This window comes from Gossypium arboreum, chromosome 11, assembly GCF_025698485.1.
Source record: "Gossypium arboreum isolate Shixiya-1 chromosome 11, ASM2569848v2, whole genome shotgun sequence".
NCBI lineage: Eukaryota > Viridiplantae > Streptophyta > Magnoliopsida > Malvales > Malvaceae > Gossypium > Gossypium arboreum.
Window position 1 is genome coordinate 8,050,071 of NC_069080.1, and position 138,968 is coordinate 8,189,038.

Consider the following 138,968-nt stretch of genomic DNA (forward strand, 5'->3'; position numbering starts at 1 on the left):
TCTAATTAGTTGTTATTTAGCTTCATTGAACATTTTAGATTATTAATTTGATTATACTTTGTAATACTTTATTTTTGTTATAATTGATTTAGATATACATTATTTGTAATTGTATTTGTATACTTTAAAAAAAAGAGTTAGTAGCACCCACCTCCAAACATCTAATTTAATCACACAAATTATAATAGAATAGATATATTATAAAAATAAATTAGGATATTTTCATTTTTTTAAATAACTACCCTTAAAATCGACTTACTTAAAATTTTACTCTATTTTTACTAATTTCATACTTAATTTATTAGACGGTGTGTAGGGATTAATCATAAAACTATTACTTGACGAGCTCGATTTATGAAAAAATTTCTTTTAATTTTAATATATATATTATTAAAACAATAATAATAAAAGTGAATATATTTGATTATTTACTAGTTAATTTATAAATAACTAGAAAACATAAGTATTTGTTTAAAAATACTTTATGTTTTTAAATTTTATCATATAAAAAATATTAGTATTCCTTGAAAAACAATTTTTCGCTATTGCTCACTTTAAAATTTGAATAAGATATCATAAAATTTTAAAATTAGAAATATATATGTATTGTAGCCATTGGTGTCAAATTGGACTTGCTTGAACCAATATCTTCTCTTGGGTTGCTTTCTGGTTTGAACTTATTTTTTACACTGGTGGAGTTTGAGTTGCTGCTCAATGAATTTCTCTTTTCTTGTAATTTTACTAGTCCTCGGTTCATATTCATATAATTTCTCCCATTATTTTATTATTAATATATTTATTTTAATTAATTTAATGCTTAACTATGGTTAGGATATAATAATCACATTTAATTTCTACGTGTTATTATTAATATTTTATGACAAATTTTCATTCTATTATTAATATATCATTACTTATTTAATTTAACTTAAATAAAAAATACTTAGAATGGTTACGTTGGTATAATATAAGTGTGATGCTTTTGTTTTCTCAACCTTTCAATTTTACTCTTCAATATATTTTTTATGTTTAAATTATATAGATAATTGATTTATCATATTTTATAAAAATTTACCATACAGGATGGTTATCGGGTTTTGAGGTTGCGGTGTCATTTTCCCAAGTACGATCCGGACGAGCGGATCATGCCATACTTAACACAACAACTACACCACTCTATATATAGAAGAGAACCAAGAGGTGGAGCCATAAAGAATGGCTCCACCAAAATACTATGATTTTTTAGAGTATAGGGGGCCCGGTAGCAATTTTGTCATTTCCTGGTGGAGCCAAATAATTTGGAGCCATGGGTTTTAATCTGACAACTTATTTGTTTGTTTTTTTTTTTTTTTTTTAAGTTTTAACTTTGTTTTTCTTTTTAAGTCCTTATTTATTTTATTTATTTCAAAAACTTGAAATGTATTTTTAAAAATGTTTTATAATATATTTTTTATAAATATTAAAATATATTTTCAAATTATTTTTAAATATTAAATATATTTTAATATTATAAAACATTTAAAATGATTTAAAATGATTTAAAATAATTTTTAATATTTTAAATGATTTTAAATATTTTTAAATTTTACATAGAATTTTGAAATTTATAATTTTCATTTATTTTAAAATATTTAACATTTTTAAATTTTTATACAAATTTTATTTAAAAATTTAAATGTTTAAATGTTTTATATTATTAAAAATAAAAATAAATATTAAATTTGAAAGATCATATCTTTAAATTATTTTAATATTTTATATTATTAAAATATGGTTAATATTTAAAAATAATATTTATAATTTTAAAAATTAATTTGAGAAATATACATTTAAAATTTAAAAAAAATATAAAACTGATATTTAAAATTTTAACAAATATATATTATAGAACATTTCAAATATACATTACAAACTTTTAAAAATTAATAATAAGAAATAAATAAATTAAATAAACTAAAATAAAATAACAAAAACTATAAAATCTTAATTTAAAAATTCTATGTAAAATTAATAATCTATTAAACATACATTTCAAATATTATAAAACTAATAAACAAAATACAATAAGAAAATAATATAAAACTTAAAAAAGAAAAAAATTAAAGAAAAGACAAAATCTATGAAAAACTAATCTAAAATTTAATTTGAAATGTATAATAAAAATAAATAAAATAGATAAACAAAATAAAATAAGAAAAAATTAGACTTCAAAAACTAAAAAAATTATTTTTTAAATTTTAAAAATTAATTTGAAAAATACATTTTAAAATTTATAAATAATTAATTTCACAAATATATATAAAGTTAAAAATATTTTTAAAATAATAATTAAAATTTAAAAAATATTATAAAACATTTTAAATATATATTACAAACTTTTTAAAATTAATAATATAAATTAAATAAGTAAAATAAATTAAGAAAATAATATAAAACTTAAAAATGAAAAAATCTAAGAAAGAGACAAAATATAAGAAAAAAGTAAAAAGTAAAAAAGTAAATATATATATATATATATAAGAACACGACAAATCGGAAAAGTGGTGGTATTTATTTAGAATGGCTCCACCCAAAATGAAAAATTTTTTAAGTCCCCGTTTTTTGATTTTTAGTATTTTCCTAGTATTTTATATTTGTGGCACCATTCATCATGGCTCCGCTAAAAAATAATTTTTTAATACCCCTGGCTGACATGGCAAAGTGGTGGCGCCATATCATATGGCTCCACCGTTTTTTATTATAGAAAATGAGTTATTTTTGTACATAATTAAAAAGTGAGTTATTTTGATAATTAATTTATTTTTTAGGGTTACTTTTATAAAAAAAACCCAAAACTTCAAGAAGCAATATTACAAGTTAATCAAATATAATTTAACAAATAATATTTTTAAAATATTCTAATTATAATCAAACCAAGTGCGCTGTCAATTAATCAATGTAGTTTTCACAAGTAATACAATAAATTAGTGTAGCATTTCATTCGAAAAGACTTTTCACTCTCTTCCTTTATTAACCGGTTGTCCATTTTCATTTAAGAGAGTGAAAGATTCGGGACTTCTTCCATCCATCATCCGCCTGAAGTGGCAGCCAAACTCAGCTTTACGTGACTATGGACAATGGTATCTTTAATAATACTTAATTGCTAATATTTAAATGTAACCCCACGACTCCCTATATAAAATGATATTGTCTCTCGACAGAAGAACCAGTCAATGGGGAGCAATAAGTCGGACAAATGTTGGGATAGCCCATGATAAGATAAAGGAAAATTCCCCAATTTATAGATGCAAAAAAACAATGTCCAAAAATTGATACACCATGACATTTCGGGGTTGGAACTCCCTTACGCCAAAAAGATTACTAGAAGAAAGAGTAAATATATTATGAAATCTAGTTGTGGAAGGATTTTCTCGATGTTTGGTATAATCCAAAAATACAACGTTAGAAACCGCTAATAGGCTCTTGATAATTTGCCCAAAAGCGACATGACAAACTCACAAGATCCTCGCAAATCATTAGTTTTGGGGCAGATGAAAACCAATCTGAAACAGGTGCAGGAGAAGAAAGAAGCCTCTCGTCCATATACTGCCACTTTGCCCATTTGAATGCTCGATGACACTAAAAACTCATACTTATAATGCACACGTTGCAAACGTCATAAACGCAACATAGCCACCATCTCCTTTATTATTGTGGTGCATGATAACTTTTCACCTTCGACTATAATATCCCTTTTTTAGAGAATTGTCAGTCATCTCTACGGGAGGCAAAAAATAAACAACAAAATCTCACGAGAAAATATTATGACAATTAAAAAGGACAAAGATGATAAACTCTCATTAAAGCACGCAATGATAAAATCCCACAAGAAAATATTATCACAACAAAAGAAGACAAAGATGTCAATCTCCAAATAAAGCACACACCCTGTTTATATAACTAGTGTAGCAATATAAGAACAGACATTCCGAATGAAATGATGACAAATATAAATAACACCTTCTCCCACCACAAATTAGGAAAAGCCATGTGTTTAAAAACAATTAGTGTAAAGAATTGAAGAATAATGATGACACTTAAAAAAAAAAAAAAAATCATTTCAAGTGACGACCGTTACCTTCACCTAAAATAGACGACTTAATCCAAGTCAATTTATAACATATTTTTCATCTAGGGAGACAATTGTTATACTCCATAACTTATATGTAGTACCTAGAACCCTTCCCATCGACAAAATGATCCATTGACATAAGAATCTTCTCCATAAAGACCTATATTCATACCCTCGCCCAAGCTACGACAACATAGCCCTCTCATTGTTTCGCTTGAGAGCCCCAAACCCCAAGTCCTCACTCGAGTATCATATTTTAAGGCTAATATGATCTGTGAAGATAATATTGAAAAAATCCCTAAACACAACAATCAATATATCACATTTGACAGCTTCCTCGTTTAGTCCTTTTAGATCAAGTCAAATAGTACCTTGGGTTGACTATCGCTAACTTATCATATTGCTTACATGCAATGTTTGGGTCTTACATCCAACTTTCCTCCCATTTATAAATACCCCTTAACATTAGGATCAAGTAACATGAGAACACAAGCAACCTTACTCAACAAAAACTCATTCTATTAGTTTCGTTATAATTCTCAAATTTACTGGTTCTCCTCACTTTCCAATTTCATGGTGTGAATTGCCCTATTCTTTGTGACTATTGGCACCCCTACAGTGCAAATTATCACAAAAAAACCATTCATATGTATTGTGTTATAATAAGAATAATAACGGCATTGATTGAAACTGTGAAGTTTAAGAATGAGAGAGTTTGATGTTCTAAGTTTAAGTCCTTTTATGAGGACTTAAGTCCCACCATGTATTTTCTTTTTTTGGAAGGGGTTAATTTTTTTCTTTTATATTTTTATATAAAAGTATAAAAAATATTATAATAATGTTTATTAATTATTATAGAATAGGTAATATTTATTAATTGTTATAAATTTAGTTTTTTAAATACTTTTCTTAATCGAGTTAGTGTCAGGTTAACTTATGACACCAATTTAGTTAGACACTTATGCTTAGTAGAATATTAAAGTGAAAGGATGTGAGGAAACAAATGAAGAATTTTTTTTTTTTGAGTATGTTTAATAGAAAGAAGGTGAGGAGAGAAAATAAGAGAGATAGTTAATGTATAAAAAAACTAGTCTAAATTAAAATAATAAGATGATGGATGTTAAATTAAAATTATACATTTTTGTAACGGTTTTTTCCTCCCATTTGTTAACTATACAAAGAAATGAATAAAATAAAATATTATGTGTTGAATTTTGATCTTTTCAAATAGTATAATTTTCTTTTTTGAGCAAAGGATTATTTGTTTCCTTTAACAAATTTTTTATTTGCAATGGATTATAAATAAAAGGGCTAACCTAAATTTTTAAAACAAGGTATATTACATTGATCATTTATTTTTATAAATTTTTATTTTGGGTATCGGAAATAAAGAAAAATATATAAATAAAGCATTATCGTTAACAACATTTTTATTTTAGTATACTAACTTTAATAAAATTTTATTTTAGTCACACATTTGCTTTTTAAAATTAATTTTATTAAAAAAACCTTGAATTTTTATAGGAGATAGAAATCTAAGTTTTTCTTGTCACTCAATATCTATAAAAAACCAAGCTTTTCTAGTAAAAATTCAGGGTTTTACATGAGGAAACCCAGATTTTTTCCCTAAAATTAATTCTAAAAGGGTTTTTTCTATAAAATCCTAGATAATTCCTAGTAAAGTCCCATGTTTTTCCTTGTATTAGAAATAACTAAAATTCATTTAAAAATCCATGTAATTCCTTATAAAATCCTAGATTTTTCCTTTTAAGGAAAAACTAAAATTAATTCTAAAAATAAAAATAATAATAACAGGTTTTAAAACAATAAAATGAGTGACCAAAATAAAAATTTATTAAAATTAGGTGACTAAAATGAGTATAATAACATTGAATTAACAACAAATGACCAAAATGAAAATTATTAAAGTTCAGTGACTAAAATGAAATGATTATTGATGGCAGTGCCTAATTTGTATTGTTTTTATTTTCAGTACCCAAAATAAAAATTTATCAAAGTTGGGTGACAAATTGTGTAATTTATCTTAAAAGTAGGGGTAGTTTTGACTTTCGAGAGACGTTACAAAACGGTCGTTTTCATATTTAAGATGGGGTAACTTTGGAATTAAAAAAGTTAGGACATCGAAAATAATCTTCATTTTCCAAATTTCTCGCTAAGGAAGAAATGACCACTGCGGTTCAGCTCTTCCACTCTCTCCCGCCAATTGCTTCCCTCCCGACCGCTACAGTCCCGGCGGCCAAAAGCAGCGCCGGCGCACGAAACCAACCAGCATCGTTGCATGTAGTATGCGCTTCGAGGAAGGGCCGATATGACGACTACCACGCCACTCTCAAAGCTCTCAACTCCAAAGGTCGCTTCCCACGAAAATCCCTTGGCCAGGTCTAATTACGCGCCCTACCTTTCTATCCTGTTTTTTATGCACTGGGTTAACTTTGGTAAACTAAGTAATTTCTTAATATTTAATATATGCAGCATTACATGTTGAATCCTGAAATTAACGAGCAACTGGCACGAGCGGCCAATGTAGAAGAAGGTGACGTGGTGTTAGAAATCGGACCGGGAACTGGTTCTTTGACCAATGTCCTCATAAACTCCGGCGCCACCGTTCTCGCCATCGAAAAGGTCCGCTCATTTCTACGTTGCAATTACTGGAAATACATTTTACTACAGATTATAGCTTAGTTTTTTCTTTTTGGGTGATGTAGGATCCTCATATGGTGGATCTTGTAAGAGAAAGATTTGAAACCACGGATAAGTTCAAGGTAAATTCAGTATATTGTCTGACAAATATTACTTCTCTATTGATGATCTTCATTGGATTTTGAATCTCGTTTAATATTATATGAAAAAAAATAAATTTGTAGGTATTACAAGAGGATTTTGTCAAATGTCACATTCGTTCTCATATTTCTCCAATATTGGAAAATAGAAAGGCTTTGAACGTGAGCTTGATTCGTGCCAAAGTAAGAACCGTGCTTCTTTTACATTTGAAGCCAAGTTAGATTAATTTTTAGACTTCAATTTGATGATAAATGCTAATCAAGAGATTTTCGATTTATGAATAATAGATAAATCGTCCCCCACCCCCAAAAAAAAATAAAAAGAAAAAATTTTGACATGCCAGTCTTATCCATTGTTAGTTTATACTTGTTCTTTTTGCAGGTAGTTTCTAACCTACCCTTTAACATAAGTACGGATGTAATTAAACTACTTCTTCCTATGGGTGATATTTTCTCTGAAGTTGTTCTCTTGCTTCAGGTCTGTAAAGTTTTTATTTGTACCTTTTGATTTATTTATTGATATGGTAAAACTAGCATTTTTCATCAAAATTTTCGAATGTTTTTATGAGGTAGAAATGTGAGGTTGAATATGTTAAAATCTTTTGTCTCTCTATGTTGATTGTTTTTGGCTGTTTGGGTTTAGTTTTCAAACTGGTTTACTAACTTTAATGCTTGAAAAATACCAGGAGGAAACAGCTGTGCGATTGATGGAATTGTCTTTGCGGACATCTGAGTACCGACCCATCAACATCTTTGTTAATTTTTATTCTGGTATTTCTACAATATTTAGTGGCTCTAGAATTCGTTGTTCACTTAATCTTTGCTTTTAAACTGCATCATGTGCTTTTGGTTTACTGAAGGCTTTTGTTTGGTATTAATTTGTTGGTTTTTTCAGCTTTCAACTTTATGCAATGGGAAAGAATTCTGTTGATGTATTCCAGGTCAATATTGTTTTCAAAAACTTATATCATCTTTATATTATGTTTTTTTTTTTCAGAGCCTGAATACAACTTTAGAGTTCCAAGAACAAATTTCTTTCCTCAACCTAATGTAAGTTATCTAACCAATGTCAGTGCACCATATTTTGTTATTTTGAGCTTCAACTTAAACCAATCTAGCTTTACCTGGAATAGGTCCTTCTTTCTCTAACCGCTTGAACCATCTTTTACTTTACTAAAAGGATGGTACTAAGGCTTCGATTGTATGCTTCTGTAGGTTGATGCAGCTGTTGTTACATTTAGGCTGAAACAAGCACCAGACTATCCTTCAGTGGCCTCCACGAAAAGCTTTTTCTCCATGGTTGGTTGATTCCTATGTTGAGGCAACCTTACTTATTGTTAGTAAAACTCATCATAGTTCCGTGGAGTTCCATAGGAACTTAAAGTAGACTTTCAAACTTGAGTTCTAACCTGTTTTGAGATGATATTCATATATTTTTTGGATGATAAAACCTAAATTAGTACTTAAATTTAAGTGACATCCTGTAGTTCTTTTCTTAGTAACTGTTATTACCTAAAAATATAGGTGCATTCTGCTTTCAATGGAAAACGGAAGATGTTGAGGAGATCACTCCAGCACATATGCCCATCTAATGAGATAGAAAGAGCTCTTGGAGATGCTGGCCTTCCAACGACAGTGAGTTTCATTGGAAATTGGCACTTTCTAATTATTAGTATAATTAGTTCCCCCTTTCTATTTTATATGCAAAATTGTTTACCTGGCTGCGATTTTCTGCACTGGGCTAATTGATGCGCGAATCATTCATGCAGTCAAGACCTGAGGAGCTCACCTTAGATGATTTTGTGAAGTTGTACAACATGATTGCAAAAGTCTAGTCCCACACAGTTCTGAATAGTTTAGACATTGCAAATGGCCCTAAGAACAGCTAGTTTTGGCAAAAGCCATTTGCCATGGGCACAAAATGCAGTCTTGTACATCGCATGGTTCACCTTGAAGAAGAAAAACACAATCTAACATGAACTCATCAATGGAGGACAGTGCCATACAAGTCATTTTGATATCCACGGTCCCATCTCGAAAGCAGTGCCTCCAGCAGAAGGTATTATCCAGGGTAATGATGGTTATGACTGCCATATCTTCTTTTCAAGTTCTCTTCAAACAGCTCGCCCCATATTTAATTCATATAGTCTTAATATTTAACACATCTATAAAGATTCCCACAGATTTTACCTGTACACTTTAATACCCGGTGTACAGAGAAAATGTGCTTTGGAAGAGGAGCTTGTACTTTTCGCTACTCTGTATCTTATAACATCAAGTTCGGCAATATTTTGACTTATTTAATTTTTGACTTCCAATGGGGAGGGCTTCCATAACGTTAAATATACGAGTAAAACAAATACTTGAATGAAATTTTCAAAGAAATAAAAAAAGATGTTTCTTTGCATTATATTTGATGAAGGGAATAAGCCCTGTACGAGTTGAAAGACCAAAAGAATCTCTTGTTAATTGAAGGAAACTGAATAAACTAAAAGGTAATATAACCAAACTTCCTCGATAATAATAACGGAAAAGCACTCTGTTCTGCTCCTCCCAAGTTTCGGCCCTGGGCCCATCAGACTTGTAGGCAAGATTCAAAGCTCAAAACTTATACCCGGATTGATGTCTTTGAAATTTTCCTGGCCTCGGCTTCATTATCACCATCGGCTTGCATTTTTGCTTGCTGCCTGCCTGCCATCCTTATGGCAGTGGCAGAGGAGAGAGTTCTCTGCTGCTACCAGTGGCAAAGGATGCTGTAGAGGAGCAGGAAATTGAGTTTTGGGTAGCATCTAACATAGCATCAAGTAACTTTGCCATCTGGGTTGCTTGATGTAGCGAAAATACTAGCTCTGTTAACTGCCGCCACTAGTGGTGCCTTGTGCCTCGGTCATGACCACGTTGTTGTAGTTGTTCTTTTCTTATTCATAGTTTAGAGACTTAGAGAAATGTCGGTAGCAAGTCGCTGCTTTTCTTGTGTTAAGCAGTTGTGACATTGGGGAGGTTTATTATGAGTTTTTCTTATGGCTGCCGAGCACTTCTTTTCCATTGAATCAAAACATTTCTATTTCTGTTCGTTAAATAAAAAGAATAATTTCATTTCTGACCGTTAGCTATATATATATATTTCCAGGTTCTGATTGAAAATGAATTTCGTTGGGCATAACTGAGAATATCATCACCAACCAGAGTACGAATTACAGCTCACAACAAATAGATAAAAGAGTAAAAGATAATGAGGCAAAACCCAAAGATCCTATTAAATCACAATTTGAAGGATCAGTACGAGAATGAAAAGTTCCAACAAACACGAAGATACTCAGATAAACACAAGTCGCAGAAAATAAGAAGGCAGATCACGAATCACAAGAACACTCGACAGCAGTGGAGACAGGCACCTGAATATCCTTATAGAGACAAACATAGGGAACATCGCAACCAATGTAAGGTCCAGTCCATTGACCTTCAGCAATATAGCTTGCATCCCAAACTGAAGCATACAAAAACATGGGTTTCTCAGGAACTGCCTCACCTTCCTTCTTTTCTGCTTTCCTCACCACCTTCCCATCAATAACCCACTCTATAGAATCGGGATTCCACTTGATGGTGTATTCATGGAACCCATCAGAACAGTCAAAACCCAGATCATGAATCTGCTCTCTGTTCCCAGTTCCTACATCACAATTCATAGAAAACAGTACTTGAATGCTAAAGAAAAAGGTAATAATAAATAAAAAAAACCCTTGAAATCAACGTATCAGTATTACTATACTGAAAACTTAAAAACCTGTCGTGTAGTAATTGGTTTGGACAATAGTTTTGTCTTTGCCAAGGAATTCGAAGTCGATCTCGTCTTGCGATTTGTCGCCTTCGAGTGAGGAAAGGTAAATGTTGAAGTTGAGGCCACTGGTGTTGCCTTTAGGGCATTGGATGAGGGAAGTGAAAGTGCCGTAGAGGAAGCGAGTGGTGGAACGCCACCTGGCGCCTCCACGATGATCAAAGGTGAGTGTGATGGAGTTGGAGACAGGGCAGTGGGTGCAGGCCTCCGGGGTGTAGTCTATGGCTATTTCTTTGATGGGTTGGATTTGATGGTGAAGTGCTGGATCCGCCATTGCCATAGTTTGATAGCAAAGGAAACTGAGATCTAATTATTGGGTGGGTCAAGTCAACTCTTGTGTAGCCACTAGCCAGCCATCGCCATTTGAGTCTTGGAATATATCCACTCTCTCTCTCAAAATAGTAAAATATATAAATAATAAATAAATAATATGGGGATGTATTCCATTTCCGATGCTCATCCATATTTATCTACCTATACTTATCTATATCTATACTAATATTTAATATTTAAGTGTCATGAATCAATTCGATCAATACATGTATATGATAATTTATATTATCACAATAATATTTCTTTTATATTTTTAATAAAATTAATAAAAAATTTTATAACACGAGATTTAATTTCATGGTACCAATATTTATAAAATTTTCTATTTATCACTTCAACTAAAGTTTTATTTTAATAATTTTATATATTTCAATAATATTATACAAATGTTGTCACCTAAGCCATTTGTATATATTATTTATATTATTATTTAAGTATATAATTAAATTGATGTAATGAATCAACTTGATATAAACTTAGTCAAATAATTTACTAAAAAACCCATATTTTAAACAATTAAAATATGCTATTATAGGGTATTTTCTATTTTCATACTTTTTTTATAAAAATTATTAGAAAACAAATTTAAATTAAGAAAAATATCCAATTAAGGCTTGAATTCAAAACATGAAAATTTTTAAACTTTACTATTCAACCAAAGTCTCATTATTGTTTTCTGTGACGACTTTTTACATCAATTTTTTCTTATAATTTTTTTCTTACCTATATTGTTTTTACAAATATATACGTATTATTATTTAAGCATTTTATTGAATTGGTGACACATTTAATTAGGTTACTAACTCATTTATAAAATTATAAAATATTATTTATCTTAAATAATAATTAATGCTATTATAATGATCCTTGCTTCTTTACACACTTTTATATAATATTTAAATAAAGGAATTGAAAATTAAAAATCAAATAATTGAGCATGTGTTCAGTAACATAAAATTTTAAGTTCATTATCACTCCACTCAATGATGGATATAGGATTTTACTCTAAGTGGGTCAAATCTTCTAAATTGAATGATCTATTTTTTAACGTAAAAAATGACAATTCTTCTCGGATATTTTTTCTTATCAAACTAATCAATTTAATGTTTTTTAAAAATAGTGAATGTTTTAAGCTGTGGAAAAATTAAAAGAAAAAAAAATCACACTATATAAAATTAAATATTTCTTTCCAATGTGCAAAAAAAACAAATATTGTACTAAAAAATGTGCAAAAAAAAAACAAATATTGTACTAAAAATTTCATAAATATCATTATAATTCCCAAAATTAAATTAAAAAAAACTTGACATTAGTCCTATTTCTCAATACTAGGCATCCTAAATTGCATCTTCCGCTTTTTCATAAGATCGAACTCATCAACGATAAAATTTGTTAAAAATTCTTGAGCTACCTCTTTTTTATGTATGTCACCAAGTAAGTTAAAAGAAAATCATTCTCCATTCTATTGACGAAGTGTAACGGCCTAATTTTCAGTGGTGTCGGAAATGGTGATTTGAGATCACTAAATTCGACAAATAAGATTGAACAAGATAGTAATTTAATATTTATGAGTCAAGTAAGAATTTAGAAGAATTTGTGAAATGGTGAAATTAGTGAATTAAAAGAATTTATTAGGTCAAACGGGTCAAAAATGAGGTATCGAGACCTCAAAGTTGAAAATCGAGCTATAAATATTTTTATAAATATTTATGGAGTGTCATTGAGTTAGTATTAAAGTTTCGTTAGAAAATTTTAACGTTTGGATGGCTAATTAATTAAAAAGGACTAAATTGAAAATAGCGCAAAATTTGTTAAATAGTGAGTAAATAGCTTAAGTATTTAAAAAGATGGATTTAAAGAGAAATTAGACCCAAATGTTAATGGCTGGACGGTTTGGGTATGAAATAAACAAGAAAACAATGTGAACAAGGGGCAAAATTGGAAATAGCATAAAAGTTAATAGTTAAATAATGATGTAATTGAAAAATCTAGACATTTCTTCATATTTTCTCAGCTAAAACGCCATAGAAGGTCTGGAGAAAGCTGGTTTTCATATTTTACATCATGTGAGTTTAATTCTTACTTTTCTTGATAATTTTATGTTTTATGACTTTTACAATTAGGTCCACTTGTAGAATTCATTAGTTTTTGATTTTATGGGTGAAATTGGAAGTTACCCTGGATGGATAAGGGAATTTTATGATGAATTATTATGAAATTTAAGTTCTAATTTTATATTAAGGTGGTTTTATTAAGTGATTTTGATAGGAAATGATATTTAGGACCTAATTGTGAAAAAGTTGTGAATTGAAGGTTTCTGTTGAAATTAAGAATATAAAAGGTTTTGAAATAGTTTATAATGATAAAATAAAGTGTTAATTGAGAAAAATTAGTTCAATTGATGGGTGAATTGAGAAGGGACTAAATTGTGAATATTGTAAATTTTGGGGTAAAAGTGCAATTTCGAAATTTGAACAGCATAAATTGTGAAGTGAAATAGAATTGAAATGGATGCTAATGAAGGAATGATTTTATAATTATAGATCAAGAAAAGCGAATCGAATCGTGGAAAGGAGAAAATTCAAGAATAGTCCACAATTTCTCGACTTTTACAAATTAGTCCAGGTAAGTTCATATGGCAAAGTTTAATGTTTTGATATGAAAATATTATGATTGTTAAAGTATTTTATTGTTGATGAATATTATCAATTTGCATTAACTAATGAATAATGTGTAACTAAAAGTACAAATTAGTAGGAACAATGGATTTGAGTGCTTCTATTACGTGACCACGATGAGTTGATGAAACATATGTGACAAGTGTGCCCGTTTAAGACCATAGATGGGCTATGGCATCGGTGCAATGTGATAATGTGACTCAGATAAGACCATAATTGGGCTATGGCATCGGTATAATGTGATAATGTGATTAGTATAAGACCATATCGGGATATGGCTTGGTATGATATGTGAACCGTGTAAGACCATAGCAAGGCTATGGCTTCGTGTGTGATGCGTATCAATGTGAAAGTCCATGGTTTACTATGACAATGTGATAATGAAGCACTCAATTCCTTATTGTTCCCTAATTTGACAATGAAGTAAATGAGAAATGGGCCTAAGGGAGTTAAATTGTGAGTTGCCATATGGAAATTATTCCAATGAGTTATTAATGAAATTGTGATTTGGAGGATGAAATAGTTAAACTAATAGATATATGATTGTGTACGATATTTGATATGATTTGTGTTTATATGCCTATGAGCTTACTAAGCTTCAATAAGCTTACTTGTGTGTGTTTAATATTTTTATGTAGATTGACTTGAAGTGAAGTGGGTAGATCGGATCAACACAACAGGGTACACTATTCAGATCAATCCGGTAGTTTTTGTTTTATGTTTAAAGATTTATATGGCATGTATAGAGTTTGAATGAATTGAAGTAAAGATGTTATAAACTAGTTAACAATATTTGTACTAAAACAGTTTTCGGTAAGTAGCAGTAGTTTGACTTTGAAAAATCACTAAAAATAGTAGAAATGGAATTAAATAATGAATAAATTATGGAATCGAATCTTGATGAGTCTATTTTCATATGGAAGAAGCAAAACAGGTATATGAGCTATATTTTATGAGATGTTTAAATTTTTGTGAAACAGGGCAGCGATTTCTGGATCCCCTATTCTGACTTTGGAAATTCACCATAAATTTTACAAAGATAATTAGAAGTCATACTTTATATGTACAGATTCCTTATTGAGTCTAGTTTTATTAGAGACAAACGGCATAGTCATTGAAGCTCTGTATAGAGAGATATCTGATTCGTAATACACAAAGGTCAGAGTAGTCAAACCTTGAAACAGGGGAGATTTTAAATAATAAACTGTACTAATTGGCTTGACCAAAAATTCTAGAAAAAAATTGGTAAGTAGATATATGAGTATAAATTCAGAGAAAATTTACGGATTTGAATTTCGAGTTTTATAACTCGAGATATGAATTATTTAGCAACTATGACACAGTTGGACAGCTTGTCTGAAAAGTATTATATAAATTATCTAAATTTGGTTAAGTGCTTAAATAAGTTTAGTAGTGCCTTATGCTCGACTCCGGCAACGGTCTCGGGTAAGGGGCGTTACACGAAGCTTTGACTTCACAACTTTCATGGCTGAAAATGCTCGTTCAGTTGTTGTAGTTGACACGAGAAGAGTTAACACAAGACGAATAATTCTATTAATAAGAGGATAAATACTTGACTTGTTTGTCTTAACTAACAATTGACACAACTCGGCAACTGCGATGAGCATCAAGTTGAAAATGCTTCAATTGAATCTTCATGTGTAGATTTTCTTGCCATGTAAAATCGTTTGGATAAAAATCATTCATAAGTTTACAGATATCTCTCACTTGAAAAGCTTTGTAATTATCTCGTGGATTTAAATCAAAGCTAAGAACAAGTTACTCCACTACCTCATCATTAAAGCAAAAATTCATTGCTGGTTCATTTCTGTTAGCAATGAATCGATACCATCAATGAATATATCAAACTGATAGTGATGCTCAATTGTGAGGTTATCTTTCTAACTTTAAGTTATTAACCTAATATATATGGGTATGAGGCAAATCAATTCATTTTGGAATTTGGCTTTAAAGTCCATATTGGTCCTCTAAGTTTAGTCTTTCAAGACAAATTATACATTAATATTTGATTATTACTATTAAAGTTATATAATTAAAAACTGAAAAATACTTTGTTAATATAAAGTATAACCATATAGCTTAAAGAGGCGAATTATATGAAATACAAATTGGTCAAGGGAGACAAATGTTATACAATATGGACACCAAGCCTAAAATAAATGATAATTTATATATAAAATTAAAAAATCTAAAAAATCCAAGGGGCCTCCCGTGCCCCCTGAACCAATCATTGACTCCACTTATAGTCCTTATTAAATAATTTTTAACATAAAATATTCTCTTTCGCCCACAATTTGTGCGCATACCATCTAGTACAGAGTTAGTGTCACAAGTCAACTTAATATTAAATTTTTATAATACTATTTTTAATATTGAATTTTCTTTTTATCAACACCAGCATGATAATTTTTAATGTGTTATAGAAAATGACAATACTATGATAAGTAATTAAAGTGCATTTATTATTCTCAAAATGATTTATTTACCTATTTAATTTCTTTTTACTCACAATTTAAACTATTTTTTAATTTTAATTTTGTATATACTACGTATTACTATCATTATTAATTTTAAACTTTATGTTTTGTTATTTATTATATACTATTTTTAGACATATATCTATATATTAAACATGTTATTTCCACGTGCGATAAAATTTATAGTTTATGTTAAGTAACTCATTGTCTTGTTGTTATAAGTCAACTAAATACCAAATTAATTAGAGAGTTACGACAATATCCTTTTATATAAAAGGCAAGTTATATTCTTATGATTGTGTTTTTGCCCTTTTTAAATTCTTATTTACATAATATTGTTATCACTTATTGTGTAAATGTGTTGTAATCTAGTTTATTATAAAATCTCTAAATAAATTAGTCTCACGAGTTATTGAGCATTAACTTAATTAGAAAAAAGACTAATATTACCTTTTTTTAAATGATAAATAATATTATCATGATGATATTTTTATTTTTTATATTTCTATATAATTTTGATCAAATATTTATTTAATAAAGTTTATATATAATTTTATCACTTCATATTAAATAAATTTTCAAACAATATTTTTATATAAAATAATTTTTTCGTCTGATATAATTTAGTATATTAATTTATGAATGATTGTAAAGGGAAATAAAAATCTTGAATTTCCCCTTGTAGCATGTTGTAAGGAGAAACTTGTATGGCTGTCATACAACTTGGGGCCAAAAGTTGTATACGAATAGGGTTAACCTCAAATCCAAACAGATCAAAATTCTTTTAAACAGAGACCCAATTACAACTCGACACTATCAGGACCTGTTTGCCAGTCTGTGAGAGATTATAGTGTTCCGGCGTCCAGATAATGGTGGCACACGTGGGACTTATATCTCTCAGCGCTTCTTTACCGTCTATGCCTTGTCTTCCTCGAATCGGCTTCACCAAACGCAGACCATTTCCCAGTAAGCAACATTATCATTGCCTTTTCTTTTTTGCAGGACTTGTTTGTTTACGGTTGAATTTAGATGTTTCAGGACCAAGCATTGGAGGTTTGAGGAATTCCCTTGTATTGATTGAATGCGTTATTTCTTTTCATTTGAGAACTAATCGATTCCATTACCCACCATTTATTTGATGTTCTTTTGAAAGATTTTCATATATGATACTTCTAGAAGTTGCTTTAAGGTTCTGTTTAGACCAAAATATAATAATCTTCATAACTTTTCATGAGTGAAAGTGAAAATTTGTCCATAGCGTTGGCAGTTTTGGACTTTTTGTGGAAATAATATAAGGGCCTGAGAAAAATTTTTGAAAATTTGGTCTGTAGGAGTTATGAACTTTACTTTTGGGTTTTGCTTGCGTGCTATGAATTTTTTTCTTGAAAGGACTTAATTTAACAATGGATGAGAATGCTTAATATATGATTACTCTACAGTGGCAGCATTGAGTGATGATCCTGTTCAAGAATGGATTCTCACCGAAGGAAAAGCCACCCAAATTACAGGTATTCGTCCCGTAGGTGGTGGTTGCATCAATCTTGCGAATCGCTACGACACTGATGCTGGTTCCTTCTTTGTTAAAACAAATCGGTGTGTTGTGCAAAGTTCAAAACTTTTGATGTATTAGGCGTTCATAATTCATCCAAGTTATAGCATTAGGTAGTTTCTTTTGCTTAATGAATTATTGTTTGTCAAATGAATGAACGTTTGCATGTTGTTGCAAAAAATGGATCAGGAGTATCGGTCCATCAATGTTCGAGGCAGAAGCTATCGGTTTAGACGCCATGTATGAAACTCGAACAATTCGTGTGCCTAAGCCCTTTAAGGTAAGAGTCTAAGTTTACTCTGATGCTGAAATTTTGGTTTCTTAAAGTTCTCTTATGCTATTCTTTTATATGGAAAATTGTATACTTTGTTACGCATTGTAGGTTGGACCCTTACGAAATGGTGGATCATACATCATTATGGAATATATTGAATTCGGTTCTTCTCGAAGCAATCAAGTGAGCCAGTTCAAGTCTCCCCCGCCCTTTTTTTAATTACTGCTAACAGTAATAGTGATTTGCCTCTTATCTCCTAACTGTCTATTATCTGTTAGTCTGTGCTGGGAAGGAAGCTAGCTGAAATGCATAAAGCTGGGAAATCAGATAAAGGCTTTGGTTTTCCTGTTAATAATACTGTCGGCAGGTTCAATTTCTGAAACACCATTATTGTTATCAATCATATTGGTCATTCTTCTGTTGTCATACAATAATTTTTCTGTTTTTGCCATTTTAGCGTTGATGGTATTGAGGAATTCAAAATGGTCTGTATGCTTAAGATTTTGTTTTTTTAACGAGTGAATATGTGCTGCCTTTGTAGTACTCCACAGATAAATACTTGGTGCTCTGATTGGATTCAGTTTTATGGAGAGCATAGATTAGGTTACCAGATCAAGTTAGCACAGGACCAGTACGGTGATTCGACCATTTACCAAAGAGGTTATTCTTTCCCCATTAAATTGCTGTCTACTTCTCTTATGTACTTTCTGTTCTACATCATGACTTGCCATATATACTCTGGTACAGATAATGAGTTATCTACATTGGAAAAATGGTGTCCCGAATATTTATACCCATGGCTACATTTATTAATTACGTGTAACTTACATGCATATTAATCGGCGATTTTAGACTACTTGCATGATTTATGCAAGAATATCTCCTTGATTGTGGTTGTTTGTGCATCTTTATAGTTGCATTTCAACTAGTGCGACTTAAGGTATCAGTTTACCAAGATGGTTCAAGAACATATGGAAGTGTATTTTTTTTTTCCACGAACACTTACCCGAAATATCAACTTTTAGGAATTCCAAATCAAATGAGATAGATATTGACTTTTAAGACCAGCTTGTTGAAGCAGATTGTCATACACTTTTCAAATAAAAATGGAAATCTTATTTACAGGACAAAGGTTGATAAAGAACATGGCGCCTCTTTTTGAAGACATTGTTATAGAGCCATGCTTGTTACATGGAGACTTATGGAGTGGGAATATCACTTCTGACAAGAATGGCGAGCCGGTTATACTTGATCCTGCTTGTTACTGTAAGTTGCAATTTGTGTTGATAAACTACTCTATTGGTAGATTTATTTTTCCTTTGTACATATATTCAGACTTGAATTGATCTAATTTTGCATCCTGCCAGCCTAGAGCTTCTGAACGAACTAATATGCTTTTTGATGACATTGTGCTTCAATCTAAGAGAATTTAAGGCCAACTACCGTGGAGTTATCTATTATATCAGTGGCGGTACGAATGCATGTGGAGTTGGGTGCTCAAAGAAATAATTTAGTATATCTTTGTGCCTCTTACAGATGGACACAATGAAGCTGAATTTGGAATGTCATGGTGCGCTGGCTTTGGAGGATCTTTCTATACTTCTTACTTTGAGGTATTGTTATTTTCAAAAAGCTTTATGACTTTTTGTTGTTTAAAGCATTACTGTTTCAGTAGATCTAAACAATGATCAAATTCCTGTGTAATTGTTCTTTGCATTGGAAGACGTTAATATCTTTCGGGGCCCCTAGCACTTGATTTTGAAAAATTGAAAGGTTTTTATAGCAGCTACCTCCTGCAGAAACCTGTACTAAGCACGTTCGATTTCAATGCCATTGCAGCCCGTGAAACTGCTGAAGATTAGACCTTAAGGATTGACCACCCTTTATAAATCTTGATTGTGTTGAGTTTACTAACCAGAAATGACATTATGATGGTTGTAGAAAATCTCATCACTGCAACCCAAGCTTCATATTTTACTTTCTCATGCTGCTTTCATTTACCAGGTGATGCCTAAACAGCCAGGCTTTGAAAAGAGGAGAGATCTTTATCTGTTGTACCATTACCTAAATCACTACAATCTATTCGGCTCTGGTTACCGCTCATCTGCTATTTCAATTATAGATGACTATCTTAGAATGCTCAATGCATAGACACATCGCGACTGAAAAGTGCTTGTACAAATCTGTATGTAGTAACTTTTGTGTGAGAAAGATCATTACTATTCATTTATTTGTTTTACTGTCACTATAATATCAATATGCTATCTGAATGGTGCTGATTTCCTCTCTGCAATGCCTGCATGATGGTGCACGCTGCCATGGATGAATCTGCTATCATTTAATGAAGCAGGTTGGTTTGAGCATTACAAACCTACAATTCAGACGCTTGCTAAGACAAACGATAAACAAGAAAAGAAAGTTGGCGGGTTTGGTCAAGAGGCAAGGACTTGGCTTGCAACGAACATGGCCTGCCATTCCTCTTGTGGAGCCAAAGAAGTACACTAAGAATCTCACACTGTAGGGCTTAACGGACATAATCTGGTGGGAGACATGGAGTTAGGTTATCTTCATTGAAGGCTAAATGGAGCAAGAACCTACAAAGTATCATGGTTATGACAGCCACTTCACTGTTGCCAGTACTTCCCATTTAGAAACTACCAATTCCAGAACCCAGTTGAGATGAATATTGAAAAAGTGGTGCACCCTAGCATCATTTTGTCTCATGTGGTGGATGAGCCGATCCCATCCTCAAATTGGGAAAGCTCCAGCGTTTTAGATTGTAGCAATGAATGGATCGGGTTTCCACTCAGCTGAGTCAGATATGGGGAAATGAGTTTAATGACCAATTATTTGCAGATCAAATGATTTTTGATGGGATCAATATCATGGTTCAAGGTTTCTTCTTCTATGGTAGTTCCTCCGACGTTTAGTCGGTCCACCCACAATTAGGGGCATATGCATGAAGATGTACTTGGTTTATCTTTATTACATTATATAGCACGTGATTTACTTTATAGTAAGAATATATAAACTAATCTTCTTTAAAAAAGAAAAAGAAACATTAAAAGCTTACACAGAAATGATAAGTTCTTTGAACCCTTTGCATTGTATGGTGGAAATCTAGATTTGGTCAAAGAGACCGGTTTCAGTTTGGCATAATTAGGCCCAAACAGGTTAAGCTGAGATAAGCCTGTGGTGAAATGGCACATTACCTGTCAAAAGGCAAAACCCAATCATATGGTTCATAATGTTCTTAAGGATGATATTTAACTTCTTGTTGGAGTTATCCAGCAAATTTGAAGGTGGGGCTTTGAGGACTTAAATAATCTGGTTTTGATTACTTGGTGTAGGTACCTAAGAGTGGAAGCAGATGAGTGGTCCCCATTTGGTGTGGGTTCTATTAAATTCATGATGTACAATGAATCATCACTAGCAACTTGCATGATACAAAAACTTGGCATGAGTGCAAAACTTTACATATTAACAACCGCACGCCTTCTATAATCAGGCTCTGGGCTACAGTATGCTAGCAAAGAAGGAACGATTTGAAGCTGACAATGGACATAGAACAAAACAACATAAACAAGTTAAATGATGTCTAAGAGGCAAGGATCTGATGGTTGTTAGCACATCAAATGTACATCGAACCCAACATGTTACTCCTCTTGGGGAACTAAAGAGGTCCACTCAGATCTCACACTAGTAGGCATCAAAGTTGGTTTTGTTTTTTGTGACGACAAGGGAGAAGGTTAACCCAATACCAAGCAATGGATGATTCAAACAACTATCAAGATTCATTTCCAATGTTGGAAATTTAGGACTAATTTTGTTCGTGAAAAAAAAATAAAAATCATGGGGGCCAAGTTGTAAGATATTCAGGCCTGGTTATATAGAAGCGAAAGAGCATCGCTTTCTACAACTGGTTCATGAGATCTGGTCGGTTCACCATCTATATATATGGTTGGTATGCTTTCAGTTTCAATTCAAAACCATACGTAATTGTGGTCTCTATTTTATGTAGCTTACAAGCTAATCTGTTTCCTCTACAAACATGCTACAACATTTTAACGTTCAAGATTACCGTTAATAAAGAGTTTAAATTGACGAGTGTTATAATAAAAAAGACTGTAATTTTGTTCAGGGATCTTTGCAGTTTAATCCAAGATTTTTTTGATAATATATATTCTTGATATAATTTTTTTAGCCATTAGGCGAATTACTTGTCGGCAAAGCTAATATATTTACCTAAACAGTCCTTTACCTATATTTGGCAAATCTGAACAGGAAGGGAAGTATACAGTGTATCTTTCTCTTTGGTGTTTGTGGAGGTTGGTGTACAAAATGCCAAAAGGCCAAATAGTTGAGATATAGCCGACAAACGACAGCGTCCCATCATGGCGACGCCGACGCTAATCCTCCCTCTAGCTATAAACCTTGCTTTTTTTACTTGTCACGTCTCAGCTCGAAAAGGCTGCGGTATAATGTAAGTAATCTTTTCTTTTTTTTGGTCTTACCATCACCACTGAAACTTTTTTTAGTTTTAAGCATCCTACCTCTCCAATCTGCATGCATAAATTATTTGTTTTATATGTTGAATATGCTATACAGATAGATTTTGAGTTTGACCTTTGTTGTGTTTTGGGTGTATTTTATGGTTGAAGATTTGGACATCTTCAGACCTATCCCCACAAATCCAAAACCAATACCAACAGCACACGTGGAACAACGAATACTCAACGTAAATGGAAAACAATTTGTAAAAATTGTAACCAATACCAACGGTAGATTCTGTCCTAAACAGGAATCATAACCGTACGATCTTCAAACTTGCTCGACATTTAAACGCTCCTGTCTGAAATGAATAGAGACTATATATTCGTTCTTTAGTAGTCTTTGGAAAATCGATGGCCCAGTTGCTACAGGCAATAGTTAAAAAAGGAAACACTTGCTTTTTTTTCTACAGAGAGAAGAACCAGAGTCTGAAGCACTCTGACACAGTGCCTTCTATTATATATTATTTATAAAGAGAGGCAGACAGGCAGAAAGAGAGAGAAAGTTGAAGGTAATTTGATTTTTGAATTTTTGATTTTTGAATTTGATTGGGGTCGTTTCCTAAACCTCGAATGCTTAAATAGGTTTTGAATTTGGTTTGTCTTCAAAGTTTAAGATCTTCCATCAGGGAACAAAAAATGGGTTCTGGGTTTTTTTTATTCTTTTAAAGAAATCTGATTGTGCGTTGCAGGTTTCACATTTGGAGTAAAGGAAAGAGTTTTCTTATTTCCTTGTTTGGAAGCCATGGTGTGTTGCTGATTCTTAGAAGCGTATTTTTTCTGGGTCGGGGAATTGAGAGAGAAAGTGAAAGAAAAGTTTGAAGCTTAAGCTACAGTTGGGTTGCTTGGTGGAAAAAAAGGAACAAGCTTTGGAGTCACTGAGTCGTAAAGGTTGGTCCAATAATGGTCATTGAAGTTGTTTTAGCTTACTCTCTTTGATCCCTTCCCTCATAAAAGGGAAAAAAAATGGTTTTTACTTTTGTTCTTTTCTCTTTTCTCTTTTCTCTCTCTCTCTCTCATATATATATATATATATATATTTGCTTCGTTTCATCCTAGTTCTCATATCTCTGAAATTGATCGTTTTGATTGGACTTGAATGTATGTTTACTGTTCTTTTTTCTTCGGCTCTTAGCCTCGAGCAGAGGGTATTGACCATTGGAGAATAATTGGTGGCTGTAAATGGTGGAGACTAGAGTGTGCTTGTGAATTACAAGGAAAGTCAAAGCAATTTTGAGGTATTTCTTTTAGAATTTATTGCTTTGAATTTTCTTAGAATAAATTATATTGTTAGTGGGGTTGCTCCACCTTGGAGAATTTAAATACACAGCTTTGGATAGTGACTCCTATGGTTATGACCTATCTTCTCTTCGAAGGGAAGTCTCTTCTCCAGCTAACACTATTTATGGGTTTATAATTAGTAATGCAGCTTACGATCCAAATTTTTGGCTTTCATTGCTTGGAAAATTCATGACCTTTGTCTTTTAGATCACAAGTCAAGACATCAAATTTCTCTACCAATACCTGGAACAAGGATTTCCTTAGTTAAAAGCTAATTTTTTTTCTTCTTTTTTTTCAATTATTTCTTCACCCACTTACAAATCTACCCTCAAATTACAGTCCATGGCTATGGCAAAAAGGGTATTCTGGGTACTTTCTAGAATTATTCATTGACGGCTTCTTGATTAGTTTGCAGATATTTAGTAGTTAAAAGGTAACTTATTTCATTTCCATATGATTACATGTTATTTTAAAGATCATAAAATTTTTAGTTGGCATTTAATGATCACTTGATAAAGCAAAGGACTCGTGTAGGCATCTTTAGGTACTTCAATTTTGCTTGTCGGGTCTTGGTTTTTTTTTTTCAGTAAACAAGCTTTGTGTGTGTGGTTACACAAGATTCCCGAAACTCTTTGGTGCTGGACCTTTTGTTTTTGTTTATTTGTATTTGGTTAATTTATGATTTAAATGCTTGATGATTGCAACTACTCCACTGCCTTTCTGTTATCTATCAAAAATATCATTTCTTTCGTATTAAATTATCCCTTTTCCTCATCTAGCTCATTGCTAAAGCTTTGGGTTTTCTATCAACTTCATTTGATACAGCTCTAATGATCATTTGGATCAAAATCCATATCTGAATCATGGGAGAAGGTACTGGAAATGGGGTTTTGGCTGATGGTAAGTCGGCTGAGGAGTGGTTATGGCATGCTCAAGAACTTGTTCCCATGGCACTTGATAAGGCAAGGAAGGTGAAGGGGTTCCCCGGTAGGTGGAAGATTATAATTTTCAAATTGGAGCAGGTCCCGTCACGGTTATCGGACTTGTCGAGCCATCCTTTCTTTTCGAAAAATGCTCTTTGTAAGGAGCAACTGCAGGCTGTGTCAAAGACATTGAAGGAAGCCATTGAATTGGCAGATTTATGTCTGAAGGAGAAGTATGAGGGGAAGCTTAAGATGCAGAGTGATCTCGATGCGTTGTCTGGGAAACTGGATCTGAATTTAAGGGATTGTGAACTTTTGATCAAGACTGGTGTACTTGGTGAAGCTACTTTGCCTGTATCTTTAGTTGGTTCGTCATCGGAATCGGAGACTGCAACACACGGCCATCTAAAGGAATTGCTTGCACGTCTTCAGATTGGGCACTTGGAAGCAAAGCACAAAGCTGTTGACAGCCTTGTTGAGATTATGAAGGAGGATGAAAAGGGTGTGTTGTCTGTTATGGGACGGAGTAACATCGCTGCTTTAGTCGAGTTGTTAACAGCAACTTCTCATCGTATCCGGGAAAAGACTGTGACTGTAATCTGCTCACTTGCAGAATCTGGGAATTGTGAGAGCTGGCTTGTTTCGGAAGGTGTTTTGCCTCCTCTCATAAGGCTTGTTGAATCTGGCAGCACAGTTGGTAAAGAGAAGGCAATAATTTCACTGCAGAGGTTATCGATGACCACAGAAACAGCCAGAGCAATTGTAGGGCATGGCGGGGTTCGACCACTAATTGAAATCTGCCGGACTGGGGGCTCGGTGTCACAGGCTGCAGCTGCTAGTACATTAAAAAACATATCAGCTGTTCCCGAGGTTCGACAAGTGCTAGCAGAGGAAGGAATCATAAAAGTGATGATCAATCTCCTTGATTGTGGAATTTTGTTGGGTTCAAAAGAGTATGCTGCAGAATGCTTGCAGAATCTCACTGCCAGCAATGAGAATCTGAGAAGGTCTGTTGTTTCAGAAGGTGGAATTCGAAGCCTATTGGTATACCTTGATGGTCCTTTACCCCAAGAATCAGCAGTTCGAGCTTTGAGGAACTTGGTTGGCTCGGTATCGATGGAAGTTCTTGTATCACTTGGCTTCCTCCCTCGATTAGTTCATGTGCTCAAATCTGGATCATTGGGTGCACAACAAGCTGCTGCATCAACCATCTGTCAAGTTTGCAGAACAAATGAAACAAAAAAGCTGGTGGGCGAAGCTGGCTGCATTCCTCTTCTTATTAGGATGCTTGAGGCTAAATCAAACAATGCTAGAGAGGTAGCTGCTCAAGCCCTTTCAAGCTTGGTAACTGTGTCCCAGAATTGCAGGGAAGTGAAAAAGGACGATAAAAGTGTGCCAAATCTGGTCCAGTTGCTTGATCCAAGTCCCCAAAACACCGCAAAAAAGTATGCAGTGTCTTGCCTGGCATCTCTCTCATCAAGTAAGAAATGCAAAAAGCTTATGATCTCATATGGAGCCATTGGGTATCTCAAGAAGCTTTTCGAGATGGAAACCCCTGGTGCCAAGAAGCTACTTGAGAGGTTGGAAAGGGGAAAACTTAGATGTTTGTTTAGCCGGAAGTAGGGGGGAAGAAATTGGAAGAAACACTCCCGTTTTGTATAATGAAAATTTCCCATTTTCTTGTTTCATCTTCTTTCCTACCTCCTTGTATTATGTTTCATTGCCTGTATTAAAACAAACTAGTTATGTGCTATCAATGTTTTTATATTTATCATAACTGTAAGATTTCCCTCGTGTTTTGGATCTTTGCAGACATAGATCATAAACTTCTTTTATGTTGTCTGGTAGTTTTAGATTCTGCTTGCTTTGTTGTTATGGAGAGCTTATGATTAGGAAGGACCTTTGATGGAATGGTTTCAATCAGACATTGGCATATGCTCGCATATGTTGTTTTCAGACAAGACTCCCCTACTCTTGCTTCTAACTCAAGGTAAAGCTTTTTGGATTTGATTCCATCTAAGTTTCTTCATTTATTTTTGAGACAGACATTTACTTTTTTACTTTTTTCATGAGCAAAATAAAGTTTCCATCCTTGGTTAGTACAGGGATTGAAGCTGAAAGAAACGTGGTTGGGGCTATGGGGGAATTCACTAGGAAATCAGTGTTCCTATGACTCTGTACCTAACATTTACGGCTAAAAACCAAATCTAGATGCTGAGACATTGAAGATGGGAAGAATAACATGACAAGTTGGAGCCAAAAAAGTTGGTAAACCCATGGTAATAAGAGCAGTTAAAGCACCAAAAAGTTGTAAACCCCACCACTTTGGGTGTTTGTATCTGTCAGAATCGATCAAAGCCCTCAAATGAAACTCTTTTAACATGCTATGCCGGCAAATGCAAAACCCATCTTCAACTAGTGGCAGATGACAACCACCCCATTTATTCATTCTTTTTATCATGTATATTTTTCTTTTTGTACTAGTTCTGCTATCATCACCACTATATTTCCAACCTATGCTTCCTTGAGTAAAAATGAAACTTGGTATTAAAAAAAATTGAATAAGAGTCATTTTTATCTTAATACATAAAATAAATAATTTCATAAGTGGAGAGAAAATACAAAAAAATGTTCGTTACTTCAAATTTATATATTTTTCAAAATATTCATTTATTTTCATCTTTTTTCAATTTTATCTAGCAATGAATAAAAAATTTACTTAGTATATTCTTCATTTAAATGGGACACATGACACTTTAAGAAAACACCAAAAAAACATACTCCCTCTTGTACCCTTATAAATTAGGACTGAAATTACAAATTTCCCTTTTTTACTTCTTTCCCAAACAAATGCAAAAACCCATCTCCAAAATTTTCCACAAATCACCCTTAACTAAACCAAGAAAGTAAAAATAAACAAATAAATTTATATTTATTGCTCCAAACAAACCTTTGGACTCTTTGAACAAAGTCAACAACTTCAATGATCCAGAACGTGGATAAGCCATAAACATAGGCAAATTTGATATGGAACAGTAGCAGCCGTAGCTGCTGCCAATGTAAAAAAAAGAACAATTGGAATGCGTGTAAGTAAGTAGTAAGCAACTGCTTTACGAAAACCTCGTTCATCTATCTATTATATACAATTTGTTACTCTCTGTTCACACCATCACCGATTATGCTAGTGGGTCCGCCCAAACATCTTAATCCAACGGTTTAAAACTCATTGTTGGAAGCCAGAAGTTCCTGTCGTTTTAAGGCTTATTTTTTTTCCTCTTTCGAAAAGATTGGACCAAACAAGCCTTTATCAGAAGATTAGAGAATCGAAAAACGACACATTGAGCTGACGCTGGAGAGGGCGTGACACCCAGAGACCCTAATCTGCTTGCTTGCCTTAAAAAAAACGAATTTTTAATTAAAAAAGGAGAAAAGTTTGTGGATTTCGAGGTAAGATCATCGGGCACTTTCTTCGGTACTATTCCCATTCTCTTTCTCTCTTTTCTCCTCCTTGTATGTAGTTCTTCCTCAATTTACCAAATCCCTAGTGCTTTTAAATTGGTTCATATTGGTTTTTAGCTGTACGAAGAAAAATCTCTTGACTGTATGTTGATGTTGTTGTTATGGCTGTGGTTATACTTTTTTTAAATGTTTTTTTTCCCTGGGTACTTCTTGCTTTAAAGTTTAGTTTATGTTCTTCCATATGATTGTTTTTGTGTTTACGAATTTGGGTGATTTGGGTTTTGACGATTTGATTCATTTTTGAATTTATACCCCCCTTTTTTTTTTGTCACGGTGATAGGGTCTTCTTGGTCGACAGGAAATTGGGGAATTGAAGATTTAATTCTGAGTATCTTGTCTATTATATGGATATAATCCTAAAAACTAAGCTAAATTTTTAGGTATTAGGCTCAGCTAATTCTGATTTTGCATGTTTTTTGCTCAAGCTAAAAGCTTCCATCTGTGTACTTTCAGAAGCCAAATAGATTTGAGACAATAGTAACCGTGTGAAAAGAGTTTAATGCTTAGTACTGCATATATTCGAGAATTAAGTGGTTGAGTCCAACGAAATTTGAATGCGGGATTATGGTTATTCGGTTTAAGCTGTTCATTAGAACTTTCATACTATCTAGGGATTGCTAATTTCTTATAGCATGTTCATGCCATTAGGTAGAGCTTGGTTGTTTAAGGGACAACATACTCTCTGCTTGTATCTTATGATCATATTCGTGCTTTCGCATTTGACCTTTAAGTTTGTATGAGAGTGTAATTATCACAGCTTTTTCAGGTGTCGTGCAGATAAATGATGAGTACACTGGATGCAACTAGAGCAGAACTTGCTCTTGTAGTTTTGTATTTGAATAAGGCTGAAGCAAGGGATAAGATATGCAGGGCTATACAATATGGCTCGAAATTCCTAAGTGATGGGCAGCCTGGCACAGCACAAAATGTTGACAAATCAACCAGCTTGGCACGGAAAGTTTTCCGTCTTTTTAAGGTATCTCACAATGTCAAATACTAAAAGTAACTAGTTGGTTTATTTGAAAAAGGATGAGCTTTCTTCACTTAATAGATAATTCTTTTTTGTTCTACCATTGAATGTACAGCACTCTGAGTTAGTATTTAATACTTGGAATACAGATGTATATTTTCCTTTTGGTTTCTAGAAAGTAATGAGTTAATTGAACTAAACTTTGATTCTTGGTACTACAAAAGGCATCTGATTCTTGGTACACCGTGAATTTGCAGTTTGTGAACGATTTGCATGGTCTTATTAGCCCAGTTCCTCAAGGAACTCCCCTTCCACTTGTTCTGCTAGGAAAGGTGTGATAAACTTCCAATTTCCTGTAAATTTTCTCTACCCTTTCGACTTAGTTAACTTAATGATCCCTTCGTGGGTTAATTTAATGCTTGTTTCAGTCAAAGAATGCACTGTTGTCAACTTTCTTATTTCTCGATCAAATTGTGTGGCTTGGCAGAACAGGCATCTATAAGGTATGTAATACACTTCATTTTGGTATGATATTGAATTTTGCTTGTCTTGATTTACAAATTTTAACTGGAAGAAAGGCATTTACAGAACAAAGAACGTGCTGAGTTGATTGGACGAATATCCCTTTTCTGTTGGATGGGATCATCAATATGTACCACATTGGTTGAGGTTTGTTGCTCTTCACTAATTTGAGGAGTCTCTGCTTAATTTTGTTATTATTAATATTTAAGATGTTCCTTAGCTCTATCCCCTTTTTCAAAACACATTACCATCTTTTTGTCAGCTTGGGGAGCTTGGAAGGCTATCTGCATCAATGAAAAAGTTGGAAAAGAGATTTAAGGATAGTGATAAGTACAAGGTATGCTTGATATGTGTTTCTTCTAAAGTGTCCTTATAAATCAGTCTTCTTCTGTAGTTTCCAACTTTATTGTGCTTTATATAAACACAGAATGAGGAGTATCGTGCGAAGCTCCAAAAATCAAATGAGAGGACTTTGGCCCTTGTTAAAGCCGGAATGGATATAGTAGTAGCAGTTGGGCTTCTTCAATTGGCACCAAAGAAAGTCACCCCTCGAGTAACGGGAGCCTTTGGATTTGTTTCATCTCTCATCTCCTGTTATCAGGTATTCGGTTCCATCTTTTTAGTTTTATAGTGGACATCTTTATTTTTCTCTGGTCGGTTGGATGTTAGAAGTGAATACCTTTGGGAAATAGCTCAAGTTATGAGGTAGGGCATTTTATATCCAAAACTCAAATCATCAAACCGACTCTACATTTAAGTGATGATAAATTATTGGCAACTTTAATCGGTGTTAATGAACGGCGCTGAGACATAAGCAAATTGGTATTACATCTATTGTTTGTGTAGCGAGAAAGGACATTGAAAATTTTGGTTCGATTTTTTGGTTTGGGAGGCTAACGATATTCTGTGTGTTGCAGTTACTTCCGTCACCGCCCAAGTCTAAGACACCTTGAAGTTGGAAGCCTGTTTTGCCCAACAAGCTTGGGTATCTCTATCGTTTAAATAATTTTATTGAACTTGTGCTTTAAGTTCATATTAGTGTAAGCTTTGAAGAATTTGTAAACCCGTGGCGACCTGACCTGATTCTAATAATACTAATATATATTTGATTTTAGGTTGTTTTAATTACGTTGTCCACTATGTTTGCATGACCATTTTGATTAGTTTGGGTTAACAATTGCCCAATTTAGTGGAAACCCACAGAAAAAATTGTGAGGCACATTTTACCTACGGCAGAGTTGGGGATTTGGCCATCTAGGTAAATTATCCCAATATGATAAAAGGAACCAACCAGCAGTATATATAAATACAAGGTCTTCTCACCCATTCCTTAGCATAGCCTTGTTTTTTTAGCATTATTTACTGTTTTAGTTTTCCGGCCAGAAATGGCACGGTATTGATGTGTCATCGGGGTTATATGTGGATACATTGGGCACATGTGGAAGCCTCGCCGCTAACAACACTTAGATAAAGCTTTTATATATTGATTAACACTAGCATATCACATCAGAATAACTAAATCCTGAACAAAGTTCAGGTAACACTCCAAAGGGCATAATCCTAGTGTTACAGGAAATTTTAACTTCCATGTGACCTGTAACTAAAGTTCAACGGGGAAAGAAAAACAGCACTAGTTTTATTCTCGGTCTTCCTCATCCTCGTCCTCCTCATCTGATTCTTCATCCTCTAGTTCCCATTCATATCCATATTCCACTACGTTGACAACATTTCCCCGCAGTAAATTCAAAATCTGCTCCAAGTCTCTCACACGCATCTGCAAACTGGGTGCAGAGCTGGACTGTGCAGGTGAAGTTGGTTGTTCATAACTCAGTGCCTCCAGCACAAATTTTTCAGAGTGTTCAAATGTCTGAATACCAAATGCAGGAGATAATGGCCGCCCCACAACTTGAACATGAGACACACTGCAATGATGCCACCCAACAGATTGCATCAAAACCAGGACATAGCAAAATGGCCAAAAATATACTAAAGAAACCCAGAGACGAACATTATATAATTGAAATTTATGGGACCCTAAGATAATCTTATCAAAAAAATCTCTACTCATTACCCCGTTGCACCAATGTTAGTATCAAACTAGGTTAACAGAGGGTGCATTTGACGGTACCATATATAGTATAAGCTATCCATTTCCTGTCTCTGGACCCTACCCAACAGCTCAATCTGTAATATTCCACCAATACAAAGAACAGGTTCCGGAAGCCTGAAATTCTGCAAACAATTTTCCTGCTTACGTAAAAAAATCCACTGTCAGCAGTGCTCCTTTTTGAATTATTACAAAACTACAAGAATAAGATAGTATTAACTTCACAAGCAAAGCAGAAATGATACTACTAAGAGATACTTTAGTATTGTATTAGTACTATATATAGCCAATCATCTTCGGGATTGGCAATGGATGCTTGCAGAATAACCAAATCTAATATTTCTTGTAGTAACAACCAGAGAAAGCCAATAAAAAAGATATATGCCATAAAACCCAGCTACTTGAACCTACCTGAGCCATAGGAAACTCTTGTGAGGTGTAAGTCCATGCAAACTTTTCGTTACCACAATCCTGGCATGATTCTTTCACAATATTGTCCATGCAGGACTTGTCGTTACCACAATCCTGGCATGATTCTTTCACGATATTGTCCATGCAGGACTTGACATGACCCATGCGAAATCTCACAGAGTTAGCTGAGTATATGGGTTTACCAATCTGGAAGTAAGCTGGATTTGAAAGAATATGCATCTTATCAGAAAATTTTCAAGTTAATATAAAACCAGATAGACGAAAGATGGAACCAAGTTAGCAGAAAATTGAAACAATTATTACCTTGGAAAGGCCTTATATTGATTTCAGTAATAACACATAAATCAGCACACAATCTATATGTCAACGTCTCAGGCACTGCAGGGTTACTTTGTCCTTTACTCGACCAGTATGAAGCTCTCCGTCCCACCCTATCTCTTGGTTCCAAAGTATTAGGTATGCCTTCCTCTGGATCATTATCAGTGCTAGAAGCGATAATTGCTTCATAGATGCACTCCCTGAGAGCAAACGACAAACAACCTCGAGCAAAAAAGGCATAAACTCTATGCTCCCTCTTCAAAGCTTCCCATTCCATAAAATTGCTAGATCCAGCTTCAGCATGCCCTTTTGCAGTGCCACATAGCTCGTTGACATGATCAACTCTAGATAATTGAGGAAACATTCTCTGGCACAGATGCTTGAGTAGACCATTTTCAATCACTACAAACCATTGAAAACTCATAAAGTCAGCAATGACTGTAAACTGGTCATGCAAAACAGCCAAAGACCAGAGTGACAAGATTGATATCATCATGAACACATAAATTTTGACACTGCCATAAAGATCAAATGGCATGATTGTCTCCTTTATTTCCAAAGGTAGATTACTCTCTTTTCTTTAGTGAAGTTAGCAGATTATGAAGTAAGTTCTTAGGAGTTCAGCAAACTTTCACGTAAAAGAGAATTGCACACCAAACCACACCAGAAGAATTGAAGACTAGATTGCAAATAAAGCAGCTTATTAAGATCAGTAGTGGTGAAAATAAAAATGCACAAATGAGGAAAGAGGAAGACTTAGCAAAAAACAATCAGCTAGTTAATCAATCAAAACTTTCTGGAACGAAAGGAAAATTTGCATCAAAGGCAGCATCTGAAAAGAAGAATTTGAGCATTTCAAATATCTGCATTGAATTGAGAGGATTATAGCCTATTGTTTTTATTGAAAACTATTTTGCTTCAAACATCCAAATTTCTTAAATAGATAAACATACAAGGCACGGAAGACAAAAGACCAAATGAAAAATAACGAAACTAAACTAAACTGAAATCCCAACAACAAAATTGCATTGAGAATACCATCCACTTATTGATGCTATGCTCCAATAGAACTTTCCCAACTTGATAAAGTAAGATGAATACAGTCTTCATCTCATAAGCTAGATTTTATATAGAGAAAGAGAATTCTAGCTCACCAAATTGTCGCCAGGAGCGTGAGACAGCACTGAAACGAACAAAATCAGATGGATCCTCTAAATTCTTAAGAATCTTTAGTGATACATCACAATTGAGTAAATTCAAGAAATCGAGACCATTTTTCATTTTCCTTTTAAATTGCTACAAAGGTATCAAGCAGCTATGCATCACTGAGCTTCAACCCCTGCTTTACAACAGCAATAAACAAAATGTTAGCTCAGATATTAAGTAAAATAAAATCTTCAGGCTTTATTCATTCACTTAATACCCTGTTTACACCACTATCTTTTCATCTAATCAAACTATGTTGTTAAAAGAAAATAGTAAATACGGTGTGATTAAATCAGACCAAATATTTGAAAAATACACACACACATCAATGCAATTGAGTACTATAATTCCCATAAAACCAACGAGATCTTGCAAGGGTTCGATCAAATTTTCCTTCGAGACCATAGAAGTACAATGGTTTACAATTCACTGATAAATAAAACCTAGTCATAACAGCTAATTCTAATCAGTATCATAATTAGTACCAACAATCCAATCAATTGAGTTTAATTCGAATCTCGAGAAATAAAACTTAAAAACCGCATGAAAATTGGCAACTTTAAGGATTTTAAATAAGAATGCACCAGAATCCAACCAAATTCAATGGATTCAGAAAATAAAACAAAAAAATTTGGGGGAAAAGAGAAAGGAAGGAGAGTTTTTGAAGGAAAATATGTGAAAAGCAAAGCAAAGATCCTCACTTTTTTTTGTCGAGAAAAGAAAAACATTAAATCGAGAATCTCCCAAGCAGCGGAAACCCTAGCGATACAAAGTGAGGGGAAAAAGAGAGAGAGAAAGTGTTGTCGTTGTTGGAGATAATTGGAACAGAGCGATGGCGCATAAATGGCAGGTACATGGCCGATTCGGGCCGAAATTTCGACAAAATATTTTAGACCCGACCCGTTATCATCAGTTCAAGCGGCAAATTCCCAAAGCCTTCTCCCCTAATATTTTTAGTTCTTTTTCATCTCTTATTTCTAAATAATGTTTAAAAAATTACATCATTTTCTGTCCTATGTTTTTCTAAAGGAATAAATTCACTTGAATTTGTAAATTCTTCTCACTTTAATTCTATTTTTATTCAAATTAATTTTAAAATTTGACAATTTATTTCAATTCAATCATTAAATTTAGATATTGTTAAAGTAACATAACATAGCACTTTAAAGTTGAACTATGACATCACTTGAAATTATTTTAAAATATTTTTAAAATTTATAATTTATAATATTCTTTTGTTGTTTTTAAATTTTATATAAAAATTATAAATTTTAAATAATGATGTAGTACAATTTTAAAGTGACACGTTATGAACGAAATTTAAATTAAAAATTTTATCAAAATTGGACAAATTTTAGGGATCAAAAATTGATAAATTAAGAGATTACTTATTCCTTTATCCACTTTCTAAATAAATGTGTGTGTTTTTTAATTGTATAATCTTTTAACCTCTAAATTTAAATGTAATCTCATGAAACGCACATATATTTAAGAGTAAATGAATACAATTTGATTAACATAAAAATGTTGGATTTTACTTGAAAGATATATAAAATCGATTTACTGTGTGAATAAATAAATTAAAGGGATAAATTCGCTTGTGTTTTTACTTTAATAAATAACCTTTGTTTTTACTTAAAAGCATCTAATAAAAAAAGCAAGATTTACACTTTATGAACAGAAAGATGAAATTACTACATCTACAATTCGATATTTACAGCTTTAAAGTTGTCAAATCTCACGAACATGAACTAATCTCTTTAGCTACAGTAGTGGGGTAAATTAAAGCAGCATCCACACAAAGGCCTCCTTTGGTGTGAGTACAATCGATCTGGGTCAATGAAAATTTGATATTTGTGAACGCATTAGGATTTTGTACGACAAAATCTCCCACTCTGTAAAGTACCCAATTTCCAGGATTGTCTAAATAACACCGGGATTCGACACTTTGCCCCTCTGAAGTCGTTAGCTGGAATCGTACGGGCTTTATTTCCCAGCCATGGATGTGCTTCGAGTTACAAACACGCCGACCCAGTCTCTTTGAAGATTTCCCCAGCTGGAGCCTGAAGAATAAGCTATATGTCCCCACTGGGAATCCAAACTCGACCTCTCCATCCACTTGGAACCACCAAATTTGCTGTAGGTATGCTACCGTAGGATATCTGCATTAATGCATACCAAATCAATCAAATTCAATTATTTCCAAGACCCCAAGATCGAATGATAAACACAAATACACCTTGATTCCTCGGTGGAAATGTGAGTCCAATATCTCCTGTCATCGATCCCTGTGATGGTTAAGGCTTTGGAAGATATTGATAAACAAACCCCACCTGTATTCTTATCTAGCCATATCTCCTGCCAAAAGAATACAAGTCAAAACCCAACATTATGTAAAAAGAAAATGGAGGGAAAGAGAGAGAGAGGCAGGGAAAGTAAAAGAACAAGTGTGAAATAATATTTACCTTTCTGCCAGCATCAAAGGGATTAGGCCTGCATAGCCCAGCGTAAAGTTGTTTCTTCTGCAGGTTTAATAAAGTTGTATCTCTTAGCACTTTCTCCACGATGAATGTATAATTGGATGGCAGTTTCGATTCCCATATAAAATCAGCCGACGAAGCATCATGAAAAGATCGGTTCACTCGAGCCAATTTGCAAATCTCAGGTGGGTCTAACAGGGCCAGAACCAAGGCCGCGCAGCTCTCTGGTATGTCACCAAGTCTCGGCTTCAATGGAGAACCGGCTTCATCTCTATCCACCATAGCTCCAGATATGCTGGCACCCATTATGTACCTTTTAACCCCCAAAACCCAGATTTTGATTCGGAATCTGGGTTTTCCCAAAGACACAGAAATGATTCCAAAATAATAATAATAATAAATCTGAACAGAGGAGTCTAATCAAACAATGAATATATAGAACCTGCAGTTGACGTCAAGTGAAACCAAATACCAGTGGGAAAAAATAGAGATGCGCAGAGAAATATAGAACAGAATTTGTCATTTGAAATCTGACAAAAACAACTGCAAAATAACCCCTGAAATCTGAATATGCGTACAAAGTATAGTTTACACGGAGAAACAAGCGTCGTCAGCAAATAAAGGTGACGATGTATAAAATCTGTGTACACACATCAGTATTACAGTTTGTAAGAAAAAGGAAACGGGGAAAAGTATGCGTTGAGAAAATAAAATCTTCTTGGGGGTGAGTTGAGAAGTTAAGACAGGAGGTTTCATGAATCAGCTTCAGTTTGTCTGAGCTGGCTGAGAGAGATCTTATCCACTTCACTATTTAAAAGGGTGGGGGTGGAGTTGCTTTCCTCGCCGTTCTTGTCCTAGGTTAGGTTAGGTAGTTCTTAGGATCTCAGTTCCAACGCGCTACAGTTTGCCGCGTGTGTCACGAATTCAGTTCTAAAATTATTCTTACCATTTTACCTTTTGCAAACACAGGTTATACTGTTTTTGGATGTCACGCCCTGGATAAGTTCAATATGTAATCAATTTTATGATAAATATGTGTTTATGTGTTTTTGTTTGTGTTTGTGTTGGCTTGCATAGTGATATGAATCTATATCGTGTGAGTTAATAAAAGGACAAACATTTTATACGTAAATTCAGGATACAAATCATATAAATTATGAATTGAGATTTAATCGAATAACCGATTAGCGGATTGATAATAACAAATATAGCAACAAGTATAATTTTTAGGGATAAGCAAATGTTTGAGGGGGGTTTGGAGAGTTTAAAGTCTCACCAGTGAAGTGGGTATAATTCCATTTTTATGCCAGGCCAGCCTAGATTATATTTGTTTAATAGAATTTATTTAATAATGGTGATGAGCGAAGCTTTTTTAAATGATTGCATACGTATTTCATTAAAATTGTTCTACGACTACCAAAATAACATATCCTGCGACTCTCTCTCTACCCCAACCTGTCTCCGCCAACTGATTTCAGCAAACTTTTATGATTAGACTTTTCTCGAATTTTATTTTATAAAATTAATTTTAGATTTTACAAGTAAGTAATTGTATCCGTCAATCCAACAGTTTTTTTCAGCTTTCATCATTATTAAAGGGTTTTCTTTGTTCCACGCCCTCATTTTTCTCTATGCCACTGCTTTTAAATTAAACAAACGATGCAATAACATAACTTTTTAATTTCTTGTTTTTTTAAAAAAGAAAATTATTTACTTGTTAATTTGAAAGATTAAAATTTTAAATTTTAAATTTTAAAAAATTAATATAATTATATATATTATCACATTTAATTTAATTTTTAATTATTTTATATTAAATATTATTTTACGGTTGTATTACCTTGTTAATAACTACTTTGGATGACTTAACTATTAGCAACAGTCCACCCGCTTCCGGCGTGGAACTGAGTCAGAAGAAATACGTATGGAGCAGAGACACGCGGCTTCCCTTACCTCCACCACGTTTCAACTGATGACATAGATCATTTTATTACATTATCAATTGAATTTGTCTGCTGTGCGACTTAATATTTAATAAATCCATCATGTTTCATCTAATTTCTGTTCGAGAGAAGAAAAAAAAAAAAGGGTGACAAGTGGCAACTCTCCCTGCCTGCAAAAACTCCGTTTTCCGGTGGCAAAGGATATAAGACTCCCGGAGTATGATCCATCTTTTCATGTTTCATCTTCATTTCTTTCGTAATTTCTACAGTCTGCTGAAGCTTCTCGCTAGCTGTTAAATTTCCGAAAGCCGGAAACACCAAAACCTTCATTTCAAGTCCAATGTAAATAGAATGGCAAATCATAGCAGTAACTAATTGGCTTTTCTTGGAAGCTACCATTTTTGTCTTGAAGCCCCTTCCTTGCAGTCTAAGTAATTAATCCCAGCACAAAACCAAATTCTATATAAAGCTAGCAATTGAAAACGCTGACCTAAGAATGAAAGCTAAAAGCATGAGTGATGTGTTCAGCATTGTATACTACAATAACCAACAATCCTTGTTTAATATTGCGGCACAAAGTGACAGACAACTCAAAGAGAGATTTTGTCTTTTTCTCCTGTTGAAAGCTATAGATATCCTCCTGTTCTCCAAGTTTTTTTGTAGACTGTAACAAAGGATATTCAAGCTTTTATTCAAGAACCCTGGCCAAAAACAAGGGGAGAACTAGACACTTCAAGGGTTGCCAATAACATTTAGGTCGCAATTCATCAAGCTACAACAACCCGTAAAAAGGCATATCATCGCATATCCTTTGAATTAGAAGGGCCGGGCTGTGCAGTCGAAAAAGTGAGACTTTAGATAAAAATATAAGTTTAAGAATGAGTTCAAGTAAAGGTTTTTAGTTTAGTTTGAATTAGAAAAAATTTTGTTGCTTTGTTGTTGTTTTCCTACAGTTTTGTTGTTATTTTATTATTATATTGTTATTATTTGGATATTGTATAATTCTTGTTTTATTGTTAATTTTTCTACTATTTTAAAGATATCTTTTTACTATTACAAATATTTTAGTGTTATTTAAGTATAATTTTTTAAATTTATTTTTAATTTATTGAAAAATATTTATTTTAATATTTTATTGTTGTTAATATATTATGTTTTTTATTTTTTATATAAAAATTTTAATACGGTGTACGGATTAGATTTAATTTTAACATTTTTATTTGAGTCGAGTTTGAACAAAGTATTAAGTCTCTTTTTCAGACCGAACTCGAACCTACCAAATAGACTTAAAATTTTATTAGAACTTGGCTTGACGAATGAACATTGGGAAGATATCATACACAGACTTATTATGCCCAAACCTATACATCAATTTATTAGGTCCTAAAATAATCCTTTACATTTTCCAGTTTTGGTTTTTGATCTAGTATGAAACTAACACAATTTTGTATTTTTCACAAACTTTTTATTATTATTGATAGTTTATCAATCTAATCAACATATTTCATGTTTCACGAATGTATATAATGTATATCAAGTTTCGATTAAATAAATAAATAATTTATTTATTTATATTTAAAATTTTGATTAAGTGTCACCCACAAGTCGAGTCTCAACTCATTTATAAAATTAACAAAAAATTATTATTTTACAAAGTAACATATATTATTTCGAGAGCAATTTTATCTTTTTATATAAAATCTAGAAATTTTTGCACATAACAGTATTCGATCACAAAATATTATGATTTTTAATAATTTAACTTTATCATTTCAACCAAAACTATATTTAATTATTATAAATAATTTAAAATTTATTACATAAAATTTTCACCATGTCATAAATAAACAAATAAAAATAATAAATAAAATTTATATATTATTTTTGAAATTGTTTTTATATACTACTTTTAAGTTATTACTATTTTTTAAATATAAAATATTTTTACATTGTAAAAATAAAATTCAATTTAGAGTTTTTAATTTGTACATAAAAATCATTCAAACAATAGTGATTTTGGGTTTCACAATCTTTCTTCTTAATGTCTAAAGACTACTTGAACATTTCAACAATAGAAGCAAAAATTAGTCATTTGGAAAGTCACTTAGTATTAGATATGGGTGTAATTGCTTGTAATTACACAGGTATGATGTATTTGGGTAACTCTCATGATTGATATGTTCTAATTCTTGAAGGTTGAGAATTTGGATAATTACAGACAAATCTAATTATTTTTCATACAAGTTATAAAATTTATATTAGAAACGTAAACACAGTTGAATATGGACAAATATACATGAACAAATTATAAAAATTAAAATATTATTTATTAGAAGTTATATTATATAAATTATAAAAATTAGATTATAACTATAATTACATGTATTTTATAAAATTATAATAAAAATTGTATTATAAATAAATAATAAATTATACTAAAATTATCGAAGTTAGATCATACTTTATTTTAATTTATTCCCTTAGTTAAAAATCATAAAAGCATAGTAGCAGAGACATGCTAACTATCCAAATTAATGTTACAAGAAATTTTAGTGCCTTAATATTTTGGCTGATTCTAACCCCAAAAATATATGCTTGGCCGACTCTATTAATGAGTATCAAGACTCGTAAATATATGGCCTAAAAATAAATAAGTTATGATTATATTATAAATCTTTATAAAAGTCTTATAAATTTTATTATAACTTTATAAAACCCCTTTATAAAAGTTATATATATATATATATTTATGAAATAATATATCATTGTAAAAACTCTAAATTTTATTTTTTAATTAATTTTATTAGTGACCTTATTACCGATTATTTTATTGGATTAAAATATTGCATATGATGAGTTGATTTTAATATTTGTTACTTGTTTAAAAAAATTAATTGTACTGATAATTTTTATAACAATTAATATTTTTAAACTATAAAATTAATATTTTTATAGTAATTAATATTTTTAATTTAAAATATATAATTGTGTAAGTATAGTTTTAAACTACCAAACATGACATATGCAATTACAATGTAATTATTATCATGTACTTACTCTCCTAGTAATTACACCTTCATCTAATTATACTGTGTTTTCAACATCATAATTTCATATTATAAAAAAGAAGATTACAAGAATCCCATGTGATGTCTTAATGGTCAAAGGTGTTCTTTGCCCCAGATGCAGCTTGGGTTCGAGTTGCATTGGTTATTTAGGCTTTGTCCTGTTATTGCAATTCTCTAAAAAATAATACAACAAAAAGAAATAAAATCCCATTCAAATAGAGATTAATGACGCCACTAACTGAATCAACAAAAGTTCAAAATTTTAATCTTTTTACTTTTTCAATTTAAAAATTCTAGTCTAATAATTATCGTTGTTGTTATTTTTGAAAAAATTATCAAATTAATATGTTTTTTTGTGTTTCAATCATATGTCACATCATATGAGGATAGTCTAATTAAAATTCCAAGCTAATAAATGTTGAGAAAAATATTTAAAATTTTAGTGATAAGTACAAAAACTAACAATATATTTTGACTGAGAAAAAACCACCATAGCTTGAATGAAGCTTCCCCACCTAAAAGGAAGCAAATATTAATACTACTGCTTAGATTAAACTGGATTAAAAATTAATTGAGGGTATCAATTCAGAAAATAATATTAGATCGATTAATTAATGAATCGATACAGATTAATTGAATGGAGTAAAAAATAAGTTGAATTGACAATTGAATTATTTTTATAATTTTTTTTATAAAATTTTAATAATTTTTAATCCATTAAATTCATCCGATCAAACTAATAGAATAGGTTCACCATTTGGCTGTTCTAATAGTATTGAAGATTAGTTAATCATTTATTTTTTGGGGTAAAAAAAATTAGTTAATGATTAGTAGAAGAGTAGGGAAGCAAAGCATGTCGAATATTCAGAACTTTGGATGAACTTTTTGGGATTGTGACGACATTTATGCTGTTGCTATGCCTTCCGTCGAGTCGACTACCTCTTCCTCATTTACTCACGCGCTTTTTCATTCCTTTTTGTAACTTTAAAAATAATTTTAATTTTGTTCATTTTCAAGTTAAAACATTAATTATATTACCTCTTTTTTTGTTATAAATAGTGTGTTTAATGTGTCATTTGAATTCCCAAAAAGTCTACTTCACAAGGGCATAAAATATTTTTATATATATTTTTAAAATTTATTAATTCATTAAATGAATGAAATTATATAAATCGAAAAAAAATTCATCATAGAAGATGAAAAACAAGTTCCATCAATATAATAAAGGCTTTAGCCTTAATATCAATATAATATTATGACATGTTGATAATTGACCCTATCACAACTCAAGCATAACATATCTGAAGTGATTGTAAGCACTTAATATTAGGATAAGCAAAATTTGATTCGATTCGAAAAACTCGATAAAAATTTCAAATGTTGAATTAAATAGTTTGAGCTATTTGAGTTAATCAAGTTATTCGAATCAACTCGAATAGAAAATTTAATTTCTCGGTTTAACTCAAATATAAATTACACAATTCAAATTATTCGGAAATCCAAAAAGAAAATGCAAAACTACGTCGTTTTGATAAATGTTTACTCATTAAGTTAAAAGGCAAAACCATTATATTGTTGATGTAGTTAAATAATACTACTAGTTAAATAATTGATTAATGTAAACATAACATTGAGTATAAATAATAGGATTCGTTAACTAAACTCAACTTGACTTGAAAATTTTTAACTCGATTCGAAAAAAAATTAAATTGAATTCGGTTGCTAAAATATGATTCGTCAACTTGACTAATTCGAAATTTTTTTTACTCAATTCGAGTCGACTCAATCGAATAAAGGAATCAACCTTGGATGATCCAAAGCAACATACATAAATCGACAAAAGAATTTAGCATCCACTAAACTAGAGAGGACAACGACAAAACTAACTTTAAAATCACTTACAAAAACAAGACTACATGTATAAACATTTTTACTCCGTAAACAAATATATATAATACAAACCAACTTTTATAGTTTAATATTATAATTTGTAACTTTATTCATTTAAAAGAAAAGTTTATTATTTCTTCTGCTTTTAAAATAATGAATAGTTATAAATAAAAATTAATTAAAGGAAAACAAATAAAAGACAACCAAATCAATGAAAGGAAATACATTAAATAAAGGATAACAATGGAAAGACAATTTTAGACAAAAAAAAAATCTCATAATCTTATCATAAAACACACACTATACTAAAAAATCATATTATTAATTATAAGATTTTATTTGATACATTTATAATATATGAATTTATTATTATTAAAATAATAAATAAAATAATATCACATAATTAAAAAATACTTTTATTTTATTCATATTTAAAAATAAGAAAAATGAAAATATTTTAGGTATCAATTAAAAAACAGAACAATGGAAACTTCAATATTAATTGTATTAATTAATTCTTCCTCTTTTTCTCCTTATGAGTTTAAAGCTCATGTCTCCTCTTTCTTAACCCTTTCAACAGCAAGCGTGTTTCCCTATCTATATATCTATATATATTACAAGTGTGTGTCTTTGTTTCTCTGTATTTTATGTTTTACTCTGTCCTTTTTTGAGTGCTTTTTTTTTTTTTTTGGTAGCTTGATTTGTTTGAGTTTGTCAATGGCCGCAATGGCTTGTATTCCAAGAAGACTTTCTCAAATCACATTATTCAATACCAAAAATCTCACCCTCTACCATATCACTCTCGTAGTTATTCTATGCACTACTTTTTACCTTATCGGAATTTGGCAACACTCCGTTGGCACCACCTTCTCCTCCTCCTCCGCCGCCGCGGCCTTCCTATCCTCAGTCCCTTGCTCTTCCCTTAAGACCACCCAACTCGACTTCTTGCCTCACCACCTCCCTCCTGACCCACCATCCGAGACGGCGCGTGCCGCTCAATTCCCTCCGTGTGACCATTCCTTCTCCGAATACACCCCATGTGAGGACGTTCAGAGATCGTTGAAGTTTGACAGGGACATGCTTATATACAGAGAGAGGCATTGCCCAGAAAAGGACGAGTTGTTGAAGTGTAGGATCCCGGCTCCGTACGGTTATAAGGTCCCTTTCAGGTGGCCCCAAGGTAGAGAATTTGCATGGTTTGCTAACGTGCCGCACAAAGAATTGACCGTTGAAAAAAAGAATCAAAATTGGATTAAGGTTGAAGGAGACCGGTTCAGATTCCCCGGAGGTGGCACCATGTTCCCGCATGGTGCTGATGCTTACATCGACGATATTGACAAGTTAATCAATCTAAGAGATGGTTCAATAAGGACTGCCATTGATACCGGTTGCGGGGTACGTTCCTTATTTTATATTTATATCCTTTTTAATACTAGTTTTTACGTTCATGTTTAACGTTTTCAATCAAAAAAGAACAGCTGGTTCAGTTTTGAACCGGCTAATGATGCTATTGCTAGTTTAGGAAGATGGAAAGTTGGTTAGAAATTGTTGAAAAAGAAAAGTGATTGGTTGGAGGGGTTCTATCGTTAAAATTTTTCATTTGATTCTTTTTTTACTGCAAAACATAAGAAAAAGAGTATGAAAATTAATTAGCTTTTGCCAAGTTTACATAAGAAATTATTGTACTGCCTAATATGGATAGTTTTTTTTTCCCAGTTTTACCGTGTGAACTAAGAAAAGTTAAAAAAAAACCAGAAAATAAAAAATCATAATTATTCAGATTGAAGTTTCCTTAGTGGGATGATTTCACTGGGAGAGAAATCTGGGTTTTTGATACTGCCAGCAAGAAATTAACTAAACCAGGCATGCACTTTTATAGGGCAATGGGTTTTAATGGAATATAAAAATAAAAACTTGTCATAAGGAGAGATTCCATGTTTAAAATGTAGGTTGATGAGTGTTCCTTCATTGTCAGAATTTCTCTTTTTATCTGTATGTATATATACGTTTATCTTTTAGAATATTTTCTGGTAAGATTTCAGTGTAGAAAGGGAAAAAAAAACTTGTTCAACAAGATCTTGTCGCCCAACTAGGCCAAAACCTAAAATTAATTAGTATTAAACAGTTAGTGCTTTGAATTTGTATTAAATATCAAGTGATACTATTGAATAAGAGCTTTTTTTGTAAGTATAATAATTTGGGTTGACTCTGAAACCACCCTCAAGAAAAAGCGTCCACTCAAATAATTATTTATGGTTTTTGTTTGAACCAATTATTGACATACAGGTTGCGAGTTGGGGAGCTTACCTTCTATCAAGGAACATCCTAGCGATGTCGTTTGCACCAAGAGACACCCACGAAGCTCAGGTTCAGTTTGCACTTGAACGTGGGGTGCCGGCCATGATCGGAGTCATGGCCTCTATTAGGCTTCCTTACCCTTCAAGAGCTTTCGACATGGCTCATTGCTCTCGTTGCCTAATCCCTTGGGGCCTGTACGGTAATAGACCCCCCTTTGTCTTTCATTTTCGAAGAAAAGCCTAATAGTTTTGGTTCATGTTGGTTGTTCAGATGGGCTTTACTTGATTGAAGTTGATAGAGTTCTTCGTCCTGGGGGTTATTGGATACTGTCGGGGCCACCAATAAACTGGCAAAAGCATTGGAAAGGTTGGAATAGGACGACTGATGATCTGAAATCAGAGCAAACCCGCATCGAAACTGTGGCTAAAAGTCTATGCTGGAAAAAACTAGTACAAAAAGACGATCTTGCAGTTTGGCAAAAACCAACTAATCATGTCCATTGCAAAGCTAACAGGAAGGATTTCAAGCGGCCTCCTATTTGCCACACTCAAAATCCTGACATGGCATGGTGAGATCTTTTTTCAATCCATTTTTTCCTCCAAGACAAATATGTAAATATTTACATTATGATTGGAGCAGGTACACGAAATTGGAGACTTGTTTAACCCCATTGCCTCACGTATCGAATATAAAGGAAATTGCTGGTGGGCAATTAGCGAAATGGCCTGAGAGGTTGAATGCAATCCCACCAAGGATCAGTAGTGGGAGTTTACTACGAATTACAGAGACGGTATTTGTGGAAAATTCAGAGCTATGGAAGAAGAGAGTAGAATATTACAAGACAATAGATCATCAATTGGCAGAGACCGGTCGGTACCGGAACTTGTTGGACATGAATGCTTATTTAGGAGGCTTTGCAGCCGCTCTTGTTGATGACCCTGTCTGGGTGATGAACATTGTCCCTGTCGAAGCTGATCAAATCAACACCCTTGGTGTCGTATATGAACGTGGATTAATCGGAACATATCAAAATTGGTATCTTACTTTCGCTCTTTTTTTGTTCTTCCTTTTTGTTCCATTTATCATGTGTTTGTTTGTCTCTTCATAGGTGTGAAGCAATGTCTACTTATCCTAGAACTTATGATTTCATTCATGGTGATGCCATTTTCAGCCTCTACAAAGACAGGTAAGAACAAAAACCCAAATGTAAGACTGTTCTTTTTTTTTTTTGTTCGATCATTGATGGTTCTAAATGGTTTGTAATGCAGATGTGAAATGGAGGATATAGTTTTGGAAATGGATAGGATTTTACGACCAGAGAGCAGTGTAATAATCAGAGACGATGTAGATGTGTTGATGAAGTTGAAGAACATGATGGATGGTATGCAATGGGATGGAAGAATTGTAGACCATGAAGATGGACCCCATGAAAGAACCAAGATTCTCTTTGCTGTCAAGCAGTATTGGGTTGCATCACCGTTATCACAAAATCAATAAGGATTAATAATGTTTGCTCTGTTTTCTTGTTTCTTGTTTTTCTTTTTTTTCTTTTTTTTTTCTGAAAGAAAGAAGAAGATATTATTGATGCATTAATTTTTTTTTTTTTGAAAATAATTTAAAATACTCGATTCCCAAATTTTATAATTAATATTTATAAACTACTGACCTTTCTCACAAGAAAGCTTTTACATTATAAAAGATTTTAATTTTTTTATATTTCTCTCAACAATTCATTTTCTTGAATACCTTTTCAGAGTGTAATAAAATAATAAAAATATCTTAAAATATATATATTAAAATAAATATATACGTGGCATTATTTGGAATTAAAACTAATTGTACTTGCATCATCTTTCTGGGTAAAAGTACTAGCGAAGCCCTCTACTTAGGGTGAAATATATTTTGGTTTTTTATTGGAAAATTAACTTTTATAGATTTTGATGTATAAATTAACCCTCCATTATTATTTTTTCAATGCCCTCAATTAAATTATATTTATTAAATAATTTTATGGGTAAGTTATACTTTTCGCTCTATTTTAGTTAGCTTAATTATTTTTTATTTAATCAATGAGTTTTTAAAATTAAATATTTTAGTCGTTCTAAATTGAGATGAGTTTTTATTAGTCTAGTACTAAAATTAGTCCTCTAATATTTACACATTCTATAAATGTTGTCTTAAATATTTAATAAATTTAGCCATCAATGTTTACAAAATTTGTCAATTTAATTTTAATTCTAAATAAATAAATAAATTTGACCTTCAATATTTACAAAATCTATCAATTTAGTCTTAACTCTAAAAATTTAAAAATATATATATATTAGCCCTTTAAAACCAATTGGCTAACCCTATGTGAGATATTAAATAAGAAAAAGAGTACCTTCTTTCAAACCACTTGCAAAATAACTCTAAAATTTTGGGATAATACACACAAAAGAATTAAGATCCAAAAGAAAATAAACACATTATAAACGTTATTTGTTTGAGTAGTAATACAACCAACTATTCTAGATAGGTTCCAAATAAATTGGTTTGGTCCGGTATGAAGCCGAAATGATCGTAAAAGAAATTTTGAGTGACTAGAAAGAGGGTATTATTTTTCTTATTTTTGTAACTAACATGGGTTAATTGATGGGTTATAAAGGGTTAAAAATAATTTTTTAAAAATAGTTTTAAAAATTTTTAGTGTTAGGATTAAATTGATAGATTTTATAAATGTTGAGAGCTAAATTTATAAAACTTTTTAAAATTAGGGCTAAAATGATAAATTTTATAAATATTAAGAGTTAAGTTTGTTAAATTTTTAAATTTAAGATCAAATTAATATAATATGTAAATATTTTTAGTGACTAAGTCGAAAAAATTAATAGTTAGGTTATGTATTCGTGAATTCACTTATATCATGAAATGAGAAGAATAGTGTTTGCAGATAAAAAACGGCATCGTTACGTCGGCAAGGAAACGTCTATAAGAGGTCACTTGCCAGCTCATTCCTTCCCCCCAGCATCTTCCGTCACTACTGCTGTTATATTCTAAACCAGTTCATAAACAGATAAACCCTAGCCTTAAAATCCCTAAAATTGCTACATCGTTTCGTTTCTAGTTCTTTTTCGCAATGGATGGCGAAGACGACGCCCCGAAATCATTGATGGAGGAGATGTACGCGAACGGCATCGAGGGCGTTGACGATGCGCCGTCATCCTCAACTTCGACAACGATCCGGAAGAACCGGCCCATCATTAGCGGCGAGCAGCTAGACATCGAGGCCTACGCTGCGCTTTACTCGGGCCGTACCAAGATCATGCGGCTCATATTCTTAGCTGACCACTGCGACAATTCAGGGATGCAATTGGAGGCCCTAAGGATGGCTTACGATGAGCTCAAGAAGGGGGAGAACACTCAGCTATTCCGTGAAGTGGTCCAGAAGATCGACGGTCGACTGGGTCCCAACTATTCGATGGATGCCACGTGGTGCGCTATGGTTGATCGAAAAGCCGACCAAAGGAAAGATAAACTCGAGAGCGAACTCAATGCCTACAGGGTAATTCAGTTTTTCTTACTTCAAATTATTTTCTAGAAACTAATTAGGGCTTACTTCTTTTTGTTTGTTTGATTTCTTATTTTCAGACGAATTTAATCAAAGAAAGTATAAGAATGGGATACAATGATTTTGGAGATTTTTACTATGCTCATGGCGCACTGGGAGATGCTTTTAAAAGCTATGTTCGAACTCGCGATTATTGTACAACGTCAAAGCACATTATTCAGATGTGTTTGAGTGCAATTCTTGTGAGCATTGAGATGGGTCAATTTGCTCATGTGACAAGTTACGTTAGTAAGGCTGAGCAAACACCCGAGGCACTTGACCCTCCAACTATTGCTAAGCTACGTTGTGCTGCTGGATTGGCTCATCTGGAGGCTAAGAAGTACAAGCTTGCTGCTCGTAAGGTTTGTCAGCTTATAAATTGTTACCTTGGATAATTCGAATGTTGCCATTTTTGCTTGTTTTATGATTGTATCATGCTCTGCTTTACTGGCAAGATGTGTTGAATTTGATATGGCTGAAATGCATAGAAGATAATGGTACTTCCTTGTGATTATCGGGAAAGGGTTGGTTATTTACATAATTGTATTTTCTAGAACTTAAATTTAGAAGCCATTCAATTCAAGCCACACGATCTGGTTTCAAATCTTGGCCTATAAACTCAAAATAAACGGGACTTGATCTTGAGCCCAATAAGTCTGATGAAGCAAGTGTAAACAAGCTACATTTTAGGCATTCCTGGAACATTGCACTCCTAAAATTAAACCTGAAATCTTCTTATGGTGTTGGATTTGATGGAGTACATTATGGTAGAAAACTTAAGAGAGCTTGATGTACTCGATAGAAAATTAGTATTATAGTGTTCTTTCCGATGGTATTAATACAGTATAATTGTTGTATGCGTTGAAGGTTTAGTCCTGCGGCCTTTACCTGGAGCAGCCCCTATAGTTGGTTGGGCCTGATTAATTTAAAGTTTGCTTGCTTTGGTTTTTGAGGTTGAGTGTTCCTTTTGTTGGTTATCTTGCATTGATTATTGTTGTACTTTTATGAATTGTAACAAGGGAGATTTTATAATTAGTTTTATTCCAAGCAATTACTATTTTATTGCTGGATTGATTGTCTTTTCTATGGATGCAGTTTTTGGAAGTGGGTCCTGAACTTGGGAATTCCTACAGTGAAGTGATTGCCCCTCAAGATGTTGCTACTTATGGTGGGCTTTGTGCACTTGCAAGCTTTGATCGAACTGAACTGAAGGCATGAATCTCTTCAGTTCGCCCCCTCCCTGTCATTTGTTTTCTGGCCTTGTCTTACTGTTGTCTTATAGATTTCTCATTCATCGAATGCTTTTACTTTGCAGAACAAAGTTATAGACAATATCAACTTCCGGAATTTCTTAGAGTTGGTACCTGAAGTAAGGGAGCTTATTAATGATTTTTACTCGAGGTATTATCCATCTTTAACTAATTTGTAGTGAATTTTCTGTGGTTAAGATTATAATATACAATCTTTTATCTTGTGACTCTGGGTTTCAGCAAGTCCTTATGAGTGCTTGATTGATGAGACGTGCTGACTTTTAACTTGTGGCTTCTTTCTTATTGCAGCCATTATGCTTCCTGCTTGGAATATCTTGGAAACCTCAAATCGAATCTGATGCTTGATATCCATATACATGACCATGTTGAGACCCTGTATGATCAAATCCGGAGCAAAGCCCTTATCCAGTACACCCACCCATTTGTGTCTGTTGATATGCGAATGATGGCTGATGCCTTTAAAACAAGTGTTGCAGGACTTGAGAAAGAACTTGAATCCTTAATTACTGACAACCAGATACAGGTATTGTTTTTCACCATTGTCTTGCTTTTCTTAAGCTTTGTTGGTGCATGTGAACATCGTTTTGTACATGATTTTTCAAATGTCAGTTCGAACTTAATTTGTCAATTAATCTGTATCTCTTCAGTGATAAATGAAAAGAATTTTACTCTTTCGTTTAGAACTTGCATTGAGCATGTTTATATAGTGAAGAGCAGAAAAACAATTAAAGTGAATTTCCTAATTTCTAAACCAGAACCTTCCCAAACATTGAAAACAGTTAGACGGGGAAGTAGAGTCAATCCTTGTTTATACATTAGTTCCCTGGAGTGAAGGAAGCCAGTTCAAATGGAAATGGGCTTTTGCAAATTAAGTGATAAAGGTTTTTCTTTTCTTTTCCTTTTTTTTTTTCTGTAATTTATCTTTTACGATGAGGATTATAATGTATCTGCAGGCTCGGATTGATTCACACAACAAAATTCTTTATGCACGACATGCTGATCAGAGAAATGCAACTTTCCAGCGGGTTTTGCAGACTGGTAATGAATTTGATTGGGATGTGAGGGCAATGCTGCTGAGAGCAAATCTTCTCAAGCATGAGTACAATCTTAGGGCTTCCAGGAAAATCTGAATTCTGGACTGAAGCATTATCAAGATATTCTTGAAAAGGTTCCTTGTATGGCTGGGCCTAGGTTCTGGATGTGCTGAGGCACTATTGTAAGACCTTAAAAAGGAGATTGGCTATCCATGATGATGGATTTGCATTTTGAGGGTTTTGGGATACACACTTCTGTATATACTAAAAAGTTTATAAGTGTTACATTATTTGTTTTTCTTTACATTGTTCTAATATTTTCTGCTCATGTGCAATTTGATAAAGCAAGGCTCTCTAGGTTATCTGAAGAGTTACTTGTTAGTTACTACTTGTGTATGTTGCATTAGCTGTTGATAAATTCCCCGCTGTTTATTTTTTGGCTAATTCTGCATGATCTAAGATTGATGCCAATGTTGGCCAAGGACATGGTGCCTGTTTGTTGTTATTAGGCCTTTTTCATTGTGTTACCCCACTAATCTGATGAGTATTAATTAACATTAGGCCTTTCGAATTACATATGCCTATTAAGCTTTATAGATTAGAGGACAATCGTTTCACGTGTTTGCTGCTGAAAAGCGTACATTTAATATCAAATAAAAAGAAAAGGCTGCTGGTAATGAAGTAAAAATCTTATTGTATCTACTGGCGTCCGACCTTGGTTGATTATGAAGGAAACTATTTATTGAATATGTTTGTATTATTATTGGTTTACTGATGTATCATTAAAAAGTTATTATTTATTGTATATATTATAATAGTTTGACAGACAAATTTAAAATCTTTTGTAAGAAATAATATCTATTGCTGTCTCATATAAAATACAAATAATATTGTTAGTAACTCTCAAAATTCATAGTTTAGCATATAGTATAGAACAAACCCACACCAAAACAAGTGCATTAATTTCCACAAATTCAAACCCTCAGGATGTATGTAAGAAGTAAGTTTAATTAATTATTGCCAGAAAACGAAATCTATAGGTTTGAAATGCCCCTATTATTTTATACAAATCCCAGGCGACAAAGTTCCACGGAACTGATAAGTAAAATAGAATTCCATAAAGGCCAATATTGCGGTGCGACTAGTGGACAGCTACGCATTCGACCGCGTACGCCACGCTTCATGCTCTGCTCTCACCCTCCCAATACCATGCTTTCACCCAAAGCTATGTTAATCTCACAAATTCTCTAAATCCATTCCCTACACTTTCACTTGGTAAGTTGCAAACCTCCCACTCCTCCTTCTTTGCTTCTGCAACAAAGTTAAAACCTACTCCACTTCTCAAATTTCATTCATACAATTTCAACCAAACCCTTTATCCAATCTGGATCCGCAACCAAATCCTGTGATAAACCAGCCATTAAACTAACTACTCATACCGAAGATCCAAAAGCATGGGTCACTTAAATCTACCTGCATCCAAACGCAACCCCCGCCAATGGAAGCTTTTGGACATCATAACCGCCATATTCTTCGGCCTCGTACTCTTGTTCTTCCTCTTAGTCTTCACCCCTCTTGGGGATTCCATGGCTGCCTCTGGTAGGCAAGCCCTGTTGCTTTCCACCTCTGATCCGAGGCAACGGCATCGCTTGGTGTCCTTGGTCGAACTTGGCCACCACCACAAGCCCATCGAAGCTTGCCCTGCCAATTCCGTTGATCATATGCCCTGTGAGGACCCCAGGCGTAACAGCCAGCTCAGCAGGGAGATGAATCTATATAGAGAAAGGCATTGTCCTTTGCCTGATGAAATGCCTCTTTGCTTGATCCCTCCTCCTCCTGGTTATAAGATTCCTGTTCAGTGGCCTGAAAGCTTGCACAAGGTACAATTTCCTCTCTCTCTTTTTTTTCTCCTTTTATGATTTTCTTGGGTTTTTCGTTTGTTAAACACAAACTTTATGTAAGATTGTTCCTGGTTGGCACAAATCGATCCTTTTTAGGAATGGAATTAAATTATTAGTGTTACTTAAAACAGTTTTAATTGTTTAATGGTCAGATATGGCACTCCAATATGCCACACAACAAAATTGCTGATAGGAAAGGTCACCAAGGATGGATGAAAGAGCAAGGTCCTCACTTTATTTTCCCTGGTGGTGGAACAATGTTTCCTGATGGAGCTGCTCCATATATCGAGAAACTTGGGCAGTATATTCCCTTGACTGGTGGAACTCTTAGGACTGCCCTTGATATGGGTTGCGGGGTAAATTAATATCATATGTGGCATGTTATCTTATTATGCTTATACTCCAGTTTTGTACCGTTTGAAAATCAACCTTATTAATCTTTTTGCAGGTTGCAAGTTTTGGGGGTTCATTGTTATCAGAAGGCATTTTGGCACTCTCATTTGCTCCTAGAGATTCCCACAAAGCACAAATACAATTTGCATTGGAAAGAGGAATACCGGCCTTTGTTCTAATGCTTGGCACTCGCAGACTCCCGTTTCCTGCATTTGCATTTGATTTCATTCACTGCTCTCGATGCCTGATCCCTTTCACAGCTTATAGTGGGTTTCTCTATCTGGAGTGTGTTTGATATATTCTCTTTTTCATCTCTCTTTCTTTGGCATTAACGTGAAGATATATGGCTTTTGCAGATGCAACTTATTTCATTGAAGTGGATCGGTTACTACGTCCAGGTGGATATTTGGTCATCTCTGGTCCCCCTGTACAGTGGCCTAAGCAAGATAAAGAGTGGGCAGATCTCCAGGCTGTGGCAAGAGCATTGTGCTATGAGTTGATTGCTGTGGACGGGAACACAGTCATTTGGAAAAAGCCTGATGGAGATTCGTGTCTGCCGAACCAAAATGAATTTGGGCTTGAATCTTGTGATGAATCAAATGACCCCAGTAATGCATGGTAATTGTCATGAGAAGCCTTTTGAAGAATTTATAATTCTGATAGCATCTAGCTTTATTTTCCTGAAGAAATTCCAAATGGAATTCAACCTGATTTTCCACCTAATTTAGCGTATGATCGGTTGTTTCTGGTTCCCACTTATACTATGTTGTTTCTAGAACTGGAATGTTGTGTTCTTCTAAGTTTATTCTCTCTTTTATTTGGGTAGGTACTTTAAGTTAAGAAGATGCGTGACGTCAACGTCTTCTGTGAATGGAGAATATCCTGTTGGGATTATTCCGAAGTGGCCAGACAGGCTAACAAGAGCTCCTTCAAGGGCCTTGGTCATGAAAAACGGGATTGATTTGTTTCGGGCAGACACAAGGAGGTGGACAAGGAGAGTTGCCTATTATAAGAATACTCTGAATCTGAAGCTTGGGAGTCCAGCAGTACGCAATGTCATGGACATGAATGCATTTTTTGGAGGTTTTGCAGCAGCACTTGTATCAGATCCAGTATGGGTGATGAATGTTGTTCCTGCTCGGAAGCCATTAACTCTTGGTGTAATATATGACAGAGGCCTTATTGGAGTATACCATGATTGGTGAGTTACTGAAGGATTTTTATCCTTATTTACTGAAAATGCTAACAGTTTGTTCCTCGTTCGGGAACAAGAGTACACTATAGTGCCTTGTCATCTACTATCTGTGACAATCTTCCCCATGGAAATACCATGTTGACTCCTTTCTGCCCAAAGCAAACTTCTACTGCTTATTCCCTGTTTGATCAAACCTGCTTTGAAAACTGTACTTGCTTGGATTTAGGTAATTTAGTTGGATGTGCAATTATTCAATTGTAGCAATGGTTTTGTACTGTGCAGTGTTTAACTTTCAAACTAGATACTTGTGTAATCCTTAACCTTCTCCTTAAATGATTGTTGTGGTTGCTTGTCTTCTTGATTCCTCTTTATTTGTGGGATTATGTGATGTGCTTAGTCTTATAGGGAAAACACTTGTGGTTTCCTGATGAGCTCAATTGCTGTTTGCAGGTGTGAACCTTTCTCAACATACCCACGTACTTATGATTTTATTCATGTAGCTGGCATTGAATCACTAATAAAGCTTCCTGGTTCAAGCAAGAGCAGGTAGATATAACGTTGACAACATCCTTCAATTCTCTTTGCATTTGTATGAGCAACTGAAGTTTCTACTCTTTATCACTTTGGTTATGCGAGAAATTGCATGCCTGTTTATATTATACTTTATTGTGACTTAACAAACCTTATTTTCTTTTTCTTTTCCTCCTTTTAAGCTTCAACTTCTAAAGGCAATGCAAAGAAAAGCATAGAAAACAATGCACCTTTGACAACATCCTTCAATTCTCTTTGCATTTGTATGAGCAACTGAAGTTTCTACTCTTTATCACTTTGGTTATGCGAGAAATTGCATGCCTGTTTATATTATACTTTATTGTGACTTAACAAACCTTATTTTCTTTTTCTTTTCCTCCTTTTAAGCTTCAACTTCTAAAGGCAATGCAAAGAAAAGCATAGAAAACAATCTTAGCACCTTTGTCTCCTATGATAGTCATTTCTTGTTGTGTCGCTATTGAATCAATGGGCTCATGCAATGTTACTGCATGGATCACTCTGTAGTTAATTCTTAGCACAGTTTGTCGTCATCTTTCAACCAAAAAAGTACCTTTCATCATCAACTCTAATGTTCCTGCAGGTGTAACCTTGTGGACCTAATGGTGGAGATGGATCGAATGTTGCGTCCTGAAGGAACAGTTGTGATTCGAGATTCACCTGAAGCAATCGACAAAGTGGCACGCATAGCTCACGCAGTAAGGTGGAAGGCTACCATAAATGACAAGGAACCTGAATCACATGGGAGAGAGAAAATCCTGGTAGCAACAAAAACCTTTTGGAAGCTAACTTCATCCCATTGAGACAGACTTGTTCTTTATAATGTAGGTATTTTCCTTTTCGTTTCAATTTTTTTATTATCTGAAGCCAAGTTGTCTTCCTCATGCATCAAATAGATGCAATCTTGTTTCTTGCTCACTATTTGGGTAATATTTATATGAAGAAACTGTAGAAGTACAATATATATATATATTCGTATAAATCAAAAGGCTACAGCTTTCTGGCAGTAAGACACATAGTAGGTGGTAATTGCTATTTATATTGGCTGAAAGAAATTATTGTAATTTGACAGCCTAATATAGGTTCTCACTAACTTGATGCTGCTTATTTTAGCCTCATTACCATTTTTGATGCATGTTTTTATGATAGGCGATGATACACACATTTCCTCTCAAAGGTTCATAACTCATTACATTTTTTTTGCTCTGCGTCTCTAACCACATACCCCATGTATGGCTGGAGATACAAGAACAAGAGATGGGTTTGAGTTTTGTGAGTAAAACTAGCAGTGACTGAAAATTTTATGTATAATAATAAAATCTGATAACTGTTTAAATGCTATTATAATATTTCTGGGAATGATTTCATTTTACCAGGCTGGCACTATATGTTGATAGGTTTCATATTTACCAAAAGGCTTTAAATTGGCTATTAACGGGGTTTTTTTTTTTCGAAGTGGTGCTTAAACTATAGGTTTTGTTTCGAGAATGTGAGATATGGTATGTTTTAACTAAACATGCATATTTTGAAGTAAAATGAAATAAAATAATAGTTTATGTACCATTTAAAAAAAAAAAGGCAAATTGGAATTTGGATATAGTTTGCGTGAATTGATGTCATCGGCAAAAGTTGAAATTAAGAAAAAGGTGTATGCCTGAATTTTATATCTTTGAAAAAAAAGGCTACTGTGGAAAGGGAAATGAATGGCTATGGGTATGGAAGAAGTTAAGTAGAAAAAGCCATCGCCTTTGTTGTACCAAAAAGTTTTGAAGTCAGATTCCATCTGCAATAGTTTGAAAAGATGAAATCTTCTTTTCTTTGGCAACCTGGTATTTGATGGGGGATAATATTGGCTAATGTGAACAGAAAAGGCAAATGGGGGATCACACATGGAGCTGCCAGTTGAAGAAAACTGAGGTGTGGGGACTGAAAAAGTGGACCAAATTAAATGCAAATGCAACAATGCTAAAGCCCCATCATCAGGGTAAATTGCTTCACCATTCCAAGCAAATTATAATTAGTAATAATAATTCAGAATCAGAATTGCAAAATATCAGGGTTTTGACTAAACATTGATCCTAGTATGCATTAATTGTGTTGTCAGTTTCATGTTCAAGGAAAACCTTTGGTTGAAGGAAGATCCTCATATGAAGCATGGAAATATTAATAATGTGATCTACCTATTTGACATCTGACAACTAAGGTTAGAGCCTGTGTTATATCAGGGTATAGGATGCAGCTTTTTTGGGGCAATTAGTATAGGCCGCCATGGGGCAGGGCTAATTGCTTCCGCATTTATCCATCTTTCTACCTGCTACGTAGCATAAACTGTAGGGTTTTGTCCCCCACCCCCGCCCATAGCTGAGGGTCAAAGTTCCAACTTGTTGAATTCCAAACACATGAGGGACGTGTTTGTAAATCGCCAAGATTGAAACTTTTGTATATGCACAGCATGTGACTCACTTTAATGTTGAAAACCATAAACATCACCACATGTATACTTAGGTTTAGAGCCCTTAATTCCATACTTGAAAAACCAAAGACGCGTATATCTCTAGTAATGGATGTATCAATCTACGCGTGACTGCTTCCAACTATCTTTCTTAAATTTACATGCTCAATTTCTATACAAAGCTACTTATAGAATAGTGCTTGGCGGATTTAATCCTTTCATCCTTTCTAATTCTTTTACTTTTTGGTTTTTTACTTCAATAATATAAAATATATAAATAAATACTAAAATAATATAAAGGTACTAATATTAAAGAATTTAGACAATCTCTACAGTAAAAAAACTGGTACTGCCTAATTAATTCGCGGCACTCCTTTCCTCTTTAATTTTTTTTGATGTAGTCTGATCAAATGGTGACACTCGTATTTTTAACTTAAAATACACTTTTTTTTTACATGTATAAGTATAAAACAAAAAAATATATATTTTTTCTATGGTCGACAACACCTATTATTTACAATAAAATATATTTTATTTAAGTTGAAAAATTAATATTTTAACTTTCGAGTATTGAATATTTACACTTTTCAAATCAATTTCATTAAATAATTTGATATGATTTATTTTCTAAAATATATGATGACGTGGTTTTTTTTTTATAGAAAATGTAATGGTAGATATACCACATCATCCCATATATTTTAAAAATAAATTATATCAAAGTATTTGATGAAATTAATATCATAATAAAATATACATTATTAAAAGTAAAAATTAAAGTAGAATAGAGAGATTAAATCCACCAAAAGTTTATTATGTACAAACCTCCAAAGTTTTAAACTCTACCTTGCAGAATGTCATAGTTGATCCCCTACCTAACACCATATTCCCATGACTAAAAGGTAAGTAATTGGAACCTATCAAAACTTTGACATACTCTATTCACACAGCTTACTTCTTGATTTAAGAATAAATGTTGAAATTGAGGTTAAATTTTGTGAATCTTAAATCTTTTAAAATTATCAATAAAAATTCAATAATTCTGAAAATATTTAAATAAAACTCATACATTTCAAAATGGTTAAATAATGATTTTTAATTATCGTATATCAAGTTTTAAATGATGTTTTATTTTTTTTCAATTAATATTGGACCCAACTATCATGTATTCTATTCTAAATTAGTCAATATTCACCTAATTTCGAGGTATATTGTTAAATTTAGCCCTTGATTTTTACATATTTTGTAGATTTGACATTTATTCTTTTTTTTTAAGTTAAATTTGACCCTAAATCTTTCAAAAAGAGTCAAATCTTGATTAAAATTTAACGATTTCGTCTTGACAATCCACGTGGTAATCCACATATATTTCATGTTGACATGGAACTATTTGCCTTACATGTCATGTTAACAAATAATATAAAAATTATAAAAAAATTCAAAAAAATATATTATAAAAAGTTCATGATAATTAAAAAAAAAGAGAGCATGAAGTACATGTAAATTGCCAAGTAGGCTACTATATTAAAATTTTAATGTTTTAATTAATATTTCCATTAAAAAATCTTTGACTCATTTTGAAAGATTGATGGACAAATTGAATTTATTTTAAAGGTTGAAAGCTAAATTTATCTAAAAAAAATAAAGACAAGATTAACCAAAGATGTAAATGTTAAATTTTATAGTGCAAACTAAGGTGAATTGTATGAACAACCTTTATTTAAGTAAATTGAAAAGGTGCAAGTCTTATTTCACCATTTAAAAACATTGATGGTTGTTTAACCGTTTTAAATATATTTAACTATGATGCCAGCAAGCCCTAAAGGATTTGAACAGATTTCAGTATTTAACCTTCAATATTCTTCCATTTTATGACTATTCATAGCCTTAACCAATCACCTAAGGCTGCTATCTTAGCACGTTACTAATAAACTTCAATCAATAACAGGCAGATAAGAGACAGGATACCTTCCTAGGAAGCTTTGGAAAGTGGGGAAAATGGAGGGTTAAAACCAAAATTTTCAACTTTGAAGGACTTTTTTTTTAAAAAAAAAAATCATGTCATGAAGAAATCTTTAATTTTGTTTTGATAGCCTTTTTCGTATGTAGAAAGAAAGAAGAGGCAACCAAAACAGATCAATTGCTTTTAATGTATGCTTGAAGTTGATTGGGTGAGAATTAGAAATATAGGAGTGGCATTAATGCAACGGCAAAATAAGAGGGACTGGTGGGTGGGGCATTGCCTTAACTTTGAAAGTTATATGTATGCATGCATGCATGTATGTATGAATGCACAGAAATGTTAGTTCAAAAGAATTCAGTAATTTGCAGGACTACTAAGCTGGAATCGTGGAATTGGTCTCTCCCAAAGACTTTGATGGACCAGATAATTTACAACCTAATGAGAGTATGCTTAATTATGAGTTTGATAGGTGATGGGTAACACTACTACCCCCACCTCCCATCCATTCTCATCTGCCCCTTGCATTGACTTGTACACTTTATCAATTTCCCATCTCAATGTTTATCGGTTTCAATTTGCGACCCACTTTTTCTATACAAATCAATGTTGGTTTAGGTATTACGAGTAGATGTTATGATACCATCAATATATATGAGATTTTACGGGTAAAATTGTGAAGTCGGGAAATTTTAAATTACAATCGGTTTAAATGTGATACCAAATATATTTTTTAAAAAAAAGTAATTAAATTTAGAGTTGAGTCAAATAGGATCTTTAAAATGAAGATAAACTCTTCTATCATTATTTTTTCTATTCAAATATTTGAAACTCCCGTCAAAGTCTTTACCACTTAACCTAACCAGCATTGGTATCAAAGACATAATAATCTCTTGTTGGAGTGAGAGAGAATGTCATGATTTTAAAAAGTCATGAACCATATGTTCGTAATGCAAAGTGGCTAATCCCACGTTAGTTGAGAAAAGACTTCTAAGGGGGTTTAAATATAGTAATATTACCTCTTATTCTCTTGCTGGAGTGAGAGATAATAAAAATCATGAATCATAGCTCTTTTTTTTCCTTAGATAAGAATAAAATAAACAAAACCCTATTTTCTTAATGGGTAGATTGTTTTAAATTAATTCTATATAAACAGATATAAAATAATAAAAAATCCTATTTATTCGAATCTATAATTTCAATTTATATTTAGAATAAACAAATTTCAAATTAAAAGTTTTATATTTCTAAAATTCTAATAAATATTATATATTAGTTAGATATTATAATTCCTTTTATTTAAAAAATCCGCATGGAGTGAAAAGCGAAAAAATATTACTTGTTTTGAATTTGTATAATATTATATTATATATAGTCTAAATATATACTTATACTAGAACTATACAAATTAGTACTATATTGAAATTAAATCGAAATAAGTGAAATGTAAATAAAATAGGATCAATTTCAATTAATAAATCTTAAAACGCAACATAGAAACACAACAAATAAACGAAACTAGACAATTCGATAGCAAGTCATTTTCCTCATTTTATATAACAAGCAAATAACAAATGAAACAATAAAATAGTTTATTTGACAAGAGAGTTTAGGTTTCACACTTTAAACTTACTCTCCTTCCCTAAATAACAATAATAATGAGATGGGGTAGGGTAGGGTAGGGTGGTGTATATTTTACCTCTCTAGTCTCTTGGACTTGCTTTTGGTCAACAGTTTGAAACTAAGAACCATACTATGCTTGCTTTTCGTGGGTTTTGAATTTGACCCTCTAAACTACATTTCCATATTTCTTCTTTTCAGATCTTTGTTTTCTTTTTGTGATGCCAAAACTGTATTATCACTATTCAAACATGTAACCTAAACCAACCCCAATGGCAGTCAAAAATGGGTAGCCATCCACTTCGATTTCCAAAAAAATTTGATAATACGAAAATGATAAATCAGATTTTTTCTCTTAATTTTTAGTATTTTCAGTTTGATTTAAATTTTTTCTGAAAAAAAAAGAATGAAAATTAGGAGAAAAAATTTGATTTGTTATTTTCCAGTTGGAAAGGAATATAGATGAGGTGAAATCATAATTTCATACAATCATTTCTCATCTTTTCAAATATTATAAAATGGTCTAATAATAAAAAGTATAATGATAAATTTAGTCTTTACCATCTGCATTTTTATTTAATTTTTTAGTTAAATCTGGTCACGAATATTTCAAAAAGAATTGAATAGTATTTTAATGGAAATGCATATACTTCATACTAGCATGATATTATTTGTCTTATATGATATATCAAGAAATTATTTAAAATTTTAAAACAAACCCGAAAAAATCAGCAATAAGTGCACACAAATTTCAATATAGCGTGCTATATTTAAAATTTTAACATTTTGATTAGTTTATCCGTTAAAAATAATAATTCAACTATTTTTAATAGATTGATAGTCAAATTCTACCACGTTTAAAAAATTAAAAGTTAAATTTAACCTGAAAAAGAAGCATAAACACCAAAAATAGATCAAACATGTAAACATTAACATTATAACTTTAAAAAATTTTATAATCCAATCCCATGTCTTAAAAATTAATATAAGAAGGGAAGACAGGTGATTAGATGAGGTGAGTGGGTTTTGTCGGCAAAACATAGCATAGCATGTGGGCTTAAAGACAAAGCCATGTAAAAGGAGTACAACCTTGGCTACGCTACTTTTCTATTTGCTGTCTTCCTTTGCTTCCTCCCAACCTTTCCAAACCCTAAAATCAAACCAATGACGAGGAAACTACTGTTTATTTTTATTTCATATGTGAAGTTAAAAGATTTCAATGTCATCATGTATTTGTAATAACAATCCAAATTAAAACAGCTGCTAACATTAGGTAGAAAAGCTTTTTAAGGTGTCGGAATTAAATTTTAATTTTTACAATCGTAAAAATATAATCTCATCATTTGAATAGTCTATGCTATTATAATTTTAAATAATTAAATAAAATTCTTATTATTTTTAAAGGGAGTCAAAGTACAGTTTTACTTTTATTAATTTAAAATTTTAAAAATTTAATAAGCTTAAATAGAAAATTCTCATTTTAAGGGGTTCGAGGCCCCTGCCAGTCCCCTGACTACAACCCTGTCTGTAATTCTATTCTATGTATATATATATATATATATATATATATATATATGATACTTATATTTATACTTACACAAATGAATTTAAATAATAAAAATTTCAATATTTATTCTACAGTTAAAAAAATTGATCGAATTAAGGCCACGAATTAATTAGACAACAACTCAATTGATAAATTGTCTAGAAAATATTTTTTTACAAAGTAAATTATATTGTTATATTTTTAATTTTTATTTTTATATAAAACTAATAAAAATGCATAATAGTGAAACATGAACTCGAGATACTGAACAATTTTTAGACTTTAATTTTCTAAAGAATGAAAAATTATTTCTACCAAAAGGAAAGAAAAATTTAAACAACATAAACCTTGATTGCTTAATTGTTTGCAAAAAAAGATTGATTAAGAAAATGGAAATGGAAATTGTTGCATAAATATGGAAATGATATGTGAAATTGAAGTTTCTTTTGGCAAACACAAAGTAGGTGAAGGAGAGCTTTTAGTGGTGGGGCATTGTTTAGATACTTGATAATAACAAGGCATTCAAGCCACTATTTATCATAATTTAATTTATTGTACAGTTGGCCATTTTTATTAACCCCATGTGTGTAATTAAATCAAATACCACCCAAACTATAGGTCACATATAAAGTAATAAATTATTCATAAATTTAATCTATGTTTCTATTGTAACAAATTTTTGGCATACCTTCATCAACCATTACTTTTTATTTATGAAAAATCTCAAAATTTCACATTAAATTAATATAAAATTTTTAATTTGGTGTAATTATATGCATATGAAATTTTTAATCGTGGTTCAAATGCATACATGATATTTTAATTTTGATTCAACTATACATATTTTAAGAAATAAATACATTAATTTATTTTTATATTTGATAAAGATAATAATTTTATGTAATATATAAACATAAAATGATGTTATGTCCAGGGGCAAAGCCAGAAATTTTTTTTCGAGGGGGCCGAAATTAAATCTTAATTTTTAATAGCCTATATCTTTATAATTTTTAAATGATTAAATCAAATTTTTATTATTTTAGAGGAGTAAATGTGCAATTTTACCTTTACTAATTAAAAATTTTAAAATTTTTAAAAGGCCTAAATGAATAATTTTCCATTTTAGGGGAGACCGGGGCCCTTGCCAGCCCCCTAAATGTGCCACCAGTTATGCTAATAATTTGTAAGAATTGGATCAAATTAAAATTTCACGTGTAAAATTATACAAAAATAAAGTTTGTGTATAAAATTACACGTTAGACTAAAGTTCATATATAACTTTAAGATTTATCCCTTTTATAATAAGCTTTGATGCTTTAAATTTGTTTGGTTTATTCCCATAGTAATATTTGGATACAATTTATGCTACCGTTTGAACTATATATTGATTAAATTGGTATCATACATCAATCGAGTATCCATTCAATTACTGAAAATTATGAAAATGTCCTTCCATATTTAAAATAAATTATATTATTCAAGAGTACTCTAAGTTTTTTATTTAAAAATAATAGAATTTTGCATATTAATATTTGAATCCATACCATTTACATTGATAAAATCTTAAATTTACCACTCAATTAATTTTTATTTTAATGTATTTAATACATTTTAATTTTATCATGGATTCTTTCTTCTTCCTCCATCAACTGTGTATACATATTATTCAAACTCCTAATTGGTTGGTGTACGAGTTAACTGAATATCAATTTGATTAGAAAAATTACAAAATATCCATCCATGTTTAAAATAAATTATACTATTTAATGATGCTTTAGTCTTTTTATTTAAAAATATATATTTGAACCCATGCCGTTTACTTGATAAATTTTTTTTTACATTTCTACTCAACCAAACTTTATTCTAATATGTTTTATACATTTTAATTTTAGTATTTATTTTTTGTTCCTCCATTGATTATATAAACTAATAATATTGTTGATAGAGTTGGCGACATAAGTTAACTCGACACTAACTCAAGATTGATGACAATACTATATTAAACAATTGAAGTGCATTTAGTATTCTTAATATGATGTATTTAAATGTTTAACTCGTTTTACTCAATATTTAATTTTTTTCATTTCAATATCATACATATTTCATGTATTATTATTAATTACTTCAAATAATATATTTCATTATTTATTGTTTGTTATTTTTAAACACACCTATGTTTTGAATGCATAGTTTCCACAAGTATACATGTGTGTTAGAATTTATAATACTAATAATATTGTTGATTGAGTTGATGTCGAAGTTAACTTGACACAAGTTCAAGATTGATGACAACGTTGTCATAAATAATTGTAGTGTATTTAATATTCCTAATATCATGTATTTGCGTGTTAAAATTTATTTTACTCACAATTTTATCTATTTTTCATTTAAATTTAAAATCGTATATGTTTTATGTGTTATTATAAATTAATTCCAAATCATATGTTTCATTATTTATTATTTATTATTTTAAATACATCTAAATTCTAAATACGTAGTTTTCACGTGTATAAAATTTCAACCTTTTATTGTAATTAAACATATGATGGATTTTAACTCTTTTACTTACTTTTTTTTTAATTTTAGTTGACTGAAGAATGGCTTAATTTAACTATACGAATCCGGTATTTAAGTATTAAAAAAAACCGGATATTTAATTTTAATGATGAACAAATTTAATTAAGTTGATACATACACATGTAAATTAATAATCAATGGTATTAAATAGAGTACTCAGACATTACCTCCCATTAAAATACATAATAAAAGAATAACAATTTAGTATCTTAAATATTGATCTTAACAATTATAATTTAATAAAACAATAAAATAGATTGAGTTGGAATGCGACAATACTATTTGGGTATGTGGCTTCTTTATGGTGGTGAGTACGGAGACGCATTTTTAAAATTAAAGATAGAACTGTTTTAGAGAGTTTCAGCTTAGTATGAGAAAAAATATTAAGATAGATTGAGTTGGAATGTGACAATGCTCTTTTAGTGGAATTTTTTTTGGCAAGTGGAGCTGCTAACAGTTCAATGGCTGAGCTACGTTTATTACATTGTCTCGTAAGCATGAATTGGAATGTACGTGCTTGTCATGTTTCAACGACGCATAAAGAAATTGAAGATCGTATGGCTAAGTGTGCGAATTTTGGTTTATAAGTTTATATGTGTTTGTTAAACCGCCATTATCTATTCAGGGGTTGTTGTTAGCTAATTGTAACAGACCTTCACGGGCTTAAATGTTATTTTGATGTAGTCGCAATTTGCTGTTATTTTAAACAACAGATTAAATTAATGGTACTATAGGCATATTAATTCATTTTCAATGTATAAAGGTAAGAGAGATCTTTGCCATTTTACCTAACTCTTATAGTTATAAATTATTTTATTTTAACCATAAATAAAATACATAGAATTGCTCTTTCTTTTCGCAGTCAAATATCAAAGCGAGCTATTAACATAAAAATACTAATAACAACTCTTTATAGCAATTTCCATTTCAAAAAACTCTTGATTGAGCAAACATTTATTTTAGTGATAGCTTAATATCATTAATTTTGGGTAAGTAAATATTATTCTTTGACAATAAATAAATAAGGTGTAAAGCTGAAAATAAAATGGTAAATAAAGTGGATTATCATTAATTATAGAACAATAATGTCATACTTGTTATTAATCACCACTTTAATCTTTGTTAACTTTTTGTCCCAGAGAGGTTGATGGTAAAACTGGGAGGCTTCATATGATATTCACTCTGTTAAAATCTCATTTCCATTTGTAACATGTTTGAATATTAATCAAGAAAAATGTACGGTGACATAAATTGGAGTGATACATAATAAAGATTAAAATTTCGATATTATTTATTTATTCGTAATATTCGAATTTGAGAAAGCATACAATTTTGTGAGTGCAAAACCAAAAGCACCCTAACATTTGTCATTGTTTGTTTGGATTTCTCCATAAATTTAGTGTTTTTACAGATCCCAATGCATTGAATTTCTATGGAAAGTGGAAAAGAAAAAAAAAAGCAGAAAATCTGTAACTCTGTCTCATGTCAATGTAAAGAAAATAAAAAAGGTGTAAAACAGGCTCAAAGGGGAAAAAAAAGTTAGAAAAAAGATAAACTTTTTTACTGCCAACCTCAGTGTTTTGAAGAGCAAAGAAAAAGAGTCAACCAACCTGTTTTTGGTGGTATGTATATGTAAGGCTTCGAAGAGTCCACATAATGGGTTTCATTATCTTCACCTGTTCCTTTTTTTTTTTTTTTACCCTTTTGAAAAAGGCTTGGGGTTTTCATTTTCCCTTTCATATGGTAGTTTTGGTTTTGTTGTTTGGGGAGATGACTTTCATGTCTTTTTGAAAAGCTTTATTTTAGTAGCAGTGTAAAAGTCAAGCATGCAGAGAAACGAGAAGATAAATAATACTAACATAACACTCTCAGCCATAAACTAGGGTTCCCAGTTACTATCTTTGAAACGCTCAGTCCATTGATTCTCAGGGCCTTGCCTTCTATTTCTCTTTTTCAGACCTAAAACAAAAAACCCAGAAAGGTTTTCCTTTTTTTCTTAAAGAGAAAGAGAGAGAGGGATAGAGAACGAAGAGCTAAGCTGTAACAAGCAGAAAGGGTTTTGCTTGAGCCTTCTTTCTCTTTCTTTCTCTCCATTACAATCACTTGTTTATAGAGAGGGACTGTGAGACATTTATAGTTTCTTTGTTTATCCTTTTTGTTTCCTTTATTTCTCTTCCGTATTTCTCTTCCGTAGGTTTTTTCTTCTTTTTTTTTTATGTATATGTTGGTTAGCAAATCTGGGTTCCATTCCATGAGAGTGTGAAATGAATCAAATCAGTCAAACGGGAGTGTAGTTAGAAAGAGTGCTTGTAAATTTGTTTAGAGGAAAAAAAGAGAGAAATAAAAGTAGTACGCTTGATAGGTATAGAACAATAAAGAACAGGGAGAAAAAAAGGATATTATTTGATGAGTTTTGGGGGATTTTTGGATAACAACACTGGCGGAGGCTTTGGGGGTGCAAGAATGGTTGCAGACATCCCTTATAGCAATAACATGGCCACCGGTGCTACTGCTATTGCCCAGCCTCGGCTTATGTCTCCTTCTCTTCCTAAGAACATATTTAACTCTCCAGGGCTCTCCCTTGCTCTTGTAATGATGACAGCAATGCTGTATTTATTGATTGAAAAGCTTTCTTCCTTCGTTTTTTTTTTTGTTGTTGTTGTTGCCTTTTTTGGTCGGGACTGATCTCGGTTGTACGATGTTTTCTGCAGCAACCGAATATAGATAATCAAGGAGATCATGGGAGCAGGATAATGCGTGAGAGTTTGGAGGGAAGTGTGGGGAGAAGAAGTAGAGAAGAAGAACACGAGAGCAGATCTGGGAGTGATAACATGGATGGAGCTTCGGGAGATGATCAAGACGCCGCCGACAAGCCTCCCAGGAAGAAGAGATACCACCGACACACTCCTCAGCAAATCCAAGAGCTTGAAGCGTATGATTTCATGTTTCAAAGCAAGCTTCTTCTTTTTTTCTTTCTATTTTGGAACCATCACCTTAACAAGTTATTTTTGCTGTTCTTGGTTTTGGTTTTAGTCTCTTTAAGGAGTGCCCTCATCCCGATGAGAAGCAGAGATTGGAGCTTAGCAAAAGGCTTTGCTTAGAAACCAGGCAGGTTAAGTTTTGGTTCCAAAACCGCCGTACCCAAATGAAGGTACGTTTTAAATCATCTCCTTCTTCTCTTGTTCCTTTGTGGGGGGGGGGGGGGAGGCTTTGTTTGTTATGCAAAGTTAAAAACATTATCTTTCTTTTCCAGACCCAATTGGAACGCCATGAGAACTCTTTGCTCAGGCAAGAAAATGATAAGCTTCGAGCTGAAAACATGTCTATAAGGGACGCTATGAGGAACCCCATTTGTACTAATTGCGGGGGTCCGGCGATTATCGGTGATATATCCCTTGAAGAACAACACCTTAGGATCGAGAACGCTCGTTTAAAAGATGAGCTAGATCGAGTTTGTGCACTGGCAGGCAAGTTTTTGGGGCGTCCCATTTCAACACTAGCCACTTCAATTGCACCTCCATTGCCCAACTCAAGTTTGGAGCTTGGAGTTGGTAGCAACGGTTTCGGAGCTTTAAGCACCGTGGCTACAACATTGCCTTTGGGGCCTGACTTTGGAGGTGGGATGTCAAATGCTTTGGTTCCTCCTAGCAGACCAACAACTGCAGTGACTGGACTCGACAGATCGGTGGAAAGATCCATGTTTTTGGAACTTGCTTTGGCAGCAATGAATGAATTGGTTAAGATGGCACAAACTGATGAACCGCTTTGGATTAGGAGCTTGGAAGGTGGGAGAGAAATACTAAACCAAGATGAGTACTTGAGGACTTTCACTCCTTGCATTGGCATGAAATCCAACGGCTTTGTCACGGAGGCTTCTCGAGAGTCTGGGATGGTGATTATCAACAGTTTGGCCCTTGTTGAAACCTTGATGGACTCGGTGAGCCAACTGTATCTGTTTCACTTGAATTTTCAAAGCATAATTTTGAATTTTCTCAGTAGGACTAATTTGTAGGTTTGGATTTTCTTTTTCCCTCTTTTAACCAAATTTTTTTGTTAGATGGCATATGGTTGAGAAATTTCGGTCATATCATTTTCTTCTCAGTTTTCTAGACGTTTGTGCCATGGGAACTACTAACTTTCAACTTCCTTTTCTCCCCTTTGTTTTTTTTTTTGATAGAATCGTTGGTCGGAGATGTTTCCATGTATGATTGCCAGAACATCAACAACTGATGTGATATCTGGTGGTGTGGGAGGAACCAGGAACGGTGCACTTCAACTGGTAAGTTAATTAATTTCAAGCCATAATTAATGCAAATGTCAATGTCATCATTCCTCAAATATAAACAACTTTTTGCTCAAACAGATGCATGCTGAGCTCCAAGTCCTTTCTCCTTTGGTTCCAGTTCGCGAGGTTAATTTCCTAAGGTTCTGCAAGCAACACGCAGAAGGGGTTTGGGCTGTGGTCGATGTGTCCGTTGACACCATCCGAGAAACTTCGGGTGCACCCTCATTTGTGAACTGCAGGAGGCTTCCTTCTGGCTGTGTTGTGCAAGATATGCCCAATGGCTACTCCAAGGTATACTAAATTACTAAATTACTAATATTATAATCTCTTTTTTCTGAAATTAAATAAAGTAGGAGCCGGACTTTAGAAAAAAAAATATTAATTTTTAAGAAAATACTAGGTCATGAAATCCACGGGAATTTGCATTCCCAAGCCCCAACTTTAGGGCTCATGCATCTAAAGAATCTTGTGCTTAATTTCTAGCGATTACTCAGTTTAACCCCACACTGTCAGTGCCTGGTTTTGCTTCAAACCAACTCATTAACTCCCCCTTACAGAAGAATCTGAACCTTCCTACACACTTATTTCATTGATTTTGATGCTTCTTCTGATGTTAAAAAAAAGTATTTGTTTAAAACTTCAAGTTTCAACAACTGGGTTTTTGCTTGAACACAATAAAATAAAGCAAATCGAGGTTAGCTTCCAATATTATATTAATGTAAATATATCAAAGGAAGCCTCCTTTACTCTTTTAATTTTGTGTACCTTTAACATTAATAAACATCTCTTAAATGAATAAACTATTGATTTGATGTTTCTATTCCAATTTTTTGATTCTGCCTCGATTCTCCCATCTAGCCAGCTGCATTTAAGGCATGTAGCAGCGTATGACCTGGTTCCAGCCCCGCCTGATGTGCTTGTTTTCCTACTCTAACAAGGACCCTCTTGCCTTTTGTCAACATCCCATACACTAGCTATTTTGGTCGTATCCCAGGACCTCAGCCCTTTGATTTGAGTCCTCATCGCTACACATCTCGATGTCACACACACAACTTTGTTCCTTCAAGATCTTTAAAAAGTTTATCTTCTCCATTATTCAATTATTTTATGTTCTTCCATGTTTTCTAATGCCTCAATACAAGGGACAATGTCACAGTGAGAGAGAGAGACCATTTCTTTCATTGAGCCCAATCTTTGAGTCATTTCCAAGATTTGCCTCGTATTTTTCTATTGCGGAAATCAGTAACTATTATTTTGTCAATAACGATAGCATACAAACGTCCACTGTAGTCGTAGAATTTTTTTTATTAAGATAATAATAACAATAACTCCTTTTAATAATGAGAAGGTTGAGGAATCATTATTATAGCAATGATTGTTAGTGTAATTAGTCAAAATTCTGCATGGAATTGCGACTGACGATATGTAATAAAAAAATTACCCAGGTGACATGGGTGGAACATGCAGAATATGAGGAGAGCCAAGTTCACCAACTCTACCACCCATTGCTAAGATCGGGGATGGCCTTCGGTGCCCAACGCTGGGTGGCCACCCTACAGCGCCAATGCGAATGCCTTGCTATCCTTATGTCCTCCTCTGTTCCCACTAGGGATCATACAGGTAACCCATATATGTTTCCAAATATGGATTGACTTATTTATCCAATATATACATGGAAAGACTGATTTGTTGGTTCTAGGGATAACTGCAAGTGGGAGACGAAGCATGCTAAAGCTAGCCCAACGAATGACGGATAATTTCTGTGCTGGGGTGTGTGCCTCCACGGTTCATAAATGGAACAAGCTGAACGTAGGGAACGTGGATGAGGACGTTAGGGTAATGACCCGAAAGAGCGTTGACGACCCCGGTGAGCCACCGGGCATCGTGTTGAGCGCGGCTACTTCAGTTTGGTTGCCAGTGTCACCTCAAAGACTGTTTGATTTCCTGCGTGATGAACGGCTGAGAAGCGAGTGGGACATCTTGTCCAACGGTGGTCCCATGCAAGAGATGGCCCACATCGCCAAAGGCCAAGATCACGGCAACTGCGTCTCCCTCCTCCGTGCCAGCGTAAATATTCTCAAGCCCTGCCCTTTCTTTCATTTTATATTTAGTGCTAGTATTAGAATTTTAAAAAATAAAAGTTAAAATCTGGAAAATTATTTAGTGAGGAATATGACAACTGAAAAGACGACTCTCGAAATTTGGAAGTATCCATGAGGACAATTTGGAGAGAGTGAAAAACGATTATTTAATTTTTCTCCTCTTTATAAACTTTTTAAAAAAAAACACTCTTTATCAACTTTTAAAAAGTCAAAGTTTTGAAGGTTTTTTTTTTTAACTCTTTTCTGGTGCAGTTGTTGTAAACGTAGTGAGACTTGGTCTCAAAATACTACACAATTTTGTTTGAATTTGTAATTTTTTTTATTTGAGGGGGGTGCAGGCCATGAACGCAAACCAGAGCAGCATGCTGATACTGCAGGAGACATGCATCGATGCGGCGGGATCGCTTGTGGTTTACGCGCCTGTTGACATCCCAGCCATGCACGTGGTTATGAACGGAGGTGATTCCGCTTACGTGGCTCTCTTACCCTCGGGTTTTGCTATCGTCCCCGATGGACCAGGCTCTCGTGGGCCTATCTCTAATGGGCAGGTTAACGGGAACGGCAGTGGTGGGGGCGGGGCTGAAAGAGTGGGTGGGTCCCTTCTCACGGTGGCTTTCCAAATACTGGTCAACAGTTTACCGACGGCCAAACTCACTGTGGAATCGGTGGAGACGGTGAATAATCTGATTTCATGCACCGTCCAGAAGATTAAAGCTGCCCTTCAATGTGAAAGCTGAGGGAAAAGGCTCACGTGATCCTGAGGCCAGTTTCTTTATTAGTTTATTTTTTTTGTTCTAGTCCTTCTTAAAAAAAAATTCAAAAGGAAGTGTGCTTTTACGGTTTTACTCTTTTGTGTGAGGAAGTGTTTGCGTGTAACTCAGTGGGTGTTGAGTCAAGAACGAACCGCGCTTGGAGACTCCTTGCATGGATCGTATATCAGGCTTGTGACTCAAGTGCAAAATGTAAGGGTGGTGGTTCGGGTATTGACTCAGGTCGACCCTTGAGATGGCTCAACATGGAAAATGAAAAAAAAAAAGTTAAAAAAAATCCAAGAACAAGGATATCTTCAAAAAACAACTGCTTAGTTATTATTGTATTAAAAACATCTTTTGCTACGAATTCAAATTTTCAAGCTCAAGTGCTAGTTTAATGATGGCATTAATATGAATCTTCAGTTTATCCAAATAACCAAGTGTTTTCTGTTTCAAACCTTATTACACGGCGGCTGGGCAAGTAAAGCCAACGCGCTGCAGGTGCAATTTAGATTGGGTTTCAGGCTTAAATTGCAAATGGGCATTAAATGAGGAAGCAGGACCTCTCGTAAGAAAGCTTTTTTTTTTTTTTTTTTTAATTAGGCAATGCGATTAATACCATTTGAACTTAGATCACATATGGGACAACGAATACCTAAACTGGTTAAGCTAGCTTTGCTGGTTGTCATTGTCTACGTGATAAATTGATAAGCCAATGAAACGGCACCACGTTTCTAGAGGTTACTTGACTGAAAGAAAAGGGCCGAAACAGTAACAGCGTTTTTTTGGATAATGATATGGTTTGTTTGCCAGCTTTGCTTAGCTTGGTTTGGTTTTTATGTGGGGGAACATTGGGTCACAATCTAAGAACGATAGTTTTAAAGATAGCCATAAAATTTTGTTTACATATTTAAATTTTTTTAATGTAACACTTTGGCTAATATGAGAACAAAATTTTAGATATTAATAATTTATTTTAATAAAAAATTTAAAATTTAAATCATTAATTCCATATGAAATTAAAATGGGACAAAATTTTGAAATCCAAGCAATAATGCATGTATAGGTGTCAAACTTACTAAAAGGATATCGTTAAATCTTTCACATCAAGAGAGATAAAATGTGAAATTTGGACGTTTTGGGGTGACATGATTGTAGCTCGTCTTCATGCAATGATGTCGTGGTCAAAAAGCTGCACCACCTTTGTCTGCTACTGGACACATAATTTAGGAACAAATTTAACCCCACAAATGAAGGAAAAAGCCACTAAATTGCCTACAGGTTTTACACATTCCCTTCTCCAAAATTCAACCCTAAAAAAGAATATTAAATTTCATTTCCATTCAGGGCAAAACAAAACTCAAACACGTTTAAGTAAGAGATATTTTACTTTCTCTTGATAATCGTAAAAAAAAAAAAAAAAGAGTATGTCTTTCAAACATTTTTCAAATATCTTACCTACTTACCTTGTAGCTTATATCGAATTTATGTTTAATAATTTTTTTTTTAATTTCAGTTAATTCAAAGTTTTCCATAAAATGTGTGAAATAATAGGTAGTTGGTTAAATTGATTTTATAACTATATTAAAAACAAATAATGTTTTTACTTTTGTTAAAAATGAAATAATTAAACTATTATGTTTAATTTTATCTAAAACTATCTATAATAATGTAAAATATTATATTAATAAAATTAAATTATGAAATAATTATTTTCTAAAATTAAAATTTATTATTATCCTTGTAAAATTATTTTATGAAACAATATAATTATATATTTTCCCGTATTTAAAAATTATATATTTATTTAATTTTTTTAGTTTATCAAATAACATTTTAATATAATTTTAAGCCAAGATTTTAAAACCCGATATTGCTAAACTTTGGAAAAGGTAGTGTTATACATATTCTTATGGGCTTCTGGTCCATAATTATTAAGATTGCGCAGCCATTGGACTGAGTTTCTGATGGGCCAACAATTGCATCGTGCCTTCCTTACAGCTTCTGTGCATAGCGAGCCTTCCCCTATTTTTAATTACATAAATTTATACTTTTTGGTCGCACTTTATAATCATTTTGGTACATTACTTTATAATCATACATTATAATTATTTTTTTGGTACATCACTTTATAATTATAAAACATCATGATATATCATCTTTATGCGTAGGAACGAAACTCATTTGCTAGATTCAAAATTGAGTTCAAAGCGGTCAAATATTTGAATGTAATAAAAATATAATATGAGTTTTCAACTTCAACTCTTTGTCTTTGAATTTTATATTATTTATACAAATTTTTTGCATAATTTAGAAAAAAAACATGTATAGCTTATAGTAATGATGAAGCCTAGAAAACTGCATAATTTAAGCATAGTTTTTTTTTTTGTTGTTGGGTCTTACATACACATTCAAATTTCAATTAAAAAATAATCACGCGTAATGTTATTATATTAAAAAAAAAAACAAGTCCACACGTAGACTGACCTAAACCCACAATAATAATAATAATAATAATAATATAAAAAGGAAATTAAAAATACATATTAGAGTCTATTAATTTCTGAATTAGAAGGAAATTAATATAAAATTTAACCGCCAAAAGATGCGTCAAAGATTGGTCAAAGTTCCCCCGAATATCCCGTCAAGGGGAAAATGAAAAATCTGTCCCAAGAACCTCCCTTACATAAAGGAGAGTTGTAATTACCTAAAAGTCCTTATCGTACCCGATCGTTGGATCTCCCTTTGTGAGGAATCGACGGCTCATATTTTCCGTTTGACTGAAGTTAGCAATAGATTAGGCTTGTATGATTGGCTTTTGGTCCAGCTTTGTCCAACGAAAAATCAAACCAGGAAAGACATTTGGTGGGTTTTATGGAACAAAAAAATTTCTATAGACAGAAAGTTTTCCTTTTCTTAGTTTTTTAAAAAATATAAATTTTAAATTGAGTTTTGTTAGATATTCAAAGAGAAAAGAAAGAAAAAGGAAAAGAAAACTTGAGAAAATTTTAAAAAATATTTATGTTTATATAAAATGTTTTAAAATAAATGTAGTGAAGTTATAATTTTTGTTGATTACATTAATTTGTTTTATTTTATTTCCTTTTGGGTTGGTTTTGCCACCATCTGTAATTCTGGTTATAGGATCGAAGACGGAGAAGAAGAAGAGAGAAAGCAGGTTTTCTCTCTTCTCTTCTCGTATCTGTTGTGAAGGCCAAAATCGTTGTTTTAGCTTCAAGAAGTTACGGTCTAAAATCATGAATGTGATGCGTCGTCTCAAGAGCATTGCTTCCGGTCGTTCTTCTAGTTCTTCCGATCCCGTAAGTTCTTGTTTTTTTCATGGATTTATTTGACGCTAATCTCTCTTTTTGTAATGTTTATAGAAATGCTAGAAAAACGGAATGGATTTTTGGATTTCTTTTATAAGTTTTGCTCACCGAAAATATTGTTTTTTTTTTGTTATTCAATTTTCTTCATTCGTAGATAAATGGAGAAAATATATATTTTTGTTATGATTATATTTATATCTAGATTTAGCTGGATTATTATTTGCTTAATGCTATATATGTGATTTCTTTTGTTCTGGTTGCGTAATTATTTTTGTCTTATAGCTGGTTATTTAACTATTATTCTCTTTTTTTTTTTTTATAAATATAATAGTTTTTGAAGGTTGAAACAAGGACGAGAGGAATGGCATTGGTAGCTTAAGTCTTTTGCTTTTTGCTTCATTGCTTTTGTTTCTGAAAAGGTTTTATTGCCGTGCTTTTTGAATTTTCTTGCATATTTGTATCGACTTTGATTGTGTTCTATTCATTTATTGATCAACGTTGGTGGATCTCTTCTTTGATTTTCTGATTTAGGATATCTTGATATCAATAGCATAAGGTCATGCTTATGCTTTTATGCGTGTAATTGTCATAAGCCAACCTTTAGTTTTAGATTATATGTTTACCATGGTGGTTTATGGAAAGTCAGGATGCAATGGTTGCATCTTCTGTAGAGCTTTGCTTTTAGATTGGTGATGGGTCAAATCACCAATTTTGGTTTTTCCTGAGAATGGGAAATGTCTTAAACGAACTTTCTTTTTTCTTGGTAGGGGCTTTAATATAGAGGTAAAATGCTGCAGACATGTTACTTACCTAAATGGTTGGGTCCTTGTGATGTTAACCTCAATATGTGATCATGGACTAAAGTCTAGAATGGAAAGGAACTTAGAAAATTACATTTGAGCCTCTACATTGTTTCTTCCGATTGCCTTTACACCTACTGCAGAGTAGTAAAGCAAACTACAATAGAAAAGATGGATTCCACTTAATTTGAGATTTGACCATTAAGTTTCAGACTGGGGTTTTTTAAGTCTGTCTATCCTCCCTGAACTCTTGAGCTTAATCTGGGTTGCCCTTAGGTAACCAAATGAGCCACAAGATCTTATACAAGTGACAAGAGTTGTTTAAAGGAGGAGGAGAACTGAATGTTAATCTGCATCTTGTAAACATATGAGCTACTTGCCTGTGTCTCTTTATGTAATATTTATGCAATTTAAACTGTTACTTCATCATTCAAAGTCACTACCTTCTGTATATATAAAATTCCGTTCTGATGAAAAGATAACATACGAGATCTACAATGAGACTAGTATACGAAGATAGCAGTATGAAAGTTCTCTATTACTCTGAGGTTGCTTGTTTTCTTTATTTTTGGTTTTATGATTTATTTTTATTTTCACATCAGAGTGGGGATATTGGCACCAAGAGGGCAAAGGTTGATCAAGAATCAGAATGCAAGGTAAATGAGGCATCAAATTTTGTTGAGAGGAGTACCACTGATAGAGAGAAACATATGGCTTCTTCATCTCTGGAAACTGTAGCAAGTACGTCCTGTGTAACTTCTGTTGCTAGAACTGAAAAGCCAGATGTTGATCTGCTTCCTAATGAAATGCATGAAATGAGAATTAGAGATGAGAAAACAGCTGACCCAGATGAGAAGGTGATTGCTTGGTCTTATACTCTCAGAGTTAACACTACATATATGTTGAAATGTCCCTCTTAAATATTGTCTTCATATCCACCTTGTTTTAAATTTATAACCAGGTAAGCTGGAATACCATCTAAGAAGTTATTCACTTCTTCAAACTTAAAAAGTCAGAAGCTGTTGATATAATTTGAAGTAATTATATTGTTCCTTCTATGCATATGACTTGAATTGAGCCTGAACAAGAGCAATGGATTGAATCAATGAGGAATGATCTTTTCCTTTCCATGTTATGACTTGAATTGAGCCTTAATGAGGGCTATGGATTGAATCAACGAGGAAGCAATCTACTTATTCCTCAGGCTATGGCTCGTGGTTCTACAAGAGATCTTCTGAGCAACTTTTTTGGATAATGTTACTTGATTCTATGAAATGATTCAAAGCTGCCTACAGTTATCTATTTCCTTGATTATTTCTAAACTATTGTTTGTAACTTGTATTTCACAGGATGTGGAGGCTCCTGTTATTAATGGAAATGGAACAGAAGCAGGTCAGATAATTTCAGCTACTATTGGTGGTCGGGATGGGCAACCAAAACAGGTGATTTGTTTTGGGTGACGTTTTGTTGTACATAACTGCTTATCTGGATTGTAAATTTTTCCATGCCCTTTTCTTTCTTGATGGGGTGGAGATAAGTTTTCCTGTGGAGGCTGTTTGTTTTAGTTGTTATTTAAAAAATGAACACAGCTCAATAGTTTGCTCAAGTCATTGTCATGTCAGAGTCTTGGTTTACATGCATGGTGGTTCATTTCATTTGATAATTCTATTTGGACTAAGCTGCAATTAACACATAATATTGCATTTCTTTTCTTGGGCTTCAGACAATCTCTTACATGGCAGAGCGTGTGATTGGCACAGGTTCATTTGGCGTTGTCTTTCAGGTATAAATTTATTGGCTCTTAACCCTTTTCTTGTTTGTAACCCTTTGTCTTTGGTATCTGCATTTATTCAGAATATTCTGTCTCTTTGAGTTTTACATGAGACTTTATGTTAATGTAGGCCAAGTGCTTGGAAAGAGGTGAATCTGTTGCTATAAAGAAGGTTCTGCAGGATAAAAGATACAAAAATAGGGAACTCCAGATTATGCGTATACTTGACCATCCTAATGTGGTTCAACTGAAGCACTGTTTCTTTTCAAACACTGACAAAGATGAGCTCTATCTTAATCTTGTTCTAGAGTATGTACCAGACACTGTTTACCAAGTTTCAAAGCACTACACCAAAATGAACTATCATGTGCCCATTCTTCATGTGCAGCTGTATATATACCAGGTGATCGTTGGCTCTGCTTTGCTCATATATGCCAGCTGTATGTATTCACAGTGCATATTGTGACAAGCTATATTGCTTTTGCAGATTTGTCGTGCTCTGAATTATTTACATCATGTGGTTGGTGTTTGTCATCGTGATATTAAGCCTCAAAATTTACTGGTGAGGCTTTTTTGCCTTTTTATTATAAGGTGGAGGTTGATATTATGGTTCACCTTTACTTGACAAAATTGTTATCAACTTGAATGCGCTATAATGTGTGACGCTCTCTTTTCATGGTGGTCAGGCATACTGCTTGTCTAAAGCATTTATTGTCTATGTTTATAATATAATGTGGTCCTTTTCTGTGAAATATTATCGGCTTTACCATGTCATTGTGTTAAGTTCACAAATTAAGGATCTATTTACTTTCGCGGTAAAGTCTGCTTTGATTAAATGGGCTTTCCCCTTGTTATGGTTTCTACCATGAGATAACCTATGATGAATATGTGGAACTCATTGAAGGGAGCTCCTAACCTTAGATTTATTACAAAAGAGAAGTATTAAACCTCTGTAATTGCATTAAAATTCTGACTTGTTTTTATTACTTTAAATAGAGATTATTTATGTTTATTCTTTCGAAGTGGAGACTAAAACTAAGGGAACTAAAACTAAAATAGGACTTCCAATAAAATAAGGAAACTAAAAAAAGAGGACTTTTAACAAAAGTACTCCTAACGCCACGAGGTGCTTGCTAAAATGAATTATTTATATTTTCTAAATATAATATTAGCTGTCTCCATTATCCATCCGTTACACATTGCTTTTTGTTATTCTTTTGATAAAGTTTTTATTACCAAATATTGAAGCATGTGAGAGCTTATGTTGCTATGTATTTGCAGGTCAATCCCCACACTCACCAGTTGAAGATATGTGATTTTGGTAGTGCAAAAATGTTGGTATGTTCAATACTTCAATATTTTGGAAAGTTACAAAGGCTTTTGTTTGTCTAAAACTTATACAAGATTTATTCTGCAATGTTTAGGTACCAGGTGAACCTAACATATCATATATATGCTCAAGATATTATAGGGCTCCAGAACTTATATTCGGGGCGACGGTGTATAGCACTGCTATTGATATGTGGTCTGTTGGTTGTGTCATGGCTGAGCTTCTGCTTGGACATGTGAGTTTATAAATTAAAGTTCCTTTTACATTCAGATTGATGCCAACCTATGTTATATTTACCTCTCTAATACTTTGCATGGCTCTAGTATTGCTTTAATAGCATTCTTTGCTCCGCATATTCATGATATGTGTTGCTGCATTTAAACATTGTTTCATTTTGCTTTGGGCATTTATGCCTGCAATGTCTCTCTGATGCCATTATTCTTTTGAGCCCTTCTAGTTTCTTAGTATGCTATTTGACATCCTAAAAGTCTACATGAAAGCACATTGTGCAAAACTATACTGCCATCTATATACTTTTGGAGTGCTTATCTAAGGCATCCATTTGTAGTATGTAAAAGTTTCATCTTTTGAAGAGAATCTCTGTTCTGTGCAATAATTCATATTTGGTATTCCGTTTGCAGCCGCTATTTCCTGGTGAAAGTGGTGTCGATCAACTGGTGGAAATTATTAAGGTGTTCATCTGTGCCTTTTTTTTTCCTCTCAAGTGTTTACTTCTGCTTTTCTTTTTCTACGATTCTCATCTTTTCACTTTCTTCTGCTTTATTGAATTAGATACTGGGAACACCAACCAGAGAAGAAATTAAATGCATGAATCCAAATTACACTGAATTTAAGTTCCCTCAGATCAAAGCTCATCCATGGCATAAGGTAAGCTGATTGGATCATCTTCTAGTTACCTTGTTATACGTTGTACATAAAAGTGGAAATCTTATTAAAATTACAACTTTCAGATATTTCACAAGCAATTGCCCCCCGCTGCGGTGGATCTAGTGTCAAGGCTGCTTCAATATTCACCAAACATACGTTGCACCTCTGTGAGAATTTTGAAATATATTATTGTTGTTTTCAGTTACATATCACTAGTTCTTTAGACCTCGACCTTGATTGGGAACTTCTAGTTTTGTAAGTAACCATCCTTTATGTTTGCATTTAATGAGATGAAACTTCCTGGCTTTCAGTTGGAGGCATGTGCACACCCTTTCTTCGATAATTTAAGGGACCCTAATGTATGCTTGCCTAACGGGCAAGCCTTACCTCCGCTATTCAATTTCACAGCTAAAGGTAAACCAGTTTCACCTCATCACTATGATTCTCTTAAAATTTGCCGTGTATTGTTCATATGTAAATGGTTATGCAGAACTGGCTGGTGCATCTGATGAACTACGGCAACGTCTGATCCCTGAACATGCAAGGACATAAATGATCGAATGGGACGGCATCTGTTCGTATTGTAAATTGGTTTTGGATGATGCTAGGTTGCCACCGCTGACAAGCTAGATTGCCTATCTCTTTCTAGTTCAGAGATGACCATCTTTGTTGGTTAATAGTTCCAAGTGATGACCCAAAATGATATTATCAGGTTGTAGGAGGCTATCCCATTGAAGGACCACCCCACCTACAATGCATATTCAGATGGTGCTTTGAGGTGGGCGAATTATAGGACTGGTAGTGTTGAGGTTTTGGGATTTTCTTTTTCGTTTTACGATCTGATTTGCTATCTGACTCGACTAATGAAAAAGATTACTATTTAGAGTGGAGGTTTCCACTGAATTTTCAACCAGAGAAATTTCTACTTTTTCCACACTAATTTTCTTCCCAGTTCTACAGTTTCAAATTTCACTGATACAAGGTTCATTTGGTTTGGTAAATATTATAGAATCAAAGATTTTGTAAATCTGTAAAAATAATGTTAATATCAGTTTTTAAGTTTATTTTGATTTAGTTCTTTTAAGAGCAAGTTGTGAAATGAGATTTGAATTTTAAGATCTTAAAATTAAATATACTTATTAACTTTTGTTATGGAATTTTTTCTGTTACCGATCTAAAATCCAAATATAACCCCAAATTGTCTACCCACAATCCGAGTGGATGCAAAGGAATTTGGGCCCCACAAGGTAGAAAATTAAGGGCTCGTTATTGGGGGCTTGCAGATAGAGGATGCGAAGTTAAGCGTGTGGTATGATAAACACATGTTAAGTCTAGAGTAGTATATGTGTTGGCGAGTATGGAGCCTACTTAAGACATCATTTCGATGAGCAATAACCGTATTTTATAAATACCCAATTTCCCTCGATACAACAATTATGGATTTTATAAGTTTGAAAAGCATTGGTTGAAAAATACAAAAATGTGTAGAATACAAATTAAATGTAACGGAAGATCACAGAAGTGTATGGAGAATTAGGAGCGTGGTTAGACTAAAACCTATCTACCAATAATCTCCGCATGAGCATTGTCCTTCCTTTAAGTGATGAAAACAATTAGAATCTCTCAAGATGATGTGACGATGGAAAACTTTAGATATGTATTTCATAGCAGTATGACAATCACCACAAACTCGAAGATTCTTAAAAATTCGGATCGGAGCCCCACGTGGCAAGCTCAGAAGTCCGAATGCCACGGCCAGTTTTTCACTGTGATAGGCCAGACCAAGCTCCTTCCCTTCTTTATCCATGTTATGGAGTGCAAAACTGATGTCGGGTTCGTAACCAGCTTCCTTTATCAAAATCAAGATCTCATCAATCTTGGAATAGATCTCAGTAGTTCTCGAATGCCCTCTGTCTTCCGACATAAAGGTGTGCACTCTGCTGTTTACCTCGATCCAACTACATCCAGGCTCCTTACTGATCCCCTTCCATTTCATTGTTCTTCGAATCCTTGCGGCGTCTTCCCATTTTCCGGCAGCAGAATACATGTTGGACAACATTATGTATGGCACAGCATTTTTGGACTCTAATTCAAAGAGGTTCTTTGCTGCTCTTTCCCCCAATTCCAGGTTGCCCTGCACTCTACATGCAGCAAGAATGGCCTTCCACACAGTTGCATCCGGTTCCACATCCATTTCATTCAACAACATTTCTGCTTCAACGAGTTTTCCAGAGCGACCCAAGAGGTCAATCATACAAGCATAGTGTTCAGGACCTGGTTTAATTCCATATTCCTTCTCCATTGATGCAAAATACAAGCGACCCCTTTCCAAAAGACCGGCATGGCTGCAAGCAAATAGTAAGCCTATAAAAGTAATGTAGTCTGGTTTTGTGCCACTAGCTATCATTTGATCATAGAACCTTACTGAGTCCTTTCCTTTACCATTCCGGGCATAACCAACTATTAGTGCAGTCCAAGTTACCGCATCCCGGATTTGCATGTAATCAAATACTCTGCTTGCATCGTCTATACATCCACACTTGGCATACATTGTTACAAGGGAATTATCTACTGAAGTGGATGATTGGAGGCCAGATTTAACAAAGTTTGCATGAACTTGTTGCCCAAGTTCCAGAACTGTTAATTCTGCACAAGCACTCAAAGCACTGGCAAGAACGACATGGTCGGGATGAATGCCTGCCAATCTCATGCCACAAAACAACTTGAGAGCTTCTTCATGATGGTTATTACGTGCACATCCCGTCACTAGAGAGGTCCATGAGACAACATCCTTGTTTGGCATGTGGTTGAAAACCTGAAAAGCGCAATCCATGTTTCCTTGTTTAGCATACATGTCAACCAAAGCATTATTCACAAGCTTGGAAGCCTCAAATCCTGTTTTAATGATCAAACAGTGGACTGACATTGCATTGTTCATATCTTTCGTTGAAGCAAAACAGTTTAGAACCGATGGGTATGTGAAATTACCCAGCTTCATATCTCTAGCATGCATCTTCCGGAACAATGAGAGAGCTTCCTCTTCACAGCCTTGCCTCACGCACCCCACTAACATAGAGTTCCAAGAAACAACATCATCAACCTCCATATTCTCTAAGACTATCAAGGCACTATCCAAATCCCTGCATTTTGCATACATATCGATCAACGCACTTTGAACAAAAACATTAGCTTCAAAACCACTCCTAACAATGAAACTATGCACTTGTGCGCCAAAATTACGAGCTTGAACCATAGCACAAGCTGTTAACACACTCGGGAAAGTGAACTGATTAGAGGCAACTCCTTCAACCACCATATCTCTATAGCATTCAATCGCTTTGAATGCCTCTCCATTCTGAGAATAACCAGCAACCATGGCAGTCCACATGACATGGTTTCTCTTGTTGGGCATCATTATAAACAGAAACTCAGCTTCCAAAATGCAATTGCACTTCGCATACATATCAACAAGACCGGTCACAACATAGTCATTCGACTCGAATTGTGTCTTTATTACATTACCATGCACCTGTTTTCCTCTTTGAAGCAAACCCAATGTTGAACACAACCTTAAAATAGTTCCCATTGTGTATTGATTAGGCCTTTGCCCCTCAAATTGCATTCTAGAAAACAAATCAAAAGCTTCGGTTTCCATACCATGTAGACAATAACCTGAAATTAGTAAATTCCAAGTGACGGAACTTTTTATTGGGGTTTCTTTGAAAAGCTGTATAGCTTCAGTTAATTTCCCGGAAGTTGCATACGCAGCTATCAACGTGTTCCAGGTGAACTCATCCCGTTCAGGCATTTTGTCAAATAGCTTCCGAGCTTCATTAATCCGACCCGATTTAGATAATCCATTCAAAACCCGATTGGAATCAATCTTTGATTGACTGGAATTCGCAAAATGAAAATGCATTGTTCGCACGTGAATGCATTGATGAAATGACTTGAAAGACAAGTCCAGGAATTTGAAATTTAGTTTTATCATTAAAGCTTCAAATCGAGCAGCAATGGAAGTCCCAAGTCCCAAAACCAGCCACAAACAAGAAGATTACGAAAAGGGTTAAAATTTGATACGGAATTAAGAGTAAATTATGAAATAAAAATATCTCAAGGGTCGAAATACTAAATACGGCTCACGGTCTCCTTCACGGAAAAAGGGAAAGGTGGGGTCCTTTTGACAGTTACATGGAGCGCCTGATGCTCAAGCTACTTGGCGGGAACTTCCATGGGATCATAACAGATGAAATTGAGATGCTCCGATAGCAGGGGACGCCTTCGGTCTTGTCTGTTTTCATCTCCTTGGCTTTTGCTGCTCTTTCTGAGTGTTCATTCATTCATCGCTATCCATCAAAATTTTACTCCTAAATAGAGAAAATTTTAAAACAGTAATAAAAATAAAAATATAATAGGAAGCTGTTGGCTGTTGCTATCTATCATTGTATTTTCATCGTCATGATTCGTCGTCTTCGAAACCTATTTCCACTGTCCCCTATTCACACTAATAATTCAAGTCTTTTGTACTAAAGTTATTGCCTTTTTATAAGATGGAGAGTACCCTTTTTTTTTTCTTGTTATCTGAATTCAAAGTTTCAAAATTTTCCTACATAAATCCAAATAAACCCACCAAAATTCAAATTCCTGCCAAGTTTGATTAAGACCTTTTCTTCTTTCTTTCTTTTTTTCTTTTTTTCCCAATTTTCATTCAATTATCTTGTATTGTTTCCTTTAAAGTCATTCCTCATTAAAGTAGATTCTTTTATCATTATTACTAAGTAATTGCTTCATAGAATTTTTTTTTTCTTACGACCTTAATTTCCAGGAAGGTTTTATTATTTTGAAGGAGATGAACCCGTCAAACGCACCACCTCAGACATCACCTCCATCAGATGCGATGGACACGTCACCCCTCCTGACCCATTCCATATCCGACCACCTTCTCCGCAGCCGCCGCATCCTCCGTCGTCGATCTCCACCTTTACCTGGCACAGCCGCTAGGCTCCTCCGACGCGCCAGTAGTCGTCGTTTGATGCTCCGTGAGCCATCGGTTCGCGTGCGAGAAACCGCTGCGGAGCAACTCGAAGAGCGTCAAAGCGATTGGGCCTACTCGAAGCCCGTTATAATCCTCGACATTCTCTGGAATATGGCGTTTGTGGTAATGGCGGTTGTCGTTTTGGGACTCAGCCTTGAAGAAAAGCCCAGCGTCCCCTTAAGGCTCTGGATTTGGGGTTACGGCTTACAGTGTTTGTTTCACGTGGCTTGCGTAGCAGTAGAATATAAAATAAGAAACGAAAGGAGGGTTGAGGGCTTGCAGAGCAACGAGGATCCGGATTTGGGTCTGAATTCTGAGTCCGGGAGTGAAGCAGAGGATTCCGAGGATAATGTAACAGAGGAGCTGAATAGTGGAGATGAAACCAGGTAAATTAACTATATAAGAATAAGTTAGGAATGGAATCAAAATACTGCTTATGCTCAATAAATATTTATGAATTTTGCAGAGTTGCCAAGAGCTTGGAGTCTGCAAATACGATGTTTTCATTTCTTTGGTGGATAATCGGATTTTACTGGATAATTGCCAAAGGACAAGTTTTGACACATCAGGCACCTAAGCTTTACTGGTACTATCAAGATAAAGTTTGTTTCTATTATTATCAATTACTTTTTTTTTTTTTTTTTTGAAAGAAAAACGACCCAAAGGTCTACCTCATTTTATAGCATCTTTAAGAATAATATTATGGATATCCAAAGGATATTATCAATTACTTTTTATGATTATTAACATGGGTTCTTAACTGGGCAGGCTTTGTGTTACATTTCTTGCGTTGGATGTGGTGTTTGTATTCATCTGTTTTGCTGTTGCCTGCCTTATTGGTCTTGCTGTTTGCTGCTGTCTTCCTTGTATCATTGCAATTTTGTATGCTCTTACAGACCGGGTAAAATTTTTTAACTTTTTTTTTTTAAATAATGCAGATTGTTATTGCGTTAAAGAATATTCATTGATGTATTCATCAGCTTCAGTTTCGGTGGATTAGTTTTTTAATTGTGATTGAGACGAAGATTGCTTCTTTTATCATGTTTTCCAAAGTAGAACAAAAAATCTTCTTGTATGATAAACTAAATCTGCAATGAGTTGGTGATTACGGATTATAACATTCTGTGAGGAAACATGTAATTTTAGACTGTATGGACCATAGTCTGTAATGGCTTTCACTGTTGAATGCGTCACTGTGAATAGAAATATGTTATATATGCCGCATCCTTCATAATCTCTGTACAAGGTTAAACTCTCCCTGCTGTTCTCCATAGTTTAAACCATCTTCAATGTGTAAAAACAGGATGGAGCAACAGATGAAGAAATTGATAGATTGCCAAAGTACAGGTTTCAAAGGACAGGTGATCTCGAAAAAGTACATGGTGAAATTTATAACATAATGACTGAATCTAACACCGATACTCCTACTGAACGGATTCTTTCACGTGAAGATGCTGTAAGTAGCCTGTATTGTTGTGCACTCGGATGCTGCTTTTGTAAAATCATTGAAACTTTTAGGAAGCTGCAATTCATAATATAACCAATTTGCAATCCGACATTGAATCAAATACTGGTAGCCTTATATCTGGCATTTGAAAAGTAGTGTTGTTCTGGCCTTTCAAAGAACAAATTTTCACGATTTTGACATAAATTTATGTGCCAATCATAATACAGGAATGCTGCATCTGCCTTTCTGCTTATGAAGATGGGACCGAGTTGCGCGAACTTCCTTGCGATCACCATTTCCATTGCAACTGTATAGACAAGTGGTTGTACATCAATGCTACATGTCCTCTCTGCAAGTTCAACATTCTAAAGGGGAGCGAAGAGGTTTAGAAAACCCTAAATTGCAGGAATTAGCACTGCCTGTTTGCAGTTCCCTGCTTGTATGTAAATGTAATTATATGACTATACATCAGCATAGAACAGGTTTTGCAACAAAGGCAGATGTGTTTTTTGTTTTCCATTTGGAGTGTTTTTGAAATTGTTAATATACTACATACAGTAAATGCTTTTTCCCAGCTTCTTTTGCCTTTGATTCCCTCTGAGTTAAGGTAATCACTTTAATTTAGTTATTAATGAAGTACTTATTTTTCTAGTACTTACTATTCTAGGGAATCATGTTTTAGGTACGAAAGTGAATCTAATATTTGGATTTCGACCTATTTACGGTTTCATATTTCCAAATTCATCATGTATGTAAACAGTAAACACTGAGTAGAAGTTAAAAATAAAAATTAAAAAGAGAAGAGCTTAGATACTCTTAATGTCATCTTTAAGTTCAGATGAGTATGATAAACCCTAACAATCACATAAGCACAGAGATCTTCACAGCTCAAATGCACCAGCCGGGAATCGAACCCGGGTCTGTACCGTGGCAGGGTACTATTCTACCCCTAGACCACTGGTGCTTGTTGCTTTTTCGATAAAATATTTTATACTTTTTGTAAGACTAATGAAGACAGACAGGTATGTATGGCAGGGCCCAAAAAAATGTTCACATGATCAAATTGATACACAATGACGTGCTGTATTTGGCGATGGACCATACAATTCATTATTATGAATATTTTTTATTATTGGATTAATAGAAGTTTCTTCATTAATTATTCAAAATAAAAGTAAATAATGAGCTAAGCTAACTTGGCATTAAATAAAAACACGATTTATTAATATGAATATCTTTTATCATTGGATTAATGAGAGTTTCTTCATTAATTATTCAAAACAAAAGTAAATAATGGGCTAAGCTATCTTGGCATTAAATAAAAATGAGCATCACGACTGGCATCGACTAAGGATCAAGTGTAGTTTCCCAGCAGCATTGACCGGAATAGAAGGTGTTGTTCTTGAATTTCATAACCTCCTCTGTCGTAAAAGTTTAAATTGAAAGCATTAAGAGCAGGGGCTTTGTCCCCATCGCTAATGGAAATCACTCTCCAAACCTCATCTTCAGTGAAGGGCAGCACAAGCATTGTAGCACCATCAGCAGACAATGGGTCCATACTACTTAGGATACCCAAATGTGTCCGTTTCTCAGAGATAAACTGCTCAGCTGCAACTTAAGCATTAACGGGAAGAGCTGCATCTTCTTCCTTGTAAAAAGATTTCACTCCTTCATACACTAAGAGTAAAACCAACATCCAGAAACACAAATGCATTCCGGACCTTATACCAATCAATTAGAGTGCATTCATTAAAACCAACAACAATTCCCTGACCTTGATCTGTCGAGAGATGAATAAGAAAGAGTATTGACACTTTGGGAAAAGCTTGACAACCAATTTACAAGATAAGTAGGCATATTGATAGATGTAGCCTTCAAGTGATTACATTGGGTGGAGATCTTAGGATAGGTTGCCCTTCTGTGAAGATGATGTCAGCGGAGATACAGTTTCCACTTCATCAGTCACAGTAGAAAGTTTCCAGAATGACACATATTAGCGTTACTTTTTCCCTTGCAGAGAAAACAATAAGACACAGCTACAAAATCAACCACCACATGGAGAGTAATTATACAAGAGACCAGATATGTAGGAAGAGCAGAACAAGTAAGGGAATGAAAGTACCTCGTACGTAAAACTATTTCACAAGTTTTACTTATGACGTACCGCCTGCGTGATGAAAACGTCCATCTGAAGCACATATCTTGTAGAGGGCAACACCCCAGGCCAAAACCAGCAATCAGGATATAGAAACCATTAAATAAGGGTGCTATGCTGAAGTTTATTTAAAAAGTATTAAGAATTATAAAAATATTAAAATATGATAAATGATTGTCTAGACTGAACGAAACTGGACAATCATTTTAGGTTAATTTTAGAGTGAATTTTAAAAATTATACAAAATTATTTAGAATTATTAAGAATTATAAGAAATCATAAATAATTATTAATTTTTTAAAACCAATTTTTTTAAACTCTTAAAGTAGTCAAATATATATACATATCTTCTTAATTAAGTTGATATTTTTAATGATAGATCCTAATTTTATTATTTCCTAATATTTCTTATAATTCAAATATATATATACATATATAAAATAGTAACCTTTTGTAATAAGGTTTCATTATTACTGTCTAAAAATTAATAATTTTTTATATTTCTTAATAATTTTAAATTATTTTTTATAAATTTTATAATTATTTAAGAAACCATTCTAGAATAAATCTGGGTAAATGATTGTTTAGACTCGTTTAAGCATGGATAACCATTTTCAAGTTCATTATGTTGTCTTTAATAATTTAAATAATTTTTATATTTTTCTATAATTATTTATAATTATTTAAAATATTTGTTGAAGTGATAAAATGTCACATGTCATTTTCTTGTTATTTAAATCAGTCACATCATCATTTAGTAGTAAAACAGATAAAAATTTAATAAAGAAACAATATAATTTTTAATTTGATGTACAAAGATTAATTTATTTATTTTTAAGTAGAAGGTAAAATACAAAATTATTTTAAACATCAATTCAGTTTGTTTTTCTAACAAATAAATTATAAAATCTTATTTATAACATTATTAAAGAAAATAAATAAATTTAAAACAAACAAAATGAAACTATTAATTAATAAAACTTCCATCAAACAAATGATGTACATGTAGAGCTACTTACATCAGCGGGCAGTCGTCAGCATGGAGGTGGAAGTAAGGAAATCTGTTTATTGTTTATTGGCTAATAAAATAAATGCCTAGAGAGGGTCTAAGCCACAACATTTGTGTTGGAATGTAAGTAATAAAAAAATGTCCATTGGTTTTCTCTTTTCTATAGTTCTTTTGCCAGGAAATTTTGGAGTAGAAATTTAGGTCAACCACAACTACCTTGCAAAAACGATGGATTTTACCTAAACATGTCCTGCAATCTGTTTAAGATCTTCTTCCATTTTGCTAATGGAAAGATGACTATTATCTGTTTACTTAAATCTACAAGCCATCAAATTTCATTTTCAATTAAAAACAGTGTCAATTCAATTACAAAAAAATTTTATTAAAATATTTATAATTAAAATAAAATATATATATATATATATATAATTATTGTGACTTTAATTCACCAAAGATAATTAAAAATAATGAATAAAATGAGGTAATTTGATTTTTTGGTAAAAATCACATTCTTAAAAAGCTAAATTTAGTTTAGCAAAAAATAAAGGGTCAATTATTGTCTACCTAATTTCTCCTCAACAGGAAAAAGGGATAAATTTTAAAACTATACATGAATTATGATTTAATGTGTAATTGTATACATGAATTTTAATTTTGTTCAATGTTATACATGAAATTTTAATTTGATCAAATTATTGTAAATAATTAACACAATTATTGATATAAGATCGTTTTATGTATATATATTGCATACATGAGTAATTATATTTATCCAATATAAAAATAAATTGATATATTTATTTCTTTGAATACATACGATTAACTCAAAATTAAAGTTTCAAGTATACATTTAAACCACAATTAAAGTTCATATATACAATTGCACATGAAGTCAAAGTTCATGTATAATTTTGAGGTTTATCCTAAGAAAAATAACTATCTACTTTATTTTTAAAAATATGTTATCATATTTTCCAAATACAAAATTTATATAGAGAACATTTTTTAAGAGGGCAAAATTAAATTGTATATTTTTATGATAGTAAAAATATAATTTTACCATTTTAATAGCTTATATCTTTATAAATTTTAAAGGGTTAAATTAATTTTTTATTATTTTTGGAAGGACCAAAATGTAATTTTATCATTACTAGTTTAAAATTTTAAGGGACCTAAATAAAAAAATCCATTTTAGAAGGTTGGGGGCCCTGCTAGCTCTCTAGATTCGCCACGATATCAATGCATAAATCTCTCAATTTTAATTCATTTTACTATTTTCAAAATTTTATGAGGCAAACATAGGTGAAAATTTCATGAAGGTTTTTTATATTGGCATTTTGTTCTCTGTACTTAAAAAATAGATAAATTAATCCATGTACGTTAAATCAAAGGCCAAACTCGTCCTTTATGTTAAAAAGTTCGTCTACTTCTATTGTTAAAAAATGTCATGACTAAAACAATAACCAAATAGTGTCACATGTATCTCATGCTGACGTACATGGCTCCTTTACTCTTTAATCTAATGCACAGTGATTAATTTGTCCATTTTTTGAGTAGAGAGGGTAAAATACAATTTAGCTCCTAATATAAGGGACCTTCGTAGTACTTTTATCTGCAAACATATTATAACATTTGTAATGTCATGTTACCTTGCTATTTTATCATATTATTAAAAAGAAACTAATAAATAAATTTAAGGGTTCCTAATTGTGTTAGACTGAAATTTCAAAATTAAAAAAAATATAAGATTTAAGAATGATTAAATTAAAAATATAGATTAAGTCTACAATTTTATGCATAATATAAAATTTAATCAAATAAATTTAACTGAGTGAAATTAAAAAATTGAAAAAGTAAATAAACAAAATTCATTCAATTAAAATATAAAAATTAAATTCAGACCAAACGTAACCAAATTAATGCACACTGACGTGGGCTGGTGGATCGGCGAAGGACCATGCATTCATGAACGGTAAATATTGGTCTCATTCGATTAATATATATTTAATGAAAATTTCCTGATTAATTATTCAAAAAAATAGTAAAAATGGGCTAAGCTAACTTGGCTGTAAGAATACAAATTAAAGGCTGAAATATTGGCGGAAGTTTCCCAGCAACCATCTAAGATGTAGAAGCTATCAAGACCCGCACAGGCAGATACCACGCTATGCAACTTTTTTTCACTTGAAATTGCTAGGAAGCTTTCGAGATAGGAAAGATATATCTGTTTCACTTTCTGGATCAAACTAAATTATATAATTCCACTTTCACATAGCCGTTGTATATGCATAATTCTTTATTTTTCATTAAGGTACTTTTGAATTGGCAGTGCTAGTTAGTATAAAAATAGCAATAATATTAATATAAGATAAAAGGAAAATTAAATGCGCCGAACTAAAACCAAACGCCACCCTAAGACTAAATTTTTTTCCCTGGAGTGGGGTGAGGAGAACAAAAGCAATGTTTGAGATTTCTAAACGTGAAGAACCTATTCTTCTTTTCTTCTCACGTGTTTTGACTTTAACTTGGTACACCCAAGTCGTTCACCAAATTGAGATAGGCATAGGCTTAATTCTTATACCCAAATCTTCATCATAATCAACATTATTCCTGGAAACCGAGTAATCAATGCCAAATGAGCCCGTTTGAGTAGTATTTTTGAATGAAGTAATGAAGTGTAGCAACAAGTTTTTAGTTTTATCTGGGGAAAATAAAAGAAAAAGTTTAATTGACCGTGTTTTATACAACTGAATAAAGATTGCTTCATCTAAAGAAAGCAGTAGATGGATAGCCACTACAAATGGGAATCCCAGTAACAACTCCAAAATCATTTCGTCCGTCGATGGGGATCCCAAGCCCAGACGCTACAGCCTGGGAAGAACAAGCTTGTAAGGGTTCTTTTAGTCTTATAGAAACGTTAAGGATTCCGTTCTTGAGTCCCTTTGGATCTCTTAATCGGTAACTCAAGAACTGTAAGCAAGTCTCGGGAGAATACCCTCCGATAAAATCCGTCACCGGTATTCTTACAAGTCCGACGGTTTTATCCCTACCACCTGAGGACTTGCAATTGACTTGGAGCGTGACGAAGTGTGTGTGCATGGGCATGTCCATCACTAGTTTATCGTTCCACGAAGGAGAGCTCCCTCCTTTCCCGTTCATCTTCGTCGTCTTAGAGTTAAAACTGTCGGTCTGGACGACGACGAAAGCGTTCTTTTTAACCGATTTGTTATGGATTCTTAGATCTTCCGCTGACAAAATTGTGATCTCCAGAGTGCGAGATTTTGTCTCCATTGTAACAATTAATGAAGAAGAAGAGGAAAAGAAATAAGCGAAGATTATTAAGAAGAATATTGAAAGGAGGTTTAGGATTTTTGATGAAATTCAATATGAGAGAGTTGAAGAGGAGGGAGGGTTTATATTATATAACATAAGGAAGAGGTAGTGGTTGAAAGGAAGTTGGTGAGAAAGGCGGCGGAAAGAGAGGTGCTGCTTCACTGTTGACTATAGACTTTAAAATTTTGACCGAACTAGAAGTCATAATTGGCTATGATAAGAAGCGCGTGTGTGGTACGAAATTGGTGATCGATTTTTGCAAATGCCAACGAAAGAACCTGGAAGGATGGATGTAAGGGGTTAAATAAAAAGATAAAAGATAAACAAAGGAATCAAACACAGAAAATCCGGAGGAACAAATGTTTAAACGGGTTACGTCATCTAAACCAAACGTTGAATGATACAATTACTTAGGCTTAATATGGAAGTACAGTGTATTTTCTTTCAATGAGGTTAAAAATAGTAGTTGTTGTGAGATTAATTATTATAGTGGTGAGATTAGATATTATAGCGGTAGAAATAGAAATAGTTGTATTCAAACGTAGCTATAGTGGTGAGATGAAAATAAAAAATAACAATTATAGACATTAATTTACAATGTACTTATAATAAAATAAATAATTAAATTATATTAATATTAAATAATATATGCAATAAAATTTAAATATTTTTAAATTATATTCATAATAAATAATAAAATACATTTAAATTATTTTACAAACGACGGAATCCTGATTTAATGTGTTGTAAGGAACGTTTTGTTAAAACTTTTTCTGTAACAGATGAACAACAAAAACATTTCATTGTGATTGTCATATGGAGTCTATGGTATCGAAGAAATAAACTGACGCATGAAGGTGTAAAGTTCTCTCTGCAAGAAGTGGTGGGGTTTATTAAAGGGTATGAACAAGAGCTTAGATTTATTCAGGAGAATCTTAGCCTGTCTTCTAAACCTATGATAAAAGAAATTTGGAGATCCCCAGGTACTGACGTTATTAATTAAGATAAATTTTGATGCGGCTTTTCATAGCTCAGTTAGACTCGCTATTACAGCAGCTATAGCTAGTGATTCAACAGGAGAAATTAGAGGGACGGAAACTTATCTTTTTAAAGATGTTGTTGATGCCTTTATGGCTGAAGCGAGGGTTTGATGGGCTTTCGGAGACTAGCTGTGGAGGGTGATTCTCTGACAGTTATCAAAAGTATCAAGAAAAAGGAAAAGGATAAATCAATGATCAGGTCGATTATTCACCACATCAGTATTTTGGAAACTCAAATTGATAAAGTTACATACCGTTTTGTGCCCCGTATGGCTAATGAAGTGGCTCACATGTTGACATTGGAAGGTCGAAGAAGTCAGTGTTTTGGTGTCTGGGTGGATGGAGTGCCCGATGCTGTGGAGGCGAGGGCGATGAAGGACGTTTTGGACTGGAACTAGAGTTATCATAGTCCCCCATGATGTGCTTTGAATAATGGAGAAGGTTTGCTGAATCTCCAGGTTGGATTCAAAGCTCCCGTTCTTCTTCTTTACTAGTTTTTTTCCTCAGAGGTAGAAGAAGATGGTCGGCTGATATTTGATAGAATGCTTCTGATTGTTTGGCTTTGGGCGTTTCTTTTTCTTTGTTGGGTTTGATTGCCCCTAGGTGCTTTATTACTTTGTTTATTTTGCAAGCTGTTTTATTTTCTTTGTTGTTTTTTGTCGTTTCATGTTGCTGTTCCTTTAGTTGATTTTTGTTTGCATAGTCTTTTCGTGATACTGTTGTGCCGAGTTTTCTCAATCTTTTTGCCTTGAGCCATGCGATAATAAATATCAGTCAATTTCACTAAAAATTATTTTATATTAAATAACAATTAAACTTATATATTTATGGCAATAAATTTATATATTTATTAAATTGTTATATAAAAATTATATAATAATATCTAACAATATTTTACTTTCTATAAAACTAAAAAAAAAAAAAACACACACACACAAAGAACAAGGGTAATAAAGAAATTGACCTCAGCCTTTTCTCCACTGACACCTTTAGCTCTAGTGAAAATTGAGAGCAGCAATGTGGTGAGAGTGCTCAATTGCACCGTATCTCAAATCTTCCAAATAAGAAACCAGTGCAGTGAAAAGGAATATTCACCCAATATTCAATCTCATCATGGGTAAAATCCAATCCAAAGGAAGCCTTAAACTGGGTTTAGATGGGTGATTGGGTGCGAAACGATGCGTTCAACTTATTTTTTATCTCATGCTATAATATCGCTACAATATCTAATTTCATTGTCACTGCTCTTTTTACACTAATTGCAAGTAAACGAACCGCCCATCTAAATTCACCTTTATCGATATTAATGTTTCAAGTTGATTGTACTAGAGATCCTTGAATTATGATTTTTATTTTAAATTAGTCTCTAAACTTCAAAATATTTTAGTTACATCATTAAATTATTAATCATGTCTTTTTATTATTAAAATCATTAAATGGTACACCAAATCTTATATAGGTAAATTTAAAATTATTTAAAAAATAAAACATAGTCACATTAAATTTAAAAGTAAAAATTAAAAAATAAAGTAAAGCTAAAACAAAATTAAAGAATAAACATTAAAGCTTTTATTAAAGGTTTGAAAACATCAAAACTAAAATTTTTAAAATATACACTTTTATAACATTTATTTTTCTTAAATTTTTATTTTAAATTGTCACGTAAGATTTAATATATCATTTAACAATTAAATTAATAAATTTTATAATGAAAGGATCTAATTGATATAACCTCAATAATTTAAAACTGTAATTAGAATAATTTAAATTTTAAAGACTGATTTAGATTGAAGGTGATAGTTTAGAGATTTTTGATGCAATTAACCCTAAATTAAACATTACTAAAGTTAATAAATAAATTTAAAACAAAAATTAAACTCTATTAATAAAATGTTGATCCAACAATTGATTTACAGGTATTAGTGCTTTATGTATTTGTGATGGAACTGGACCAAACTAAATCTGTTAATTATTTATTGGCCAATAAATTTGATAAAATATATGCCTGTGGAGGGCGGAGGCGCTGGTCAAAACTGGTGGTCGGAACACATAAAAACAAGAAAATATCTGTTCGAAGTGCAAGTAATAAAAAATGTTTGAAAATGATGGGGGCTTTTCATTAGTATTTTGCTGCACTTTCTAATTCTATTGGTTTTTTTCTTTTCTCCAGCGATTTTGCCAGGAAGTTTTGGAGTAGAAATTTACGTCAACTAATCGGTCAACCATAATCACGTTGCAAAAAGGATGGATTTTACCTGAACATATTGCAGACTCAACCAAAGTTGTCCCTAAAGCCGTGGGATTCAAAAATTTGGAATTGAAATTGTTTATATTTGGAGACTACTAAGCAAAGAAAAAATAATAATGATTTGAAGGGCAATCTAATTTTGATTGCATCAGTGTTGTTGTTGTGTGTTCGGAACCCTTGGAAGGCTCCTTGTATCTATAGAAATATATATCATCCACTCATGCAAGGACCCCTCCCTGGCTAGGAGGTGGTTCATCTCTCAGATTCCGAATTAGCCAATGAAGATACAGATAAGTTGGTCAAGTCTGAGATTGTTACAACTCATAACTTGCTTTCGGTTATTTAATTGAGATCTGTGTCGAGTTGCATCCCTGCTGCTGGTGTTTTAATGCTGACAAATTTTAGTTTAAGTTGAGACTTGGATTCGGTCCATTCCAAGGGATATCCTGGTGGAAATTGATTGGCTTGGCTTGCAATGACGGGTTCTCACATTTAGCCCCCCTGGATTGGGTTATTGATTCTGGTGATTTGGCATGGTGGTTATCAAAATTTGTTTTAGCTATGTTTTAGGGCTTTAATGCCTGGCTACTCTTTGTATCATGCTGTGTATTTGCTGCATTTGTTGTTGACGTATTCTGTATGTGTAGGGGCAAGTGACCATATTATCGTTTTGTTGAGTATTAGTGCATTCTTTTCTTTTCTTTTTTAAGCAAAAGCCCGTGAGGAAAGTGAATTAAGCTGCAATAGCGTCATCCTATACCAACAGGTGAATGGCATCGGGACAGCCCAATTCAAAATCTCGAGATCAATAGTCAAGGCCTTGGGGAACTCCATTGGCCGGCCTAGGAATGTAATGGAAAGAAACAAAATAAAATCCGACACAAAATCCACATGCCCCTCAAAGATTTGACCATACTCATATAAAGATAAGTCCAAAGGTCGATTATTAAACCTAGAAATAAGAGAGCATAACAGATGAAAACCATGATTTCTGATAAAGAGAAGGGCCTCAACAACAACTTAAGTTTCAGTAGAAAGATTCAAAGGCACGAGGCACAACCAGCTCTAACCATGCCTTTCGAGTTGCGTATAATCACTTCGCAAGCTACTTTTCTCCCGGTTGATCTCTAGGCAACATCCACATAAAGCTTGAGCACATCTCCACTGGGTGCTTCCCATTTCACAATAGAGGAGCGAATGGGCAGCGACAACGCATACAACAAATCTTGCACCCTGAAGAATTCTCTTGCAACGTCTGTGCCCTAATTAGTGCATCTCATGGAGCCATCGCCTTGACTTGAGTGATCTCCATATTACAAGCATCTCAAAGCTACCAAAGCACCACCTAAAAGCTCATAAAGGCATATCTGTTTAGCTTCCTCATTGCATTTTCCATCTAATTAATGGCCCTGCAAAAAGAAACACCGAGAAGGATTTTTTGTGCCATAATGCATTCTTCGCGTGGTTATGTATTCCTGTAAGAATTTTCGGTGCTTATACTCGTTATTGAGGGTGACTTGAAAAATCGACATTGAGAAAAAAAATAAACGTACATTTTCTAAAAGTGTCGAGCTTTATAAGTATTTTCGGTTCTAGTCCCCTCAAAAAAATCTATTGTTGTTTTGTTATTATTTTTTCATTATTTTGTTATCATTTTGCAATTATATTGCTATTATTATTTTATTATTATTTAGGTATTATATAACTCTTGTTTTATTATTAATTTTGTTACTAATGTAGAGGTATTTGCTATTTAAGTTACATTTTCTTAATATTTTTTAATTTTTTATATGTTGGTAAACATTTATTTTGATGTTTTAATATATTTAATATATTATATTTTTAAATTTATTTATATATAAAAAATTAATACAGGTAGGTCAAGCTTAGGTTTTAGTATTTTTATTTAAGTTGGGTCGGGCCCAAAAATGAGCCTAAATTTTTCTTGATTCGGTTCGAACTTAATCCGACTCAACCTATGAACAACTCTAGAGAATTTTTATCATATGAATTATTACTTAAATAATAAATTATTAAAAATTTAAATATGTAATCGTGTTTGATAATTATATTAGTTTTTATTTATTTTGTAAAACATTTTAAAAAACCATTGAAGAATATAATTAGGTAAATAGTTATTTATCAGTTGAAAATTTTAAATATATATTTTATATTTTTAGATTATTTATATATTTTAAAATTTTAAATGATGATAGATATCACATCGTGACACTTTAACCTAATTCAAGAACTAAATTAAAAAAAATTATTAAATTTTAGAATGAATGTGGAAAAAATTAGATATGTTATAAAATAAAGAGAGATGGAGAAGAATAAAGAATAAAGAAAATATGAAAGTAATAGATAATGTAATTAAAAGAGATACTTTATCGTAGTCTCTATTTATAGGCATAAGAAATATAATAGTAGTAGTGATCTAATTCTAATAATTATAACTATTAGAATTTAAATTATATTAAAACTTTATCTTAATTATAGTAGACATCTACTTAATAAGATATTCATAAGAAGATATACCTAATTGTAAAATTTAAGACAAAATAGATAACTCAAGATTTTTTTTTTCTTGCACCATCTTATTTTTGGAACACTTTAGTACGGAAGTGTAAAAATAATATTGTCTATGGAAATAAATAGTAAAAATATATATTTACTGGATAAAATATATACAAGTTAACTAACGGATTAAAGTCCGGTTGAAGCCGATTTCAGAAATAAAATTGGATTATCTTTTGACATCCACATCTATTAGACCGTTGCATCCAAACGACGTCGTTGGGAGAATGCTATCCACTCCGAGTCCTTCGCTTCATCTCACAGAATTCAGTTTACCGAGAGCCATAGAAATGGCTTCTTCTGCTCAGTTCTCCCTCACTTTCAAACCCTTACCGTCACCGCTCTTTTCCAACTTCCCTCGAACCCGGTTCAGTCCTTTCACAACCGCTAGGCCAATCGCTTCCCGTTTCAAAGTCCTGGCTAGTCAGATCGGGTTCTTCACTCGGCTCGGCCGGTTGATCAAGGAAAAGGCCAAGAGTGACGTCGAAAAGATCTTCTCAGGTTTCTCCAAAACCAGAGACAACCTCGCCGTCATCGACGAACTCTTATTATACTGGAACCTCGCCGACACCGATCGCGTCCTCGATGAACTTGAAGAGGTTTTCTCTTCTCTATTCATTGATCAAATGCTATTGAAAAAGTGTAATTAAAGCAGTTAAAAAGATCTGAAAATGAATAAATTTATTTATTTTTAGTTTGATTTTGCAGGCTTTGTTGGTCTCCGATTTTGGGCCAAGAATTACTATTAAAATAGTGGAACGCTTGCGGGAGGATATTCTAAGTGGAAAACTTAAATCAGGAAGTGAAATAAAGGTTAATACAGGAAATACCATAATATTTTTAAATTTCTTTTATTGGATTTAGTTAGTGAAAGTGTTCTATTTTATGAGGTTACACATATTGAAAAAATGTGAATCAATTGTGGGTTTAGGATGCATTGAAGAAGAGTGTGTTGGATCTCTTAACAACGAAGGGGAGTAACACCGAGCTTCGACTTGGATTCAGGTTTATCATCTTTCATCTTTTGAATTTTCTTGATGTTCCTGCTGTAAACTGGTGTCGGTTGTTCCTCTTGCTGAACGCTCTTTGATGCTATCAGGAAGCCAGCCGTGATCATGATTGTTGGCGTTAATGGAGGTGGCAAGACAACATCACTTGGTGAGGCTAAAAAGCAATGTCTGAATTGTTATAGAGTTAAGGGAGTTAAGATTTGGGAATGGGGTTCTGTGGGTTATCTTAATTGATGAGCAACTTTTATCTAAACAAATTGATGCCTGACGATTTATTATAAAATAATCCAATTAATGATTCCCTTGCAGGAAAGCTGGCTTATAGACTAAAGAATGAAGGGGCAAAAGTGAGCTACTAAAAAGCATAAAATGCTTTAGCTACTACAACGTGATGAAGGCCTTTATGGTTATAAACATGCTTATTCACAAATGGTTCTTGCATGTAATTTTTTCTTACAGTTTGAGATCTTGGCAGATATTGATGGCTGCAGGGGACACATTCAGAGCAGCTGCTAGTGATCAACTAGAGATATGGGCCGAGAGAACTGGTTGTGAGATAGTTGTAGCTGAAAAAGAGAATGCGAAAGCATCATCAGGTAGACAAATAGAATAGGACCGAAAAGGAAAGGGGCCTTGCTGTTTGTTATCATTGTGATGCGTTACAGAACTGTTAACTTGTGGTTTTAAAATGCTTTCTGAATAGTGCTTTCGCAGGCTGTGAAAAGAGGTAAAGAGCAAGGTTTTGATGTTGTCTTATGTGACACATCTGGACGTAAGTATTATGAAACCTTCATCTTTTGATCTTGTCGATTTTCTCTGCCTTGAAACTGTTTCTCACTGGCATGATTTATTAATTTTGCAGGCCTTCACACCAATTACAGCTTGATGGAAGAGTTGATAGCATGTAAGAAGGCTGTCGAAAAAGTTGTTCGTGGTGCACCTAATGTAAGCTCAAGTTATTCCTGACCATGAACTCATTAAAATGTGCGGGCAATGTGACAGATTTGCATTTACCCATCTATCCAGACAAAGCTCATCTTTGATACATTATTTTATCTGCCTCTATTTCCCACCTTCATTTACTTTGGGCATCATTTTTGTCTTATTCCTTAAGAGCATGTCTCCCCTGACATGAAAATGGGTGATTTCTTAATATCAGTTTCTATGGTTTAGTTATAGCTTTTAGTAGTATCTTCAAAGGTACCTTCAAGGATAATGAATTTGAAGCGAATTGAATATGCTACGTATTTATCTTTTCAAATTCTTGTATTTATAGCAAAGAGTTATCCTAATTAAGGCAATACCACAACATGTGCAGGAGATACTACTAGTTCTTGATGGGAACACCGGATTGAATATGCTTCCTCAAGCTAGAGAGTTCAATGAGGCACTCTTCCTACCCTCGCCTTCATCAAGATACTAGGACAAACTTGTCAAATGCTAACATCTTATTTCATCTGTATTAACATGCAATTTTTGTGTCAGGTTGTTGGAATAACTGGTTTTATTTTGACAAAACTTGATGGTTCTGCTAGAGGTGGCTGTGTGGTACCCTCTCTTAAACCAGCTTCTCTTTGCTTTTGGGGTGAGAGGTGGGAGGGTGTCAGGGTTGCTTTTGAACTTTCAATTCACATTTTATCAATGTTCTTACCTCAGGTCAGTGTGGTTGATGAGCTTGGCATTCCCGTGAAGTTTGTCGGTGTTGGTGAAGGTGTTGAAGACCTTCAACCCTTTGATGCAGAGGCATTTGTTAATGCCATATTTTCGTGAGAAATATTGTTGGTAAAGTGATCCGTTTATATAATCCTTTTGATAACATCTTATCAATCACCATGTTCATTGGAATTAAACCAGTGCAATTTCTTCATGTTTCTTAGAATTGTAATCGTTTGAGACCAGTTTGGCTTATGTCAGGCTTCTACACGCATATTGTTGTAAGAACGCGGTCACAAGAGTACTCGTTCGGATGTGTGAAAAAGCTTCAGCAAGATAATGATGATGCAAATTTTTGGGTCTATACATTATTCCTCTCTCCTAATATTTGAGCATTATGATCTTGTCTTCATTGATGAGCAAATTCTTTAGTTGATAAGTAAAAAACCAAAAGCTCACACTTCTAAGAATGTTAGATTAGTAAATGAAATGTGCTATTCAAATAGTTTGTTTCTGTTCCATTTTTTTAGGATAATGTTGCATCTGCTTTTATCAACCTGTATAAGTATGCCACAAAAGTGCAGTTAACCAGAAACTAATGGAAAACCCATTTGATCTGAATTAACCAGATTCAATTTTAGGTCCCTCTTTGCTAATCTCTAAATTAGGCATATTAAACAGATCGTTTAGACCTGATAATTTTGTGTAACAATTTGACACATTAATCTATTTTCCTATTGGTCTACAATATATTTCATCAAGAATTACAGAGTAACAAGATTTTTTCTTGATTATTGGCACATGATTATTATTGACGTGGCAATACCAACACAAAGATAAGTCTTATAGGAGTTTGGTTATCAGCAGAGCGACTTAGTATGGGGAAGTTCATAGCTTGGCAATGGGTGAATTATAGAAGGTAGCACGGCTACTATAGACCAGTTTCCCAGTTTTCCTCATTTTGAACTCGACCGCAACTACAGTTGTATTTCTTCCACTTCTCACTACAGACCCATCAACAATCAACTCTGCCTGCACGTTGAAAGTATACAACATATGATAGCATGAGCTTCACTGAAACCGCAAAGAAAGAGTCAAGAATGCAAATAAACTATTGAGATGCAAGGGAAGGTCAGGGGTCAGGTAATGCAGGGTGAAATGCAGAAGTCAGCTCCTATCTAAGCAATTTGAAGCATCCATGTCCGGCACTAGCCTTCAGTACGTATTTGGACATTGGTAAAGGTGTGTACTACTATGTCTAGGCATATTGCAATGGGAAGTTCATTAAAAATGAAGGTAAATAAAATGTAGAAAACATCAGACTTGAACAAACTCCAATCAACAGTTAGATAACATGTGAAAGTCATAGCATCATTTAAACATCAAATTGCAGGCACAATCACAGTCAAGTTCAATTGAAACCACAATAAGGATTAAAGAAAACCAATATTAGAAATTGAAAACCCTAAAATAGGAAATAATATCTCACGTTTATAGTAGCAGAAGAGAGATAAGACATCGCCAATTCACCAAGAAAAAGCTCTTTATCCTCACCCACCACCGTTCTAGCTGTCGCAATCGCCACTCTTTCTGATATTGCTGCAATTACCCCTCCGTGTAACCCACCCATCGAATTCTGCAAAACAAACCCCCAAACAAAAAAGAAAAAGAAAATTTTCATCTAACAAGTCCGATAAGAAAAAATAGAGAGAAAATATCCAAAAGAATTACGAGTATAGTGGGCTTGACGGTGGTGAAGCAGGTGATGTGCCCACGTCGTACAGTGTCGGTCTTGAGGTGGTTACATAAGAAATCAGAATAAAAGTCTTCTGAACTGTAATTGTCCGGGATGGGATTGGAAATCCCGACGCTTTCTAGAAAACGCATAACGTTAGATGCGTACGGCGTAGATCGCTCACCAGGTCTCGCCGTAGTGGCACCATCGGAAGAAGACAGTGCTTGAGGTTCCCGAGAAGCAGGAGAAGCAGATGAGGGATTTGCCATTTCTGTGTCTATTGAGAATTGACGACTTGACGCATATGCTTTTAACAGTATTCTTTTTTAGCTTTATTTTAGGTTTTTTTGGTAAATTCCCAAATTTAGATTACAATTTTGTCAATTAACACTAAAATTGTGGATTTGTGTGAAGAGATATAGGTTAACAAAATTTGATTTGAATTGAAAATTTTAATTTTTTTTTAAATTTTGAGTTAATTAAATTAAATTATTTGAGTCAACTTAAATAATTCGATTCAAATTGAGTCGAGTTGAATTTTATAATTGAATAACTCAAATAATTCTAATAATCTGGATAATAGATTAGTGTAAAATTCTAGTTCTTAGTAACTTTGAAAATAAGTAAATTGATTTCTTTCACAACAAAAATTAAAAAAATAAAATAATTTTCAAAATTTAAAATTTATTTAAAAATATATAAAAAATTTAAAAATTTAAAATTTTCTAAAATAATAATTTTGGACCTAATTAATGATTCAAATTTATCATACTCAAGTATCTTATTTTTTGATTGTGTTGCTTTGTAAAAATTTTCAAATTAGTTATTCCGTACCAATATTTTTATTTGACATGTTTATGTTTTCTAATTTAACTCGAATAATTTTATTCGATTCAATTCGACTCGACTCGAATTTCATTTCACTAGACTCAATTTGAAACAATTTTAAATTAAGTTAAGATGATAAAATAGGACTTGCAAACTTAATTAACTCGAAATTTTTTTCACTCAATTTAATCAAACGCTCACCACTAATATCACCACTAATATAAAGTAAACTTATAATTTAGGAGAAATTGTAAATTGACATTTTTTGGTATGAATCTGTCTAAACACCAAAGTAAACTGTTTGCCCCTTAAAATAAATTAGGACAAATGTTAAATTCCTATCTACGAGTATTATTTAAATTTATTTTATAAAAAAATATATGCATTTTAATTTATCTGTTTGAGTTCAATTTATGTTTGGTAGATTTTGAGTGATTGCAATCATAGTAACTTCAAAAAAAAGTTTTAAGATTAGAATTTTGATTTATTTTAATTATGTAACTTCAAAAATATGGTTTTTTGGCAAAAAAAGAATTAGAATATTGTTGACGTGAAAGTTTGATTTGATATTTTTGATAATAGCGGTGATATGACATTTTAGGATAAGACATATTAAGGCGATTAGCAATCAATTATTTTGAATCTCCATGTGGCCTTCACATAGTCTTAAAGGTTAAATCGAGTTGAGATTCACGAATTAACTTAAATTATGAAAACACAGTCAAATTTGTAAGGTACACTATAAAGTTCGTAAAATCAATTACACAATATATAATAAGATCAAACTTGAAAAAAATTACAACATAAAAAATTAAATGTTGAAAATTTATATGATATATGAAAAGTTAAAAAAAGTATATAATCAATATTTATTAATTATTATGCTTAAATTTTTATATTGTGCTAATACTTTAACATTCTATTAAACCATGCTACAGGGATTTTTTTGGTGTGTGCATGTGTTTTGTGCATATTCAAAAGTGAAAAAAAAAAAAAGTAAAACAGAATATTAGGATTGTCCATGATTAGGCTGAGTTTTAACAAAATTTTTAACTTGATTGATAGGTTAAGGTCTAGTTTGAAAAAGAGATCTAAGTCTAATCTAGATAAAAATGTTAAAATTGGACTTTATCCACTAATATTAATTTTTATATATATATTTTAAATATAATACTCCAAATAAATTGAAAATATTAAAAAATATTTCCCACCAAATTGAAAATAAATTAAGAAAAATCTTTATAACTAAGATAAGTGCAACTTAACAAGCAAATGCCTATAATATAGTAGCAAAATTAACAAAAAAATAAATGTTATACAATATTCAAATATTAACAACAAAATAATGAAATGGTAACAAAATAGTGACAAAAAGTGGGAAAACAACAATAAACAGTAGGATTTTTTTTATTGCAAATTCGAACCGAAGAATTGTCGGATGAAAGAATGAATGATACTGATGAAGAAATGCATACCAGAGAAGAAGAATCTTACGGGTTAGATGAAACTGAATCGGTAACACCTAGTATTAACCCGATGAGAAACCAACCTCCTAGAGCAGAAAGAAGAAATGATAGAGATGATTCTGACACATTGAGAAAAATTGCCGATGCACTACAAAGAGTAGCGGAAATTGTTCCTACTACGACTTCAGTTCCAATTCAAATACGGGCCCTAATAAATTAATTGAGAAAGTATAGTGCCACTGAATTTATGGGTCTGAAAGGAGTCGATCCGTCTGCAACTAAAAATTGGATGGAGTCGACTAAAAGAATTTTACAACAATTAGATTGTACCCTCCGGGAGTGTTTGATTTATGTTGTATCGTTGCTACAAGGAGAAGCTTACTTATGGTGGGAATCAATAGTTCGACATTTACTTGAGAATCAGATAACTTGGGGTCTATTTCAGAAAGAGTTTCAAAAGAAATATATCGGAGAAATGTATATCGAAGACAAGAAACAAGAGGTTTTGACGTTACAACAGGGTGACATGACAGTAATAGATTATGAGAGAGAATTCTCGAGACTCAGCAGATATGCCTCAAAGTTTATTCCAACTAAAGCTGACAATTGTAAGAGATTTTTACGGGGTCTGCGAGATGAGATCAAATTACAGTTGGTATCTCAACGTATTACTGAAATGGTAAACTTGATTGAGCGAGCTAAAATGGTAGAACAAGTGTTGGGCTTCAATAAAAAGACTGAATGTAATGGCCTAAATTCAAGGTTATCGGAACAATGGTTTCGTAACCATAGATCCGATTTAAAGAAAAATTTATTTTAATATTTTTGCTTGAAAATTTATATGATAGGAAAATCGTATGAAAATATTGATAGGAAAATTTTATCGATTTAGTGATTAGTTCGAAAAAGAAATTATTGAAGAAATTGGGTAAAATAAGGTATCGGGACCTCTATCTCGTAAAACCGAGTCAAAAATAATTTTATAAATATTTATGAAATGTTATTAATGTGGTATTAAAATTTCGTTAGGAAATTTTAATGTTTGGGTAGTCAATTAAATGAAAAGGACTGAATTGTAATAGGTGTAAAAGTTGCTAGAGTGATTAAATAGCTTATTAGTCTAATGAGAAAGGATTTAAAAGGTAATTAGACCCAAAAGTTATTTGGGCTGGCCGGCAAGGGTATGCAATCAGCAGAAAAATTGATAAATTAAGGGTAAAATTGGAATATTGCAAAATTAACTAAATAAAACTAGGACTAAATAGGAAATATCTAGATTTCTCTTCATTTCTCTTCAATTCCAGCAGCTAAAAACGCCATAGGAGGGTTCTCTAAGCTGGTATTTCATAATTTTGCACCAAGTGAGTTAATCCTTGCCTTTTTCTTGTAATTTTTGTGTTTCTAAGACTTTTACAACTAGATCCTACTATTAAATTCATTAGTTTTTGATTTCATGGATGAAATTTAAAGTCACCATGGTTGAGTGCTGTAAGTTTATGATGAAATAGAATGAAATTAAAGCTTTAATTTGTTTATGAGATGATTTTATTAGGCAATTTCAATGGAAATTGATTTTTGGGACCTAATTGTGAAAATGTTTGGAATTAAAGTCTATTGCTGAAATTCTGATTCCTAAAGGTTGTAAACTAGTTTAAGGTGATAGAATAAAATGTTAATTGAGAAAAGTCAGCTAAATTGAGAGGCTAATTGAGTAGGGACGAAATTATCATTTATTAAAAGCTTAGGGGAAAAATGGTAATAAACAGCTTGCACTAAAACAGTTTGGACAGCAGCAGTAGACTAACTTTGAAAAATCACCAAAAATTTTAGGAATCGAATTAGAAGATGAAAAAAATATGGAATTAAAGCTTATTTAGTCTAGTTTCTCATAGAAGAAATATTGCAAGCAATGGATTTGTAAATTTTGAGATATAATGAATTTTGTGAGACAAGGTCAGAATGAATTCGGGTTCCCTTGTTCTGACTTTGAGAAATTATAAAAAATTGAATAAAAATAATTAGGGACTTAAATTTATATGTCTAGAATTCTGAATGAGTTTATTTTTAATAGAAACAAACAAGAACATCATTTGAATTCTGTATAAAGAGATAATTTATTTTTAGTGAAGAAGGGTCAGAACTGTTAGACAACAGAACAGGGGTGACTTTGAAGAATAAACTGTACTGATTGGCTAAACCAAAAAATTCTGAAAATTTTATGGTAAAAAAATATATGAGTCTAGTTTCAGGGAAAATTAACGGATCTTAATTTGGAGTTCCGTAGCTCAAGTTATAAATAATTTAGTGACTATGACTCAAGTAGACAGCTTTGAATGAACTATAAATAATAGTTGAATTATAGAGAATGTTGCATATGAACATGAAATGTATTAAATTGATAATTAAATTTATTTATTTAGATCCAGAAGATTCAAATCTGAAGCTAGATCGAGGAAAGGAAAAGTTCGGGATTAATAGATTTTACTGTTTACAATCAAGTATCAAGGTAAGTTTCGTAACTTGAATTATATTCTTAAATGCTTGAAATGCATGTTTTTGATCTGAATATGATTTGAATGTTCATTATATGGAAATTTATGAAACATTGATATATTTGATAAAATGGGAAGAAATCCGTTTGAATGAAAGGAAAATTCGATGGATCTCGAAAAGGAATTGACGGTAAAAAGGATCTAGCCGGACGGGTGATCCTATCTGATATAGCCCTCCGAAGAATATGTGTAAAATGGATTTAGCCGGACGGGTAATCCGAATTAGGGTCTGAATTTAGCTTGGGTGGTAATTGAGATCCAAGCTCATTAGAGTAATTGTCGTTGCAGGATTTAGCTTTGGGTGGTAATCCCGACAATACTCTATGAGTTTATATTGCGAGGATTTAGCTCGGTGGTAATCCATTTGCAAGGTTGAGGTTCATGAGTGTGCTCTCTGAAATGGAAATGTCGCACATGAATATGAATTGACGGACCGAATTGTACACTAAAAGTGTACCTCTGAAAATCCATCGAAATTCGATAAATTCAACGGGATAAATATGAAAAATAATAAGGAATGAAAATCATGGTATTGATGAGTACATCAATTATGGTATATATATATATATATATATTATTGATACATGGAAATTATTGTACTAACTTGAATGTTGAGTTTGTGCATGTTAGGGTAATAATGCATTGAATGGATATATGAATGTTTATTATATTGTATTGAAAGTATTAGGTAAGTATAATTCTTGTTACATGAGCTTACTAAGCACAAAGTGCTTACCCGCTTCCTTTTTCCTGTTTTGTAGTGTTAAGAGCTCGGAGGTCGATTTGGTGGGAGACACATCACCTTATCAACCTCGGGATTACGGTATATAAAGAAACTTTATTTTGGAAATCAATGGCATGTATAAGCTAACAAAGTAAATGTTAACGTGAAATGAATGTAAAGTTAGCCATTAGTATGGTTAACAAACACAGTTATAGATATGTGATGACGTTATCTTATATAAATGCATGAATCTATCATGAAAATATGTTGAATTAAAAAAAATTAATTAGTAAACTCGGTAATGCCTCGTACCTATTAGGCAATGAATATGGGTAGGGGTATTACATTTATTAATATCGAGCTACGGTTTAGCGGTTCTAGGACCGATGTAGCAAATCTGGGATTAGATATACATGCCATTTAAATTATTATTGATAGTGTGATATCTCGACCATTTAAAATGTGTTTTTCTTATAGTAATGTCATCCGACCGAGCTCAATCTGAGGAAGTGGGAGTCATGCTCAAACTTGATACAAAGAGAAGAAACTAGCGATAGAAGGCCGAGACAAAGGGAGGAGGCAAAACAGCCTTCTTTCAAATGATGAATGAATGGTTTAATCAATACTTAAGAACTAACCACTGTAGTGCAGCAAGTTCAAGCTTCCCTCCTGCTCCTTCACGGTTCCGAGATCCCACAAGGTGCAGTACTAAATCATCGAGAAAAGGAAAGCTCCAGTAGATAAAATTGAAAATATGGGGTAGAAGAATTTGAGTAGCGATTGATGATGATTACGAGCGGGCTGAATTCGGTTAGAAAATACTACTCGGGTTACGGAAGAATTATCTTGTACACCGAAGAATGTACGAAATGTGCCGTCTCCCGCTAAAAGATACTGATTTACCATTGGTGGAATACTAAAGCTTCAGTTGTTCGAAGAAGAAATTACATGGAATTCTTTCGACCGAGTTCGAGAAAAAATATATCACCAGAGGTTCCTTGACCGAAAAGAAAAGAATTTCTTGAGCTAAAACAGGCAATAGATCGAGATCTGAATATGAAAGAGAATTTGTTCGATTGAGTAAATATGCTCGAGAATGGGTACAGTCGGAAAGTTGAAATGTGCAAACGATTGAAGAAGGGTTGAATGAAGACATTAAATTCTTGATCGAATTCTTGAAATTCGAGAGTTTGCTACATTGGCGAGAGAGCTTATAAAGCGAAGAATTGAGCAAAGAAAAGAAAGCAGTGAGAGGAAGCTCGAATTTTAGTAAAAGACCGATGGGAAAATCCGGTTTTCGCTTCAAAGAAATTGAAGAAATATCGGGATCGTTCTACTTGACCATTGGGTATTCGGGCAAAAGCGAGGTTCTCAACGCACTAATCCAAGGCCTTCTACTCCATCGATGACCGGTGTTGGCACTCCTAAACCGAGATGCCGATCTTGTAATAAAGCTCATTTTGGTGAATGCCGATTTAAGAGTGGGGCTTGTTACCGATGTGGTTCTTTTGACCATTTCCTCGAGATTGTCCGAAAGGGTTGAAAAGAAGTTGAACATATATCGAAGTCGAGTAATCTAGTTTCGAGGCGAGACCACCTCGACCATCCGTAATGTCGTTGGTAGTCGAGGAGCTACAAAAGATACTATAGGTAGGCACGAGTACGAGCACTGCTAGGACATATGCCATTCGTGCTAGAGAAGATGCTTGACACCGATGTTATTCTTGGTACATTTTCTTTACTTGATCTTGATATTCTTGCATTGATTGATCCCGGTTCTACGCATTCATATATATGTGTTAAACTTGCAATTGTTAAAATTTATCTGTTGAACCTCTTGAATTTGTGGTTAAAGTCTCAAACCCCCGGGCGATCGTGTTAGTGGATAAAATTTGTAAAATTGTCCCTTGATGGTAAGAGGTTATTGTTTCCGGTGATTTGATGTTCTTGCCATTTGATGAATTTGACGTGATATTGGGTATGGATTGGTTAACCCAACATGATGCGGTAGTAAATTGTAAACAAAATATATTGTGTTAAAATGTCGAATGGTGAGTTGCTCGGGTGAAATCTGATCGACAGAGGGTTATCGATATGATTTCGATAATGGCGTACAGAGGTATGTCAAAAAGGGTATGATGCTTACTTGGCTTATGTACTCGACACCAAGGTATCTCGAGTCAAAGATACAGAGCGATTCGATGGTATGTGAATTTTCGATGTGTTTCGGAAGAATTACCAGGATTGCCACCGAGAAGAGAAGTGGAATTTTCTATAGATTTGATTTGGGAACTATTCCGATCTCCATAGCTCCGTCTGGATAGCTCTATAGAATTAAAGAGTTAAAGACACAATTGCAAGAGCTTGTTGTGGGGTTTTGTTCGACCGAGTCATTCACCTTGGGGTGCTCCGGTTACATTTGTGAAAAAGAAAGATGGGTCTTTGAGATTGTGTATCGACTACCGTGACTTAATAAAGTAACCATAAAGAATAAGTATCCGTTACCGGATTGATGATTTATTTGATCGGTGAAAGGTGCTACTATGTTTTCAAAGATTGATCTTGATCGGTTATTATCGATTCACGGGTAAAGGAGTCGGATGTGCCAAAACAGCCTTTAGAACCAGTGCGGGCATTATGAGTTTCTAGTTATGCCGTTTGGGCTAACTAATGCACTGCGGTGTTCATGGATTTGATGAACCGGATATTTAGACCATACTTAGACAAATTTGTAGTAGTATTCATTGATGATATTTTGGTTTATTCTCGGGATGAAGAAGAACATGCAGAACATTTGAGAATTGTGTTGCAAATTCTACGAGAGAAGCAGTTGTATGCTAAATTCAGTAAATGTGAATTTTGGCCGAGAAGTGAGTTTTCTTGGACACATTGTATCTGCCAAGGCATCGGGTAGATCAAGTAAAATCTCACTATTGTCAATTGAGTCCACCAGAAGAATGTATCTGAAGTTAGAAGTTTCTTGGGTTTAGCTGGTTATTATCGGAGATTTGTACAGGATTCTCTATGATAGCTTCTCCAATGACTCGATTATTGCAGAAAGATGTAAAGTTCGAGTGGACTGATGAATGTCAACAAAGTTTCAACCGATTGAAAGACCTATTAACGAAAGCACCTGTATTAGTGCAGCCTGAACCGGGTAAGGAATTTGTTATTTACAGTGATGCCTCATTAAATGGTTTATGTAACGCCCCCACACCCGAGACCATCGCCGGAGTCGAGTATGAGGTGTTACTAAGCTTAGTTTAACATTTTTAGAACTTTGAATTATTTGTTTCTACATTCACAGCTTTTAAGCTACTTGCATCACAGTCACAAGAAAAATCATATCTCGAGTTACAAAACTCAAAATTAAGATCCGTAAATTTTCCCTGAATCTAGACTCATAAAACTATCTACTAATTTTTTTCTAGAATTTTTGGTTGGGCCAATTAGTACAGTTTATTAGTTAAAGTTACCCCTGTTTCAAGACTCGACTCGTCTGACCTCTGTTTACTACGAACCATATTTCTCTCTGTACAAAATTCATATGACTATGAGGTTTGTTTATACTAAAACTAGACTCAATAAGGATTCTGAGGATATAAAATACACCACCTAATTATATCTTTACAATTTATGGTGAATTTCTAAAGTAGGAACAGGGGATTCAGAAACTGCTATGACTCTGTTTCACTAAAATTAAAATATCTTCTAACATATACTTCCTTTACTTGTTTCATTTGTTTCATGTGAAACTAGACATAATAAGCTTCAATTTGATATGTATTTCACTACCAAATTCAATCTCTATGATTTTTAGTAAATTTTCAAACTCGCGTTAGTATTGCTGCAGTATTCTGTTTATGGTAAATTTCATCCTTTTTATGAGTTTTTATGCACTAAGTATCTTAATAGTTTTCCTTAACATCAAACATAATCTAAACTAACCATTTTCATAATTTATCATTATCAAGCATTTCCTCAACCATTTCACAACCATACCATAAGATCATTTACACGAAATGGGTATATTGCTATACATGCCATACTTAAATTTACAAGCCATTTACCAAAAATCTTACGGATAGTGTGGTGAGCCTTGACCTATCCCGACTCTGGTGGCTTGTCCAAAACTACAATGAGTAAGAAGGAGGAGTAAGCATAAATGCTTAGTAAGTTCATATGCAAATAATAAGTAACATAACAAGCAGTTATACCGGTCAACATTAGCATACATCACTAAAACACATATCACATTTTAATCATTCTTCATCATCTTATTACCTTATCGTGGTTGTATCAATACTCAACCCGAGGGTTAAATACATACCTGTCCAAAATATCCATTTCATATCACTTACCAATCGTCTCTTTACATCTCGAAATTTTCCTCCATTTGAGTAGAACTTTACCCGTTGAACACATCGGAATATAATTGGATACATGGATAACTTGCACATAAGTGCCACATATTCAATCAAGCAATCATGTAACCCGCCCATAAGCGAACTCGGACTCAACTCAACGAGCTCGGGCGTTCGCATCCATAAGTGAACTCGGACTCAACTCAACGAGTTCGGATGCCTAGTTACATCTCACGAACTCGGACTCAACTCAACGAGTTCGGACATTCGCATCCATAAGTGAACTCGGACTCAACTCAGCGAGTTCGGATGCTCAACCATCCTAGTGACATGTCACTTGTATCCTAATCTATTCCTAAGGTTCAAACGGGCTTTTCCTCGAACACTTATCCTTGCCGTCTTCCGTAGAATGCGAAATCAATACTCGGTAACAATTATATTTAACAAGTAGTTCACATAATTTACATATTATTTGAAATTAACCACAAAGCATACATTTCATAATAAAATTCAGCATAACACATAATTAATATCAATAACTTAAAAATAACAATTATGCTACATTATTTACACATGAACTTACCTTGGTACCAAAATACAAAGATTTTGCAATTTAGTCCACAATCTTTTCTTTTCCTCGATTGAGGTCGATTCACGTCTTTCTTGATCTAAAATAACACATTTAGCTTATTTAATACTCACATTATCGAATTAATCCTTAACCCAAATTTTGGCAAAATTACAATTTTACCCTGAACTTTTGCATATTTACATTTTGCCCCTAGGCTCTGGATTAAACTTTATTCCTTATTCTTATGTTTTAAAACATGCTGATCACTTTTCTCTTCTATGGCAACATCAAATTCTCACTCTAACATGTACTTGTGACTATTAGGTATTTTCTGGATTAAGCCCTTTACTCGTTTTTGCTTAAAATCGAGTAGTACAAGTTGTCTAACATAATTTAAAACTTCATATTCTATCATAAAACATTAAAATACACAAATTTCACCTATGGGTATTTTTCCAAATATAAACCCTAGGTTAAATTATTGCTAACATAAGCTTTATCGAGTTCTGAGATCTCAAAAACGTAAAAATCATTAAAAGCAGGGCTTGGAATCACTTACTATGGAGCTTGGAAGCTTGAAACAAACCCTAGCTATGGAGAACCCTTGAAATTTCGGCCTAATGAAGAAGATGGACAAAATTGGCTTTTAATTTTGTTTTAATTCATTTTAATAACTAAATGACCAAAATACCCTTACTACTAAACTTTCCAAAAATTCCTTCCATGTCCTAATTTTGTCCATGAAATTAAAATTGGTAAAATTGCTATTTAAGACCTCCTCATTAATATTCCAAAACAATTTCATACTAAAAACTTCTAGAATGCAAGTTTTGCAACTTATTCGATTTAGTCCCTACTTTCAATTTAAGCACTTTAGGCATAGAATTTCATCATGAAATTTTCACACAATCATGCAATCATATCATAAACATCAAAATCATTGTAAAATAATTATTTCTATCTCGGATTTGTGGTCACGAAACCACTATTCCGATTAAGCCCTAATTTAGGATATTACAACTCTCCCCCCCTTTTAAAGATTTTCGTCCTCGAAAATCTTACCGGTAAACAGGTGTGGGTATTGGTTTCTCATAGTTTCTTCAGTTTCCCATGTTGTCTCTTCTACCCCATGCTTTTGCCACAACACTTTCACAAGTGCAACACTTTTATTTCTTAGTTGTTTGACTTCTCGAGCTAAAACCTTAATCGGTTCTTCTTCATAAGTCATATCAGGTCGCAGTTCAATTTCTGTCGGTGAAATTATATGTGAAGGATCTGAACGATACCGACGTAACATAGATACGTGAAACACATCATGAATCTTTTCTAATTGGGTGGTAAAGCTAGCCGATATGCTCTGGTCTAACTTTTTCAATTATTTCATACGGTCCAATAAAAGCGGACTTAACTTGCCCTTTCGTCCAAATCTAAGGACTTTCTTCCATGGAGACACTTTCAAAAATACCTTATCACCAACTTGAAACTCAATGTCCTTTCGCTTTAGGTGCGCATAAGATTTACATCTATCTGAAGCGACTTTCAAACAATCTCGAATTATCTTCACTTTTCTTGATTTCTTTTATTAAATCAACTCCATAAATCTGATTTTCCTTGAGTTCAGTCCAATACAAAGGCGTTCGACACTTGCGACCATACAATGCTTCATAAGGTGCCATTTTCAAGCTCGTCGATAGCTATTGTTGTAAGCAAATTCTACCAACGGCAAATATCTTTCCCAACTTCCTTGAAATTCCAATACACAACATCGAGCATGTCTTCAAGAATCGAATTACTCTCTCGATTGTCCATCGGTTTGTGGATGAAAAGCGATCTTGAAATTTAACCGTACCTAACGCGTCTTGCAACTTTTGCCAAAACCGCGAGGTAAACCTTGGATCTCTATGAAATAATCGATAATGGTATTCCGTGTAATCTAACAATTTCTTTAATATACTGATTCAGCCAACTTGTTAAGAGAATAATTAAATGCGTCTTTGGGATAAAATGAGCCGACTTAGTTAATCATCAACTATTACCCGGATGGCATCTTTCTTTCCGAGTCAATGGCAATCTGAAACAAAATCCATAGTAATCGATCCCATTTCCATTTAGGAACCATAATAGGTGGAGTAATCACGAAGGTACTTGGTGTTCGACTTTCACTGTTGACAAATTAAGCATTTGGACACAAACTCGATATATCTCTTTTCATTCCATTCCACCAATACATTTTCTTCAAGTCATTATACATTTTCGTACTACCGGATGAATCGAGAAATAACCACTATGTGCTTCTGTAGGATCTTTTGAATCAATTCCTCATTCTTGGTACACAAATCCGATCTTTAAACATTAGGCACCCATCGAACCAATTAAAATCGATCCGTGTCGACTTCACCTTTATTTTCTTTTGGCTAGCAAATCTTGATCATTTTCCGAGTTTGAAATCTCTTGTAAAAACATTGGTTTTGCTCTTAACTCTGCTAGAATCGAACCATCATTTGACACTTTCAACCGAGTGTTCATAACTCTCAAAGCAAACAACAACTTTACGCTCAAAGCATCAGCAACCACATTCGCTTTTCCGGATGATAATCAATAACAAGCTCGTAATCTTTCAACAACTCCAACCATCTTCGTTGTCTCAAATTCAAGTCTTTTGTGACATCAAGTACTTAAGACTTTTGTGGTCGGTATATACCGACATTTTCACCATACAAATAATGTCGCCAAATTTTCAAAGCAAACACCACCGCAACCAATTCCAAATCGTGAGTAGGATAATTCCTCTCATGAGGTTTTAAGCGCCTCGAAGCATATGCCACCACTTTTCCTTCTTGCATGAGCACACACCCCAAACCATTTAGAAGCATCACTATACACCACAAATTCTTTACGATTAATTTGTACTAACACTTGGTGCCTCTGTTAATAACTTTTCAATTCTTCAAAACTCTGTTGACATTCTTCCGTCCATTCAAATTTAACATCCTTTGGAGTAATCTAGTTATAGGAGCAGCAATTATAGAAAATCCATTTACAAACCGCCGATAATACCCACTAGCCCCAAGAAGCTTCTAACTTGATTCGTTTTTGGTGGTTTCAATCAACAATGGCTGAAATTTTACTAGGATCAACCCGTATACCATCACCGAAACAATATGACCCAAAAATCCAACTTCCGGAGCCAAAATTCACTTTTACTAAACTTAGCATACAAATTGCTTATCTCTCAAAGTTTGCAAAACTATCCTCAAATGCTCAAGCATGTTACATCTCATCTTTTGAATAAATTAAAATATCATCTATAAACACCACAACAAATTTGTCCAAGTATGGCGAAATATGCGATTCATTAAATCCATAAACACAAAGAGGAGCATTTGTCAATCCGAATGGCATAACTAAAATTCATAATGACCATACCTTGTTCTAAAAGCGGTTTTAGGTACATCCGACTCCTTTACCCGCAGATTGGTAATACCGGATCTCAAGTCAATCTTTGAAAACCATGTCGCTCCTTTTAGTGATCAAACAAATCATCAATTCTAGACAGCGGATACTTGTTTTGATTGTCACCTTGTTTAACTGCCGATAATCAACACATAATCTCATAGAACCATCCTTCTTTTCACAAATAACACGGAGCACCCCAAGGTGAAAAACTTCGGTCTCACAAAGCCTTTATCAGTCAACTCTTGCAAGCTGTGACTTTAATTCTTTCAACTCTGTTGGTGCCATTCTATATGGAGCAATCGAGATCGGAGCTGTTCGGTATCAAATCAATACCAAATTCTACTTCCACGACGGAGGCAAACCGGCAATTCTTCCGGAAATCGTCGCAAATTCACACACACTGGCAACTGATTCAACTTTCTTTTCAACTTCTTTTGTATTAATTACATACGCCAAATAAGCTTCATAACCCTTTCTCGGATATCTTTGAGCCGACATTGAAGAAATCACACTAGGCAATGCCTCGATTTATCCGATTCAACCCGCAGAGTTTCACCATTTCCACACTTTAATTCTATAACCTTTTCTTTGCAATTTACTATAGCATCATGCAATGTCAACCAATCCATACCCAAAATAACATCAAATTCATCAAGCGGCAACAACATCAAGTCGGTAGGAAAGTAATGATCCCGAATCATTAAAGGACATTTCTTACATACTTTATCAACGATCACACATTTGCCTAACGGATTCGACACTCTAATCATAAATTCGTATTCTCAACGGTATATTCATACTAGACACCAATTTCATGCACACATATGAATGAGTAGAACCGGGATCAATCAAAGCAATAACATTAACATTATAGAGAGAAAATGTACGGTAATCACATCGGTGAGGAAGCATCTTCACGCGCTTTAATAGCATAAGTTCTAGCGGAGCCCTTCCTTGAGTCTAACAGGTGCATCCACGCTACATTCTTCTTGCTTGTTTCACTTCCAACTTTTCTCGGATACCTTCCCTCGAGTCTGCACCACTAGCTTTTACATTCGAAAATTTTCTTTCTCGGCTCTCTGGGTCTCTAATAAAATGATCAGGAGAACCACATCGAAAACATTCATTTGCTCTGCACGGACCAAAATGATTTCTACCACACCGGCACTCGGGTTTAACAAATCTCGTATTTCCCACACTAGCCATGAAGTAGTCCGAGATTTAGGACCTACATTTCGCTTCTTAAAATTTCCATATGATTGCCCAATTGAAACTTGGGAGCGAGGATTCATATTTCTTGACTTTCCGGTTTCTTTGTGAGGGTGCATTACTCATTGGTCTTTTCTTCCAATTTCGTGTTTGATTCTACCTTTTCTTTTCCTTGATGAATTCTTCACCTTGCAAGCTCGATCGACAAGTACCACCATTTCTTTTAGTTCAAGGATCCCAACAAATACCTTAATGTCTTCGTTAAGCCCGTCTTCAAATCGTCGGCACATCTTGGCTTCAGAGGAACATATTCCACGGCATACTTACTTAATCGAACAAACTCTCTTTCATATTCGAGATGTCATATTACCTTGCTTCACTCAAGAAACTCTTTACATTTCGATCAATAAATATTTCACTAATATATTTCTTCGAAACTCTTCTTGAAAGAATTCCCGAGTTACCCTCTCTTTCGGTACCACAAATCAAAGTCTTCCACCAATTATAGGCTGAATCTCTCAACAAAGATGTAGCACATTTCAAACATTCTTGGTGTACAAGATAATTCATCAAATACCGGATAGAATTTTCAAGCGAACTCGCTTTTCTGCATCATCATCAATATTTGCTCTAAATTCTTCACCCCTTGTTTACGAATTCTATCAACGGGGTTCTGTGAAATTTTATCATATCCACTCCTTGAGGCATTGGAGGCATAGGTTGAGGAATTGGGGAGGTGGGGAGGTCGTACATTTGGGTTCGTCTGAGCGAACTCGGTGTACCATGCACTCATCATTTGGAGAAAGGCTTCCGATCCCTTTCCCTCCTCCCCGACCAACAATGAGGGGTGGGTTTTCGATCGGCGCTGCTCCATCAGCCGAGCTAGCGCATTACTCTGTCGTCATCTGCCACACTGGATCGGGATCCATTTACTATATAAAAAAAATTTCATTTAAAAAGGTCAGAAGTCGTCACACTATCACAATTCATACATATGGCATGTATAGCAAAATCCGTACATACAACACGTAGTCCGAGAACCGACTAAACCTGCTCTGATACCACTAAATGTAACGCCCCCACACCCGAGACCGTCGCCGGAGTCGAGTATGAGGTGTTACTAAGCTTAGTTTAACATTTTTAGAACTTTGAATTATTTGTTTCTACATTCACAGCTTTTAAGCTACTTGCGTCACAGTCACAAGAAAAATCATATCTCGAGTTACAAAACTCAAAATTAAGATCCGTAAATTTTCCTGAATCTAGACTCATAAAACTATCTACTAATTTTTTCTAGAATTTTGGTTGGGCCAATTAGTACAGTTTATTAGTTAAAGTTACCCTGTTTCAAGACTCGACTCGTCTGACCTCTGTTTACTACGAACCACATTTCTCTCTGTACAAAATTCATATGACTATGAGGTTTGTTTATACTAAAACTAGACTCAATAAGGATTCTGAGGATATAAAATACACCACCTAATTATATCTTTACAATTTATGGTGAATTTCTAAAGTAGGAACAGGGATTCAGAAACTGCTATGACTCTGTTTCACTAAAATTAAAATATCTTCTAACATATACTTCCTTTACTTGTTTCATTTGTTTCATGTGAAACTAGACATAATAAGCTTCAATTTGATATGTATTTCACCACCAAATTCAATCTCTATGATTTTTAGTAAATTTTCAAACTCGCGTTAGTATTGCTGCGGTATTCTGTTTATGGTAAATTTCATCCTTTTATGAGTTTTTATGCACTAAGTATCTTAATAGTTTTCCTTAACATCAAACATAATCTAAACTAACCATTTTCATAATTTATCATTATCAAGCATTTCCTCAACCATTTCACAACCATACCATAAGATCATTTACACAAAATGGGTATATTGCTATACATGCCATACTTAAATTTACAAGCCATTTACCAAAAATCTTACGGATAGTGTGGTGAGCCTTCGACCTATCCCGACTCTCGAAATGGCTTGTCCAAAACTACAATGAGTAAGAAGGAGGAGTAAGCATAAATGCTTAGTAAGTTCATATGCAAATAATAAGTAACATAACAAGCAGTTATACCGGTCAACATTAGCATACATCACTAAAACACATATCACATTTTTAATCATTCTTCATCATCTTATTACCTTATCGTGGTTGTATCAATACTCAACCCGAGGGTTAAATACATACCTGTCCAAAATATCCATTTCATATCACTTACCAATACGTCTCTTTACATCTCGAAATTTTCCTCCATTTGAGTAGAACTTTACCGTTGAACACATCGGAATATAATTGGATACATGGATAACTTGCACATAAGTGCCACATATTCAATCAAGCAATCATGTAACCCGCCCATAAGCGAACTCGGACTCAACTCAACGAGCTCGGGCGTTCGCATCCATAAGTGAACTCGGACTCAACTCAACGAGTTCGGATGCCTAGTTACATCTCACGAACTCGGACTCAACTCAACGAGTTCGGACATTCGCATCCATAAGTGAACTCGGACTCAACTCAACGAGTTCGGATGCTCAACCATCCTAGTGACATGTCACTTGTATCCTAATCTATTCCTAAGGTTCAAGCGGGCTTTTCCTCGAACACTTATCCTTGCCGTCTTCGTAGAATGCGAAATCAATACTGGTAACAATTATATTTAACAAGTAGTTCACATAATTTACATATTATTTGAAATTAACCACAAAGCATACATTTCATAATAAAATTCAGCATAACACATAATTAATATCAATAACTTAAAAATAACAATTATGCTACATTATTTACACATGAACTTACCTTGGTACCAAAATACAAAGATTTTGCAATTTAGTCCACAATCTTTTCTTTTCCTCGATTGAGGTCGATTCCACGTCTTTCTTGATCTAAAATAACACATTTAGCTTATTTAATACTCACATTATCGAATTAATCCTTAACTCAAATTTTGGCAAAATTACAATTTTACCCTGAACTTTTGCATATTTACATTTTTGCCCCTAGGCTCGGGATTAAACTTTATTCCTTATTCTTATGTTTTAAAACATGCTGATCACTTTTCTCTTCTATGGCAACATCAAATTCTCACTCTAACATGTACTTGTGACTATTAGGTATTTTTACCGATTAAGCCCTTTTACTCGTTTTTGCTTAAAATCGAGTAGTACAAGTTGTCTAACATAATTTAAAACTTCATATTCTATCATAAAACATTAAAATACACAAATTTCACCTATGGGTATTTTTCCAAATATAAACCCTAGGTTAAATTATTGCTAACATAAGCTTTATCGAGTTAAGAGATCTCAAAAACGTAAAAATCATTAAAAGCGGGCTTGGAATCACTTACTATGGAGCTTGGAAGCTTGAAACAAACCCTAGCTATGGAGAACCCTTGAAATTTCGGCCTAATGAAGAAGATGGACAAAATTGGCTTTTAATTTTGTTTTAATTCATTTTAATAACTAAATGACCAAAATACCCTTACTACTAAACTTTCCAAAAATTCCTTCCATGTCCTAATTTTGTCCATGAAATTAAAATTGGTAAAATTGCTATTTAAGACCTCCTCATTAATATTCCAAAACAATTTCATACTAAAAACTTCTAGAATGCAAGTTTTGCAACTTATTCGATTTAGTCCCTACTTTCAATTTAAGCACTTTAGGCATAGAATTTCATCATGAAATTTTCACACAATCATGCAATCATATCATAAACATCAAAATCATTGTAAAATAATTATTTCTATCTCGGATTTGTGGTCACGAAACCACTATTCCGATTAAGCCCTAATTTAGGATATTAAAACGGTTGTGTTTTGATGCAAGAAGGTAAAGTAATAGCCTATGCTTCAAGACAACTTAAACCACATGAAAGAAATTACCCAGTACATGATCTTGAATTAGCTGCTATTGTATTTGCGCTGAAGATATGGCGGCATTACTTGTACGGTGAGAAATGTCATATTTATACTGATCATAAAAGCTTGAAATATTTGATGACACAGAAAGATTTGAATTTGAGACAGCGCAGGTGGCTTGAACTAATAAAGGACTATGATTTGATTATTGATTACCATCCGGGTAAGGCTAATGTTGTAGCTGATGCTTTGAGCCGAAAATCTCTGTTTGCTTTACGAGCTATGAATACCCGGTTATCATTGGTGATGATGGTTCAATCTAGGTGAATTGAGAGCTAAACCGACATTTTTACAACAAATATGTGAAGCTCAGAAGAATGATGAGAAGTTACAGGTTAAACGGGCACAGTGTGAGTCAGGTAATGATTCTGAATTTCAGATTGGTTCTGATGATTGTTTATTATTCAGAGGTAGGGTATGTGTACCTCAGAATTCAGAGCTCATACAGAAGATTCTACGCGAGGCCCACAGTAGTACTATGTCTGTACATCCGGGGAGTAATAAAATGTATAATGACCTGAAAAAGATGTCTTGGTGGTCGGAATGAAACGTGATATCTCGAGTTTGTATCAAGGTGTTTAATATGTCAACAAGTTAAAGTGAACATCGGTACCTTGGGTTACTTGACCAATTACTATACCGGAATGGAAATGGGAAAGAATCACTATAGATTTTGTATCGGGGCTACCTTTGTCTCCGAGGAAAAAAGATGTTATTTGGGTGATTGTAGACCGATTGACAAAGTCAGCTCACTTTATTCCGGTACGTATGGATTATTCTTTAGATAAACTAGCTGAACTGTACATATCTGAGATTGTCAGGTTATATGGAGTGCCTGTCTCCATTATATCAGATAGAGATCCCCGATTTACGTCTCGTTTCTGGGACAAATTGCAATAAGCCTTGGGTACTCAGTTGTATTTCAGCACTGCATTTCATCCTCAGACAGATGGTCAATCTGAGCGTGTAATTCAAGTATTGGAAGATATGCTCCGATATTGTATACTAGAGTTTGAAGGTAATTGGGAGAGGTATCTACCTTTGATTGAATTTGCTTACAATAATGATTATCGATCTAGTATTAAAATGGCTCGTATGAAGCTTTGTATGGTAGAAAATGTAGAACACCGTTATATTGGACAGAGCTCAGTGAAAGGAAGATATATGAGGTTGATTTGATCCGGGAAACAGAAGAAAAAGTAAAGGTTATTCGAGATAGTCTAAAAGCAGCTTCCGATCGTCAAAAATCATATGCCGACCTTAAGTGAAAAGAGATTAAATTTCAAGTCGGTGACAAGGTATTTCTGAAAGTGTCTCCTTGGAAGAAAGTTCTTCGATTCGGTCGAAAGGGTAAATTGAGTCCAAAATTTATCGGGCCCTATGAAATCATAGAAAGAATTGGATCGGTCGCTTATCGATTGGCATTACCACCGGAACTTGATAGAATCCATAATGTTTTTCATGTATCTATGTTACGACGATATCGATCAGATCCTTCACATGTTATTTCTTCGACGTAGAGATTCAACCGGATATGACTTACGGTGAAGAACCGGTCAAGATATTGCACGGAGACAAAAGAGCTTAGAAATAAAAGATAAATTTGGTGAAAGTATTGTGGCAAAAGCACGGGATTGAGGAAGCAACATGGGAACCGGAGGAGGCAATGAGGAAACAATACCCAAACCTCTTTACTGGTAAGATTTTCGAGGACGAAAATCCTTAAAAGGGGGGGAAAGTTGTAATGGCCTAAATTCAAGGTTATCGAACAATGGTTTCGTAACCATAGATCCGATTTAAAGAAAAATTTATTTTAATATTTTCCTTGAAAATTTATATGATAGGAAAATCGTATGAAAATATTGATAGGAAAATTTTATCGATTTAGTGATTAGTTCGAAAAAGAAATTATTGAAGAAATTGGGTAAAATAAGGTATCGGGACCTCTATCTCGTAAAACCGAGTCAAAAATAATTTTATAAATATTTATGAAATGTTATTAATGTGGTATTAAAATTTTGTTAGGAAATTTTAATGTTTGGGTAGTCAATTAAATGAAAAGGACTGAATTGTAATAGGTGTAAAAGTTGCTAGAGTGATTAAATAGCTTATTAGTCTAATGAGAAAGGATTTAAAAGGTAATTAGACCCAAAAGTTATTTGGGCTGGCCGGCAAGGGTATGCAATCAGCAGAAAAATTGATAAATTAAGGGTAAAATTGGAATATTGCAAAATTAACTAAATAAAACTAGGACTAAATAGGAAATATCTAGATTTCTCTTCATTTCTCTTCAATTCCAGCAGCTAAAAACGCCATAGGAGGGTTCTCTAAGCTGGTATTTCATAATTTTTGCACCAAGTGAGTTAATCCTTGCCTTTTTCTTGTAATTTTTGTGTTTCTAAGACTTTTACAACTAGATCCTACTATTAAATTCATTAGTTTTTGATTTCATGGATGAAATTTAAAGCCACCATGGTTGAGTGCTGTAAGTTTATGATGAAATAGAATGAAATTAAAGCTTTAATTTGTTTATGAGATGATTTTATTAGGCAATTTCAATGGAAATTGATTTTGGGACCTAATTGTGAAAATGTTTGGAATTAAAGTCTATTGCTGAAATTCTGATTCCTAAAGGTTGTAAACTAGTTTAAGGTGATAGAATAAAATGTTAATTGAGAAAAGTCAGCTAAATTGAGAGGCTAATTGAGTAGGGACGAAATTATCATTTATTAAAAGCTTAGGGGAAAAATGGTAATAAACAGCTTGCACTAAAACAGTTTGGACAGCAGCAGTAGACTAACTTTGAAAAATCACCAAAATTTTAGGAATCGAATTAGAAGATGAAAAAATATGGAATTAAAGCTTATTGAGTCTAGTTTCTCATAGAAGAAATATTGCAAGCAATGGATTTGTAAATTTTGAGATATAATGAATTTTGTGAGACAAGGTCAGAATGAATTCAGGTTCCCTGTTCTGACTTTGAGAAATTATAAAAATTGAATAAAAATAATTAGGGACTTAAATTTATATGTCTAGAATTCTGAATGAGTTTATTTTAATAGAAACAAACAAGAACATCATTTGAATTCTGTATAAAGAGATAATTTATTTTTAGTGAAGAAGGGTCAGAACTGTTAGACAACAGAACAGGGTGACTTTGAAGAATAAACTGTACTGATTGGCTAAACCAAAAATTCTGAAAATTTTATGGTAAAAATATATATGAGTCTAGTTTCAGGAAAATTAACGGATCTTAATTTGGAGTTCCGTAGCTCAAGTTATAAATAATTTAGTGACTATGACTCAAGTAGACAGCTTTGAATGAACTATAAATAATAGTTGAATTATAGAGAATGTTGCATATGAACATGAAATGTATTAAATTGATAATTAAATTTATTTATTTAGATCCGAAGATTCAAATCTGAAGCTAGATCGAGGAAAGGAAAAGTTCGGGATTAATAGATTTTTCTTGTTTACAATCAAGTATCAAGGTAAGTTCGTGTAACTTGAATTATATTCTTAAATGCTTGAAATGCATGTTTTTGATCGAATATGATTTGAATGTTCATTATATGGAAATTTATGAAACATTGATATATTTGATAAAATGGGAAGAAATCCCATTTGAATGAAAGGAAAATTCGATGGATCTCGAAAAGGAATTGACGGTAAAAGGATCTAGCCGGACGGGTGATCCTATCTGATATAGCCCTCCGAAGAATATGTGTAAAATGGATTTAGCCGGACGGGTAATCCGAATTAGGTCTCAATTTAGCTTGGACTGGTAATTCAGATCCAAGCTCATTAGAGTAATTCGTTGCGAGGATTTAGCTGGTGGTAATCCCGACAATACTCTATGAGTTTATATTGCAGGATTTAGCTCGGTGGTAATCCACGCAAGGTTGAGGTTCATGAGTGTGCTCTCTGAAATGGAAATGTCGCACATGAATATGAATTGACGGACCGAATTGTACACTAAAAGTGTACCTCTGAAAATCCATCGAAATTCGATAAATTCAACGGGATAAATATGAAAATAATAAGGAATGAAAATCATGGTATTGATGAGTACATCAATTATGGTATATATATATATATATATATATTATTGATACATGGAAATTATTGTACTAACTTGAATGTTGAGTTTGTGCATGTTAGGGTAATAATGCATTGAATGGATATATGAATGTTTATTATATTGTATTGAAAGTATTAGGTAAGTATAATTCTTGTTACATGAGCTTACTAAGCACAAAGTGCTTACCCGTTCCTTTTTCCCTGTTTTGTAGTGTTAAGAGCTCGGAGGTCGATTTGGTGGGAGACACATCACTTTATCAACCTCGAGGATTTCGGTATATAAAGAAACTTTATTTTGGAAATCAATGGCATGTATAAGCTAACAAAGTAAATGTTAACGTGAAATGAATGTAAAGTTAGCCATTAGTATGGTTAACAAACCTGGTTATAGATATGTGATGATGTTATCTTATATAAATGCATGAATCTATCATGAAAATATGTTGAATTAAAAAAAAAATTAATTTGTAAACTCCGGTAATGCCTCGTACCCTATTCCGGCAATGAATACGGGTAGGGGTATTACACTGAAAGTGTTCGACCAGCTGGAAAGCGTACGGGAACTACCAGTTCGAATCCTCAGCCGAAAAGACTAAAAGAATCTCAAGGTGGTTGGAGATTCAGTTTTAGATCGGACAGAGGTGGAAGAAGCAGGGGAAAATAGACGACAGTATCTACTCGTAGTATACGAGGTCCACCTGGAGATGTGGACATTCCAGAATGTGGATATTGTGGAAAGAGACATTTGGGTGAAAGCTGGAAAGTGACCGGAGGTTGTTTTCGTTGTGGGTCGACAGAGCATTTTGTTAAAGACTATCCGAAGAATAAAAATGATACTCCTGTCACATCACAAAGATCAGTATCTACTACTTAGGGCAGAGGTCCAAGTAGAGATAGTTCGGTTGCCAGAGGAAGAGCTGGTAGAAGGAGCGGTGATATTATTACTCGATGATGCGAAGCGAGTACCAGCTAGAGCTTATGTGGTCAAAACTTCGTGAAGAAGCGATGCCACGATGTGGTAACGGTATATTTTCTTGTATTACGAGCACGCTTATGCTTTGATTGATCCTTTTCTTTGTATTACGAGCACCTTATGCTTTGATTGATCATGGATCTTCACATTCTTATATTAATTCAAAATTAGTTAAGTCGAGAAATTAAAATCCGAAATGTCTAGAGTGTCATTGAGGTGTCGAGTCGTTAGGGCAAGCGGTGTTAGTGAATCAGTCATCCAAGATTCCGTTGATTATCTGAGAATAAAACTTTTCGATTAACTTGTTGATTATGCCATTTGGGGATTTTGATATATCTTTGAGGATGGATTGGTTATCTGAACATGGAGTGATTTTAAGCTGCTATAAAAGAGATTGACATTAGACGAGAAAGTGAAGGTCGGGTTGAAGTAAATGGTATTACGTACTAGTGGGCGACGCAATTGTTTGACAATAAAGGCTAGTAAATTACTTGATAGGGTTGTTCGACATATTTGGCATACATTATTAATTACGATTGATTGGAAGTCGATGCGATCAAATTAAGGCGTATGCGAATTTCGAGATGTATTTCGGAAGAACTCTTGGGTTTCTGCTTGAGATAGGGAAGTCGAGTTCGCTATTGAGGTTTATCCGGGCACATCACCAATCTCTATACCTCCGTATCGAATGTCACCTACAGAGTTGAAAGAGCTGAAGATACAGTTGCAAGACTTATTAGATCGTGGTTTTATTCGACCGAGTATATCACCGTGGGGATCTTCGGTATTATTTGTTAAAAAGAAAGATGGCTCGATGAGACTTTGTATTGATTATCAGCAACTAAATAAGGTGACAATCAAGAATAAGTATCCACTGCCTCGCATTGATGATTTGTTTGATCAGTTGATTGTCACCTTATTTAGTTGCTGATAATCAATATAAAGTCTCATCGAGCTATCTTTCTTTTTAACAAATAATACCAGAGCTCCTCACGGTGATATACTCGGTCGAATAAAACCACGGTCTAATAAGTCTTGCAACTGTATCTTCAGCTCTTTCAACTCTGTAGATGACATTCGATACGGAGGTATAGAGATTGGTGATGTGCCCGGATAAACTTCAATAGCAAACTCGACTTCCCTATCTGGATGTAAACCCGGTAGTTCTTCTCGAAATACATCTGAAAATTCGCAGACATTCTAATTTGATCTGACCGACCCCAACTAAATCGTAATTAATAACGATGCCAAATATGTGAACAACCCCTCAAGTAATTTACTAGCCTTTATTGTCAAACAATTGTCCGCCCACTAGTACGTAATACCATTTACTTCATCCCGACTTTCTCTCATTCTAATGTCAATCTCTTTTATAGCGCCTAAAATCACTCCATGTTCGATAACCAATCCATCCTCAAGATATATGAAAATCCCAAATGGCATAATCAACAAGTCAATCGAAAAGTTTTATTCAGATAATCAACGCATATTGGATGTAACTGATTCACTAACACGCTTTCTAACTGACTCGACACCTCAATGACACTCTAGACATTTCGATTTTAATTTTCTCGACTCAACTAATTTTGAATTAATATAAGAATGTGAAGATCCGTGATCAATCAAAGCATAAACAAACTCGTAATACAAGAAAATAAACTGTTACCATATCGTGGCATCGCTTCTTCACGAAGTTTTGACCACATAAGCTCTTGGTACTCGCTTCGCATCGCCGAGTAATAATATCATCGCTTCCTTCTAAATCCTCCTCCGCAACCGAACTACTCTACTTGACCTCGCCGAGCAAGAGATACTAATCTTTGTGATGTGATAGGAGTATCATTTTTATTATTCGGACAATCTTTAACAAAATGCTCCATCAACCCACAACGGAATCAACCTCCGGTCACTTTCCAGCATTCACCTAAATGTCTCTTTCCACAACATTCACATTCTGGAATGTCCACATCTCCAGGTGGACCTCGTATACTACCAGTAAATACCGTAGTCTGTTTTCCCCTGCTTTTTCCAACTCTGTCCGATCTAAAACTGAATCTCCAACCACCTTGAGATTCTTTTAGTCTTTTCGGTTGAGGATTCGAACTGGTAGTTCCCCTACGCTTCCCAACTGGTCGAACACTTTCAATCTTTTTATTGAAGCCCAACACTTGTTCTACCATTTTAGCTCGCTCAATCAAGTCTACCATTTCAGTAATACGTTGAGATACCAACTGTAATTTGATCTCATCTCGCAGACCCTGTAAAAATCTCTTACAACCGCTCGACCAGGTTGGAATAAACTCTGAGGCATATCTGCTGAGTCTCGAGAATTCTCTCTCATAATCTATTACTGTCATGTCACCCTGTTGTAACGTCAAAAACTCTTGTTTCTTGTCTTCGATATACATTTCTCCGATATATTTCTTTTGAAACTCTTTCTGAAATAGATCCCAAGTTATCTAATTCTCTGGTAAATGTCGAACCACTGATTCCCACCATAAGTAAGCTAGCAACGATACAACACAAATCAAACACTCTCAGGGGGTACAATCTAATTGTTGTAAAATTCTTTTAGTCGACTCCATCCAATTTTCAGCTGCAGACGGATCGACTCCTTTCAGACCCATAAATTCAGTGGCACCATACTTTCTCAATTCCTTTATCGGGGCCTGTCTTTGAATTGGAACTGAAGTCGTAGCAGGAACAATTTCCGCTACTCTTTGTAGTACATCAACAATTTTTCTTAATGTGTTAGAATCATCTTTATCGTTTCTTCTTTCTGCTCTAGGAGGTTAGTTTCTCATCGGGTTAATACTAGGTGTTACCGATACAGTTTCATCTAACCCGTAAGATTCTTCTTTTCCGGTATGCATTTCTTCATCAGTATCATTCATTCTTTCATCCGGCATCTTTAATCTATAAGACAAAACAAATAAATAGGTCAGCATCCAAAAATCCCGACTCAATTTTGACTCAAAAGTGGCATGTACTTCTAGACTCAATTCCGAGCCCGATTTAGGTCGAGAACCGGCTAAACCTGATAGCTCTGATACCAAAAAATATAATACCCTTCAACCTTAAACCGTCGCCGGAACAGGGTTACGGGTCATTACTAGACAAATCAGACAAATTACGGATAATTCTTAATAAATAAATAATTAAACAATTAATTATTTAACAAACATATTATTGTAGAATCATAAATTCATATAAATTATGTTTTTATTTCTAATTGACTTCATTCATTCAAATTTTTTTTATAAAAATTTTGACAGCATTTCTTCTTATTTTTACATAAAACCCTTGCAAGTTCAAACCAGAAATCAACTAATCCAAGACCAATGGCACAATCAAAACAATTTAAACCTAAATACACTTAAATCATAACCAATTCATTTATATAGTAATTTAATAACTAAACATTCATAATATTAATCAAAATTAACTAGTAACTTCGTTCATTTTTCATTCTAACTTAATACCAAATTATATAATATAATCTTTACCATTTTATTAAACTAATAACAAAATATGGTATACCATTCTTACAACCAACATTACAAGCATATCAACGTAACCTATACAACACCTAGTACATGCCACTTCCAATTAAGGAAAGAAAATCATCACCAAAAATCTTTTTGCTGGAGTTGGGATCGTTCGGATGTTGAACCGGGACACTAGACTCCTATTAACTGCAAGACGAAACAACGCATCTTGAGTATTCCATACTCAATTGGTATTACCATAATTCAAATTATAATAGCAATAAAGAATTATAATTACCGAACATGTAACTATCCAATTTCTCAAATATCAATTCATTCTTAAACTTCATTAATTAATAATAACAATGCAATTTTTAACTATTCTTTAATTTCCATCACATATCACATGTAACGATTTTAATCACTACATGAATATTAAATTCATGCCTTTCATTTCAATCTTCATTTCAATTCATAATTCAACTTTCTCATTTCTTTCAATATTTTAATAAAATAATCAATCAATTTATTTTAAATTTCTCATTTTAGATGTTCACCCTATTAACAGATCTAGACTTTGACGGATACACAGATTCCAACCCAAACACACTGGTACGGCACATTGTGTCTAAAACGGTACATAGTTCCTGATCAGAATACGACACATAAAGTGCCTAAAACGACACACGAGTTGTCTGATACGACACACGAGGTGCCTAAAATACGACACATAAAGTGTCTGATTGGCAAAGCCGATAATTCCCGTACTCTTCCAAATCCTATGGCATGCCAATTATATCCGACTCAGCCCGACTAGTTAATAGGGTATTCCATATCACTTTTCAATTTCAATTTCAACTCAATTCAATATACTTTTTCATTTTAATCCACAAGCAATTCAATTTCAATACATATTCATCATTCAATTAAATTTTTATACAATTTAACAAATATACTTACCTTATAATTTACTTACCATATACATAAATTAAATTAAACATTTAATGAATAAATAAATAATTTGAATTATAGTAATACAAACCGTGAATTTCTCGTTTTAATCCTCGATAGCTTTTTCCTTCCCTTTGTGCGCTGATGTCTTGGGTTCTTTGTTAACTACGAAAATAATAATAATTTATAATCATCAACACAACACAATTCAATTTAATTCATGAGCCTAAACATGCAAATTTAACCATTTTTTTTTGTACATATAATTCCACTATTTACTTATATGTTCATTCAAAGCTGTCTATTTGAGTCATTGTTACTACATCATTTATATCTTGAGCTAAGAAACTCCAAATTAAGATCCGCTAATTTTTCCTGAAACTAGACTCATATATCTTCTTACCATAAAATTTCTAAAATTTTCGGTTTAGCCAATAAGTACAGTTTATTCTTTAAATTTGTCCCTGTTCTGCTGTCAAACAGTTCCGACCATTCTGCACTAAAATTTAATTATCTCTTTGTACAAGAATCGGACGATGTTTCCGTTTGATTATCTTGAAAATATGTTAATTAAGGATTTTAAACATATAAATTCCAACCCATAATTATTTTTATACCATTTTTAATGATTTTTCAAAGTTAGAACAGGGGAACCCAAATTCATTCTGACCTTGTCTCGCAAAACTTATAATATCTTATGATATACAATTTCGTTGCTTACACCATTTCTTCTACGAGAAACTAGACTCAATAAGATTTAATTTCATATTTTATTCATTCTCTAGTTCGATTTCTAAAATTTTTGGTGAATTTTCAAATTTAAAACACTACTACTGCCCAAAACTGTTTTTGTGTAAAATGTTAATAACCAAATTTACAACACCAATTCACACTTTATTTCTATTCAAATTTCATTTAAACTCAAGTTTAACTATTAAATTTTCAACATATTTTCCTAATTTCTAATTTTATTCAACTTAGTCCCTAAAACACAAAACTTATAGCTTACTTTACATTTCAATCCCTTTATCTATTCTAACTTAAATTTCATTCAATTAAACCCCTATTTCATCATTTTATTCAAGATGAACTTTAATTAAAAACCTAAGAACTTCTAAACTACCAACTTAATTCCATCAAAACCTTGTTTTAATACTTTTAAAACATCAAAATTAAGAGAAAAGGACTTGATTGAGCTTACCAATTAAACTCCAAACTTCAAAAACCCTATTTCCCCTTTTTCTTTTCTTTCTTTCTTTTTCCCTGCTGCCTTCGAAATGCTCTCTGTTTCTTTTCTGTTTTGTTTCTCTGTTTGTTTTTTTTATTTTTATTTTTCTTTTATGCTTTATTATTTTTTAACATATTATAATATTAATATCATATATTAAAATATCTTTTACATATAACAAGTGTACATATTTATATTATTACAAATGTCATTATCTAATTTGTTTTTCATACCAAAAGATCTTGTTTTAATTATTTATCTAATAAATGTCTACTTAATAAATAATACTTATATTACAATTGTATTATACATATTATTACACATATATTTAATTATAACCATACAATTGTCTACTATTTACTTCATTTAATAATAATAATAATAATATAAAACCATAATGATGGTTTATAATTATATATAATAATTATATAATATTTATATATAACCTAAATAAAATCTTAGATTTTAATACATATATGCCGCCTCAACTTTTGTAAATGGTTTAATTATCATTTTAATCCTTTTTATTTTCTATTACTTTAGAATTAAACTTTTACCCCTTATTCAATTTAGTTCTTTTTACAAATTACTCTAAATTAAGCTAAATTCACCCAATTAAAACCTAATTAGGCACACTAATAAACTCATAAATATTTTTAATAATTATTTTCGAACTTATTTCACTAAGACGGAGGCCCTATAACTCACTTTTCCGGTGCCCGTGGATTTTGAGTGATTACAAAAATAGTGAAAGAGAAAGACATTTCATGATAAACACGTCTGATAATCTTCAAGGCCAAATAGTATGGTGGCTCATATTCTTTGAAAACAGAACACTAGCTCTACTGCAAATTCAAATCTACAACATAAGGGCCATGCATAGAAGCTTGTGCATAGCACTTGTTGATAAACGATTCTATTGTCCTATGGCACCATTTTTTTAGCTCTTTTTAAGGAAGGGAAATTGGAAATTGCTTTTCCTGTAAGAGGGACATCTTGTGAAGCTCTATTTTCACATATTCAAACCTCTAAAATAGCAACAAATAATTGATTCTTCATCAACTGTTGAAACACAGCAGCTCCAAATTCTGCAGAAAAATTCTGCAGCATGAACCATACAAAAACTCTAGGATCAAATCATGGAGGTGAAGCAAGACCTCCAAAAAGGACAAACATCATCATCATCATTAGTATAGGGTACAGTCTTTGGCTGATCAGATAGTCATTAAGATTGATATCTAATTTCATCATAATGGTCTCAACTAGCAAGCATCATAGAACCTGCTCTGAGTTTAGAGTCCAACCTAAAGACTAACGATATAATGATACTATAACAATAGTGGACTCTCTTGCCACTTTCAAAAGAATATTGCACACCAACTGAAGTTGTTGAAATCATGTACTAGCAGCTTATTAAGGAATGGGACTTGGATTTTCCAATTTCATAAAGGAGTTACAACTTTATAAACCATCATATGTTAGAATTCTATCAGTTCAGTCAAAAAACAACTCAGTTTCATAATTTATAAACATGCATGCCTAAAGTAAAAAGATATTACCCAACCGATTCGGCAATAAAATAAGACAGCCAAAATCAGATCAACTGAATCATTCCATCACTAAAGCAATATTATTAAGCATTCAGCATACTAATGTAGGCAGAAAGCTTGGTTAAAGTGGGCTGAGATGTATCAGACCAAAAGAGAAAACGATCAACCAGATTTTCTTTTCCATTTCATTTATGTTGTTTCCATCAGAAGCTGGGTAGAGTTTAAGAGAAAAACAAAGATAAGGCTCTTCAAAGGCACCATGCCACGTCAATCTTGTTCCTCAATAGGGTGTCATGTTTGCCATAGGTTGTTCAGTAATAAATAGTGTGACATCATAATGAAACCAGGTTATACATTTTTCCTTTTGTTTCTTTGCCCAAGAGAAAAAATGTATCTTTTTTCCATATCTTACTTGTATGTTTGGAATTTAACTTAAACATGGCTAGCATTATCCTAGAGCTTCTAGCATACTTGAAAAAGCTTAATTCAGCCTAAACTATGTGGAATAATTGCCAAAATGTGCCACCATTGTGGTGATAAATTTCATATTCCATGCTGTTGCCAGCATCATGAGTAATATTTCTCAAATGCATATTGATAACCAGAAAACAACGATATATGTCTATTTCAACCACAGATATAAATATCCCTTGTCTTAACGGTTTAAAAGAAAAACACCATAGAAAAGCCCAGCAAACAAAGATGTCAAAAGTTCAGCATGGCAGAAAACACAAACAAACAACCTATTTAATAGCAAACAGGTCCATGACAAGTGCGGCGGTTGTGTCCACGTCGACCACAGCGACTGCATCGGTATTTCCCTTTTGGAGGTCTCCAGACCATTGGCACGGGAAATGCTTCTGTTAAAAACTGGCAATCAAAAAGACAATGCTTAAGCAAAATAGAAGCAGATAATGAGTAAATGTTGAGGAAATTGAAAAGAATTATAGAATATGTAACTTGCCTTCACAGGATAGAACGGATAAGGACAATGAATATGAGCATGCCCTATCTCCCGGCAGCGTGAACAGCGCTGTGTCCGCTCCTCTTTGCTTAAAATATCCTTCCACCGTTGCTCTCTCCAGATATCACGACGTGCAGAACTCACTGGAGGAGTTGGAATGGGTTCCTAAAGATTCAAACAAAAATACTGAGTCAATGTAGAGAAAAAAGAGCAATATGTGAGAGAAAACATGAATTAACTAGGTGAAAATGGCAATAAAAGTGTTCAGGGATCAGGGATGTCATTATTTTAAAGGTTTCCTTGCAAAAAGTTTGTATGACAACCTATGAGGATGACGCATTGAAACCATATCATATGTGTTATTTCAAGAATGTCAATGAAGAATCATTAACAAATCAGATTTTGGAACCGAAGTACGCAAATATTAGTGCAGACTGAGACAAGAAGAAAAAAATTAACACTAGATTCTGTGTGCTATCATAAACCAACTTCAAAACTATTTCTCTGTTTCACCAATTTAAGTTTATACTTTAATTGTGCATTATGTGTTTGTAATCACCTAATACATACGCATTGGTATAAAAGAGTACTGGGTTCCATTCTCTGCATTGGCTGAATAACTAGATAGATCCACTTTTGACTCATGCTGTTGTGTTTGCTAATCAATTTTGTACTAGCTTCAAATTTCAGAAGTTAAAATATGTTTAAGTTACAGTTAAACTAAATTACCATAGAAATTATGTCAGCTGACGATCAGCACATGACGTTACTTAAATGATGCAACCATCAATAGATTCTCTTAGACCATATCGAACAAATTAAGATTACCTATGTTCAGCACACGCCACTTGCCGACATAAATAACAAGATTAATAGATTTGAGTGTTTTTCACGTGACATGAAAGGTAAAATCAAGAACCGTTACTCATGTGTCCAAATTGATCCGTATAAAAACCAACAGATCTCACTCCATGTTGGTATATGAGCAACAGGACGCATGCTAGTGTTTGAACAAGATTTGCAATGAGCCGACAAACATGCAATCTAAGATTTTCCAACTTTATTTGTCTAAAACTAACAGATCTTAGTAGATATTAATCACATGAGCGGCAGAAAACATGCTAATATTTGCACTTGATATCAGATCATATTAGGCTAATCAGCATGTAATCCTACTTTATCCTCAAATCATGACCTACCAACTTCTACCAATTATATTACCGGTTTCGAGGAAAAGGCAAAACAAATCCACGCATGTCAAAGCATTTAATGCAAAACATACCCTAGCTTCGGAAGAAGAGTCTTCTGGAATTCCCTGGTGTCCAAAAGTATACAACCACCAAAATCAGTCAGTAACAACAAGTATGCAATAATAAATTTCAGACGATTTGATAAATACAGATACCAGATTCTAAAATTCCTTCGTCAGGTACTATATCTTTCCATTATGATCTAAAACATTAAGCAACAGAAGTCAGATAAAATGTTGACATGGTGGCTACATTTGAACCTTTTACAATTAGTACAACCATGTTCACTGCCTTGAAACTCATTGATATAAAAGAGTACTAATAGATCCACTTTTGACTCAAATCCCGTTGTGTTTGCTGATTAGTTTTGTATTAGCTTCAATATTCAGAAGTTTCAAGTTATAGTTAAACTAAATTACCACAGAAATTATGTCAGCTTACGATCCGCACATGACGTTACCTAAATGATGCAATCGTCAATAGATTCTCTTTTACCATATCGAACAAATTAAGGTAACCTATATTCAGCACATGCCACTAGCCAACATAAATAACTAGATTACTAGAATGAGTGTTCTTGATATGACTTAATCACAATATAAAAGGTAAAATCAAGAAACGTTACTCATGTGTCCAAATTTTATCCGTACAAAACCGACAGATCTTAATCCATGTTAGTATATGAGCAACAGGACACGTGCCGGGCATTTGAACAAGACTCGCGATGAGCCAACAACCATGCAATCTAAGGTTCTCCAAATTTATTTGTCTAAAACCAACAGATCTTGGTAGATATTAACCACTCAAGCAGCAGAAAACATGCTAGTATTTGAACAATGCAGTTGATAAAAGATCATATTCTTCTAATCAGAATGCAATCCTATTTTATCCTCAAATCATGACCTACAAACTTGTACCAACTGTGTTACCGGTTACAAGCAAAAGGCAAAACCACGCCGTGCATGTCAAATCATCTTAGCAAAACATATCCTAACATAGGAAGAACAGCCTTCAAAAATTCCTTGGTGTCAAAAAAGTATATAACCTCCAAAGTCAGTTAGTAACAACTATGCACTAATAGATTTCAGACGATTTGATAAGTACAGATAGCAGATTATAAAATTTCTTAGTCAGGTACTGGATTTTTCCATTATGACCTAAAACGTTAAGCAACAAAAGTCAGATAAAATATTGACAAGGTAGC

General features: G+C 33.4%; 18 protein-coding genes, 2 long non-coding RNA genes and 2 other non-coding genes across 43 annotated transcripts in view; 11 read left to right on the plus strand and 11 right to left on the minus strand.

The window, feature by feature from the left end:
• Positions 1-6,226: 6,226 nt before the first annotated feature.
• On the plus strand, positions 6,227-10,393 carry LOC108472549 (ribosomal RNA small subunit methyltransferase, chloroplastic). Its single transcript, XM_017774092.2, has 10 exons — positions 6,227-6,511; positions 6,605-6,754; positions 6,838-6,894; positions 6,997-7,095; positions 7,295-7,390; positions 7,599-7,683; positions 7,910-7,962; positions 8,128-8,211; positions 8,437-8,547; positions 8,682-10,393. Exons 1-10 carry the CDS (start codon positions 6,296-6,298, stop codon positions 8,745-8,747), a joined length of 1,017 nt encoding a protein of 338 aa, XP_017629581.1. The 5' UTR covers positions 6,227-6,295; the 3' UTR covers positions 8,748-10,393.
• Positions 10,044-11,197, minus strand: LOC108471113 (uncharacterized). Its single transcript, XM_017772703.2, has 2 exons — positions 10,697-11,197; positions 10,044-10,582 (listed from the first exon to the last, which is right to left on the minus strand). The coding sequence occupies exons 1-2, from the start codon at positions 11,025-11,027 to the stop codon at positions 10,266-10,268; spliced, it is 648 nt and encodes a 215-aa protein (XP_017628192.1). The 5' UTR covers positions 11,028-11,197; the 3' UTR covers positions 10,044-10,265.
• A 5,715-nt stretch (positions 11,198-16,912) lies between these two features.
• LOC108471069 (protein-ribulosamine 3-kinase, chloroplastic) lies at positions 16,913-20,309 on the plus strand. Its single transcript, XM_017772640.2, has 9 exons — positions 16,913-17,222; positions 17,696-17,849; positions 17,995-18,085; positions 18,188-18,262; positions 18,358-18,446; positions 18,621-18,739; positions 19,205-19,345; positions 19,616-19,692; positions 20,084-20,309. The coding sequence occupies exons 1-9, from the start codon at positions 17,126-17,128 to the stop codon at positions 20,228-20,230; spliced, it is 990 nt and encodes a 329-aa protein (XP_017628129.1). The 5' UTR covers positions 16,913-17,125; the 3' UTR covers positions 20,231-20,309.
• A 2,561-nt stretch (positions 20,310-22,870) lies between these two features.
• Positions 22,871-26,610, plus strand: LOC108473907 (uncharacterized). 3 transcript variants are annotated; one of them, XM_017775721.2, is made up of 4 exons: positions 22,876-23,141; positions 23,322-23,520; positions 23,765-23,867; positions 24,736-26,610. In XM_017775721.2, the coding sequence occupies exon 4, from the start codon at positions 24,774-24,776 to the stop codon at positions 26,454-26,456; it is 1,683 nt and encodes a 560-aa protein (XP_017631210.1). In that variant the 5' UTR covers positions 22,876-23,141; positions 23,322-23,520; positions 23,765-23,867; positions 24,736-24,773; the 3' UTR covers positions 26,457-26,610. The 3 variants fall into 3 exon arrangements, with proteins under 3 accessions (XP_017631209.1, XP_017631210.1, XP_017631212.1); XM_017775720.2 differs by having other exon boundaries at positions 22,871-23,520; XM_017775723.2 differs by lacking the exons at positions 22,876-23,141; positions 23,322-23,520; positions 23,765-23,867 and adding an exon at positions 23,974-24,343.
• A 1,191-nt stretch (positions 26,611-27,801) lies between these two features.
• LOC108473559 (peroxisomal membrane protein 11C) lies at positions 27,802-30,969 on the plus strand. Of its 10 annotated transcripts, none has more exons than XM_017775207.2 (8): positions 27,802-28,280; positions 29,119-29,328; positions 29,580-29,654; positions 29,751-29,825; positions 29,911-29,991; positions 30,107-30,181; positions 30,272-30,445; positions 30,762-30,969. In XM_017775207.2, exons 2-8 carry the CDS (start codon positions 29,134-29,136, stop codon positions 30,795-30,797), a joined length of 711 nt encoding a protein of 236 aa, XP_017630696.1. In that variant the 5' UTR covers positions 27,802-28,280; positions 29,119-29,133; the 3' UTR covers positions 30,798-30,969. The 10 variants fall into 10 exon arrangements, with proteins under 10 accessions (XP_017630696.1, XP_052877104.1, XP_017630702.1 ...); XM_053021144.1 differs by having other exon boundaries at positions 27,993-28,305; positions 29,130-29,328; XM_017775213.2 differs by having other exon boundaries at positions 27,993-28,280; positions 29,130-29,328.
• Positions 30,970-31,307: 338 nt separating this feature from the next.
• Positions 31,308-34,881, minus strand: LOC108473558 (F-box protein At4g00755-like). 2 transcript variants are annotated; one of them, XM_017775202.2, is made up of 6 exons: positions 34,609-34,881; positions 33,856-34,040; positions 32,687-33,103; positions 32,363-32,580; positions 31,973-32,091; positions 31,308-31,766 (listed from the first exon to the last, which is right to left on the minus strand). In XM_017775202.2, the coding sequence occupies exons 2-6, from the start codon at positions 33,980-33,982 to the stop codon at positions 31,481-31,483; spliced, it is 1,167 nt and encodes a 388-aa protein (XP_017630691.1). In that variant the 5' UTR covers positions 33,983-34,040; positions 34,609-34,881; the 3' UTR covers positions 31,308-31,480. The 2 variants fall into 2 exon arrangements, with proteins under 2 accessions (XP_017630691.1, XP_017630692.1); XM_017775203.2 differs by having other exon boundaries at positions 33,856-34,043.
• A 624-nt stretch (positions 34,882-35,505) lies between these two features.
• Positions 35,506-37,187, minus strand: LOC108472494 (F-box protein PP2-A13). The gene is made up of 4 exons (XM_017774032.2): positions 36,830-37,187; positions 36,373-36,736; positions 36,147-36,265; positions 35,506-36,069 (listed from the first exon to the last, which is right to left on the minus strand). The coding sequence occupies exons 2-4, from the start codon at positions 36,691-36,693 to the stop codon at positions 35,646-35,648; spliced, it is 864 nt and encodes a 287-aa protein (XP_017629521.1). The 5' UTR covers positions 36,694-36,736; positions 36,830-37,187; the 3' UTR covers positions 35,506-35,645.
• Positions 37,188-43,817: 6,630 nt separating this feature from the next.
• On the plus strand, positions 43,818-47,179 carry LOC108472758 (probable methyltransferase PMT15). Its single transcript, XM_017774316.2, has 6 exons — positions 43,818-44,683; positions 45,575-45,785; positions 45,857-46,154; positions 46,226-46,621; positions 46,695-46,772; positions 46,855-47,179. Exons 1-6 carry the CDS (start codon positions 44,006-44,008, stop codon positions 47,081-47,083), a joined length of 1,890 nt encoding a protein of 629 aa, XP_017629805.1. The 5' UTR covers positions 43,818-44,005; the 3' UTR covers positions 47,084-47,179.
• A 1,314-nt stretch (positions 47,180-48,493) lies between these two features.
• LOC108474270 (COP9 signalosome complex subunit 1) lies at positions 48,494-51,824 on the plus strand. 3 transcript variants are annotated; one of them, XM_017776225.2, is made up of 7 exons: positions 48,494-49,130; positions 49,217-49,537; positions 50,271-50,387; positions 50,491-50,576; positions 50,735-50,969; positions 51,226-51,327; positions 51,400-51,471. In XM_017776225.2, exons 1-6 carry the CDS (start codon positions 48,705-48,707, stop codon positions 51,316-51,318), a joined length of 1,278 nt encoding a protein of 425 aa, XP_017631714.1. In that variant the 5' UTR covers positions 48,494-48,704; the 3' UTR covers positions 51,319-51,327; positions 51,400-51,471. The 3 variants fall into 3 exon arrangements, with proteins under 3 accessions (XP_017631714.1, XP_017631713.1, XP_017631715.1); XM_017776224.2 differs by lacking the exon at positions 51,226-51,327 and having other exon boundaries at positions 48,495-49,130; positions 51,400-51,824; XM_017776226.2 differs by lacking the exon at positions 51,400-51,471 and having other exon boundaries at positions 48,495-49,130; positions 51,202-51,234.
• Positions 51,825-52,487: 663 nt separating this feature from the next.
• Positions 52,488-56,528, plus strand: LOC108474099 (probable pectin methyltransferase QUA3). Its single transcript, XM_017776004.2, has 7 exons — positions 52,488-53,360; positions 53,534-53,737; positions 53,830-54,040; positions 54,131-54,392; positions 54,601-54,975; positions 55,420-55,515; positions 56,102-56,528. The coding sequence occupies exons 1-7, from the start codon at positions 52,935-52,937 to the stop codon at positions 56,319-56,321; spliced, it is 1,794 nt and encodes a 597-aa protein (XP_017631493.1). The 5' UTR covers positions 52,488-52,934; the 3' UTR covers positions 56,322-56,528.
• A 10,785-nt stretch (positions 56,529-67,313) lies between these two features.
• Positions 67,314-73,248, plus strand: LOC108473962 (homeobox-leucine zipper protein ANTHOCYANINLESS 2-like). The gene is made up of 9 exons (XM_017775800.2): positions 67,314-68,262; positions 68,385-68,605; positions 68,707-68,824; positions 68,927-69,610; positions 69,851-69,952; positions 70,037-70,249; positions 71,404-71,578; positions 71,658-72,025; positions 72,399-73,248. The coding sequence occupies exons 1-9, from the start codon at positions 68,080-68,082 to the stop codon at positions 72,795-72,797; spliced, it is 2,463 nt and encodes an 820-aa protein (XP_017631289.1). The 5' UTR covers positions 67,314-68,079; the 3' UTR covers positions 72,798-73,248.
• A 2,333-nt stretch (positions 73,249-75,581) lies between these two features.
• On the plus strand, positions 75,582-81,849 carry LOC108470784 (shaggy-related protein kinase theta-like). 6 transcript variants are annotated; one of them, XM_017772237.2, is made up of 14 exons: positions 75,582-76,132; positions 76,473-76,511; positions 77,544-77,798; positions 78,291-78,383; positions 78,665-78,724; positions 78,843-79,115; positions 79,200-79,274; positions 79,994-80,050; positions 80,137-80,277; positions 80,684-80,734; positions 80,835-80,930; positions 81,014-81,097; positions 81,242-81,344; positions 81,421-81,849. In XM_017772237.2, exons 1-14 carry the CDS (start codon positions 76,070-76,072, stop codon positions 81,480-81,482), a joined length of 1,452 nt encoding a protein of 483 aa, XP_017627726.2. In that variant the 5' UTR covers positions 75,582-76,069; the 3' UTR covers positions 81,483-81,849. The 6 variants fall into 6 exon arrangements, with proteins under 6 accessions (XP_017627726.2, XP_017627727.2, XP_017627729.1 ...); XM_017772240.2 differs by having other exon boundaries at positions 76,113-76,132; positions 76,473-76,560; XM_017772238.2 differs by lacking the exon at positions 76,473-76,511 and having other exon boundaries at positions 75,590-76,132.
• Positions 81,850-82,309: 460 nt separating this feature from the next.
• LOC108470644 (pentatricopeptide repeat-containing protein At2g03880, mitochondrial) lies at positions 82,310-84,965 on the minus strand. The gene has a single exon (XM_017772021.2). It carries the CDS (start codon positions 84,919-84,921, stop codon positions 82,492-82,494), a length of 2,430 nt encoding a protein of 809 aa, XP_017627510.1. The 5' UTR covers positions 84,922-84,965; the 3' UTR covers positions 82,310-82,491.
• Positions 84,966-85,496: 531 nt separating this feature from the next.
• On the plus strand, positions 85,497-87,986 carry LOC108470645 (E3 ubiquitin-protein ligase At4g11680). Of its 2 annotated transcripts, XM_017772022.2 has the most exons (5): positions 85,507-86,351; positions 86,432-86,551; positions 86,734-86,866; positions 87,269-87,421; positions 87,640-87,986. In XM_017772022.2, exons 1-5 carry the CDS (start codon positions 85,780-85,782, stop codon positions 87,799-87,801), a joined length of 1,140 nt encoding a protein of 379 aa, XP_017627511.2. In that variant the 5' UTR covers positions 85,507-85,779; the 3' UTR covers positions 87,802-87,986. The 2 variants fall into 2 exon arrangements, with proteins under 2 accessions (XP_052877962.1, XP_017627511.2); XM_053022002.1 differs by lacking the exon at positions 87,269-87,421 and having other exon boundaries at positions 85,497-86,351.
• A 228-nt stretch (positions 87,987-88,214) lies between these two features.
• LOC128284603 (small nucleolar RNA snoR114) lies at positions 88,215-88,302 on the minus strand. The gene has a single exon (XR_008275028.1). It is a non-coding gene; the product is annotated as a small nucleolar RNA snoR114 (small nucleolar RNA).
• Positions 88,303-88,305: 3 nt separating this feature from the next.
• TRNAG-GCC (transfer RNA glycine (anticodon GCC)) lies at positions 88,306-88,376 on the minus strand. The gene has a single exon. It is a non-coding gene; the product is annotated as a tRNA-Gly (tRNA).
• A 254-nt stretch (positions 88,377-88,630) lies between these two features.
• Positions 88,631-89,656, minus strand: LOC128284360 (uncharacterized). The gene is made up of 2 exons (XR_008274789.1): positions 89,535-89,656; positions 88,631-89,422 (listed from the first exon to the last, which is right to left on the minus strand). It is a non-coding gene; the product is annotated as an uncharacterized LOC128284360 (long non-coding RNA).
• Positions 89,657-93,339: 3,683 nt separating this feature from the next.
• Positions 93,340-93,867, minus strand: LOC108472986 (BON1-associated protein 2-like). Its single transcript, XM_053021217.1, has one exon. The coding sequence runs from the start codon at positions 93,865-93,867 to the stop codon at positions 93,340-93,342; it is 528 nt and encodes a 175-aa protein (XP_052877177.1).
• A 6,054-nt stretch (positions 93,868-99,921) lies between these two features.
• On the plus strand, positions 99,922-102,942 carry LOC108474005 (cell division protein FtsY homolog, chloroplastic). Of its 2 annotated transcripts, none has more exons than XM_017775863.2 (12): positions 99,922-100,373; positions 100,483-100,587; positions 100,706-100,779; positions 100,874-100,932; positions 101,094-101,131; positions 101,260-101,380; positions 101,488-101,556; positions 101,647-101,729; positions 102,103-102,171; positions 102,270-102,332; positions 102,441-102,566; positions 102,662-102,942. In XM_017775863.2, the coding sequence occupies exons 1-11, from the start codon at positions 100,002-100,004 to the stop codon at positions 102,552-102,554; spliced, it is 1,167 nt and encodes a 388-aa protein (XP_017631352.1). In that variant the 5' UTR covers positions 99,922-100,001; the 3' UTR covers positions 102,555-102,566; positions 102,662-102,942. The 2 variants fall into 2 exon arrangements, with proteins under 2 accessions (XP_017631352.1, XP_017631353.1); XM_017775864.2 differs by having other exon boundaries at positions 102,699-102,942.
• A 222-nt stretch (positions 102,943-103,164) lies between these two features.
• On the minus strand, positions 103,165-104,503 carry LOC108474006 (uncharacterized). The gene is made up of 3 exons (XM_017775865.2): positions 104,169-104,503; positions 103,927-104,073; positions 103,165-103,469 (listed from the first exon to the last, which is right to left on the minus strand). The coding sequence occupies exons 1-3, from the start codon at positions 104,439-104,441 to the stop codon at positions 103,326-103,328; spliced, it is 564 nt and encodes a 187-aa protein (XP_017631354.1). The 5' UTR covers positions 104,442-104,503; the 3' UTR covers positions 103,165-103,325.
• Positions 104,504-131,069: 26,566 nt separating this feature from the next.
• Positions 131,070-132,029, minus strand: LOC108473248 (uncharacterized). Its single transcript, XR_001869703.2, has 2 exons — positions 131,964-132,029; positions 131,070-131,249 (listed from the first exon to the last, which is right to left on the minus strand). It is a non-coding gene; the product is annotated as an uncharacterized LOC108473248 (long non-coding RNA).
• A 4,100-nt stretch (positions 132,030-136,129) lies between these two features.
• LOC108473013 (uncharacterized) overlaps positions 136,130-138,968 on the minus strand; it is a 3,797-nt gene continuing 958 nt past the window's right edge. Inside the window, exons 2-4 of the mRNA XM_017774584.2 lie at positions 137,797-137,829; positions 136,515-136,679; positions 136,130-136,420 (exon numbers count right to left, since the gene is read on the minus strand). Of these exons, the coding sequence (XP_017630073.1) occupies positions 136,298-136,420; positions 136,515-136,679; positions 137,797-137,829 (321 nt within the window). The 3' untranslated portion in view covers positions 136,130-136,297. The remainder of the gene's footprint in view (positions 136,421-136,514; positions 136,680-137,796; positions 137,830-138,968) is intronic.

Coding starts and splice junctions, on each gene's coding strand:
- LOC108472549 (XM_017774092.2), top strand. CDS start 6,296: ATGACCACTGCGGTTCAGCTCTTCCACTCTCTCCCGCCAATTGCTTCC. Junction 7,096..7,294: donor TGAGCTTGATTCGTGCCAAA/GTAAGAACCGTG, acceptor TTCTTTTTGCAG/GTAGTTTCTAACCTACCCTT. Junction 7,391..7,598: donor AAGTTGTTCTCTTGCTTCAG/GTCTGTAAAGTT, acceptor GAAAAATACCAG/GAGGAAACAGCTGTGCGATT.
- LOC108473559 (XM_017775207.2), top strand. CDS start 29,134: ATGATGAGTACACTGGATGCAACTAGAGCAGAACTTGCTCTTGTAGTT. Junction 29,655..29,750: donor CACTTGTTCTGCTAGGAAAG/GTGTGATAAACT, acceptor TGCTTGTTTCAG/TCAAAGAATGCACTGTTGTC. Junction 29,826..29,910: donor GCAGAACAGGCATCTATAAG/GTATGTAATACA, acceptor AGGCATTTACAG/AACAAAGAACGTGCTGAGTT.
- LOC108474005 (XM_017775863.2), top strand. CDS start 100,002: ATGCTATCCACTCCGAGTCCTTCGCTTCATCTCACAGAATTCAGTTTA. Junction 100,374..100,482: donor TCCTCGATGAACTTGAAGAG/GTTTTCTCTTCT, acceptor TTGATTTTGCAG/GCTTTGTTGGTCTCCGATTT. Junction 102,172..102,269: donor AAGCTAGAGAGTTCAATGAG/GCACTCTTCCTA, acceptor TTTTTGTGTCAG/GTTGTTGGAATAACTGGTTT.
- LOC108470645 (XM_017772022.2), top strand. CDS start 85,780: ATGAACCCGTCAAACGCACCACCTCAGACATCACCTCCATCAGATGCG. Junction 86,552..86,733: donor CAGGCACCTAAGCTTTACTG/GTACTATCAAGA, acceptor TTAACTGGGCAG/GCTTTGTGTTACATTTCTTG. Junction 86,867..87,268: donor TGTATGCTCTTACAGACCGG/GTAAAATTTTTT, acceptor GTGTAAAAACAG/GATGGAGCAACAGATGAAGA.
- LOC108473558 (XM_017775202.2), bottom strand. CDS start 33,982: ATGAAAAATGGTCTCGATTTCTTGAATTTACTCAATTGTGATGTATCA. Junction 32,581..32,686: donor CAATATAAGGCCTTTCCAAG/GTAATAATTGTT, acceptor TTTCAAATCCAG/CTTACTTCCAGATTGGTAAA. Junction 32,092..32,362: donor AAGAGTTTCCTATGGCTCAG/GTAGGTTCAAGT, acceptor TTACGTAAGCAG/GAAAATTGTTTGCAGAATTT.
- LOC108474099 (XM_017776004.2), top strand. CDS start 52,935: ATGGGTCACTTAAATCTACCTGCATCCAAACGCAACCCCCGCCAATGG. Junction 53,361..53,533: donor GGCCTGAAAGCTTGCACAAG/GTACAATTTCCT, acceptor TTTAATGGTCAG/ATATGGCACTCCAATATGCC. Junction 53,738..53,829: donor CCCTTGATATGGGTTGCGGG/GTAAATTAATAT, acceptor ATCTTTTTGCAG/GTTGCAAGTTTTGGGGGTTC.
- LOC108474270 (XM_017776224.2), top strand. CDS start 48,705: ATGGATGGCGAAGACGACGCCCCGAAATCATTGATGGAGGAGATGTAC. Junction 50,388..50,490: donor TTGATCGAACTGAACTGAAG/GCATGAATCTCT, acceptor TTTACTTTGCAG/AACAAAGTTATAGACAATAT. Junction 50,970..51,399: donor TTACTGACAACCAGATACAG/GTATTGTTTTTC, acceptor ATGTATCTGCAG/GCTCGGATTGATTCACACAA.
- LOC108470644 (XM_017772021.2), bottom strand. CDS start 84,921: ATGATAAAACTAAATTTCAAATTCCTGGACTTGTCTTTCAAGTCATTT.
- LOC108473907 (XM_017775720.2), top strand. CDS start 24,774: ATGGGAGAAGGTACTGGAAATGGGGTTTTGGCTGATGGTAAGTCGGCT.
- LOC108473962 (XM_017775800.2), top strand. CDS start 68,080: ATGAGTTTTGGGGGATTTTTGGATAACAACACTGGCGGAGGCTTTGGG. Junction 68,263..68,384: donor CAGGGCTCTCCCTTGCTCTT/GTAATGATGACA, acceptor TGTTTTCTGCAG/CAACCGAATATAGATAATCA. Junction 70,250..71,403: donor TGCCCAATGGCTACTCCAAG/GTATACTAAATT, acceptor AAAATTACCCAG/GTGACATGGGTGGAACATGC.
- LOC108474006 (XM_017775865.2), bottom strand. CDS start 104,441: ATGGCAAATCCCTCATCTGCTTCTCCTGCTTCTCGGGAACCTCAAGCA. Junction 104,074..104,168: donor CCGTCAAGCCCACTATACTC/GTAATTCTTTTG, acceptor TTTGTTTTGCAG/AATTCGATGGGTGGGTTACA. Junction 103,470..103,926: donor TCTCTTCTGCTACTATAAAC/GTGAGATATTAT, acceptor TTCAACGTGCAG/GCAGAGTTGATTGTTGATGG.
- LOC108472758 (XM_017774316.2), top strand. CDS start 44,006: ATGGCCGCAATGGCTTGTATTCCAAGAAGACTTTCTCAAATCACATTA. Junction 44,684..45,574: donor CCATTGATACCGGTTGCGGG/GTACGTTCCTTA, acceptor ATTGACATACAG/GTTGCGAGTTGGGGAGCTTA. Junction 46,155..46,225: donor CAAAATCCTGACATGGCATG/GTGAGATCTTTT, acceptor TGATTGGAGCAG/GTACACGAAATTGGAGACTT.
- LOC108470784 (XM_017772237.2), top strand. CDS start 76,070: ATGAATGTGATGCGTCGTCTCAAGAGCATTGCTTCCGGTCGTTCTTCT. Junction 79,116..79,199: donor TGCAGCTGTATATATACCAG/GTGATCGTTGGC, acceptor TTGCTTTTGCAG/ATTTGTCGTGCTCTGAATTA. Junction 80,278..80,683: donor CTGAGCTTCTGCTTGGACAT/GTGAGTTTATAA, acceptor TTCCGTTTGCAG/CCGCTATTTCCTGGTGAAAG.
- LOC108472494 (XM_017774032.2), bottom strand. CDS start 36,693: ATGGGTGCCAGCATATCTGGAGCTATGGTGGATAGAGATGAAGCCGGT. Junction 36,266..36,372: donor CCTTTGATGCTGGCAGAAAG/GTAAATATTATT, acceptor TTCTTTTGGCAG/GAGATATGGCTAGATAAGAA. Junction 36,070..36,146: donor ATTTCCACCGAGGAATCAAG/GTGTATTTGTGT, acceptor GCATTAATGCAG/ATATCCTACGGTAGCATACC.
- LOC108471069 (XM_017772640.2), top strand. CDS start 17,126: ATGGTGGCACACGTGGGACTTATATCTCTCAGCGCTTCTTTACCGTCT. Junction 18,447..18,620: donor GTTAATAATACTGTCGGCAG/GTTCAATTTCTG, acceptor CTGCCTTTGTAG/TACTCCACAGATAAATACTT. Junction 18,740..19,204: donor TTCGACCATTTACCAAAGAG/GTTATTCTTTCC, acceptor TCTTATTTACAG/GACAAAGGTTGATAAAGAAC.
- LOC108471113 (XM_017772703.2), bottom strand. CDS start 11,027: ATGGCAATGGCGGATCCAGCACTTCACCATCAAATCCAACCCATCAAA. Junction 10,583..10,696: donor AACCAATTACTACACGACAG/GTTTTTAAGTTT, acceptor ATTGTGATGTAG/GAACTGGGAACAGAGAGCAG.
- LOC108472986 (XM_053021217.1), bottom strand. CDS start 93,867: ATGGAGACAAAATCTCGCACTCTGGAGATCACAATTTTGTCAGCGGAA.